General features: G+C 37.9%; 1 protein-coding gene and 1 long non-coding RNA gene across 3 annotated transcripts; one reads left to right on the top strand and one right to left on the bottom strand.

Moving 5' to 3' along the window:
• The first annotated feature begins 2,101 nt into the window (after positions 1 to 2,101).
• On the top strand, positions 2,102 to 6,763 carry adra2a (adrenoceptor alpha 2A). Its single transcript, XM_015347409.2, has one exon. The coding sequence runs from the start codon at positions 2,992 to 2,994 to the stop codon at positions 4,252 to 4,254; it is 1,263 nt and encodes a 420-aa protein (XP_015202895.1). The 5' UTR covers positions 2,102 to 2,991; the 3' UTR covers positions 4,255 to 6,763.
• Positions 6,764 to 15,598: 8,835 nt separating this feature from the next.
• LOC107077392 (uncharacterized) lies at positions 15,599 to 68,262 on the bottom strand. 2 transcript variants are annotated; one of them, XR_001478432.2, is made up of 3 exons: positions 68,119 to 68,262; positions 44,521 to 44,634; positions 15,599 to 16,193 (listed from the first exon to the last, which is right to left on the bottom strand). It is a non-coding gene; the product is annotated as an uncharacterized lncRNA (long non-coding RNA). The 2 variants fall into 2 exon arrangements; XR_011189318.1 differs by lacking the exon at positions 68,119 to 68,262 and adding an exon at positions 49,270 to 49,485.
• Between the last annotated feature and the right edge of the window lie 66,684 nt (positions 68,263 to 134,946).

Raw genomic sequence — 134,946 nt, 5'->3', positions numbered from 1 at the left:
TTAAAGGCGCTATATAAAATAAAGTTTATTATTATTATTATTATTATAAGGTTGCTGCTGGAAGAGGTGTTAGTGGGGCCAGCAGGGGGCTCTCACCCTGCGGTCCATGTGGGTCCTAATGCCCCATTATAGTGACGGGGACACTATACTGTAAACAGGCGCAATTCTTCGGATGAGACGTAAAACTAAGGTCCTGACTCTCTGTGGTCATTAAAAATCCACAATCCAAAAGCGCTATATAAGTGAAAGCAAATATTATTATTATTATCAACAAACTGATTTAAAAGAATTCCTCGTTTAATTACTTCAATGCACGAAATTCCCCCAGTAACGTACTTTGTAATACATCAGAAAATTAATCGATATATAACCTTACAACTATAAAAAAAAACTTGCCAAGAGCAAGTTAGAGAAGGTGAATCTCTAATATCCTTGGGCAAAGAGTTCCAGAGCTTGGGGGCATAGCAGGAGAAGGCCCTGTCGCCCATACAATGTAGACGGGCTTGGGGGACAATTTTATGGTAAGCGCAAAGTCGAATTTCATGTATTTATGTATTTTTTCCAATCTAAATTTACTGTATATGTCTGAAAGTGTTGTAGTAAATAAAATGAGGATCCTTGCAAAGTACAAAAGACTTCCAATTGCTTTTGAAAAGCAAGACTGTGAATCAAAATTTAAATTACATATAGCGCACAAACATCAAACCACAGCGGTATCTCGTCATTGTTCCAATTTAGCTATTATTTATATTTGAATTATATGTATTTATTAAGATTGTATGCCTCATATAGTCAGAACTTTTCCTTACAAAAGTAAAATTACTATAGATTAATGCCGCTTAATCACTAGAATTTGCATTTAAAAACAGCAGAAAGCAATCTGTTTACCACTTCCCAGAATTAATCCAGTATCTCTTAGATAAACCAACACAAGTAAAGAAAAATAATTTACGATACTGTACTTTTAAAGTTTTATCAAAGAAAACGAAAACGAACATCAAGCCAGAGTCATGAGCAGTTCTTCGTCCAAAGACATGATTTTCTCTTTCTTCGATGCAAAAAAACAAGAAAATCAGTAACGGTCGATTTAGGCAATATTCCCACTTAATTTATTATCAGTCAGCAGGTGTCACTGTATACTCGCGCTCTCTGTCCACGGTGCTGAAACTTTCAGCAATGTTACAGAATGTTTTGTCAAATTCCACTCGGTCTGGGTTAGTGTCACTTGTAGCCGTTACAACTTACTTTTTTTACCCCTTTATACAGATTGCTGGTTGATGCGTGGTTGGGATAGCCAGATTATTTTTTTCAGCCTTAATACTACACGAATATGTTTAAATAATTATGAAAAAAAATATTACTACATCAATGTTATGCGCAAAAGGTTTTCTTTCATGTAGCAGTGGTACTCATGGGGATATGAAGCCATTCTCTTTTGTTAAACATTTAATTAACGCTCGGCTTGGCAAAAATAACCAAATTATTTCTCAAACGAATCCATTAAATAAAGAGAATTGAAAAAAAATGTTATACAAACTTTCCCTCCTGTTTAGCACTCCCTCTTTGGAGAATGGACATTTTTCAAATGTTCTGTGCGTCATAGACCACTGGCTGAAATGCTAGTATAAATATTTTAAGTCCTCGTTTAAACATAATGTTCAAATATTTCCTAAAATCACTATCGTCCATTCCCTAAAACAATTCAATTACCTACATTTAGTAAAATGCATTATTAGACAATACATATACTTTTATTCCTTAGTTATGAATGTATTTTACCTCGAGATCCTTTTTGAAATAATTATTCATAATGTGTTTTTCTCCAACACGTAATTAGGATATATTCTTACTTTTTACCGTCATCGCTAGGAATCGGAAAATAATCTGAAAAATGACATTTACATTTTAGTTTTATGGAAAAATAAACTCCTACCTGATTGCCGTTTTTTTTGCGATTGTATTGATTTACAGTGATTCAAGTTATTAAAGATAAAGCGAGCCGATACTATTATCTGCCATATAGTACATACTGAGTCGATCAGTTCATCAATCGATGTAGCCATAAACCGGAAAGGATGTTCATAAATGGTCATTACAGTCCACAGAAAATCGTGTTATACAGTATGTAGATGTATCGTTGCAGTATCCAGATAGGCGGCAGACATCGACATAGCACTCTTCCTCTCATAGTTTGGAGAGCAGAGTTTGTTTTCCACGTGGTTCTTGACGCTGGGCACAGAGCAGTACTGAATTGGAGGCTGAGACTATAAAAGAACACACAGCTAGAAGGCACCGACTAGGAAATCCGGCGGCTCCACTGACAAAACAAGGTAACAGGATTATTGTGTTGTTATATTTGTAGGTGGAACAGCTAAAACGTGGACAATTTTGCCGAAAAAACCTTAACAGCACAATGGCCACTTCTGTATAATATTGTGAAGAGACTAATATATCTTGATGTGCCCACGAAGACCCACGGGGATTTACCTGTCATAAACTGTTTGCGCCATGCAAGACCAAAATAAGTTACATACAAGCAACTGTATAGAAAGGTTTTCAGCGGAAATTTATATATGACACAGCCCTCATCACCCAAGGTAAGAAGTCTTTTTTTCTTACTAAAAAGGGTTGTCGGGACTTATATAAACTACCAGTTGTAATGTTGTCAATACAAACAAGAAGGAAAAAGTTTACTGCTTAAGACTACTGCGTTGCTTCACGCAGACCTACAAGCCCTTACTTTTTATTTGCAATTTTTCCCGAAGAAGAACTAACTTTTTTCACGGACTATCCTAATGTACTGTAGCAAAAAAAGGGGCTGATTCGTGTTTGCGGAAGACGGATACCTTTTGAAGTGGAAAAAAAAAGTATGGGAAAAAATATCAACAAAAATCGCCACTGACTGCCAATAGGCTGAAAGAAAGGGAAAAACCTATTGGTAATGCACACTTTTTAAATGCCCCCTTCGAAAGGTTAATTGGGGTCCATTTGATGTTCAACACAGAAAGTCCGCTCCTGGATATCGAGGCGAGGTCTCCAATGGGGTGCCACAACGTGACAAACGAAACTTTGCCAACAGGCCTTCCCTACACCATCCAGATCACGGTGTCCCTTACAATACTTGTGGGGATCCTCATCCTCCTAACATTGTTCGGTAACGTCCTAGTTGTCATAGCAGTGTTTACAAGTCGGGCCTTGAAAGCGCCCCAGAACTTGTTCTTGGTCTCATTAGCATCTGCTGACATCCTGGTGGCCACTCTGGTCATGCCCTTCTCCCTGGCCAATGAACTCATGGGCTACTGGTACTTTGGTAAAGCCTGGTGCGAGATCTATCTTGCCTTGGATGTTTTGTTTTGCACTTCTTCAATCGTCCATCTTTGCGCCATAAGTCTGGACAGGTACTGGTCCATCACCCAAGCCATCGAGTACAACCTCAAAAGAACTCCCCGACGGATCAAATGTATCATCTTTATTGTGTGGGTGATTTCGGCAGTCATATCCTTCCCACCTTTGATCTCAATAGAAAAGAAGGGTGGAAAGGAGAGTCCGACGTGCAAAATCAACGATGAGAAATGGTACATCATCTCTTCGAGCATAGGCTCCTTTTTTGCTCCGTGCATCATTATGATTCTCGTTTACATTAGAATATACCAGATTGCCAAGAAGAGAACGCGGATCCCTCCGGGGAAAAGACACAAAGACGAGGCAGATAAGAAGCAGAACGGCTTTATGGACAAGGACTGCCCCGAGAAACTAAACGGGGAAAAAGGTCGCAATGAGGAGGACGGGGCTGGAGAAGGCGATATCAACGGGGAGGACGTGGAGGACTCTTCTTCTTCGGATCACAACGTAAACAACCCGTGTTCTATTAAGAAAAAGAACAAGAATCGGGGGAAGGGCAAAACGAAACTAAGCCAGATCAAACCCGGGGATAGCATTCCTAAAAAAGAAGATGAGCGTAATGCAAAGAGCTCCAGATGGAAGGGACGCCAAAACCGAGAAAAACGATTCACTTTCGTACTGGCTGTAGTAATCGGAGTTTTTGTTATCTGTTGGTTTCCCTTCTTCTTTACTTATACCCTGACTGCCATCTGCGACACTTGCTGCGTCCCCGAGACACTATTTAAATTTTTCTTTTGGTTCGGGTACTGCAACAGCTCCCTAAATCCCGTTATATATACCATATTCAATCACGACTTCAGGAGGTCTTTTAAGAAAATCCTCTGTAAAGGTGAACGGAAACGAATTGTTTAAAACGTTAAACACGGACAGATGAACCTTTTGCAGACTCAAAAATCATACAGCTTATTGTGCAGCGTTCCGTGGTTTCAAGCTTGTAACTACAATGAACGTCTATTTCAATGTAAAAAAAACCCCGCTTTTTTGTAAAGAGCAAGCCACTTTTAAAGAATGGGATTTTTTCTTTTGTTTTGCCAAAGACTAAATGTACAGTAAGTATTGCAATGTTAGATATTTTCAATATTTGTCTATACTGAGTAAATTTGAAAGCAGGAGTGTTTTGTGTCAAAAAAGATGTGTGAAAAATAAAACTCAAAAATCTTGCCCCACTGTCATCCTGCTTTTAAGTTATGGACAAAACCATCTGATGTGTACTTTTTCCTTGCACAACTATTTTTAACAATAAAAATAGCGTGGAATTTACAAATGCTTTCTAATGGATATGATCTGATTAAATCTCGTGAACATATTTGAATAATAGCAGTAGAAAAGAACATACTTTCCTATGAGTACTTCTGTTCCTATTCACTTTTAAAAATCATTAAAGGCATAACCCAGGGGATCAAGAAGATGTTTATATTATCTTGGCTACACAGTGAGAAATTAGGCAAGTCTGGAATTAATAAAAGTCTAAAAAATAAAACTGAGTTAAAGCTATAGCTTTACATTTTTACGTTTTATAGCTTCACTCCACACCTGAAGAAGGCTCCACGGCCGAAACGTTGTGTTCTCTTTCTTCTTTTTTTCAGCATGGAATAAACCTATTACTTGTTCTGCTATAGCTTTACTACTGCTGCCAAATGTGAACAGTGATGTCACCTGCATTGCTGGACTGTACGTTGTAGTTCTGAAAACCACGAAGATCACTTTATTTGGCAAATCATCATTGTTGATTTTCTGTCAGGAATAATGTATGATATGATATTCAAAGGCAATCTTAGTTTCCTACAAAGTAGAGAAAATTAAAGTTAATAAATGGATGCATACACAGCTTACAGTTAGAACATACATACACCATATGTTAATGTTTACAGGAAATTATGGAAAAGAATATGGTTTTATGGGTAATTGCAATTTAACGTATGGCTCTTCCTGTAATTTAAGCTGATTCCACACAGAAGAGTCACTCAGCTGTTAGTCTTTAAAAATTAACAAATACAAATACAGTTTAATGTCCCTAGCTATTTTAAAGCGTTGCTTAGTATGGGCCAGAGTAGAGATCAATATGATATGTATAGGTCTTCTTCATCTGGTGGTGCAAGAAGGATCCAATAATCAGCTTTTAAGCTTTAATTCTAATGTAGTAACTTCAACTACAGCAGACAGGAGCTGAATTCTAAAATCAAATAATCTTAAAATCACTCAGCAGGAGCAACCACAAAATCTCTCCTTAACTCATTAAAAAAAATGATTATTAATGTTTAATTATTGGGGTTGTCTTAGCCTAATGCATCAGAGACTGGTACGTGAGTGTGATGATTAGCATAGATGCCAAACTTGGGTTTGATTCGACCTGAGGTACCTTTTGTATGGAGTTTGCATGTTCTTTCGTGGGCCATATGGATTTTTTTGTCATGTGATCTTGTATCCCCCCCAGAGTCCAAACATACTGTACCTTAGTCTAAGTAAATTGGTGTCTCTTAATTGTGCCTCCTCAACTCTGTATCTGCCCTGTGATGGACTGGTGGTTTCTAGCCATGGTTTTCCAGGACAGGTTGGGTGTGAATTGGAATTGGACTCAGTGGTTATTGAAAATCGAAGCATGGTGCATCAAGCAAGGTAGCAGTTTGAAATCTTGATCTGCTTGTATCACTGTGAAATGAAAAGTGAATATCTTTCATAAATCACTCCTGCTTTAACCATTTTTACATGTGACCATAGCCGTATACGCACCAACCACAACTCACTGAGCGATCGGGTCTGAAAATTATTTTCTTTGTTCAGAGAACACGGTGCTGTAATTTCAGAGGCTAGCATTGAATTGCAGCAGTGGAACAAAAAATCCTGAAGTACACAAATCATTTGAAAGCTGACTTCAAATGCCAAAAATTTCAGTTTTTCTTCTTTTTAACTTGTGCTGTGTTTACAAAAAAGTTAAACTCATGAGATTTTATCTGTTCTTCCCAGCGAATCACTTTCTTGGTGTTTGTCATTTTGAAATGATTTGTTTAAAATTAATAATAAAAGACTTCAAAACAAATAAAAACAGAAAGTACAGGAACGCTAGACACAAAGGACCCTTTTAACCTCTGTGTTTCCCAGTCTGTGTTTTATGTCTTTATTGTTGTTCACCACTATGAAATTTGATACATTTTTAAGTCGCCTTATCCACAATGCAAGCAGTACTATTAGTCCCACATCTGAATTCCAAGTTACTTTTCCTGTAGACACTTTAGTTTTGTATTGTGGGTTCAATTTGTAATTCTGCTGTATTAACATCTTTTTACAGTTCCCATATTTTAACACTGCTCGCATTTGCTTTACAATGTTTTTACTGTGATTGAATAAAGCTCTTTTCCTCTCACTGTACTTTGCTGCAATTTACTTACGTTGAGGAAAACACTTGTCACCGTGTCAGGAACAGAAAACTGTTACTAAAATTAGGTTTAAGACTTAATTTAAGTAACAATTACAGACCTAAATACAATCACCCTCCATCCTGATTCGTTTAATTCACTTCAGCATCTACCTTTCACTACAACGAGTGGGTGTTCAGTAAACTTTGAAGGATTATCATGACAAAAGTAATATAATCTTATATATTTTGTTAGGTATTAAAGTAATACAGTATATAGTCAATACCTTGTTTCAAATCAACAGTACTCTAGACGTTCATGAATACAGCATATATTTTTTACTCTTACCATCCTAAACCACCTTTTACGTATTTAAAGTCACTGCTATTCCTATACACACCATATCTATGGATAAATGTTCATGGTGCATTAGAAGGTGAATATAATTAGCATGGAGAGTCTTAGGCAATGCATTTAAACAAGCACCTTGTAAGAGTGAAGTGCAGAAACCCAGAGGAGCTGTTACTCAATGTACGGCTGATGAGCTCAAGAGAGTGAAGTGCTGTATGCCAATTTAGAGAGCTCATTTTCGTCACGGAAGCCTTTGTTCATTGAATTGTATTTTTTCCCTCTTCTGATGCATTTGCGGTTTATATACATTTAGGATTGCTTAGGAAGCCGGTAGTATAGTAGTTATGAAGTACTTGTTACAGTGATCATCCACGGTTTGTAGCTTTTTTTTTCCCCGAACAAATCACAAACCCACTACATTCAAAAGTAACAGGTTTCATTTTTTCACATTTGCGAAGTTAGTGAATTTCAGGATGATGTCGTTAAAATCCCCTAACATATAAGTCTGGATGCTTTAAAGTCAGTCTGTCACTTGTACATTGGTGCCTATGAGACAATTAATCAATTCTGTATGTGTGTATGTCCTTCCGTGTTCTTGTGGGTTCTTACTGGGTGCTTCCTGTCCAGGGTGTACCCTGCCTTGCGCCTATTGCCTGCTGTTTAGAAAATGAATGGATTACTCACACAGCCGTCCCTTTTTTCCACTGTTTGATCTTTCTGGCTTTAATTATAGCAATAGTCCACAAGTTGCAATAGGATGAGCAGGTTGTATTCAATAAATGGTCATAAATCTTAATGGCACTCCTGATGCTCTGCTATGGAAATAGATGAAAGATGATTACATGATCACATGAACAGTTCTGACACCACAGTAGTAGTGGCTTTATGTATATTCTGTAGCTTTTATGCTAATTCTTTGGTTAGGAGATATAAATAAGTAACCGTTAAAATAACAACAACCCCAAAACAAATCCCTAATGATAGTAAGAAGACATACAGTTCTTGCGTTTTTTACTTCAGTATGTACTGTTTGTTATATGCTTCAATACTATATCTACTGGACCTAAATTCAAACAATAACTAACAGTAATAACTATAAGAAAAAGCCAAATAAATACATTTGTTAAACCAAGGTTGTTTCAGAAAGTAGGTTGTAATATGTGGAACTAAAGCCTTGTAATTTTGTGATGTTCCTTGATTTTAAAAAGGGGAATTCAAATATCTTTTTAATATAAAACCTATTTTACCAATAGTACAAACATAAATATTCAATGAATGTCTTTATTTCCAAATGCTGCGGTTAAGACACAGGATGTGTCATAATTAGAATGATTGTGTATTAATCAATGCTCTATTCTGAACCTTCTTATGCCTTAAGAGGAATTGCCACAGCTGCTGCAGTGTGTACAATGAAATATTGAAAATCCTTTTGCATTCTGTATGTGCCCTGCAAAAACAATAACAAGGGTTCACATAAACATAAGACATCTTAAAAGTGTCTAAATCTAAATAGAAATTAATTATAAATGTGGCTAAATAGTTGAATGTCTTGTAGGAAAAACTGAAATGTAAAGATATGTAATAGAACCAAGTGAATAGGCCAACTATTTATTTATGACATTATGTTTTCTGATCCTGGATTAGTGCTGTCCAATGTCAAGCTAAAGTTACATGTGAAAAATATTTAAACTTCATCCACCTGTAGGGAAAATAGACCCGCAGAAACAGATTGTCCCTGGTCTCGAAAAAGGTAAAAATATATTGTTTTTCTTCCCTTTTCAGCATGGAATAAACCTTTACTTGTTCCTTTACATGTATATATATATAGTAGTTCAGGTGGGTAGCTGCGTCAGCATGCGTAGGCTGCAAAGGAACAAGTAATAGGTTTATTCCATGCTGAAAAAAAGAAGAAAGAGAACACAACGTTTCGGCCGTGGAGCCTTCTTCAGGTGTGTATATATATATACTATATATATATAGTATGAGCCTACTGTGTCTTGTGAGTTATTTGATTTTTCATTTTGGTATGTCAGTTTCAAGGTGATATGTTAATTACAAAGGTAAGATCTCAGGTAAACTATTACAAATTAGTGGAAAATTATGATTTTCCATTGCCTTTTCAATTTTGTTTATTCAAAACCTGCCTTATTTCTAAGCCCTATTATCATGAATTGCATAAGATTTGGTGGTTATTTTCCACACAGAATCTTCTCTTAAAGTTTCTATCAATAGTCAAACAGTGTGCTGCTCTGTAATTTAAACAATGTAGAAATAAATGAAAAGTGAATCAGAAAATTAAGTCAATGAAAAGAACCAGAAATTAAAAGATAGAAGTAACTGATAGAAGTAAAAACTAGTGGCCACAATAAAACTCAAATGGTTTAAGATATAAAAACATGACTAACTACTGACTGTAGAATGCTGAAGAATATTGATCTAATACTGTAGGAAATTGTATTTTTAAATATAACAATTCTTTTTTTTTGTTTATTGAAAAAGAGAATAAGATTTAGAGATACAGTATAATGAATGTGCATGATGCTAAGTAAAATAAATGTACAAAGCTTAATGCAGTGTGTGGTGAAAATGTTGTAACATCTTTATTTTAATGTCTAAAATAAGACCCATATAATGTCTATTTGTCTGGTACAGCATGCTAACAAATTACTAGCTCAACTGACATATCTCTGTCCATTCCCAATAATGAATGTGTAACTACAGCAGCATTATTTGTAAATTGTAATAATTAGCTTCAGCATATTTGCTTTGACACCTTTGGGATTGCAGTTCAATTTTACTGGGTCTTTAAACAAAAGGACAGGGCTCTTTGTCCACACTCTAATTTTTTGCTCACCTCTGTGACAGCTGTAAATGTGTCACCTGGTAAGAAACTCTTGTTCTTACCTTTGGCACAGTACAGGCACGGTGGATCATCAAGTCCTCTGAATTTCTATGTTCCCCTGTGAGTTTCAGTTCAGTTTCCTTTTTGTTAGTTTGAAGTCTCATATGGAATGTAGTATTTCAATATAGTAGAATTTATTCCTCACCTGTATCACAATATATAAGATGTATTTTAGAAAGCCTAATGCTGATTTTCATTTGCAAGGCTGTACTGGGGCCATGGAAGTCTTAGGAAAAACTGTAGATATTCAGTATAATGTAGGAAAATCACTCACCCTGTTCTTTACATACATGCATTTTCAGGAATAACAGATATTGCAATAGGAGAAAAAAAGTTTATTTGTATGTCATGTATGTTTCAGATTATTTCTCCTCACGGCAAATATTGATGAAAATATTCTAATATTTTAATAACATAATTGCTTTCTGGATTGCTTTCAGCATAAGTGCTACTGGAAGTGATAGTGGGTGTTAATATTGCCTATGGCCAGCTTATCATTTGATGAAACAGCATTGTCAGTGACTACTAGAGCATCTGAGCCTTTTCTTCAATTAGTAGTTTCTGTCCAGGTTCTGAGGGGTGTGCAGCCGCACAACAGATACCAGCCTCTGACAGGTGTGGGTGACCGTGTCTGTTAGGTGTTTTTTTTTAACTGTTCCCAACTTAGCAGGTATGTAATGACCTACAGTTGCTGATTCAAAATCAAAATAAACAACCACAGAATTGTACATTTGAGATCCATAAACAGTTATAAAATACAGTTATACTTTTATACTGTTTCAGTGCAGCAAAATGCCTTTTATAAAATGATAACAATTCATACATTTTTTATTTCACTAGATGGGGTGGAGGTGGGATGCAAGAGATATGCAAAAGAGAGAGATGGGGATCTCGTAGGCATTTATAGCGTCTGGGAGAGGAAAGGATGTCAGGAGCGATTGGGAATTACTGACAGCTGAGTCTGATTGAATTTGGTTGTTGTCATCCCTCCCGAACTTTTGTTATAAACTCCATAAAAATATTATCAATTTAGACCATGCCTAAGTAACTGAAAATCTGGAAATATTTATAGGTGGAATTTCTAAGCATCCCTCGCAACATGGTTAAATTATTTTCCACATTACATCCTGAAATGAGCAACTGTATCCATGTTTATAATGCCTTTAAACTGTCTCCATCTACTGTTTTTTATATACTGTAACTGCATTAAATATGAATGTGATTAGCGCAAAGAGCTACTAAGTTGTTTACACATCGCATAAAATATTTGGATTTCTGTATAAAAATGTATTCACAGAAAAGCAATTATCATACACCACCAATTTCTTAATTATGCACATACCAGTATTTAATTCTTGTTTTTATTTGCATTTCCTCTCCAAAATTTTAATCTGAATTTAATACTGAATAACAGGCTTCTGCCATGAGGAGTTTCCAGCACTTGCATTCAAAAAATCTGCAAAGTGAGTGGAAGTTTCGAGAGTTCACAGTAATTGAGGATAAAGAGGATGAACGATTCTCAGTAAGGGCACATTTAACAGTGAGAATAAATGGCAACAGCAGAAGAAATGTAGGACACCTGCAGAAATCGTGTGGGGTTCTAAGACCAAAACCCTCAGGGATTTCTGCAAGTACATAACCAGGTTTTATTCTTATTCTCCTATTCCTTAGGGAATCCTGCAGAATATGTAAAGGAATCCATAAGGACTTTGCCTCAAAAAATATTACAGGATTTCTGGAAGTTTGTTTTGTGCACCCATTAAAAACTAGCCCCCTGTCCAAATATGTAACATCAATGCCTACAGACCAAAAGGAGAACCTAATCTTTAAAACATGCTATGTTATTCCTATGCAAGACACTGTGTTTTATTATTTAAAAAAATGTGTAAAAATTACAGAAAAACAGCAATACCATGGTTTGTTGCCATCATACTGTAAACAGTTTCCAGCTTTCCCTTCAGTCTGGTGGACTGCCTATTAATATGGCACAAAAAAACTAACGTCAAAATAATTAACCCATCTGAAGAGGAATACTGTGAAGGAGTGTCCAGTTTGGATAATTTTTACAAAAGTGCGTATTCTGCCACCCACTGAAACTGCTGAACTGCCAAATTAGAATGATTGTGAATTTAAAAATTAATTGAAAACATAAAAGATGGCTGGCAGAGCAGGTGTTGGAAACCGATCGGCTCTAGAGCTTAGACAAAGGAGTGACAGTGGAGAATTAGTGTTTGCTTACATAGAGGGTTGATGCTCATGTATATTTTGAAGCTTACTTTCAGAAAAGTAAGCTTGACTTCCAAGACTGTTGATGGAATGGGATTTTTCTTACAATACCGGTAGAAGCTTTGGTAAAATGTGACCTACTACATAAGGAATAAGCATCTCTTTATGCTTCCCTAACATGCAGCAAATGTACATTTCATAGCAGCAGTCAATGTACTGGGAAATGTTGTCTGAATTTGTTGCTTAAAGATAGAAGTACAAAATGTATGAACATATTTCTTTACCTTGAATTTCTATTCCCTATTTTTCTATCCTCTCTTGTTTACCCAAACAGCTGGCAATATTTTAGGGCCAGGCTTTTTTTTTTGACTGCCATAAATTTACATTCAATTTGACCAGACCCGTTCAGATGAAAAAAACAATCAAGGCGCCACATTTAATTTATCAAAAAATTGGCATTCTGTGACAGGAATGCCGTCAGATTAATTTCACATTACACCTGTGTTGGATAGCCCTGAGATACTACAGTAATTCTGAAATTAAAGTAGGAAGCTGTGTCAGCATGCGGTGGCTGCAAAGGAACAAGTAAAGATTATCTGTGCTCTGAAAGAACATTTTGGTTGTTAAAAAAAAGGAATGATGTACCATTTTTATTTCTTTCTATTTTTCAGCATGGAATTAACCTTTACTTGTTCCATTGTTTTTGAGATGTGACATGACTTTCTGACCTTAGGCTTACGTTTCTTTATGATTAAACAAGTAAAGGATGCCCAGCCATTACCAATTCAAGAGAATCTGTCACAGTGACGAGCTTAATATTGAAAGGTCCTCAAACATCTGTCTGCAAAATGTCTTTGCAATTGGATTTTAACATGATTCCAGTCTTTCATCTTCTGACCAATGACTGTGATCCTAACTACTGTAACTAGTTGGGTTAATTCTACTCTTTGCCATCTTGTTAGTAAAACAGTTATTTTACTATATTTTATTTTAAAATATAGCAATTTAATCCATGGTATAAATCTTGTTCTTCCTCTCTAGGATGTCTCTAAGGCCACAGTTATTGAGGCAATAACTTATATCTTTAGGTCTTGGACAAAACAGAAGGCAGAAACTGTCCAGCTTTCCAGAACTATGAGAAGAGTTGAGGGGCTCGGTTTGTAAAGGTCCATGTATGAGATAATTTAATACCTATTAAACCCATTTTCTTGAAACTCGGCATGAAGTGTGTATAATATTATCCTCACATCTCTTTTAAGTATGTTCCCAAGACACAACAAAAACAAGATGACTACACAAGAGTACAAAGGTTATATTTTAAGGGGATATATCTTTTCTCTGCATGGCTGTAGTTCAAACATTTTTCAAGTGGTACCTAGTTAAAATTATTGATATTTTCAAACATACCTATGAACTCATTTTTTTGTGTTCTGCTTTTGTCTTTGCTTTGTGAACTGTTAAATTCAATATGCATCTTTTGATATCTTGCATTTTGAATACATTTTGTTGAATACAGCAATGCTCTAAAATATACAAAAGTTGCTTGACTTTTATCACCAGTTTATACTGTATGTCTGTACTAAACAGAAGTCTGTATTTAAATATCACTTATATATATAAATGTAAGTGGGTACTCATTCTATTGTGCACCAATTACACGGCACCATGTTTATAATGCCTTTAATATACTCAGTTCAATGCTAAACTTTCAGCTGTAATACATACAACTACTTTGTGTTAGAATGTGCTATAAATTCCATCATGTTTCCCTCAACATCATGTAAACCTCACAACCAGCCTATTCCAGTCTTGGCAAATGAATAAACTATTTTTGACCCAAACACAGATGTAAAGTGAACTCCATTGATTACAACCTGTTAGTCTTTTCTTTCTCGGCCTTCATAAAGCAGAAACATTAAAACCGAATGTTTTTCATTCAGTTTTTCTTCAGATGCAGGCTGATTCATCGTGCTGTTTGAATGCCGTTTATGGATTTGTTGGATTTGCTTTACGAATACAAAAACAATTTCCTTCTGATCGATAATGGCCAACTTGTTTTCTGTAATTGTATAACTAGCAGAGGACAACAAAAGACGTGGACTATTTTTTTCTTCTTTTGTCATTTTTATATGAAGAGAAAAAAATCGAATTTGAAATACACCATCAGGCTCTGCTCAAACCAACCTACTACATGATGTTATGTTTGTGCCTTCTCGTTTTAATGCATAATGTTTTATTTTCTTGTCAAGACTGTTTGTCTATTACATATTACTAAGGCAGGATATGTGTACTGTATACATCCTTGTGTTTTCTCCCACGTTCATCCCTACCTGTCTTTTTCTGCTCAGATTCAATTCAATATCCCTGCTCTTACCTACCACTCCTTTCATTACTCTGCTTCTCTCTTCTCTCCAGTCCATAATTGTCCTTTTGCAGTATATTCTCTTATCCTTTCTGCTCAACTTCTGTTAGTTGTTGAGTAGTTGTTTCCTCCTGCCCCTTATGATACACATTCTTCTCCCTGCTGGCCCTGTGGCACAACAAGATGCCCCAAAACATCAGGACTGCACTCTCTGATGACTCCGGGTCAGCTCCAGCTCCAGGTCCTCTAAACCAGACCCTTTTATATTTCATGACTATTATTTTAAGTGCTGTGCCTGCTACTGCTTTTGCTCTGTTCGCTGTGGACAGTGCTTTTGAGAGCTCAGTATGTAATATTTTTTCCATGTTTGGATCTTGCCATTGTAAGATCTGACTATTATAACAAATTTATTTTGTTTATTCCACATATTTGTACACCATTAATATTTTGGAGCTCACTGATTGCAAGTGATGGATAAATGTTTTTTTCTCTGATAAATGTATTAACTTAATAATAGTAATACAGGCTACTGTATACTGTATGTAGCAGAACACTGAAGAGGCAGAAATATTGTCTGATAATAAAGGATCTGTGGTGCTTCTCATACACAAAACTAAAACAATACTATTTCAAACAGTACTATAAGAGCTCTTGGTTTGTGACTCTATTTGATCTGGCAAAAGATAAATGGCATAATTCCTCGTTAATTAGCTATAATCCTGTAAATCATTGCTCAGTGTACTGCCTTGATACAGCTTCATAATCTGCTCATTAATAAAACTTTCAAAATGAGCCTAATAATACAGTACCAAATCATTGGTAGTGTTATTCATTAAACGTTACATAATCGGCTTTTTCTTGCATTAGTTATTGCAGTCTTAAGAGGGCAATCCAGCAATTCATTTATTGGGATGCTTAATGTACAATTCGATTTTTCACCTTGAATAAAATACAAAACATACTTCAAAACATATTTCTGAATATTAATTAGAATCCCAGCTACAGAACAAGTGCAAAGCTTTAATGGATTTCATTAAACCATTAAAAATTAATGCATAAGCATACAGTATTTCAAGGTATGTGGGGTACATGGCTGCTATTAATCTTTAAACATGTTTTTTTTTCTCAGTTTTTCAGTTCAGTTCAGTGTCTGAGCAAGAACAACATCAGCAATAAAAGCCATGCTGCGAATCTTTGTGTACTTTTCAATAAAGGATACAGCAATTGTACTCATAATGCCTCAGGAAATAACCCTTGGTATCCCATAGAGTTAGATCCTTAAAATAATTACCACAGTTGTTCCCTGTCGCTGTCTAAGTACCACAGCATTTGCAATAGTCCATCATGTCCACAAACATTTGAACAGCTAATGGGCTCATAATGTGTCACATTTCCCTCACCATGATTCCCAGCCCTCCTACACCTCTCATTATACTCAGGGGTGCTGTTTCCGCAAGACCAACAGGCAAAAACATACATTCTTTTTTGTCCATTTTAATTAATTTCGATTGGATTAACTTTTTTTTTTTTACATTTGTATGTAATATTCCCACACGGCACTCCTGCAGCACATCCGGCCGGGCTTTTAAAAACAAGCCTAGAGGAAAAAAAACAAAACAAAAATCCAAAATTAAAAAGGAGATCTGTAGCAAAGGTCATAGTCACAAACCTTTTACCACAGAGAAAGAAAACCAGATGAGTGGGATATTGAAAATCTTCTAGAGATTTCAAATGTTGATACAAATCCTTCTTTTGGAAGGTTTTTTTTTTGGTGAGTTTTGTAACACTGTATGTTTTTTGTAACTTCAGTGCAGAATTAAGTGAGGTTAAAGATATAGAACATAATAAAAAAAGTTACAAACCATAGTAGGTCATCTGAGCCATCTTGCTATTTTTGACAATGCAGACTTTAGAAAAGCTCATAACAGGTTCAAGAAACAGGGCTACAAGCTGCTGCAAAAAGTGTTTACTTAACTACACACACATTTGTAGTTGGCTCTTGACCAAATATCACTTGCTTGCTCCAATAGAAAATACCAACCCTTCAAAACTGCTTCATTTACAAAAAAACACAACCAAGAAGGAAAGGAATTTAATGAAATCTTAAATTATTAAGATAACCAGAACAACAGAATGTTTCTCAGGCCTCGATGGTACATTGTAAAGGTTCAGTGGCAAACAGAAAGTATAATGAAGAAGACTGTTTAGACAGTTCCTTCTCTCACCTACTGTAGATTTTAAATGAAGAATTTTAAAAAGAAGTTCTGGTTCGGAGGCAGCACCAAGCAAAAAGTTGAGTGATGGCTATGCCAGGACATGTGCATCAACCGGGGGCAATAGAATATGTTATTCTATTTCTAATCACTGCATATATCATATCCTTAACATATGAATTACTTTCTCAATAAAAGCCCAGAGCTGTTTAGACCCACCTTCAGTCTCCCCAGAAATGAAAGCCTCAGACTTCAGATGATTGCTTCTCACAGTGATTGTTACTTTTGTGATAACAGTATGGCCAGGATGCATTTCTGAAAGAATAGCAGGACCCTGTAGTTGAAGAGGAAATGAGCCCTCACTACACTACATGTGCTTACACATTTCCAAGGAGGCTACCCAGTTCTTTGTATAATACAGGAATGAGAAATACCAGATTCCAATCTGATGAACAGGTCACACCAGGTCGCTGTGGTAGTGAGATGACCTATGTGCTTCCCAATCATTTACTTTGTTTTTGCAAAATGACTAGCCCCTTGTATGTCTTCATTTAAGTGAGTTTCCTCCATTTAGTGAGGACATGACAATATTTAATAAATATACAGTTAGTTAGATTTGCAGTTAAATCTCACTTTCATCAATATTTAGAACTTACATAGACCTAATTAACCTACCTAATGGCAATTTAGTTGTCAATATCAGTTATCAATATACAATATCATTAATGCCAGTGCAGTTGGCAATATGGACAGCACTCTTAATGAGAGCTGATAAATTAGTATTTTGTGCTGCATCTTATCTCTTGTGATTCTGAAGAGGAATGGGAAAGACAATTTGAATGTTTTAGTTATTCTTATTTATTTTATTTCATACGTAACCATATACACACAGGGGCTTATAGACTATAGGTAACCTGTCTAAATAATTGTATTGTAAAAACTATGAGTGTGGAACGAAGCCGACTGGCACAAATCCAAATGGGTCACTGAGGTACCTTTTCTCATGGACAATGACAGTACACATGAGGGCACTAGTTTCACTGGTATGAAGATGTATGCAAGTCATTATGTTCAGGAGGGTGCTCACGCAGGGTCTATACAGAAACCTGCTAAAGTTCCATTTCTTTGTATACTAAAAACAACTTCCTAAATTTGGTCTTTTGGTCTTGGTCTCAAATTTGGTCTTCCATTTTTGTTTATTTTTCTTACATAATTAAACTGGACAAACACAAACTAATTTCCTGTACCTCAGTACAGGAACCTGAAAATATTATTATTGTTGCCTTTGAGACATGCTTTTCAAATTTTCAATTTAATGTGATTTAATGAAAATCTGAAAAGATTCCTCAAGGCAGAAAGTTGCATATTTTACTTTGCAAAGATGGAAAATTGCATCATTTTTTCTATACTAAATAGATATCACACTGTAATAAAGAGATTCAAATATTATGTTAATTTTAACTTATAATTTATGAATGGGAATATTCTTTAGCATAATAGTTCTTTTTGAAATGAAAGCTATTCATTCCATTTCAAATCAATATCACATACAGAGGGCTGTAAAATATTTTTTAATCAAATAATATAAAGGTATAGCTCCAAGTGCCAGTGGGAAATGATTGCAGATCAGTTGTTCATAGACAAAAACATGAAGGAAATGTGCATTAGAGATAATTTATAAAGATAATTGAATAATATTTTAATATCCCTTGATGAACAGGGTGTGCACACCCTACCAAGCTTACTAATCTTGAAATGTTCTGAAGCAGGAGTGGCATAATGTAGCCTCAAGTGCCCTTCAGATTGTCCACTGTGTACTGAGCGTCTACAGCCCTAAAGGAAGCTGCTCTTCAGTGGTGGATGAAGAATGTCCTCTCCTACTGTACCTGTGAAAGGTTTTGAGATCCTTCAGGATCCAATGTTCATTACAGAAAATATCATTGCTATTACATTGTTGTTCTGTCCTACTGGTGAATATTAGAATCTGTGATATCTGGCAAATGGGTCTTTCAGCAGTATTTCTGTGTTTTGCAGAAAACTTAACCTTCACCTATCCTATTTTCTCAAAAAAAAATCTCCTTCCAATTTGCACATTCCTTTAAGAAATAGTAAGTGAAACACACATTATTTCTTTACAGCAATGACTGTTTTAATTTCATGCTACTAATAATTACTAATATGCTTATTTAAACAAAGATTTCAATTATGAAGTCATGGAGCTTGATGATTGCATGGAATTCTTCTGTCTCCAGGTTACTCTGCTCTGCAGCTCCTCTATCAAATTCTACAAAAACCTAGTTTGGGTTTTTTTAGGCACTGGTGTGACCACAGCAGTTTTAAAAGCTGCAGGCACCGTGCCAGAACTCAGGGAGTCATTTGTTATGTTAAGTACCAAGGGGCAAAGGGTAGAGAAATAGGAACAAAATAAAACTAAAAAAATAGAATCCAACTAAAAAGTGGGTTTAATGAGATCCTGTTTTGGTAAGTTGAGAAGTCGGGCATAAAAAGAAGCCTGTAAAGTCATGCAAAGAGGAGAGAATTATATTTAGGTCTGTATTTCAGACTTCTATTGTAAGTTTAATTCTAATTTTTGAGTATTTATTGTGCTGCTTTGCTTTCCTGCATTGCTTTCATCCTTTCCTTCACTGTTTTACTCTCTTGAATCGTCAGTTCTTCTCATCACCTTATTCTTGCTAGTCATTAAATACCCAAACAGTTTTCACTATTAGTTCTGTATTTGGTTTGCGGCTCCTAATGAGATTGAGGTGACAACCATACAGGCATGTTTTTATAATTTAATTGAAAATAATAAAAAAAACAAAGGAAAAAGCTTTGGGTATGCCTGGAGTCTTTCTAGGTATGGCGTCCTATTTATTTGATTCATACACCAGACTTTACATTAATCAAGCACCATCTACCTTGCAACACTGCTCAGTTGCACCATGGCTTTCTATATCTGACCTCGGACAAGTTAAGTTGATTGGCACTTCATATCAAATCTATCTGTCAATACGTCAACCTTTGTTTAGTTTTTGGTTCATATCAGGAATTGAGGGGTCTTTTTTGACCTAGAGCTTATACATGAAGCTTGAGTTCACATTGTGTTTGTATTGAATACAATACCAAGCACTGTTTTTGTTGGTGTTCATTAATCCCCTTTCCCCAGTCAACACTGTTACTCTCGGACTTATTGCAAGCTGTTGAAGGGATTCTGCTAGTCTTGTTTTCAAGATCATACTGTAGTTCCTTCAGCAAAGCAGGTAAAGTTCAATGGTATGACTTTTGTGGTCCTGGTCTGACAATCGACATTGTCACGATATTAGTTCCCCCTCCTTAAGGGTGCTCCAGCCCTTTCACTAAAGACTTTATTCTATGCACCTGCTCCCTATTCCCAGCCCACCTTAAAAGCCAGGCGCTGACGCTCTTCCGGGCTCTGCATCTGATTTCCATATCGTGCGAGTCCGGGACCAGAAAGCGCCTGGTCCTGTTAAGGTTTTAACCTTGGTTCCCGTTCCTGTTTCTGTTCCCTGTCCGCCGGTTCCGACCCGGCCTTCGTGGTTTTTAATTCCTTCCTCTGATGGATCTCCTGGTTTTGGACTTACTCGTGTGTTTTTGGATTTTCCCTAAGGATTACTCTCGGATTGTTCGCCTCGGCCACACCTCCCCCGTGCACCAGCGCACCTTGGACACGCCCCCTTGTCTTCAGCCCCGTTTTCTTGCATGACGTTTCCCCAGTGTTTCCCCACTCCGTCGGACTGTGTCGTCCGCATAGGGTCCGGAAAGAACTGTTCGTTACAGCAGGCAGTTCAGGTTTTTAGTAATTATTTTTTTTAATCAAAAATATCTCTAAGAGAATCCGCAATAGTGAGTGAGGAAAAGGCAGAACTAAAATAGAGACGGAAGAGAAGGTGATTGGCGTTACTTGCGGCGTGAGCTTGTCTTAGCGGGTGTGTGCGTGGGAATGCAAGAAGGGAGAGCAGCACGAGTGGAATGCGTAACAGACATAAACACAAAAGCTGCTCACAGAATAAATGCCAGTGTGTCATTGCCCTTTACCTAAGACTGCTACATTGTCTGAGGGATTCTTTTTTTTGTTCCGGTAAATCAACGTGACATTAGATTTGCACTTCTAAACACCTGCTCTCTAAATAGCTAATTCGCTGACGAAATCGTGTTGATATTCTGTGCTAACCAGATTGGCAACACTCAAATTAGTTTCTTTTATTGAATAAAACTGTTCCTCCAAATGGTTTTACTTACAGTATGTAGGGAAACCCTGCTCTACCGGTTGCAGTGGTGGTTTGCCTATAGTCTATAGAGAGGAAGAATTTTAGCATTTACCTTTTCAGTTTTTTTAAGTCACTAGATAGTGACTAGTTGGCTTTGAAAAATGCCTTTTAGCTAGCAACAGTATGAAAGAACAATTGCAAGTATATTATTTGACTTTTTGATATTAATGCTATAACCACAGAATGTCAAGCTCATTTCACACTTTTTATTTATATACTTCCCTGTGACTATATACAAGATAAAACTGCTTCTTAATAAGAACGTGGTCAATTACAAAGAAATGTTTGTAGAGAAAAAACAACTCCTAATATGGAAACTTAGAATGAGCTTTCCTGTGTGAATTTGCTGTATAAAACTCATTGCATTTATCATCTTGGTGGAGAGGTTACAGATCTGTATAGAGACTGCTCTCAGATCTGCATGATTACATCCTTCCCCATGCGCATGAATAAAGGACTCACCTTAACCACACCTAACCTGAGTGAAGAGTTTTCTTCGACAATTTCTAAACTTTTCTTTGACAATAGGAAGGATATAATTATCAAGAAACTGTTCTTCTAACATTTATTCTAACATCTCCTTTGAATACCTTTCTCCTAAACTCTGTGGCTCTACTCTAATGCTAATTTTACTTAATCAGCCTCCTCTACTTTATTGCTAACTTTACTTAATCAGCCTCCTAAGTCCTGCCCTGTGTTTTTATGTGAACTATCTAAACTGTTGAAAATGCTAAGTACTGTACTATGACCTGTCCAGTATTAATGCTCAGTGATTTTAAAATGCATGTTGACTCCTTAGACTGTAAATTTCCTTCTGATTTTTTGTGTTCAAATGATCTCACATATCCCGCCCACATTTGTGGTCACACTCCTGGTCTGTGCTTCTGGCCTCAGAATTTGTGATGTTCATGACCTTGAGCTACACATTTCTGATCATAAGGTTATGTTATTTGATGTGTGTATCCCACTTTCTTCAGTGAAATATAAATGCACAATTTCTGTGAGAAATCTGAGAACCACTAATTTTAACACTGCATTGACAAGTATTTTTGATAAACTTGCCCTTAAAATGTGCTTAGTTTCTTTTAAGCACTCCTCTCCATGGTATACAACTGAAGTTTTCTCTTTGAAACTAACTGGTTGGTGTCTGGAGTGCTTACGTACAAAAAAACAAAGCCTAGTGGTTCACAATAAGGCGTATACGACAGAGATGCTCTTGCATCTGCCAGATCCTCCTAGATGTCAAATACAATCAGCTCTGAACTAGGAAATCATAACTTGGTCTTTTCTATTATTGCTAAGCTCATTAAATCCCCTGACAACTCAGCTAGTTAATAATAATAATAATAATAATAATAATAATAATAAAAAACTTTATTTTATATAGCGCCTTTAAAGGTGGCTTCTCAAAGCGCTTTACAGGATGACAATAACAATAAATAAGAAGACTACAATAATAATTAAGAAGATTTCACAAGATAGGACACAATTATAATTACAACAATACAACAATAACAATAGAAGAGACCGTGGAAGTCGGTATTAAGAAGAGCAGAGGGGTGAAGAATGGAACCAGTTAAGTAAAGGCTTTTCTGAAGAAGAAGGTTTTGAGTCTGGATTTGAAGGAGTTTAGAGAAGGTGACTCTCTAATATCCTTGGGCAAAGAGTTCCAGAACTTGGGGGCATAGCAGGAGAAGGCCCTGTCGCCCATACAATGTAGACGGGCTTGGGGGACAGTAAGGAGGGCAGAATTTGAAGAACGGAGGTTGCGAGGTTGGGAGTAGGGCGATAAAAGTTCAGACAGGTATTGAGGTGCCAAGCCATGTAAAGCCTTATAGGTGAGCATGAGGATTTTAAAGTCTACGCGGAATTTGACCGGAAGCCAGTGCAAGGACTCCAGGATAGGAGTAATGTGAACATTTGCACTAGACCTGGTCAGGATTCTGGCTGCTGAATTTTGGACATACTGCAGCTTGTTCAGAGTAGATTTAGATACCCCAGGGAGTAGAGCATTGCAGTAGTCAATTCGAGAGAATACAAATATGTTGATCAGCTTTTCAGCCACAGTTAATGATAGCATAGGGTGTAGTCTTGCGATATTTCTAAGGTGAAAAAAAGATGTTTTGACAGTATGCTTTACTTTCACCCCGACCTCTGTATTAAGTTTTTGGAATTCTTTCAATCCAAGATTGATGCTGTAAAACTACAATAAGCTTGACCACGTCTTGGCCTTGTTCCTGATCCAGATAACTATTTGAGTCCTAGTCTTTCCATTGACATTTAGCTTAATTAATTCAGAACAACTTACAAAAAATTATTAACAGCTATAAAACAACTTCTTGTCGCCTACAGTAGATCCCATCTCTACCCGTTTACTGCAACCTTGCCTGCCAAGCATCTGCCCTTTAATTGTCAATATTATTAATAGCACCCTTTCCATAGGTTTGGTCCCCAGTCCTTTAAAGACTGCATCAATCAATCCAGTACAAAAAAAAACATGGCTTAGATAATGATGAACTACAGACCAATGTCTAATCGACAAATTCTAAGTTTTCACATTTTTAGAACGTGTGGTTACAATTCAATTACAGTTTACATGATAGCTAATGATTTACTCAAACCATTCCAGTCGTTTTCACTGTAATTATGGCACCGAGGCTGTTCTTGCCTGAAAAGTCTGCCATAAGAATAATTTTCTAATGCCATCTGACTCATAAGTATTCTTATGCTCCTTGATCTTAATGTGGCTTTTGATGCAGTAAATCATCAGCTGTTGCTCAAATGATTGCAAGAATTCTTGTCCATCTATAGTACTGTCTTTATCTGAATCCACTCATGTCTGATTTACATTTTGTTTTCATTGGTCCTCATAAGTTCCCCATGGCCACCAGTCAATCATGGTGTGCCGCAGGGTTCAGTCATGGGCCCTTTGATTTTTATTATTTATGTGCTTCCTCTTGGTCAGATAAAACACAAACATGGTCTTTAGTTTCATTCAATGACAATCAGATTTACATTAAAACTCGTTCCCCCTCTGATCTCCAGTCTCCATTACTTATCTCTTGTCAGTGTGACAAGCTCTGGTAGACATCAAATTACTTGAAGCTAAATACTGACAATACAGAAACCGGTGGGCAGCAAATGTCAGCTGGAAAAGTTAGAGAGCTTCTCAATAATTTGAATAGCTTTCCCATTCACACAACAGCCATAGTCAGGATTCACTCATTTCTAACATCAGGTATTGATTGATAAATAAGGATTGATTTTTGCAATGCGTTACTCTACAGGCTCCCTAATATTCTTCTCGGTAAGTTGCAATATGTCCGAAACTCTGACTTATAACTCACACCAGACCCTGGCAGCATATCACTCCAACCTTAAGACTCTACACTGAATGCCTATAAAGTCACATATTCAATATAAGATCTTTTAAGGCTTTAAATAATTTGTGTCTATCATACATCTCTGAATATCTTCATGTTTCCACTCTGTTCCGTTGAGGCTAAATCTTAGACTTTTGGTGCTTTTTCCGTTGCTGTTCCATTGTTATGGAATTCCTTTTCTCTGAGTCTTTTAGATTATTTCAGATCTAAACTTAAAACTCACCTCTTTGGTAGGGCTTATGTCTGATTGCCCTACAGTTCATCCTGTATGTTCTTGTTTATTTTTTCTTTTTCTTTTTATTGCATTTTTGTCTTTTTCTTTCTTTATCACTATGTACAGCGTCCCTGGGTTTGAAAAGGCACTTCATACATAAACATTATTCGTATTAGTAGTATTAAAATTGCTCTCCAACTGAAATATTCAATCCCCTCTGCATTGTCTGAAGCTTTTTTTTTACATTTGCAATGCAGATTGTTGAATATACAACATAATACAAATGTACTCAGAATGTCCACAGAAGTGTTTTGTGAAAGCAGGAGACTCATATGAATGGTTTCAATCAAGAGGCACACACACTCAGTCAAGAACCTTGAGTCCTCCTTTGTTGATTACTCTCATTAGACATTAAGTCCCAGGAGTCTTCTTATTACTGTTTTGACATATAGAGTCTCTGCTGGATAGAACATTAAATAGTTCAGATATATTCAATACATTATAATTAAGATATTTCATAAAGGATTAAGTAAAGCTTTTACTCTGTGTGCAAGAAGGCAAAGATTTAGTCCTCCACAGTGCTACTCACATGGTATCTCTATAAGCTTCATTAAAATTAATCTCCCACGTTGTTCTGACATTATTGTTTGCCTCACTTCTGTTGCGTATTTGCTGCAATCTGACGTTATTAAAGGAAAAAAAAGACTTTAAAATTGGATTGTCTGAGAGGAAGGTTATGTTACATTTTGTAAACGAGTATCCTCATTACAATTCTCCTTGGAAAAGTTACAACTGTCCCCTAGTGCAAGATTAGAAAAAAAAATGTTTTGGGAAATGATTCAATCGTGCAAACAGGGCTCGATATTGTACTTTTAAGCTTTTTGTTTCCCAAGAGAGAACAGTCTAATTTTAAATTGATTTCCAGAAAACTCAGTTATGGAATGAACTGACTCAATTATCATTGTATTTGCCTCAAAATCTGTTGCGCTACTCCATTATAATACAGATGCAAAACCGTAAAAATGAAGCACTGCCATAACTGTGCCTCATTTTAATTGAATGTGGGCTGCTGAATGAGCAATTTATAAAAGTAGCCTACCAGGAAAACAGAAGTAAAAGACTAGCCCTACAGAAAGCTGTAGGTTTTTTAAACTGACTGAAAAGAACTGACTGAAGCTGAAGAATTTAGTTAATAGTTTGTTTTGTTACGTTGGAGACTGTTAGAAATGATACAGTTCAGTGATGGCAAAGCAATAAAAAACGTTTCAAGATTTAAAAGAAATTTATCACTGTGAAACTCTTTCACTAAAAAGCAGCTACATGGTGGTACAGTGGTTGGTATTCTTATTCTTCCTCATAGTGCTGGGGCCCTGGGTTCAGTTCCAGACCTGGTGTACTAACTGCATGAAGTTTCTATGTTCTCCCTGTGTTTGCGTGGGTTCCCTCTGGGTGCTCTGGTTCCTTCCACATTCCAAAGATATACTGGTAGCTAAATTGTCTTCTGGGAAACATCGACCGTGTGTGGGTGTCTTGTGTCTGCCCTGTGATGGACTTTGCCCTGTCCATGGCAGGCTCCAGCTCCCAGAGACACTCATTTGGATAAGCTAGTTAGAAATGGTTGGATGGACGAGTTAAAACTATACTTGCTCAAGAACACATCAGTTGCCTTTTGGCCATGGCGGCTGTAATATCATCACTTTCTGTGTTTCTTACTAAGATCATACTCAGCAGACCCTGGAATTTCAGGAGAATGATCAAGTTGCAACTGAGTTTTATGGCCCTGAATTGAAAGTTTATGCCACTTGCATGAAGATCCCCACCGTTTGAGCTACAGTAGGTTCTAATTTGGCAGAGCTATAAATAGTGAAAAAAAGAGCAATTCCAGCTGCAATGCCTGGGAAGTACTGGCGTGAGTTAAGGTTGCTGTAGCAACAAGGCTTAATTAATTTATCTTCCTGATTCTGTAATTCCTTAAATACAGCATGTTTCCTGAGAGTGCTGAGTGAAAGGAGATGGCAAATTTCATTAGTTCCCTTTTCTCCCAATGGCCTACAGTCTCTAGATGTTAGTCTTCTTGTTACATCTGATAATACTTATGTAGTATAGAATGAGGTCATACTCTATAACACAGATTCACACCAGTTATGCTAAACCTTGTCAGTCTCATTTACATAACCAGTCAGTAGGTACAAAACATCTATCTAGAAAACATGGTTCAAGTTAAAGATTTGAAAATGCTAAAGTAAAAAAGCCTGATTAATTGTAAATGCGTGAACTTTGCTGAAACTGATCAGCATCAAAATTGGTTGTATGATTTGTCACCCAGTGCAGTATGACCAGTGCAATTAAAGGAGGTGAACAATTATTATGAATCAATGATTTTTTAATCTTTAAGTTAAATGAAATTAGTTTGTTTAAAATACAGATTCTTAAAAATAAAATTATTCTCTATAGAAAGCTTGTAAGATGCTCAATGCCAGTAGAGATCAATTTATGACACACATCATGCATGTTAATTATGTGCTAATTAACATGCAAGACATGCGTCTAAAAGCCCAACTGATTATAGACCATGTAAAGTGTCAGTTCTCATGTTTGCCGAAGAGGTTTAGGGTAAGTAAACCCAGTTCTAAGGCTGCTGCAAAAAGTGCAATCAACTGATTGATTACCGTCAATAAAAGTGGTCATACCAACAGTATGTGACATCACAGTTGTGACACTCAATCACTGTCTGCTTTAATTTTGGTTATTGTTTTTTGTCATCGTCTACCACATTTCCACAGACAGTTAGAACATATTAGAGACCAGTTTCTAATTACACTGTTAGGTGGTGCTGACTTCAATAAGTTTGCAATTGTACTGTTTTAGAACTATTTACATTGTGTTAGCAGAGATTTAAACACAGAAACAGAATTACTTATGAACATCTACATTATTTAGACCAAAACGGAAAAACAACAACTAAAAGATGTTCTTGGAAAGATGTTCTTGGTTTTAAGTGCACTTCCACATAGTTTCTACATGTGCTCTCTGGTTTGTGTTTTTCAGAACACCCACATTTGATCAGGGGACTGGTCCACAGTAAACTGAAAATCTTAGATAAAGGTCTAGATTGACAGAAAACAGAAACAGTTGTGTCAGGTAGTGTGGAACAGCTTCAACGATGTGAGATGTGTCTTTGTTAGGAACCTCTTCATTTCAGTGGTTACATGCAGCTTGTCATGGCTAGTTATGGAACACACATCGGAACTGAATTCGTATTTCTATTTTGGAGCAGTGACAGAAATTGACAATATGTGTTACTGGGATGAAAACTTTGTTTTAAATAAATTATTTAAATAGTATGATTACTGTTACTATTTAAATAATTTATTAATAAGGGGTATGCTATCCCTTTATATTCGTCTGCTTGTTTCATCTTAATTGGAATTTGAACCCTTGAATGTACATGTAATGGTATGATTTAACGTTTCTCTTCATAATTTAAACTTATTTGAAGTGCTGGATAAAAGTGCACTCTACAGGCATTGAGAATTTGCCATTAAATTATACTTTTATGAGTAAATGTACATGGCAAAGCAATTTGTGATTTACAAATGCATCAGGTAACTTGACTGCATGGGCATTTCAGGTATATTTTTGGGACCACTTGGTTTCATGTCTGCAATGCTCTACCAGCTAACAACAAAGAAGCCAGTTTTGCTTCTCTCCCAACCTGCAAATGGCATTTGAATGCTCAATACAATAAAGCTCATTTTGTTCATTGAAGGTCAGAAATATATGCCCGTATCTGCAAAACATAAAAAATAATCTCTTTCAGTTTTTTTTTCCAGTCTGTATTGGTAAGCAAAATACAACTAATGTCAAGTGTAAGAGGTTCTAGATTCTGTAGGGATTTAGGGATGCCCTGTGGTCTTTGTATAACATCATAAATCGATATGTAAGATATCTCTGAAGTTTCAAGAAGCCCAAATCCAGGGTTAGGTACTCCTGACATCCCCCTACTTATCTCTCCCCCCTCCCCCTCCGTCTCCCCTTAGGAAATGTAAAATAAACACATCCAACTGGTGAAAGGAGAAGAAAAAGGGCCATATGTTCTTGATTTAAACAGCAATTGTATGGGAGCTTCTTCAAGCCTTCCTGTAAACACTTTAATTTTCTTACAAAATCAATGTGTGAGTGTTTGGTTTTTCGATAGCATCCTTCTGCATCAACATATCTGAGGAAATGATAAGTTGTTTGCTTATATTTTGCAAAGAGCAAGATGAAGAGGAGGAGACCACCCTACGAGAATAGTAGTTAGAATGCCCCAATGCTAATACTGCAAACTGTAGGTAAGCATGGCACTTTTCCGTTCTTCCATATCTGGATCCACTTCAAGGTGAAATGCTGACCCTAATAGAAAATATTTAAATATTAATGCTTCTACGCTGGTTTCCACAACGGGCAATATATTCAGTGGTGCTTTGGCATAAATGCTATGCTCTAGGTTGGAATTTTGATTTCTAAAATGTGATTGTATCTGTCTGGAGGACTAGATTGGAGTGGATGAATTCCTAGGGTTTTCTAATGAATGAGTGGTGCAGACAATTCACATTGCAGGACAACATTTACAGATCAGAGCATCAGTGCCACCATCTATTCTACTGTGGTCTCAATAGTGATGTTTTTGGAAGTACATCCTGAAACAGGTGTACATACATATTTATAAATCCTTCAAGACTGACCTTCAGAGCAAGTGACAGAAGACACAAAAACCACACAAAGAAACTGACAGATAAACATGAATGACTAACTGTTCTCCATCAGGAGACTTTCTGACCTTAATTTTCCTGTTCCTCAATTCTAACCTTGCAAATGAAGAACAGTTCATTTCAAACTTTTGGTATGCAAGTCTCACAGAATAGTTCCTGAGATAATTTACGGGCTATATTATTCAAACAAAAATAAAAAGCATTCTCTAAAGACATACAATATTTTGTCGGAACACACCAATATCTTAATGTCTTTTGCACGTAATGCACGTTTTGAAAAATAAAACCCATCAGGCACAGCATGTGAAACAAAACAACAGCATTTAAAGACGAGAACTGGGGATGGTTCAGATATAATCCACCTCAGAATGTGCCATCAAGGAGAGGAGAATACCTTCCTTTCCTTCAATGTTTCCAATTTTCCTCACTTAAAAGGTGAAAAAAGAACTGCAATGCTTCACTTAAGGTAATGAAAAGTTATGCTTCTAAGTATACAGACACATAAAATGAATAGCCCTCATGTAAATTGCTGTGGTGAAGATAATTGCATGTGTGCTGCTTTGCAAAAGTGTTCATACCTTGCAGAGTTTCTGTGTATTCTGGCTTTAAGGCTTGCAGTCATGACACTTTGAAGTACAGTAGCAATTATTATTTTATACATACACAGCTTACTCCACACATTCAAAATTCAACACAAAAAGAATGCAGTAAATATATAATTAATATGAAATAGAAGTAGAAACATTATGATGACATAAGCGCATGTGAACTAGCTGAATGCAATGAAAGTGGCTCACCTGATTTCAGAATAAATATACAGTACCTGTCTCTGTTAAGTCCCTCAGTCATGGATTGAATTTCAAGCACAGATTCAAACACAAAGACTGAGGATCTTTCAAAACAGGGATGAAGCTATATAAAAACTAAATCAGGGGAAGGGTAAGAAGACATTTCGAAGTACCTTAATATCTCTTTGAGTGCAGTTGTATTGATTATTAAGACGTGGAAGGCACCAAAACACTGCTTTGATCAGGATAACCCCCCGCAGCCTTGAAACTGGCTAGGGATGCCACCATGGGGCTAATGGGGAATATGGAAAAGTTCACTGGCTGAGATGGGAGACAATGTTCATGTTTCAGCAACATTACATGTATTGAGTATAAAGTATTTGAGTCAGAATACTGCACTTACGCAAATGATATATCTAATTTCTTAAGACTTCCTGTGATTTATCTTGCTCTTAAAAGTTTTGAAAATGTTTTTTTTTAAATGTGTGTGCCTTATTTTATAATTTCACAAAAAGGGACAAGACAGGTCTGAATAATTTTTCAAGGCACTATATGAAGGAGGAGGCTCTTTTCATCCACCAAACAAGGCTGCGAGGTGTGCCAGCAGCCATACTGCATAGCAGACCAGACGGAGAAGCTTCCACTACATTAGCTAGATGATTCATTCAGCTTAACTGGAAACAGTTTGCCTCTTGCTCCCATCACCACTTGCACAGAGACTAAATTCTGTTTGCAAAGAGTTCAAATAGAAAACCTTGAAATTCAAAATAAAAAATAAATCAGAAGAATGATTCTTTTTAAACTCAGTCCAACAGCTGCTCGGCCTAGGATATCCATAATGGCGGACAGGTAATTTCTTCCATATATCACTAGTATAATTGCAAAGTATAGATCCATGTCAATCCGGGGACAATTTTCCCTCTCCTACACTTTTTTGTTTCTAGTGCCTTTTGTTGGTCTTAATACCACTGCTGGGACCTGGGTCCAATTCTGGACCGGGGTTGCTATTTGCATGGAGTATATGTTCTCCCCATGTTTGTCTGGGTTTCCTCCAGGTGCTCTGGTTTCTGCCCACGGTCCAAACACATAATTGCTTCGGAGAAAATTGGTTCTGGTGTGCCTGTGTTTGTGGCTGTCTATCTGTCAAAGGTCTTCCTTGCCTTTTGTCCAGGAGAGTCTCCAGCTCCCCCACAGCCCTGAATTGGAAGAAACATTGAGGAAATATATGAACGAACGTACTACCTTTTTGGGTACATACATTTAACTTATATATTCATATATATATATAACTCTACTTAAGACAGACAGTGAAGTTGCATGTAACTTCACTAATATAACTTAACTATATTAAGAGGCATTAAAAACAAAGGAAATATAGGAAGAGTATCTGAACTAAAGGCCTTTTTGTATCTTAATACCTCTCATCTTATTATAAATGAACATCTACATGCATGGATTTAATCCCTTTTTAAGGTTTTTATTTTTCAGTTGAGAATTTATATATCCCTTATTTTTGACAAATAATTGTACACAGAGATTTCCAACTAAACTGGAAAACAACAAAATAAAATCAGGTGGGTAGCTGCGTCAGCATGTGTAGGCTGCAAAGGAACAAGTAATAGGTTTATTCCGTGCTGAAAAAAAGAAGAGAGAAACCACAACATTTCGGCCGTGGAGCCAGGTGTGACACCTGAAGAAGGCTCCTATTTTGCAACAAAATAAAATAAATTGTCTTGTGGGTTATGGGTTTGTTTCACATTGGACCCATGTAGTTCTTTTTTTTTTGAACAAATAAAAGCAGACTCTGTCAGGATTCAGCTTTGTATTAATTGTATTAATTTTCAAAGTTTTCAGGCTTTTACTTAAGCTTATTTTCTACAATGAATACTGGTTGGTTATCTGTGGTGTGGCTTTACCAAGAGACAGATAATCTAGGTGCAGTTATATGTAATGTCAGAATCACACATTCCCCATGCATAATCTTTAAATATCCATGACGACTCTTCATTATTAGCTTAACAATAGTAGTAATTGTACTCAAATCTATAGACAAAAATTAACAGAATATTGTAATTGAAATTACACAACAAGCCAGTAGGCGCAATGTACGCACTTAAAATCCACTGTATATTGCCTGCATTTTTAATTAAAAGTAATAGAGCTTGGCAAACTGAATGTTTTATCTAAAGTGGTTGCTAATACTCTCTCGAGCTCATAAGTGAAAGACTCCACCAATAACAGCTTGAAAGGCTTTCTTTTCCCCTGATGGATAGGTTCCCCCATCCCTCAAGGACATATTGTACTAATTGATGTTTTAGTTTGGGTTCTTTGATTCTGCTGTCAGCACATTGTATTCATCTTGCAAACACGTTGCCCCTCACTCCTATAATACTCCACATAATCACTGAGGCCTGACGTTTCAGTGGATGGCAGTATGATTTTCTTTGGTGCTGTCCTTGGTACATGAGCTTCATTCATAACCTCTAATTCAATACAATGTGTTGATTAAACCGCTTCTTCACGCAAGGTCCAAGAACAGCAGTCTTGTCAGAGAACAATAGTGTGTTTACAGAGAGCAAACCTCTTTTCATATTGAAAAATGAATGTTTAGTGTAATTATTTCAAATTTGGGCTGGCTGTTTATGTTAAAAGGATCATGTAAATAACATAACAGACAAATGATAGACTTGTTTGGATGGAAAACAGGAAAGAACAATGGTCACAGGGACTCAATTCATCTAACTGAACAAGGAGATAAAACAACTGAATAGCATGTGAAGGATAAGCAATTACAATACAGAGTTTTTTTATAAACTGTCATTTACAAGACATCAGAATGACAAATGAGCTGTAAAACGGTTGCTGTTATGTGTTTTCTATTGTTTTCGTTTCTTATGACCTGTTTCTTATAGGAAACAGGGAGACAAACAGTTTTTCTTGTTTTTCCACCTTAGCAAATTAATAATTCATGTTATTTTTAAAGTCACGCTTCTTGCAGAAGAGAATAGGTTTTTTAGCAACCCGTAAGTAATCTTGTTCACATATTCATAAGGTAGGCACAATGTGGCTAACCTAAATTCAGGATGGAACAGACATGCATGAATTATATTGAGACTGTACCCTAGGCTTCCCTGTTCTTTTTAATTAAACATGCACTGAATAGTGCATCAGTGCACGCCATTTCTAAACATAATTTGTTTATGCATGTCTGTAGGAGCTTTAGAAGAAAAAAAAAACAGTTTTTATCGCTTTTTAAATCAATTTAGTTTGGCATTAGTCTGAATGAAGCCAAGGGTACAGAAAGCAAATGACCTAAAAACACCTATTACAGGCAGGTAACAAAATTACATATTACAAATTACAATTACAACTGTTTTATTCTGAGAAAAATGTGAACACACTCTGGGTCATAAATGTGTCTTATGTATAAAACTCTAAATTAGAATTGAATTTAAATGACAAAAATATTATTTAGAACTAATTTTTCATTGAAAAACTGGGAATCTAATGAATCCCAGAATATGTTGTAATTATACAGTATGTACTGTACACCTTTAAAATGAATACAATTATGTTTGGATATAAAGATTAAGCATGTAATTGCAAGATATTATTATTATTGAATAACTATTTAGCAACTTCTCCAACTAGTTATCACACATTATCTTGTCTTATTTTAAAGATGATAAAAAAGCGGTTTTGTTATTTACTAGTTTATTTATTTAATGTAGCCTAACTGGGGTGACTCACATTATATTCTGCTTCTCTTTGATGAGGAAAGGCAGCTTGGGAAGGTCAAAGATATTGAAGAAGGTTACAATATTAAAGAATGTGCTGCCAGTCTGGTCAGACTTAATGAACTTGAATTGACTCTGGCCAAAACAAAATGCTCTGATTGTACCCAAACAAAAACACTCTTGCAGAGAAGGACATTTTCAGTACGCTGAAGTTCTGAAAAAAAAAACATTGCATTATTTTCTATACCACACATAAGAAAAGCACAAACCTAGCACCAGATGTGTTCAACAATGTATTAGAAGACACATATTAGTATAATGTTGAGTTAGGAACAGTTGCACAGGGAATATGAATAATACCATTAAGAAAACAGTATTTCTTCCAAACAAATAGTTTTTTTTTTATCTGGGAGGATACAGTGGGATTCGCAATGCATGGAGTTAAAATGCAGTTAAAGTGATTCGCATATTACACAACAAAGTCTACTCTTGCTCAGAAGGGATTTCGTCCACATCCTAATGAGGCACAGCCTTCAACGGGTACTGTGATCTCTGAGTAAAGTGCTGTTAAGGAGCTTCTGGAAAAAAATGCCTTCTCATCCTATTTTAGCATTGCAAGTGACAGCACTTTGAGTAGCTGTTCTGTTGAGAGCTTGCCCAACGTTTTCATTTATTCCCTCCATATGTTTCTGGCTTAAAGGTTCACAGAAATGGTAGGGTTGAACTTTGTGCCCAGAATGCTGTAACATAAGTGAGATCACAAACCACTATCAACAAACCAAAGCATGAATATGGCTGCAATCCTCGGTAACAAGGCCAAAATAAGTAAAAAACGTTACTGCGCTCCGCTCCCCAATCCCTTTGTGAGCAAAATCCATCCAAGCCATTTATTGTTTTTTTTCTGTGAAATTAATAGCACTTATATCAGATTTTGAATATAACAAGCTTTATAACAGATTTGCTATTGTAATTATGGGGAATATGAAGGTACCAAATAATGTGAGGTACAATGGAACAAAATATTATGTTCTTATTCTCAAATTGACTATATTGATCTATGATACATATGTTTTTTGCATCATTGTTTCAATTAATAAATGAATTGCATGTTAATGACTTTGAGAAAAGCCTTCTGTGAGAATCAAATATGGCCTTTTTTGGATTAATATGTCTGTATGTCCACAATTAGGAGAAATGGGAGGTAAGATGGGGGACTGGGGAGTGCTGGTTGTGTTTGTTCTCTCTTCACATGGCACAGAAATTATAAGCAGTGCTTTATTTATTTTTATTTTTTTTTTCACTTACATGGTACGTCAGTGTAGGCTATAGCTTCACAGAACCTTTCTACAGATCACTTGCTGTCTGCACAACATTGGTATTGCTTTCTAATGTGACAGGGGGTCTCGTCAATGAAGCAAACTTACAATAAAATGTATTAGGTAACAGTTCCAAAGAGGGCTTTTGAAGTGCCTTCAATTGTAGTTTCCAAGCCAGGAGTGTAACAGAGCATGCAGAATGTTATTTTTGGAGACAACTTTGATGCATTTGGTAACCTGTTGCTTGGTAGTGGTTTGGTAACTGGGAACTCGCAATTAAAATGTTTTCTAGCTCAATGTCTGAAAACTGACCACAGTTCATGGGCTTAAATATCAGGGTCTGGGAATGCAGAGAAAAATACAGCACACTCTGCACACTTATTTGGCCTCATTTCAGAAACTAAGAGAGAGAAATACAATATCAGCCAGAAATGAAGTTGGTCAAGCAGCACCATTGGATTGTGAAGGTTCCCCTGCTGTTTCCTGTTGGCTGTTCCTTGTTTACACTGGGTAAACAGCCTGTGCATAGAGCAGCCATGGGAGTTGCTTGGCTTACTTTGTGAGAGAGCCCTGAGTAAACATCTGCATGTGATCCTGAACATCCTTGCTTTAGAGACACAGGGGAGCTTCGTCTGTCATATAAACATAAAACAAAGCGAAAACAAAACAGAGTAAATTTAAAAACAAAAGTCCAATTCCCACTCCCAGGCGATGCCTGGGAGGTATTTGTAGATACAGGCCTTTACTGTCAGGGAGAGACCTTTCACAGGCCTAGAGAAGGATGTTTCCTCATTCTTTCACGTAACCTACAGGGCTGTCAGGGGAAAAACGAATCAGTGACAGTTGGCTTCTGTCCTTGTCAATGCTAGTGTGTGTGTGTTGGGGGGGCAATGTGTCTCTGTTCTCAGCTGGAGGTAGTGCAGAGTGAAGCCCTACTGCCAGATACTATCAACCCAATGCAGATAAGGCCCAGCACATCTCTCATTAATTCTTATCTGTTCTTTTTACCATCCAGAATATGCCTTTTTGCACCCTGTTTTGGCCTTTCATTATCCGTCAGCCAGGTATTTGCCATCAGTGTATAGTGTATCTGCTTGATCATCTCAAGATCGGAGCAAGCTAGACTTGTTTTGTTCAGTACTCTGATCAAATAATAAACACTGCAGATGTCAAATTCAACGTGTAGGAAAAAGCATGTGTTTAAACACACAGAAAAGACATTTTGGAAACACTAATTAAAACAGATATGTAAAACAGGGATGCACAAGACCAGAGCTTTTGTAAGGTTTAAAGAGGATGGCTACAAATGCAACAGACATACAACTGTATCCAATATTTTTCTTCATATTGTATAGTTTTATTTAATTCAGTTGAGGTAACATTAGTTGGAAAGGAATGGTTCTCAGTTGTGTTAAAAGCTTAAATATACTTCGCAGAGAACTTTGAATGACTTATTATTTTTCCAGTTATTTATTTTTAAAATGTTTTCTTATTGTGTTTATTATTAATGACCATGTTTTCTTGTTCCTGCACTTGGTATTTACCAATGAACCATTAAACAAAAACTATATTACAAAAACTGTTAGGAAGAAGATTTTTAGTAAGCAAACCAGATGTGGAGGATGGTCTGTGCTGTAGACGCTTCCGTACGTATTCATTGTTAATAGTTTTATATTATGTGATGCTAATTTGCTTCCTGTAGGCAATAAGCTTCATCATAAGGCTTCTTTAGTCATCTCCTTTACATGCCGGGAGATGTTTATCACAAGGTAACAGTTATACTTTCAGTTTTATATGAAAATATATAAGATGAGAAATAACGGTGTACAGCTGGGTCATCTGCTTTTCATTCCAGCTTCAATTAGCAGGTAATTCCAATCGGCTGAGCTAGTTGTTTCTATAGGTCTAAATCACTTGCTAGTTGAAAAGTACCCATGAAAGATTCTGGACCACAAACACTGGACCCATCCCTGTACCTTTGCAAAACACACATCTCAACAATTTAGATCTCAGATTATAGAATTCAATCTTTTAAAGGTGGAACAGCCCAGCCTTGCAGTAGATTTAATGATGTTATTGAAAACAGCCTCCTTCTGCTCCCAGGCTCCTGGGCTGTTATTCTATGGAGGTTTATTGAACGCTTATTTATTTCATCTGCAGATTGTGTGAATTTTCAGAAGCAAGTGGGGAGAAAGGAAAGAAATACAGCAACAACAACATCTGTCAAAACTGCCTGCAGAATGACGAATCGTTCAATGTTGGATTGAACAATCCTTAATTTTGCCTTTTATCGAACCTGCTGAGAAATTAGCTTGAACATTACAGCATAACGTGTCTTTTTCTTTTTTTAAAAGGTGTCTGTTTTTAGTTCCTGCAAGTAAAGTGGCACACCTACAGTACAAACAGCTGCTGCTAATCAGTGCATGAGGTCTGCAAGACTGCAAATAAAGACAGGGAAATGGCAAAGCAGTTTAATATGTCTACCCAGCAAATGATTGCCATTTGCTTTAAAAGCTTATTTAGTTTGGAAGTTAAAAAGCATTTGAAACGTAATAAAGAAAAAGGCAATTGAATCTGTTAATTATCAGAAAACTTCTAACTCCTGGTATGGATTGCAACAAGGTAGGACTGCACCCTGGATGGGACGCCAGTCTATCACAAGGTGCGCAAGCACACTCAAACACACACAAAATTCAAATTTAGAGACACAGGTGGGAGGAACTCATAGCAAAACATATGACGAGAATCCACAGGAGAATATACTAGTTCTACACAATAGGGAACCCAGTCCTGAATAATACTAAGGACTCAAGAGCTGTGAAACAGCAGTGCTAGCTATCAGAAGGCTATGCAGCCCCCAGGCACACGTTATTACACACATACTGTATATGTATATACTGTATACATGTGTGTATACATTTGTGTAGCTGTTTTGGAATTACACTGAGCATGTTTGCATTTCAATCGTGTGGCCCTGTCACATATAATGATTTGCTCCTGCATTATTGCTTTCCTACATGTCTCAAAACATTTTTTCCCTTTTCTGCTTTAATTTAACTTAAATATTGTTGTGTAAGGGCAGCACAACAGTGTTATGGTTAGTATTGCTGCCTTGCAGCACTGGGGCCATGGGATCAATTCTGGACCCGGGGTGCTATCTGTGTGGAGTCTGTACAGTATATTTTCTCCATATTCACATAGGTTTTCTTTGGAATGCTACGGTTTCCTACCAGCAGTCCAAAGACATACTGGTAGATTAATTGGTTTCTGGGAAAACTGGCTCTGGGGTGAGTGTGTGGCTGTCTGTGTGCTCTGTGATGGACTGTGCCCTGGGTGTACCCCACCTCATTGCTTGCAGTGTAGGCCCTGGCTCCCCCTCAACCCTGTAATGGATATAGTGATTATAAAATGAATGGATGGATGGCTATTTGCACAACCCTGCTCAGTTGTAAATTAAATAAACAGCTCCACTGATAAAGTCAGTGTACACAGGAGGACTACAGTCCAGGATATTGATCCCCCTTGAGTGATGGATTAAACTCTGTTCAGTGATGCCACAACGTTGTAGAAGATGAATAACTCTACATTACTCTTTTTGCTTTGCAATTAATTGGATTAGGGTCTGGAAGGGAGTTGTAATTTTTAAGGCACTGATTTTCTCTTTTCTCCTCTTGTATTTGGCCCTGTGATTGGGTTGCTCTAATTAGGTCTTGCCATTCTTTATGTGGCAATGGGGATTTAAAAGCTGGGGCTAACTACATAAATAGAGAGGACCTTTATTTCGATTAGTTTCCGGCTGGCACTTCTTTTGTACAAGGAGTGTGAGTTGGGTGGGTGCACTGGATGGTCGTTGAGAGAAAGGAAGGAAACGGTAATGCTGTTTTGAAGTTTATTTTCCACCCATTTGGTTTGAGTAAGTATTTCAGTGGGTCAGTGTTGAGTAGATAAAGTAGTGCTTCCCATTTCAGGTTCTCTTTTTAATTGTGCTAATTGTTTGTTTTTAATTGTTGTCATGTATGGGGAAGACTGGAATCGTTATGTTTGAGATTTTATGCTTGCCTGACTGGTGTTGTTAGGAACTTTTGTATGATTTTAAAGGTAGTTTTAGTCCCTTTGTACACGAGATGTCTAATTGAAGACAGGAATTGTTGCTGGCTCAGGTTGTATTCGGTATGAGTGACCTCTAGAAGAATTTTACTGGAATGACCTCTTAGATGTGAGGCGAGTAAGTTTTTGCACCTTATTTACACTTGATGGCATCCCTATCTTGTGTGAGTCGTGAGCCTGGAAAGTTACTCTATGGTAATCCACCAAATATTCCAAAGCAGAGAGGGGGCAAGGTAGATGAAGAAAATTACTATTTGATTGTCTTTCTTTTTATTGGATCGACAATTTAGAAAATAATTTGTACATGTGTTACGCTCTGTGTAGTGTGTGCATTGAGTGCTATTGAAGGTATTGTCCTCTTTATCCAAAAAAACCCTCTCCTTGCTGTTGAAATCCTCAGGGTTTGTTCCTCAGTGTACTCCCTTGTATTTTACGAGAATGGGTGATAGAGCTTAATTACCAGTCACCGTGAAAGAAAAACAGAAAAATGTTATCATATTAAAATGATACACAGAATGCTGCCCTGTTTTCTTTGTGTTTTTCAATTGCAAAGTAAACAATAACTATGTTCAATGAGAAGGAGCAGCTTCCATAAAACGATATACTCCAAGGCTGTTATACACTACATCAAACAGAAGAAGCCATCATTAAATTGCCCTGAGGGTTTCATTAACTTGTTCACCTAGACAGCTAGACAGGGAGAAAGACTGAAGAACTTTGGTGTTCAAGCACCGCACAGCACACATAAGGAAAGAGAAATACCTCACTGCCAGTTGTGAAATGCCGTTCGCAACAGAAGGCACGAGCATGTCCTGGGAATACATCAGTAACAACAGAAAAGAAGAATGAATGCCAGCTCTGCACATTCTAATGCAAAAGCTGTTGCTCATTTGTTAATTAATAAACAACAACATTCAGTTACCTCAGATGATCCCTTCTGCCTGGTAGTCAATCAAGTGAAATGTTACATGGATGACTAGGGTCCCTTTTAACTTGGGCCAAAGGCCATTAAGGAGGGCTTTACCTCTGTTGCTGATTGATAAACAAGTTCTTATGTCGACCTGAAACAACGTGTTGAATGTTCATGTATATTTAAAGTCTGTGATGTGATGTGTATTGGTTATATTATTAGTCTTTCAACAGAATTACAAGTTCTGAATTTTATTGTATTAAAATAATTGACACACTAGCCATTTAGAATGTCTTCTAAGATTTGAACTAAAAAAGTATGAATAAATGTTGTGAATATAAAAGCTGTGTTCAGTTACTCATGGTGTCTAGTGTCCTCTAGATTTATTCATACACCTGATGAAATATGAACCAAAACATCACACTGTATAATAGAATGAGTTATGGATTGCTTAAAACTATTATAAAAGTCTTTTACTGTAATTGCAATAGAATTGCAAAAGGCAAAGTCATATTTGTCATAAATAATTAATTTAATTTCAGAAAACACCAGGGTCACATTAATTCAGAGCTCCAAATATTCCTTTAAATAAAATCCAACAAAAATAAATCTACAAACGCTTTGGAAGGGCAATGGAAGCCTCTGGAGCCATATAGAGACCTCTGAAGGTTTCCCCTTTCCCTGGGGTATAAAAGGAGGATTCCATATGGAAGACATGAAGTACAGTAGCTGCATGCAGTATCATAGTTAAGATCAGAGAGATCTCAGAACATAGCAGGCAAAACGTCACTGACCTCCACAAGTTGGGGGATGCCTATAAAAGAAAGCTAAATCTACTCTTTCCTCTGCAGTCTCCATTATGATGGAATTGAAGTCTATTGGTATAGCAGACAGTGGCATGCCAGTCCAGTGATTAATATTGCTGCCTTGCAGCGTTGGGGCTCAGGCTTGAATTCCTGTGTTCACTTGGGTTCTCACTGGGTGCTCCAGTTTCCTCCCAAAATTAAAAAAACATACTTGTAGGTTAATTGATTAACTGGCTCTGATGTATGTGAGTTAGTGTCAATGTGCTTCCCCTCCAATGTGTGTCTACTCTGCTTTGCGCCTATGGTTTGCCGGTTTACACTCCAGTTCCCTAGCGACTGTGATTTGGATGAAACATTTATAAAATGAATGGATGGATGGGATAGCGGTATCCACAAATGGAAGAGGATAGAGGTGTGTCTTGTCACAATGGTCTGTGAAGCAAGTGGTTCATGAGGCAACTGTAAAATCTAAAGGCAACAATTACATGAACAGTTAACATATTCAAAGTATCAAAACCTACAATTTGGCATCATCAATTTGAAATTAAATGAAATGTGTTTATGCAAAAATTGCATGTGAAAGACACCTGGAACCACATCTGGTGGTCAGATGAAATAGAAAATAGAAACAGGTCAGATGAAATGGAAATTTATCTTTTTCAACATGCTCATCAGTATTATGGTTGGAGTATCAAAAAAAGATTAAACTCGTTGTGAACACATATCCACTGTTAGAATTGGTGGCCGGTCTATGTTTGGAGGCCTTTTGGCATCTATGGGTCCTGGTGCCCTTATTAAGATAGTGGACAATCTTGAACTCCAACATATACATTTTGGCCAAACATTCGTTTTTTTCTGCCAAGAAGCCCGGGCCTGGCCAAAAACCGATGATAATAATCAACTTCCAGAACTCAATCAATATCTCACATTTTTGGTTTAAACTTGAGAAGGCAGTTCAAATGGAAAAAAATGGGAACTAGGAGGTTTGAAAGACATAGAGCGATTCTGCTTAAAAGAGAGATAAAAAAAGGTCTCCCTCAAAGTGCCCAAACCTCTTAAAACATGAAGGAAAAAGGGTTCCCTGCAAGAGGAGGATTTAAAATAACAAAGGATGAGAAAAGGAAAAAGGTAGAGGTAACAAAGATTGTCAAAGATTGTTTAGAGAATAATTAGTAAGGGGAAGGTATGTGTCACGCCCAGTACACCTAGAGGGTGCTCTAATTCACTCCTGTTCCTAGTTCCCTGTGATTATTCTTGTCTTTCTGGTGTGTCTTGTTGTGTAGCCTATTTACTTCCTGCTTCTGCTCTGCTCCTCACTCAGCACTGAGGTTTGGATGTCCTGAGACCCACCTAGCACCAGGTCGCTCATGTCCATGGCCTGAGGGCATAGGTGTCACGCCCTCTGCAGCCAGAGGGCGCTCCTTCTCTGTCCTGTCCCTAGTTTCCGGTCTGCTGTCCTTCCTGTCCCTCTCTTCCTTGGGCTATATATTTCCGGGTCTTGCACTCTTTCCTCGCTCAGCATTGATGTTCGGATGTCCTGAGACCCGCCTAGCACCAGGGCGCCCCACGTCTGCTCCCTGAGGGCATAGGTTTCTATACGGCATTCCTGAACTCTTTGCACTAATGAGCCCGGGCCTTTTTCCCGTCTCGCCGCTACGCATATGGGTCTTTTTCTGCTCTTCTGCTCCCCACAGTTAGTCCCTTTGGACGTCCGTGACAATAGGTTTCTATACGGCATTTCCTGAACAGCTGAGCCTGGGCTAACCCCCGTCTTGCTGCTACACATAGGATCTATTTTCGCTCTCCTGCCATTCCACGGTTCATCCTTTCCGACATCCGTGACAGCATGAGCATGCAGAGGAGAAGGAAACCGAGTGGAGATGATGGCAGAAGGTGACAATGGGAGCTGATGGAACAGAGATGTAACGGTGTGAGAGTGATGGAGATGAAGCAACAGTCAGAATACTCGAGAAGGATGACAGAGGAGTTGGTGAGGATAAGGAATCAGTTTATGACCAGTTTTGTGAGGAAGGCTAGATGGAAAGACTGAGCACTTGTCAACTTATCTAACACTTCCTACTTATCTCAGCTGCGGAGATGCAATTAAGGTGGTGAATGATAAAGTTACCTAGCAAAAAGGGAAAGTGGCAGGAAAGAAAAAAAATCACCAAAATAAAGTAGAGTGTCAGTGGGGAGGTAGAGAATAATTTTGAGGAGTCGAGTAGGGAAATGTATGTCATCATCATGAAAGTTAAATGTGGTAACAGAGAGAAGGAACAGAACAGGACAGAGAGCAACCAGAAGGGGAAAAAATAGCAGTCCTGTCCTGTGCCAAGACTCTGTCTAGAGAGAACAAGGGATAATGGAAGAGGAGAGGGCTCCTCAGTAGTGGAATTTTCATGTTTTCAAAAGAGAGAGATGGGCAAAAGCAGAGATAAATTTAGCTTGGATAGAGACTGACTACCAGTTCCAAAGACCGCCTGCAATAATACAATGTCTGGGAGTTGGAAAAGGGGGAAGTGACAAGGTAATCATGGTGAAAGAGATCCAACTGTCTACAGGAAAGAACAGCAGGAAGGAGCATAAGGTAGCAAATGAGTATACAAGATAACTGGGAAACTAGTTACAATGTTTCTCTCTTTCTCTTGCTCCATGAGGAGGATCTGGACAAGGGAGCAGCAGAAAGGCAGATGAAAATCAGGAAGCAGGAGTAGAAAGAGCAGAAGCAGGGGGACAGTCTTGCAGGTAGATTCTCTGTGACTTTGTATTTGTAGGCTGGGGGCTTTTGGTATTGTTCATGCTTGTTGTTATTTCTGTAATTGAGACCCATGGAATTTAACCCATCTGTGTAACACATCTGTTTTTACACTTGCATTATGACATTTATGACACATTTCTAAGTCTCTTAGAGTGCAGCCATGACAAACTTCTGTTCTGAGATTTAAGTTTGCAGCTGAATCAGGGATAGATTTTGGTGTTCGTAGGCCCTAGGCACTTTGACTCCGAAATACGCAAAAAGAGGGCTAAACCAAATGAATTACGTTGCTTGACATGATGCACTTTAAACTATTCTAATGCTAAACCACATGATTGATGGAGCGAATTGAGTGGCCATCACTTAGATATTTCTAGTTTCTAGAACAGCCACTAGATAGCATATGATTATTAATTTGGAGCACCTAGAGTCGATTGCAAGCATGTTGTTTCAGCTCATTTTTCGTTAGTCACTAGTGTTTCCCTCCTTCGTAGGCCCTAAAACTTTCGTAGGCCCTAGGCACTGTGCCTACAATGCCTAGTGGGAAATCTTACAATTAGTATTTCTAATTCATCAAAGAGATCTGAAGACAAAAAAAAATGTGTTGGGCAATAGATATTTGAATAGAAGAGGCCTTGTGTCTGAATTCTACCTGTCTTGAAGGTTGAGAGTGTATTTGGTTGATCTGGTCTTATTAGGTCCTTGATGCAGTTCAAGTTCGGCCAGTTTTCCCTCCCCAGATTATGGAAAACACAAGACGCATGTGCTGTAGTAGACACAAAAGTGATAAAAAAAACAGGTAAGAAAAACATGAGAGCAGATGCGATTGGATTCATCAGACTAATGAGGCCTTCTTCTGAAAGCACCAAAAGACAATAGAGGACAGTCCAACACCTGCATCACAAGCAGACTACAGATGGTGTTTTATTTATTAACAAGGGCTTCAGGAGTTTGTGCTGTCAGCTTTTGGTCCTATTGGACTTTGCTTCAGAAACACAAGCAGATGGTAAAATTCCTTTAATTAAAGCTCAGCAAGAAAACTAGACAAACACTTAAATAAACAGAAGCTCTGTTTCACAATGAAGTGAGGAATTGACACACACACACCATTCAATTACAAGAAAAGACAAAAAGAAACTGATTCAAGGAAAAGGAATACTTTTCTTTAAATTCTCAAATCAAAGCTGGAATGTTGCCGACATGCAACACATGAATTTCATAATATACTGTTTGTTTTTTGGAGTGAGACAAGGCACAGATTTCAAAATATTTCACATCAAGGAAATTTAAAAACCATGAAGACATAAAACCCTGTTCTTGACAAGAATGTTTCTTACCATTAGCCTCTTGTGTGGGACGTAACTTGAAAATAAACATGCTATTCTAACCAAATTATGTCTCCAGTGCCTTAGATAAAATTCATGTGGTTCATGGTTACTTGGAACATGAAGGATGCAAGCTGCACAATAATTTTTGTCAACAGCAATGGCTGATATCTTTGCAGCCTTAGTAAAAATAAATTATTAAGTTACTGTTCCCCAATAATTTGTCTTACATTTTTTACCCTAATTGATTCTATATCATATCTTACACAGTACTACAGTATGTCCCACTGTGTACTTTGTTGGTGATCTATAATTTCTGTGATAGGGATAGTTTAATAACACCATGAACAAAAACATTAAAAAAAGAAAGGAGGCCATTCAGCCTCTAAAATATAAAAAGTTTTAAAATATTTAAAAATAAAATCAACTCCTGACAGGTTGCTGTGATTATAGGGACAATCAACTGGTCTCACTCCCATTGTCGTGCTAAACATTTTAAATTTGTATTGTTATATCATGGAAGCTGACAAATGTTTTCCTCTATGACACCTGTTTCCTTCTATCCTGCTGGCTTGATGTCCCTGGAACACTCAGACTGTGCTCAGAAGACGCCAGCATAAGCACATAAAAAAAGTGTTTTGTTGCCTAGCAAATGCTGACTGTTGAAGATTTCCACATGTGCCAAGAGTGACTGACAGTCAATATTTCAGGATAGCAAACATCTATGCAACTGCAACAAGATAACGTGAGTCTTTGTTCGAGAGTTTTTTCTCATCAAACACCATAAATTACACTTAAATTACAGCTATGAGCCTCTGAAATGTACAGGTAAGTGAGAATCTCCTACACATGTACTGTCAAGACATTTTGATTAATGCTATGGGTTTCTTAAAATTAATTTCAATAGCAGGTAGCTCCCATGCTTTCATTATGGGAGCAGTCATTTCATCAGCCAGCAGCCATATCACCCTGCAACTCACAACTGGCAACCCACTGAAGCTAAGCAGGTGTGAGCCTGGTCAGTACCTGGATAAGAGACCTCCTGGTGAAAACTAAGGTTGCTGCTGGAAGAGGTGTTAGTGGGACCAGCAGGGGGTGCTCACCCTGTGGTCCATGTGGGTCCTAATGCCCCAGTATAGTGACGGGGACACTATACTGTAAACAGGCACCGTCCTTCGGATGAGACGTAAAACAGAGGTCCTGACTCTCTGTGGTCATTAAAAATCCCAGGGCGTTTCTCGAAAAGAGTAGGGGTGTAACCCCAAAGTCCTGGCCAAATTCCCCATTGACCCTTACCAAGCATGGCCTCCTAATAATCCCCATCTATGAATTGGCTTAATTTACTCTGCTCTCCTCCCCACTGATACCTGATGTGTGGTGAGCGTTCTGGCGCACTATGGCTGCCGTCGCATCATCCAGGTGGATGCTGCACATTGGTGGTGGTGGAGGGGAGTTCCCATTACCAGAAAGCGCTTTGAGTGGAGTGTCCAGAAAAGTGCTATATAAGTGTAAGCAATTATTATTATTATTATTATTATTATTATGTCATATGCTGTATGTTAAGACTATGATTGTGTCTTAACACAATCTATGAAGACTAGGACATTCGAACCTTGCCACAGATTCTGTTTATCTCCCAGAATCACAAATACATGGACAGACCAACAACTGACATAATTGTTTGTTTTATTGCCTTTATCTTTTCTAGTGATTCTACTCAAACCCCAGGGCACATTATTTAAATACTGACACCAAAGGACACACATTCTATACCCGCACAAGTACCCCATTGGACCCCAGTTACCCAGTAACCACACCCAATGTCCTTGAGGAAAAGTCCAGCAGTACTCTTCCCTAGTTGTACAGTAGTTCCATTGGTGGTTCTTGGGCTCCTTCTCCAGGCCTGGCTGTCCTGGACAACATAATCCCTCATGTTTTCCCCCTATCTTGATTTCCCTGACACCAACATCAGGTAGGGGGAGAGAAAGTTGATGTTGAAGCCTTTCTCAGCTGCTTTCTGTGAAGTCTCTATTTTCTGAGTCATCTCCTGGGTGCAGGGTTGTAATCTCTTCCACAATCTGTCCTTGTTCAAAAAGTTTTCTGTTCTTGGCTGAAGATAAAGGCTCATAACTTATCTTTTTAACTCTTCCCCCCTCTCTGACCAAGGTCTGGTCCAAACTGGCTCAGCAACTTCACGTGCCAATACCTAAGTTGTGGTAATTCCTCAGAATTTGTGCTAAGCAGGCATTTGATCAGAGCTAGAAACACAGAGGATAGGGTGTGAAACTGCATCAACACTAGTGTGAAGTTGTATAAGGGTTAATTGGTCAATCAACGTAATTTAACGGTTCTTCCACATCCATTCTCTTCACTTTGTGATATTTCCATCATGAGAAGCAATTGTGAACATTCTTGCAGTAAGTGCAGCACAGCAAAGTCTTAAATGAGTACATATTATGCTAAAGAAGTTCAGGTGGGTAGCTGCATCAGCATGCATAGGCTGCAAAGGACCAAGTAATAGGTTTATTCCATGCTGAAAAGACAAGAAAGAAAACAAAACCGGCTGTGTAGCCTTCTTGAGATGTGAGGAAGGTATGGTAATTCCTCAGAATCTGTGCTAAGCAGGCATTTGATCAGGGCTGGAAATGCAGAGGATAAGGTATCACACCTCACACCTGAAGAATGCTCCATGGCCGAAACGTTGTGTTTTCTTTCTTCTCTTTTCAGCATGGAATAAACCATTTACTTGTTCCTTATGCTAAAGCATATCATAAACATGTGCAGTGCACCAGAGTGAAAGAATTGTAAACAGCATGAAAAAGAAAGGTAAATCAATGGAAATTAAAATGGAACATAAAATGTTAAAAAGTACTATAGCAAAATATGGAAACACCATGCATATTTATAAAACAAGGCTTTCATAAGGAGTTGATTCCAGGCATAAATAGTTACAAAGAAATGTTATTTAAGAAACAATGAAAAAAATTACTTGTAAGACTAGAAAACTGTTAAGAATTTATTTACATAAAGATAGGTTGAGCTGAAGGCTTGGTGTACACACTTGTCACATGACCTCTTCTATAGCATATCATAACTTTTTTACATACTCATCTGTTGTCCTCATCCTGGAACAAGACACTTTCTATGTACATTTGTGTAAATTATTCATATGTTAATTTATGTATTGGTTTTCTATATGCCTTATCTGTTAGTATGGCCTGCCAGTTTTGTCAAAATCAGTATTCATCCTTAAAATTCACGAGTAAAGGTTATTAATTCATTGCAATAAGACAAGATGAATGAATCTTGATGGTGCTACAGAACCAACAGACATACAGTACACATGTACACAGTCCTACCTGGCAATGATGGATAACAACCTGTTTTTTAAAAACCTTACTTGTACTCTATGTGTTTGTTGTCTCCCTACAAAATGTGCCTCTCTCAGAATCTTTTTGAAGATAATGAGCTGATATTTTACATTATGAAATCTTTGTTTCTCTAAAACTGTCTTGTGGTTCCAAATCTGTGTGAAAATCAAACTGCTTATCAGGTTTTATCCAAACATTAAGTTTTATGACTTTAAAGCTCAGACAGAGTGTGGCAATAGGATGAGCACCAAAACATCTTCAGTGAGTTCTGCACATTTTGTACAGTAAAGCAAACAGTGTGGAAATAGTGCAAATAACAGTCTCAAACAGGAAAAAGTTACACTATCAGAAGATACTGATCTCCATTGCTTGAAATGGATTTCTTAAGACCATAAAGTAAAAGCTGTAGAAAGTGATTAAAATTTAATTCATAATATTCCTAAAGCTTGCTCAATTTCCCTTTAAGTCATGTTCATGACGGCATAACAAAAATATCAACCCATCCATAAATACAGAAAAAAGTTTAACTCATTAAAAAAACATCTTACCACACAGGACAATTTGCATTTAATTTTTAAAAACTGTTCTTTAAGCTGTCCTCTGTTCTTTAAAATTAGGGCTTTTGACAGACCTCTACACAACTTGACTAAAATGTCTCTTAGAAGGCAGAATACAGTGAACACCCAGTGGAGATGGTCTTCTCACCTCTGCCTTCCTTCTCTCACTTTGAGATTTATAATGAGTATTCTTCTATTTTTCGCCCTCAAGATAAAATATATTGAGTCCAGATTTATGCTGCTACCAGTCTGATGCAAATCCCCAGGAGTGAGAACCTTAGACTTATCTTCAGGGTGTTTCGATCACTTGTAATAAACAGCAGACACGTCATTCTCTTATCGTTGCCCATCTGACTCTCTGCCCTTCAAGTATGCATGCACGCCCCCTTCATTTATTTAAATTGTGTATCCCTCACCACTTTTCCTGATCTGGGAAATAAAAGTTCTACTCTTACAGGTTTCCTTTTTTGCTACCAGTAGCAAACAGAAAAATATCAACTGACAAAATGTGTACATCTGCTGTTTTTGCCACAGATTCTTGCCATTAACCAGTATGTCTTTGAACTAGAGCACCTGGGAAAATGTAAACACAGGGAAAGCCATACAAACTCCATGCGGATAGCACTCTTTAATCAGAAAAAAATGTGTGGAGGTTTAGGTTGTGGGTTTCATTAAAATGGAATGGGAGGGATTACAGGTAAAAAAGATGATTTTCAAGTTTGTTGGGGATCCCAGTCCAAACAATCAGGCCCGTGCAGGAGTCACCTCCATGGTTAAAAAAAAGTGTTTTACTTTCGTACCCAGTGGCTCATCAGCTCATTTCAATAGGGTCCAGTCTCTTCTCCATATATTTTACTTCTATTTTCTAAGTCAACCCCTTTATATAGGATGGAGAACTTGACCAGTATAACCTATTGAGAAGCAGTCTGTCACCCTTCCTCCTAAAACCTAGCAATAAAACAATTTAAAACTTGCACAAAAATGCAATTGCAGTGGTTCCAGATGAACAATTCTTCAGACCATCTCCATTATACATACAGTCAGGTTGTGCCTTGTAGCTGCCTTTACATGCTTTTGAGGCATCCTGTTAATTTTGTGCATATGTGTAATGTGTCTTTTGATGTGACTGCTTGAATACTGCTTATCACTGACGTTACCGAGGTTCTTAACAATCTCCAAGTACAAAGTCTTTTGTTTCCATGTTTAACTCTAGCAAAATAATATTATGCTTGGAGACTAAGGCTTTTTGGTTGCATTCATTTAAAGGTAATGGTCTGGTGGAATTAAGTAAAATACGATTACATTTTGATGGTGATTGCGCTCTATTTTGCTGTCTTTTTCTTTTGAAAGTTAAGAGTAAATTATTAAAAATTCACAAAGGATAGAACAGAAAAAATGCTAAGGTTTATTTAGGGCTGGTAGCCTGCCCTTCCCATCTGCTTAAAAAGTTAAAGAAAAACTATAGCAGTACTACTGTAAAAGTATTTCCGTGGCCCTGCTCTACCTCACAGTGATAAAAACAGCATGAGTGGCCTTGACACTAGTGCACTGCACCCACAAGTGTAACAGGATTGGAATTTATAGCTTAACCTCTGGCAGGAATTTTCTTGTGTCCTGCTGATGTGAAAAATTACAAATTTCCCAGCCTCATGCAGAAGGAAATTACTTTACATTCCTGTGAGGGGTCAGCATCAAACTGGGAAAATGAAGACTCCTTAAAAGAAAGGAACAGATGAAACACAGTGGGACACTGAAATGTATAACCTAAACTATAGTGGAGTCTATTTACACTATCATTATTGTTGTTGAAACAGGGCCTGTTCATCTGTAGCTCAATCTTTCCACAGCCCTCATAAATAATTGTTGGTGCCCACAGACCTATTTGTATATTTATCATTTGCCTTCATCTTACTAATTATGACAATCGCAAGCTATAATGTACACAAATGACAAATTGTCATTTGCCTTCAGATCCTGTATTCAGGTTTACAACATTATCCAGCACCAGTCTACCACCAAAACTCCTTTATTTACAGTCATTTTTTAATAAAATCAAATTATTTCAGTCATGTAAGTTATCTTAGTGTACTGCGTTCACTTGTTCAATGCTGGATAAATGTGCTACTTGAAACTGTAACCATGCCCATACACACAAGCTTTTTGATCTGTGTTTTTTCACTATTTTTTATTTTGATCAAATTAAAAGTAGTTTATTTTGATAAAAGGGATAAAGTGGTAAAACACATCAGTGTCATGAAATTTGCCACATTGTGAGATAAGGAGAAAGTAAATAAATCAAATATATATTTTTTTAAAATAGGAGGGAGACAAATTTAAGAGGTTTGCAAGATTTATCAATATTGCATTTATTGCTTCTGTTATATCCTGGAAGCTAGGGTAGTGGGATTCATATTCCTTCATCATGGGCTTAAAATTCATATTCATCAATCAGCATTTTCAGGTTTTGTTTTCTCTTCGCTGTAATGCAATTATCAACGAGTTTATCGATAGTTTTTTTATTACTGTACCGATGGCACTGAGAATCCAGATCAGTGGACAACTGACTTCTATTTCCTTTAAATATTATTTCATGCCCATCTTTTTCAAAACAGATTTTCTTTTATCCCACATCAATAGTTAACATGGAACAAAATTAGAAGTCATAACTTTGGTCTGCTGGCTTTCTCATTTTTAGGTCAGTAAATTATCGGGAAATGTTTGACATAGCATGACATATTCTGTCTGAAAGCTACTGTTCTTAAGAACGTCTAATATTTACTTTGCCCTCGCACACCATTCTCTGTTGTTTTTTCTTTCACATTCGGAGCCTGGCACATTCTGTTACTGCTGAGGGATATTTGAGGTTATACAGAAGTACACTGTGAAATGACAGACTGTTTGCACTTGAATTCTGGCCAAATATATGTGACACTAGTGAGCTTATCCTTGTTTGCTCTACCTAGTAACCCACAAGACTGTAGTTCCCCTTTCTGTAGTGCACTGAGAAAATTATTTACTTGAATAATGCAGGCATTTTACCATTACCATTTTTCCATCATCTACTGTTGTATCCTATCAGTAATTTAATGAGAGCATTGTATAAGTGTCTAATGTCACAATTACCCATTTTGTAATAAAGTGGCACCAGACTGAGACAATTCCTCTTCACTGTGACTGTGTCGGCATTCTCAGGCTTCTATCGTAGGTCCTGCATCTTAATCTTTTAATCTCATTATTTTTGCCAAAGTCTGTAATAATGAAACACTCTATAACAACACGAAAAAAAAAAAAACCAACAATACATCTGGATATAATTTTCCACTTAAAGTTTCCAATTGAAGCTGTAAAATTGTAAAAAGAAATGTTTATGAAACTGTTTATTATTTCACAAAGTGACTCATAAATCAAAACACCTTGTTTTATTTAAAGTAATATAAATTTAACATATCTTGTTGTATTAAAAAAATATTAGCATTTGTTTTGCCTTTCTACAGTGATTTAGTCATTTTAGTAATTTAGCTTTGGAAAGAAAATAAATGTCAAATTGTATCTTTTAGAACTGACACCTTGTACAGAACATAACAAGGTATCTTCTAGCATTGCATCTGTACATTATGTGAACAGCAACACCTACAAATGTCACTATGACATCCTGTAGAAGAGAATACTCATCTATTGCACATTGTACATGAGTATAATATACTGTACAGGTATTTGTGACAAAATATAACATCAGAAAAAATATTCAGTAGTTCTCTTTTTTAAAAACAATAAACTAAACTTAAAAACATAGCACATTTCCAAAATTTCTTATTTTCATATTAAATATGGACACGTTTACTTTGACACATTACGTACATTGAATTTTTTACAAAGTTTCCATATACTGTATGTAGAGCTTTGTATACATTTTTATTTGTATACAAGAGAAGGCCTTTTAAAACTGCAAATAATAGGCTCATGTACAGTAGTTGTTTTTTATGTTAGCTTTTCATAATGGTGTGTTCCACAGTTCTCATATAATGGATTTATCTCAGGATTTAGGGATTTCCTCTGAATACTAAACATCTGAGACTACATAAGAGATCTACCCAGGAGGAAGGGTTCAGCTAAATTTTTACATGAGTGGAAGAGATGGCTATTATGTTCAGTTGAGAGCTCCATTTCTGAGTTGTTACAAATGAGCAAAAGCAAGCACAATCTTAATTAGTGTATTTTTTTATACAGTCAATATAAATATAAACACACATAACCTATTAGCATATTAGCAGCCATATCACCCTGCAGCTCACAACTAGCAACCCACTGAAGCTCTGCAGGTGTAAGCCTAGTCAGTACATGGATGGGAGGAAAAACTAAGGTTGCTCCTGAAAGAGGTGTTAGTGGGGCCAGTAGAGGGTAGTCACCCGGGAGTCTGTGTAGGTCCTAATGCCCCAGTAAAGTGACAAGGACAATATACTGTAAAAAGGTGCTGACCTTGGGATGAGATGCAAAGCTGAGGTCCTGACTCAGGATGTTTCTCAAAAAGAGTAGGGGTGTTACCCCAGCATCCTGGCCAAATTTTCCATTGGCCTTTACCAGTTGTGGCCTCCAAATTATCCCCATCTATGAATATGGGGATTACTATAATCACTCAGTTCTCCTCCCCGCTGGTACAGTAACTGATGTGAGGTGAGTGTACTGTGCGCACTATGCCTGCTGTCGCATTTATATTATTAACATGAGCTAGTCTATAAAAAAACATCTTATCTCGTATAGTATTTGGAAGCTGCCAGTTTCTCTGTAATATTCTGCTGTGCAATAACAATCTGTGCATCTACACTTGTTATATTCTAGTTCTTGTAGCCTAGAAAGGATTGTTGTGTTAATCAACATTGTTTATCATGAAGCAGATCTTCCTGGCAACAGTTTGTGCTTAATGATGCTTCATTTAGCAGCAGAGACACAATCTTCTTCCACACTTCAATCTAGGTGCCACTACATCACTGTCAAACTGTAAAGCAGGTAAACATCTGACTGAATTATTGCATTCAAATAGAGATAGAATGTTCATTACATAAAACATATAGCACGTAAAGTGAATTATATAAGGCCAGCAAATCATTTCCATCTGAAGTCTGGCCACAGCATTTATGAAGTAGTATTGCTTTTATAAAATAAATGGAAGCTAAAGCATTTGGCCCTGGCTGTAGACTTCACACATTGACATATGCCAAAGGTTGTCTATGTATGAAGAATTTAATGAAGTTTTTCAATAAAGAGAAGGAAAATCTTTAAAATATTGGAATTTGAATCAAAGTAAAAGAAATACGACCAGTTCTTCAAAGGACTGTACAAGGACTGTGGTTCATTTATTGTAGTTTGGCTTTATGTTGCAGTCCTACTCAATATAAAACCAGTTTTGTTTGTACTAATTCTGCACCACTTTGGAAAAACGACTGCTGTTTTCAATACCTTTGCATATTTAGAAGCTGCAAAGAGCATACTATTCTGGGTCAAATTAAAATGTTTAAAATGATAAATTCATATTTTTTCTCATGATAGCTAGATGCTATTGGCACAATCTTCCTTCATTGCACAATATGTCTAGTTGAATGTGGCTGAGATCCTAGAAAGTGACTGCCCATTTCCTGGTCGCATGAGAGAAAGACAGCTTCAAAGACAAAGGAGTTTTAAGAATATGCTTTGGCCCAAGATTCACTGTTATATAGATTATACTGTACACCACCAGAGCCTCATGCACAAAAGAGCCAGAACTCAATCACTACACAAGGCTTTCAGATCACTGTTATGGCAACTATCTGTAAAATGTGAAACTTCTCATTTTCTGCCTGTGGTGTTTTCATTGTTTTGGTATTTTTTGCGATCCATTAGTAGAGAAGAGGTTTTCTGAACACCGCATGTTAAAGTATTAAGGGAATTCTGACATCACTGTGTGGATGCAAGGGACTTAAAGTTTCTCTTATGGAGAGGTTTTGACACCCTGGTCTTAGGAAAGTAAAACAATACAGGAAATTAATGACTTTCTCTGAAGCCCCTTCATTTTCACTAAACTTACTTTGGTGCTTGTTTGTTTTTGTATTTTTTATTACTCCTGAAAAAAAAACCCACAAGGACTGCTTTAATGTGGATTTCCAAAAGTTGTTTTTTTATATGTTATAGGTTATATTAAATATGTTATAAGTTCCTTATATGTTAAAGGAAATTAAATATGTTAATAAAATGAAATATGTAAAGAAACCAAGGGATACTTATAGTATCTGAAAAATAGCACAGAATAAATATTTGACAACAAAATTATTAGCTTGCTTATTTTAATTTCCATCTGAATGTAGTCTAGACAGGTACTTCTCAGCTCTATGCTATTTTCTATAGTCAATTAGGGCTCATGGTTCTATCATAAGATAACTCACACTTAGCTATTTAGTCTATATTTGGTCACATTATCAGTGCTCAATAAAACAGGTAAAGCATTACATAATCTTATTTTGTGCCTCCAAAATCTATGAATATCATAGAAACCAAAAAAGTATTGTATATTGCTATAAATAAAACATTTACTAAACAGTTCCGTTTCCAGAATTGTGAAACATCACATCACTTTCACATCATGCAACCACTTATCCCATTCAGACAAGCATTGGGAGCAAAATGGGTTGCACTCTGGACTGTGCGTGAGTCCATTGCAGGGCAGACACAGACACACTCACACCAGGGCCAATCTTACAGTGTATAATTAACCTACCAGTGTATTTTTGGACTGTGGGAGAAAATTGGAGCACATGGAGGAAAAACATGTGAACATGGGGAGAACATGCACACTCCACCCAAGACAGCACCCAGGGCCCCCAACGCTGTGAAGCAGCAGTGATAACCACTATAACAGCCAGCATGGTAAAACAGTGATAACTAATTAACATTCTCCCCATAATTCATTGTACCATCTTGCTCATCTCATCATGAGCCTGGAAGTGAATCTTTGCAAGTTGTGTGTTGGCTTTCACGGCTATAGATTTCATTATAAACTCTCCACCTTAATTTTCTATACTGTAGCACTGTGCATAGCCAAATCTCTCAATAGCCTTTACACTAGTTGGAACAAGGGAAGAAAGCGGAGAAGAAACAGAAGCTGCCATCATTTAATCACACAGGTCAATCACACTTACTGTATATCTGGTCAATATTATGCAGTTTAGCATACAAATAGCAACTGCAACAAAGCTACATTATTTGTTAAAAAAAAGCTTAAATTATGAAGTAAAGCTAAAAAAATGTTTTGTAAGAATAAGAAATATTTCTTGTGTTGTAGAGAGGTGCATTCACAAGAACATACCAAATGAAAAGAGGGACTATAAAGCATAGCTCCTTTTACGATTTACAGTATTATTGAGGTAATAACCTTCCAAACGGCAGGATAAAATGATTATTCAGGGGGAAATGAAGACTATCAAACCTTTTCTCTTTTCTTTTAAAGATGAAATCAAGTTGGGGGATGTGGGCAGCCCACTCACAATTCTGGGAATGAGATGTTCAGCGTTGGTGCTATTCTGTAAAGCCTTTAGAAAAGTCATGATGCAAGTCAGTAAGAGAAAATCAGCATGGCCCCAAATCAGAAGGGTGTGAGCACAAGGAGGGCTACGCTGCACACATCTGAAAATAAAAGTTGAAAAATAAATCAAGTATGTTTCTGCTTGGGCTTGTAGTCTTGACATTTCATAACAAAACGAGTGAGCTGGGGGGCTAAAAAGCTGATGATACAGGAAAGCAACAATAACAGCACAAAAAAAAGATCATTCCTCAATGTGTGCCAGTGATGGAGGTCTCGATGATTAGTGTTTGGAAAAAAAGGACTGTGTTTAATTTTAGGCTCTAAAAGCTTGAAGAAGATACTCCCTGCAACAATGAAGAGAACGTATTTTTATATATGCGTTATAAATCAAACCAGGTAACGGGTTTATTCCATTCTGAAAAGAAAGGAAACACAATGTATCGGCTGTGGAGCCTTCTTCAGGTGTAAATCAAATGGTGCAATCTACTGGTTACTGTAGAGGATTTTGCTTAAGAGTTACTGGTTAGAGATTTTTATATACAGTACATACAGTATAGCAAACAAAAATCAGTATCAGTACCTGGAACTTACACTACCACAGCAACTGAGCAGTAGCGTACACTTAACCATGTTGAAATCCCTTCATTGCAGACATTCCATAAAATATTTTAACCACTTACATATAGTTGAAACTAGTATACTAAACTATGAACTTAATAGTTAAAAAACTTTTTGTACTTATGCAAGCTTTGTTGCCCTCTTGTGGCTGCCCTGACTACACTGCAGTGTGGTTCCAGGGGCCTGTCTTCAACAAAACAAACAAGACTGACATCTCTGACATCCCAAGTTCTACAAAAAAAGTGATGTCTTGGCCATCATTTACCGAGCCTTTTATAGTATCAAGACTCCAGGACACTCAACTGCATTGCATTCTCTCATGAGGCAAGCCCGGTTCTTTGCTAATGGATGAAGGTTGAGTGGCTGTGGTGGAGAGTATGCCTAAAAGAGATAGTGATTAAATCCCAGCTGGGGATGAGTTGTGATATGATGCCTCAGGTTACTACTATTTAAATGTTTTACCTGGGGGACAAAAACAAAGTCCTTCACAATGCATTTTAAAAGTCCAGTCTTAGTGAATATTCACTTCCCTGATGCTCTATATGTAAACATGTCCCAATCGGGCCTGACTCCATTATGAAACCACTGTACAACTTCCTTAGAATTGAATGCTTGCTGCCTGTTCAGTGGTCAGCTCTGTTTTTGAGTGTTAAAAGAACCACTGTAACATGAAAAAAAATACTGTATAAGACACATTTTATCTAGAGGGCTGGGTTTGGGAATCACAGACATTATTGTTCTTTCTTCTAAAAGTGAGATACCACTTACAGAAACTGAACTCTTAACGTAGTGTCACTGCTATGATTGAGCTTATAGGAACCAGTGCTGCACCTTTATCACTACCTACACAGTTATAGAATAGTCCTTAATCTAATGTTGGAATAACAATAATAAGCTACAACTTTCACAATGCCCATAACATTGAAGTACTGTGATGAAGGGCTGTTGCACTGCTAATTGCATGATCTCTCATGATGTCTCTCATCTCTTGTACTTGTTATTTACTTCATATGTCATTCCAAGGTAATATTTAAACAAAGGGCATAATATTGTTGTATATATGTTTTGCTTTTTATTGTAAATGCATTTGTGTATTGGTTGTTGTTTGTACTAATCTAACCTCTTGAGGATCCACAGGACAGGAAACAAGGTTGTTTCCTGTAAGTTCCACCATTTTGTCTAGATCGAGGATACAGACCATGGCTCACCTCTGGTGTAAATGGAGGCTTCCCCATCTATGAAGAGGAGGCTGGGGTGGGATTTAAAGTGTTTAACCTGGTATTCATGGTGCAGCAGTCAAATCTTTGTGGTGAGTGCATCCTTGTCTGTGTGCTGTTACACAATTTGGTTTATAGGTGAATATAATAATATTGTAACTCAGTACATTTAAAAACTGTTAGTGAGAAATTCCTTGGAGAAATTGCAGTTGATGAATCTTTGATAATTGTGTCGTGTTTTCTCTTTGGTAAATATTTTTTATTGCACAAGACTCTGAAGTAAACTGGTACTTTTGTGCCCAACTTATATTTTCATAATGTCTGTAACCACCCCGGGACTTACTGCCACATACTGTAACTACAAGTACCACCTCCTCATTACCTCTTTATAAAAGAAAGAAAATGCTTTGATTGTAAGTTTTCAAGAAATTTAAGACTTATGCAGGTTGGCATATTAATCTAGCCATTAATATGGCTAATGCTTTCAAAGATCTAATCTTGATTAATTGCACTAATCTCATAATGCTCTCATAATGCAGGGTTCAATATATGCTTATGCTTTTGTAAGATAAGTAGCTCTGAATGATACAGTTTATAAATTCTCATGTCTCCTTAGCAGACTTATGGTGAATATATCCAATTAAATACCATACACTAACTGGCTTTTATAGGCCATGTGCTGTTCTGGTGTGAAGACCACACTGAAGTTTTCAAAAGAAACAGATTCTGCTGCTGTCATTCTAGGCTAAATTTGAGAGCAGACCAGGTTTTATTCTAGTAATTGCAAAGTCAGCCACGCCCAAGAGCAAGAGCCCATTTTTGTAATTCCAGAAGCATTAAGCTAAACTCTACCCCCTAAACACAGTTTAGTTTCTCTATCAATGTAATGCGTTTCATTAATAATAGACCCCATTGTTACTGTTCTAATGTAATAACTACAATGAAATATTAATGGTGTGTTAAATCGACTCTCTCCAACTTAATAATAAATATTTAATTTATTTTTATTTTCTTTACCCTCATCATTAATGTTGATTCTGCTGTCAGAATACCTTGAAGCTTAGGGTCCTTTCAGTACACCCCTCAAACACAAGAGTATTGTATTATTAGGTACACTAATCTTAAAAGAAAAAGAACGTAACCCTTTTCATAGCAGCAATTACAGTGTGCACAAAGTTTAAGATAGGCTTGTCTAGGATAGGCTGGGAATTTGTTCTTGCTCCTATGAGTTTTTTTTATTGTAGAGGAGTTTAGGTAAGGAAAATGAATTGAAGCTTTGAAGTGCATGGTGGTAATTATATGCCAGTAGAGAAAACATAGTATTTATCTTATCTATTGAGGACAATGAAATGAGACTCAAATTGTAGGGTAGTGTAATTACCTAAATTAGTCATATTTAAGCTGAGTTAGACAAGCCTCAGTGAAACAGACGGTTAAACAGAAACATACAGTTAAAGCCCAGCAAGATTCATGTACGTAACTGTGGAATAGGAATTTGTTTCCACCACTGCCATTACAATTCACATTATACTGTATGCTCCAATATGCTCCACAAGAAAGTGATGTGCTCATAAATAAGGGATTATGTTACTGAAAGATTTTTTTTGTCTGTTACATAGGGATGTTATCTTAACTGCTGAAGACCAAGGTTAAAGGCTATTTTAAGAGCGTGAGGAGAGCACAAAAAGCCTGAAAGGAGCAGATAAATACTGAGAAATCAATTATGAAATGGGGTATAAAACAATGTGCTTACTCCACACAGCATTATTGTCAAGGTCAGGTACGTTCATTTTCTCAATGTCACAGTTTTTGAATAACTTGAGGTTTAAACACACTCTGATATGCAATGCGGATTATGTAATGATCTGAACTGTACGTCTCCAGGATACAAGGCATGCAGCTGTAATTAAATATGCTTTACTCTTGTTGGTAGCCTTTCCTGAGTTCTTTTAAAACAAGAAAAAACCTTAAGGCATGGGAAACATGTGCCAAGACTGCAATACATTTACCTGTGCTGATAAAAGAACAATGGTGGTAAATAAATATAAAAGGATAGTAAATAATGTAACCCCCCTCCCTCCCCCTCTCATCGTGGTTAATTATTTCTATTGCACTTTGTGTTTAAAGAAGCTAAGCATAGAGAAAAACATGTTTATTTAGGCAAAGTGTTTTTTCTGTGTTTTTCAAAAGTCACTGAGCGGCTTTTAGATACAGAGTGGTACTCCTGCCACTCGTATTGTCAATGTTACAGTAATTGAAGTACTGTATTACCTTTACCTTTTCCTTTGCAGCCTATGCATGCTGATGCAGCTACATACTCATAATGAAAGTACTCCTGAAGAGCTATATGTGCCATTATCATATGCCAAATATTGTACTGTGCTAATAAAACCCCAGGAATAATAATAATCAAAAGCATGCTCACGTTTTGAAGGAAGCAGAGATACTGTACCTCCATCTACCTAAAAAAGTGTGAATTCCTATTTAGAAACTAAGGGCATCTATTTGCTTCATACTTACAGTTTGATGCACTTCAGTTGTTTGTGAATGTTGGAGACACACAGGAGGTTCTGAGTATGCATTTAAAGGGTAATATAATTTTCTGCACACAGGGCTGCTGGCATTTATAAGCTAATATGCAAACTACTTGATACAGCACAATCAAATAGATTGTTGCTGCTGTGTTGATCCATGTCAAGCTGATAGCATGTAAAAACATTCTATGTGTCAAACAGCGCTGAATGTTTGAATCACAATTGATTAGGAAAACAAACAAGAAGAACTAGTTTTGTGGGCCTGTTGGTGCCCTCATTCATTGTGATTTTATTGAGAATGCCAGCATGGGAAGAACATGGAAAGTGATTTCTAGGGGAGAGGAATGACGAGGTGTGAAATTGTGCTGGTAAACAACTCTTCTCTTTTTACTTTGGGTTTGTAAGATCTTGATTGCGGTTTAAAGCCAAAACAACACATGTTCAAGGCAAGCATTTTCCTCTGAATGCAGGCTCAATAAAACATATTTACAAAAAAATAAAACGACTCATTGAGGCACTATTGTTTATGGCATCAGAAACTGTCAAGACAAAGCTCACATTTAAGGCTGAGCAGGCTTTAAACTCCCACTTACAATTTGAATAAGGCTATTATTATTATTACTGTTACTTTAGGTGAAGAGAATGAATCTTGTAAATGAAAAACAAGACAGCAGAAATGTCATTTTCTTGCATTAGCAGCCATCCAGAAAAACTCATTGTTTTGTTTTGGTGATTTACCTTGCAAAGGACCTAACATAACAAGCAGATCAAGGCATGCAGACTAGAATGTTAATGCTATGTGATTTTACTTGTATGACAAGGTTAATTTGAGTCATACCTAGAGTAATGGAAAACATCTCTTTTGTACTCTTTTGTTATTAATAACAGATGTGAGTTGACTACCATGCATAAATAGGAAAACTGGGACCTGGCTTCAACAAAAACATCCAAAGGCTAATAGGTGCATTTTAAAAGCCTGGAATCTACTGAATTAATTGCATCAGCCCTGTTTCAGAATTCACAAGGAACTCCAGCATTCCTCAAATTTACATAAAACCTGCATCTTTTGTTAGCAAGGTTAACTATTATTTCACTATTATCAGAATAACTGAATTTTGGGGTAATTTAGAAAAAAAAACTTTAAAAAATCTACTTGTTAGCATTGATAATTTCATACTCTAGTCTTATTTTTCTTTGTATAACTGCAAAGCTTTCAGAGCTGTAAATTTGCAGGACCCTTGCGTTAAACATTGCTAACACAAACCCAGGAATAATAATAATGAAATGTGTACTAACATTTTGAATAAAGTAGAGATACCTCCATCTACAGTACCTAAAAAAGTGTTAATATTAATTATCCAATACTGAAGCACACTGCTGCTTTATATATTTACATCAAACTGTCATTGTGTTTCCTTATTTAATTTCCAGAAAGGCTAAACTATATTTAACATTGAATTACTTATTTAAAAGCAATGTATATAGGGAAGATCAAAATCCCAAGGGTTGCAGGCTAAAAGAACATTATTCCAGAACCTTCAAGGTGAGAGTCAATGTCATTTCTCCCACCGATAACACAATCTAATATTGTGGACCTCATTTTAGAAATGTATGCTTCAGAGTGACTTCATATGTGCAAGGTTATCATATTTTAAATCAAACTTAATTCTTCACACACCTCTGCCAGACTGAGTTCCATAATAAAGAAATTGTCAAAACAAACCCTAAAATTATAAAAAATTGTAAAATTATAAATCTAGAAATACTTTAGATGCAGTGCACGTTAGATAAAGATGTTATTTCATGTGCAAAAGTTCATTTTATGCTTAGGTCAACTCAAACACTGTGACAATCATAAAATAGGACTGCTGAGGGGTGAAAAGTTTGAATTTCATATTGATCTAAATTTCTATGTGGCTCTGAACTGTCCCTTAAAGTCCTGTGCATTAAAACCAAGATCCCAAGACATTTCAAGCCAAAAACTTTTAAAACTCTATTCTGTTGAAATATTTTTGTTGTGGCTTGCATTAGTCTGTACAAGATCAAAGCACAGGTTTATTGTTTCTTTGATCCCTTGTTGTTTCCCTACGCATAAATCTTAAGAGCTATATCCTATGGCCAAAACCTAATCATGATCACAATAGTAATAATTGGACCACTGAGTTTGGGTTGATTAAGATTTTTTTGGTGTTAATTTTCAGGTAAAAATGAAAACTTCCAACATTTTCCTAGAACTGAATAAAAACTAGTAGGTCTGTTTTCTAGCCATGAAAGACAACATTGAAATATTACTCTGCGGAACTCAGTTTATTTCAGGACTATCCAGTTTTGTTTCTTTTCCCAAACAACTCTGGGAGACTCTATTTATATCTGTTTGGAAACAGCTTTTCTATCTCCAGCTGCAAGGCTGCCTTCTGTATTCCAAAGGATATTAAACCACAATGTCACTTTTACTTGTTTTATTTTTTTCCGGGAGGAAAAAGACTAAAACTGACAGCCATGTGCTAGCTTGTAGCTGCTTCCTGAATCGCTTTGTTGCTAAGATAACCAATTAAGCACCAGAGCTCAGCTGAGGATGGGAAGAAAGGCTGATTGTATTGGCACAGTTCTCAGAAGGACAGACTGAGCTGCTTTTGGTGGCAACTTGCACCTTGGGAATTACAGTGAGTCTCTATCTGCTGTGTTTAGTACTAAACTTTTTGAAACCTCTCACAGGCACTGACAGATGCTGACATTTTGCAGGAATTGCTTTGATTTCCAATCTTGTACAGAGGTTCTATAAGGGCTTCAGAAAAAAATATAAAAATGCTCACACCTGAATGTGGTCCAGACTCATAAGGTTTAAGGTGTCCTTTTTCCCGTTTTTTGTTTGGAAGCAACAAATTTAATTTCATATGCTTCTAACACGACATTGTTTAAAATATCAAGGTGAAACCAGTCTCTTCTTGTTCATGCAGTCTGTGACCAAAGTCCACAAAGTGTTTTTTTCCCAAAGGAATAAAATGTCATTTTTGGTGATTATGATTTATGAACATTACAACCAACATAGGCATTTACAGCATTCACTATATACCAAATTTGTGTATACAAATACTAAGACAGCACTACTTTGCTAAGTACAGATGTTCTATATTATGAATCAAAAATCAAAACTTTTTTGTAAAGTGCTTTACCTGTAAAGCGCTTTGAGTGGAGTGTCCAGAAAAGCGCTATATAAGTGTAAGCAATTATTATTATTATAACTCACAACTGTTTTTGCTGAATTTCTATTTACATAACAGTAACACTTCTGTAGGGATACTTCTCATTACAAAAATAAGACAATGAGCAAATTCCAGTTAGTATAACCTTTGATTGCACTGCCATGCAAAATAAGGAAAATAAATTAATTTGAAAAAAAAAAAAACAATTAAAATGGCATCCACATTCCCTGAATACTGTCACATTTGCAGGCAGTGAGGAATTTTCAGTTTGCAGATTGATTGGTTTTACCCTGAATATTCAGAATTGTGTGGTTTCATAAAACAGCTAAGTATTTTGTATTAGGGATACAGTATAACTTCCAATTAAGTCTAGTCATTAGAGATTAGAATATTAAAAGGCCAAATCATTAAGTAAATATCACCTGGTTGCTATTGGCATGATGGAATGTAAAGGAACAAGGAACAGGTTTATTCCATGCTGAAATATGAAGAAAGAAAACACAACGTTTCAGCCGTGGAGCCTTCTTCAGGAAGGAGGATGGAATGTAGCCTGTCTATAAGAAAGGGTTCTGGAAAATGAGAAGTTCTGCTTCAACAAGTATTGAACTTGTCCAGAAAACTCCTCCCATCTGTCTGATCCATCTGTGTAATAATTTTCTGTCTGCAGTAGCTACAGCATGACTTTCTAGAAATAAATAGAATTTCACTGAAGCTAAGCAGGTGTGAGCCTGGTCAGTACCTGGATTGGAGACCTCCTGGGAAAAACTAAGGTTGCTGCTGGAAGAGGTGTTAGTGGGGCCAGCAGGGGGCGCTCACCCTGTGGTCCACGTGGGTCCTAATGCCCCATTATAGTGATGGGGACACTATACCGTAAACAGGTGCCGTCCTTCGGATGAGACATAAAACAGAGGTCCTGAATCTCTGTGGTCATTAAAAATCCCAGGGCGTTTCTCGAAAAGAGTAGGGGTGTAACCCCGGCGTCCTGGCCAAATTTCCCATGGGCCCTAACCAATCATGGCCTCCCCATAGATAGATAGCCATCTATGAATTGGCTACATTACTCTGCTCTCCTCCCCACTGATAGCTGATGTGTGGTGTGTGGTTCTGGCGCACTATGGCTGCCGTCGCATCATCCAGGTGGATGCTGCACATTGGTGGTCGTGGAGGGGAGACCCCATTACCTGTAAAGCGCTTTGAGTGGAGTGTCCAGAGAAGCGCTATATAAGTGTAAGCAATTATTATTATTATTATAAATAACCAGTGCATCAGCAGCATGCAACTAACAGTCTGCATGAAAATGTTAAAGAGCCATTGAGGGGTATCATTTGGACAACTGAGCGATGAAACAACTGTCTTCTGTGGGCCGAAAGCAGTGGCAGAGAGAGCAGTGGAGTGTTTTATTTACTGATGCCATTTTGCCCTTGAAAGACCTAACAAAAGATGCCGTGTGGAGACATTGTGGAGAGTCTGATGCATAGCTGCATTGTCCGAGTCAATCTGGGCACTGGAAGTGTGAGGATGAGGGGAGGGATCTCATTTCAATAGCTCTGTCAAATTCTAATTAACACGAAGAAGAGGCGTTATTTGAATAGTGAGTTTAATTGGGAGGAACTTGCCTAGATGAGGAGAAACTATAATCCGTCCCTTGAGGATGGGGCAGTTGGACCCCCCCCACTTAAATGAACGATGATTCAGAGTGCTGCTGCGAGGGGATGATGGTGTGGACGGGGGAAGGCAAGAGGGGTGATAGCTTTACCTACGTAGGAGGAAGTGGGCGAGATTAAATTTTGACCTTGAACCGAACTTTTGCTAAAAGCTCCATGTAGCACAAGAATCCTTTTGGTCCAGATTAAGGGTACCCTTACCGCTCAGCGATACATTAACAAAGTGCTTGTGCTAACATGTTTGTGTATGAGCTTTTCCAGGATTATTAATGCTTAACAGAGGTTATTCTGACAGTGCATCATGCCTCAGACATTAAAAATACGTTGATGTCTATTTTTTTCAAATTGTGTTTGATAGGTACGTCTAAGATACTGTTCTGTTCAGCATAAATTCCACAACGTCATATTGCTAATTTCAGTAATCATTTTTCCCCCCAAGGGTCCAAGGACACATTAGGTTTTAGACTTGTATTCACTTTGACAAGGGTGATATTGTACAAATATTTTTTATTAGTAGTTTTTATTATTTGTCATTAATAATTATTTTAAAATTATTATTATTATGACAATTATGTTCACATATTTCTGCTAGAAGACTTTTTAATTAATCAACAGTCTCATGAAAAAACGTTGTGCCACATGTTCAAAACATTTAAACAGAAATCCCATTGCTTTCTATATGTGTTATAAGAACCTAAGTGTATTGAATATTTGTAGGACCTAACCTTTATAATGTATCATGCTTAGCAAGAAAAGGGTTCAATTTTTATAGACTTGTGCTTCAGAATAAATACATTATATAAAATGTAGGAAATATTCCCAATCTTTGAACAGTTTCGAGTTGCTGTGATGAGGCTATGATCCGTTTATCAATTCAATGGAGAGATCAAAAGTCAACACTTCAAAGAGCTACTGCCAAGGCATTTGTATAATTAATTCTGCTACAATTTAGACCTGTCAGGGGATGGAAACTCCTCTTTTTGAAGAACCTGTGGGTTCTCTTATTTAAGCATTCACAGCTGGCAGAATCTCTCGAATTCTAATCAATAGCTAGAGATGGTAATGTTCTACCATTATTTTTAATTAGGGTTTAAGGCTATAATTATAAATCCTTTTCACCATACTTTTTAAGCTCAAATACTTCCTCTCTGGAGCGACAGTCTTTGCCTTTTGCATCATATGACTAGAAATGAGGCGGAAAAATATTGATATTAAAGTGCATTCTCACACCTAAGAGTAATGACTTTACATATGTGTAAAGGAAATTGTGAAATTGAGGTTCGCATTTCCCTTATAATTAGACTGGTCTACAAGATGTTGTTTTACTCTTTTCTTTACCTGATCCATGTTTTAATAATAAAAGCAATTTGGATTAAGTGCTTAAGTGCTTCAGATATTGTTGCATTTGTTGTTGTTTATCACATTGTCAATAACAGATGTACTAGACATGTGAGAATCAGATGCTTGGAAGTTTGTTTGAGACTGCAGTTCAAATCCAGTATCAGATCACTTGTATCACATGTGCTGCACTAGCAGCCTTGACTACATAATACCTATTTAAAAAAAAACCCTGACACCCCCCCACCCCACAAAAAAAGAAAAAAAGACCATAAGTAGTGTGGCATATATTTTGAAGTGTGTAGAATGCTATATGTGCATAAATATTCGATTTGTGACTGTCGCAAACCAAGAGAATCTCTGGTGAAGGGGTATATTAGTCTGTCAACACAACAGTTTTTTAAAGCCTAAAAAATGATCAATAACAAGTCAAGAATGAAGCAGATCATCATCTTCTTGAATTCCTAAGTATGGTTACTGAGGAACACTAAAGGATGCGTGTTTAACACTCTCAGTTAGATTAGTGGAGCCCTGTTGTGATGGGAATCCTCAAACAGCTTTTATGTTGGTCAGACAGCTTTGTTTATATTCAAACCACTACCAACCTCATCACATTAAATAAATATTGTAACGCTTACGGCCGACAGGCGCTGTGTAAGAGCCGGCGTACCAGAGCGGGTGACGTCACCGCCCTTCCCTGTGATAGCAGGACCACAGCTACTGGGCTGTTGAGAGATCTCTCTTTGGCTCACGGGGCTAGGTCGCTGCAGAGAGACGCGGAAGTCCCGGGTTCGAGCCTCCAGTCGGGATGGGGCCGACCAGATGCGGCAAGGGCGCCCGCCTGAGCCCCCGTTGCGTTACAATATAAACTTACCTGTTTTTCCAAACATCCATCTTCCCCAGCAACCCCTCCAAAGAAAATATAATTACAGTATATCTGTTACAATACTGTTAAGTTGATGTTATTTGCGAATCTTTGCCCTAAACTAACTCAATTGCTTTATATTACAAACAGCACCAGAACGTAGGCCTCTCAGTGGTTAAGGACAGTTATTGCTGGTAAACACTGTCATCTTAATCTGCAAGAACTCCATCTAGTGGTATGGAGGACAGCTAACCTCCTTTTCCTTTTCAAAAGCTGGAAGAAGCTGTTAAACTGATCCAATTAAGTCAGTATTGATGATACCCTGGCCTTCCGGGATCAGGACTAGAGATCCCTGCTGCATTGTAAGAGTGTCTGCTCCAGGACCTGTACAGTGTAGGTCTCGAGTGTCTGTACATTGTCACTCCAGCTCAGCTTCTAATGACCTAAAGCAGCCCGTTTGTGATTTATTTGAACCAATTTAACAACATTTGTCAGCTTTTCAGGTACTTCTGCTTTAAAGAAACATAGAAAACCTGCAGACACATCCGCCCTCCAGGAACAGGATTAGACAGCTTGATCATTTCATTCACATACTCAACTCTGGGTTTATAACACATATGGGTTAATGGGAATGAGTGTAAACATATTAGTGGTTCAATTATTGTGGTTTGCTTTTATTTGATACATAGAAATATTGTGAGTTAAAGTGAATGGATAACCTGTAAACAAATGAAGAGTGGGAGAGGGATGAAGTTCATCATGTACACATTTAACTCTGTCCTGAGAAGGTAGTTCCTTTCAGAGGGATTAGAAATAGATTATTTTTGTTTTCTTGACATTGGAGCTTTCAGCACTTGGTCATCACTGTATATACAGTATATTTGCACAAGCACTGTGAAATCTGGACTAGACCTATTTGGCAGATGTTAAATAAACACCTTGGATTGTTGGAAAACTGCAGTGTTGTCACCTTCTTCTTACCTGGCACCCATTGACAGCAAGTAGTTTATATCGATTTCTGAATCATTCATTTAATATTTGTCTTCATCTTACCTTTTTGAAAAAGAGCTTTGAAAAACAGTCTTATGAACCACACTGACAACTTTAAATAGGGGTACAGAACAAGACCTTAAAAAGAGAGAGAGATTAAAAAAGGCTATTTTGTTTCTCTTATCTTGTCAATTTGGAGGATGTCAATTGGTCTAATTTTCTTTTTCCATTTTAATCAATCCTAGAGATTCTGTCAGTTTTTTCAATGATTTGCCTGAATGTCATCAAAATGTAAATTTAACATAAAAAACAGACATATTTTTCACGTAATAGTCTTCAATATATTGTAGATGCTGAAGATGCATAACATGTATTGTGCTTTAACAGAGAACCTGGCAACACTGAAGAAATCAATTAGCTGTCTCCATTACTCTTTCACTTGCAAACAGCCCGTTTCACCTTTGTGCTGCTGGCAAAATGCCTAACATATTTAGTCAAACGTGATTTGACTTCTTCTAGTGACTCATGTCTCAGACATACTCACTCAGAGATCAAGTCATGATATGTATTGTAATGAACTGTTTGAATGTATAGTCCATTTCCATGAACTGGAAGGAGAGAACTGTTCATTTAGATCCCTAAGTACAGATGCTTGTTTCCAGATAGGCATTTACCGTGACTTTTTTAAGTTTCTTAAGGTTTCTTAGAGTTGACCAGGCAGCATGTCCATTACAATAATTTGGCATTCTACTCCCCACTCCCTAGTGTCCATGAGCAGAGAAATGTACACACTATAAGAAATCTTGACAATCAAATGTACCTTATGCATATAAATAAATGTACATTGTCTTTAACATTTTCTTGGCCTTTCATTTGCATTGGCCTTTTTTAAATCAGAAGGCATTCAAACTCAGTAGCTCAGGATTTGTGTTTCAAAAATTGAAATAATACAGGTATGTTTTTCCTGTTGTCTGCATTGTATAAATTAGAGTACAAAAAGATGAGTTCTGAAAAATTCACTTTAACATTAAAGTAGCATTACCAGACATTGATGACATAAGATGTACAAGTTTAATAAAGGGCAGCAAAATGCTACACAAACTGAAATGTGACAAACAGGGGGACAACGACAAACAGAGGAGAGGTGGTAATTGAAATCTTGGTTCTGGCAGAAGATGTCAAAGAGCAAACATACAACTGAGATCACAGCTGAATGAGCACATTTATACACCTCAGTGGTATTGCTGCCTTTACATATCAGATATTCAGTGTGATATAAGTCACGGATGACAAGGCAAAATACATGATTTTGACTCCATGTAATAAAAAGAATAATTTAAAATTTGAACACAGCATTTTGCCCACTCAACATAGTGTCATATACTGTAAATTAAAACTCAACACCTGTAAGACAATATATTTTAACCTAAATCTAGGGCACATTTGTCTTATACAGATTGGACCCACATCTGTATAATAAAGACAATATTGATGTCAGATAAATGTAAACAATTAAAAATGAACTTATATTCATATATAAGACTATATTAATATAGCATGAAGAGAAGAACATTTTAACAATGTATAGAAAAATTAACCACGTGTCTGAAGCAAAAGTAGACTGCAATTTACTTGTTACTGCAATTTGAGACACTGGACTGAAAAAAATATTTATAAAGTCTTCTCTTCTTTAGTTTTTCTTTCCCAGAAAATAAGGTCTGGAAGCAGTGTAGAATGATGGTTGATGGTCAGTAGACAAAACCAGGGGATTTCTGGGTGGGATGCAGCTACTTTACCCTTTAGCAACCTATTCACTTATTATTTTTTAGTGAATGCAAAGTTCCTGAGCCAAGTGATAGCTTAGGGTCCAGCTGTGTGGAGGGTGTGTAGTAGTCCACCGACTCTGTGGAGTGGGTAGTGCTCTAGGATGTGCTGCATAGTTTGCTCCATCCCACAGAGACAAAGAGGGCTGCACAGTTTCCTCATCTATAGAGCCAGGCAGGACATGGACCATGACCAGTTCTAAAGCAGTTTAGAGTGGACCACTCTTCTTGGAAGGTGAAAGCCGGGAGGATGTTGGGTAGGGTATGTGATGAGGTGCTTTTTTGTGAAGTCCAGTGAATCCCTTTCTTAAACCCAGGTGGAGTCTGCATTGAACACTTGTTGGGGAGGATTGTTCCAGAAATTATATATTATAATACATATTAATACATATTAAATATGTCCTCATGTAATGGCAGGTGAGGAGCATTTTAGACTTTGTGAGCATTTTGTTGGTTATCGGATGTGTGGAGGAGTGATGTTTGCTAGGACACGGAGCCAGAAGAGTGGAATGGAGAACAGGGTTCCATAGATGATACAGTTGGTGGCATTCAGCTGGGTGTCTACTCTGGGAGTATGTGATTGTTACGCATTCCACTCGCCCCTCACTCCCTTCTTGCATTCCCACGCGCACACCCTGTAAAACAAGCTCACGCCGCAAGTAAACACCAATCACCTTTCTCTCCCGTCTCTATTTTAGTTCCCCTTTTTCCTCACTTCCCCGCTCACTATTGTGGATTCTCTTCGAGCTCCCTAGTGTGCATTTATCTCTTGCTTTTCTCCGGTTTTCGATCTCCTAGCCTACTTCTCGTTTTCGGTTTCGCCTTGTGATTTGGTTTGCTGCTTCCTCGTTTGTACTTCCGTGTTCTGACCTACTCGCCTGCTTCCTGGATTCGATTTCGCCTAGTGTTTTTGGATTGTTGCTTCCTCCTTGTCTCTCCATGTTCAGACCTACTCACCTGCCTCCTGGTTTTCGTTTTTGCCTAGCGTATCTGCTTAGTGTCTTTCTCTTGTCTTGAGTCCTGCATAGGATCCTATTGCCCTAGCAGCCTATCTTACAGTGATGATCTTGGTCAGATAGGGGGACATAGGAGGGTGGTAGCAGCAGTGCCCCATGTAGAACCAGCAGCGCTCCTGGCAGGCAAGCATCACTCCAAGGTATGTGGGAGTAGGATGGTGCTGCAATGCCTGCATTCATGTCGCTCCCCTGACATGCCCGGTGAAGCTAATGATCCGAATAGCAGACTAAATTCTATGGGAAGCTACAGGAAAGAAGTCTTAAAGAATTCTAGACCAAGTTCCAAAGCCAGAAAATATATTCTCCAGGTTAACATTGTAATTACAATAAATTCAGTCTAAATTTCCATACTATTTACACAGAAAGGGAAAAGTATTAATGCTTAGGTAAAATATTTTTTGTTAGTTCACAAGCCACAGAATTCTGGACATACTGAAGCTTATTTAAGAGTTTAGTAGCTAATCCACTACATAAAGCTATGGCATTAAAGTGGTTTAATTTTAATTAAAAATAAAGGCATTATCATTATTTCAGCATTAGAAAGAGAAAAGACCGTAACTGAGCAATGCTACACATATCCATATTTTAATATCAGAATAAGTGCTTGATGGACCTCATTTAACAGCATGAGTAGCTGGGACAACATCAAACTTGAAATAGCAAGGATAAATTGGACCAACTAGCCAAAATGGTTTAAATGGTTTGAACATTTAGTGGAAGATAGAAAAGGGGCTGTTGTGATCCCTCTCAGTGAAAGTGGAATAGAAGGAGAATCTTGAAGCTACTGTATATAAAAAAAATTGCAATTGAATTAGTTAGTTCAATCAAAATGAAGTTTATAAAAGGTTATAGTCTGTTTTCAAGTTAATATAAGGTGGTGGGACAACTTCTGTACATCCAGAAAGACAGCCTTATGGTTATTGATGCCTCTTTGCTGGATAGGCTCAGACCCTAAGGATTAGCCAAGTAAAGTTTGAAAGTAGTCTTGGGCTGGAGGATATCAATATCCTTGCAATAAAATCACCAACAGAATACTAAACAGTCTCTGTTTAAAACACAAATGTAAACTCTATAAACTTAAATGTAAAATAACACTGCTATATTTATATTGGAGTGTCTGGACTGGACAATGAAGGAGAAAGCTTTATAGAAGAAAAGCACAGAATACAGGGACAGCAGGTGCACAAATAATGTATTTATTAACACTGCATTAAAGAAAGGATGAACAAAAATAGCATACAGAAAAAAACAACAACTTCAGACAAGCTTATCTAGTCTTTAGTCCCCTGCAGCCCAAACTCATCCATTCTCTCTGATTAACCCACACACAGCCACCTGATAAGTTGCCTTCTAAATAATTTCAAGGAGTTGGCTTTTTAAGTGCTCAAAGCTTGTTAAAGTATACTTTAAAAATTAAAATTTTACTTACATTCACATGTAAAATAAATATCGTAACACACATCCCAAGACAAGTACTTAGTGTAATACTAAGATTAAAACATAAATTACTTTCAATCAACTATTCAAGGCAATTCATTTAAATGAAGATTAATAATAATAAATAATAATTGCTTACACTTATATAGCACTTTTCTGGACAATCCACTCAAAGCACTTTACAGGTAATGGGGACTCCCCTCCAACACCACCAATGTGCTGCATCCACCTGGATGATTCGACGGCAGCCATAGTGCGCCAGAACGCTCACCACACATCAGCTATCAGTTGGGAGGAGAACAGAGTAGTGAAGCCCATTCATAGATGGGGATTATTAGGAGGCCATGATTGGTAAGGGCCAATGGGAAATTTGGCCCAAACTTTGGGGTTACACCCCTACTCTTTTCGAGAAACACCCTGGGATTTGTAATGACCGCAGAGAGTCAGGGCCTCAGTTTTAAGTCTCATCTGAAGGATGGCACCTGTTTACAGTATAGTGTCCCCATCACTATTCTGGGGCATTAGGACCCACATGGACCGCAGGGTGAGAGCCCCCTGCTGGCCCCACTAACACCTCTTCCAGCAGCAACCTTAGTTTTTCCCAGGAGGTCTCCAATCCAGGTACTGACCAGGCTCACACCTGCTTAGCTTCAGTGGGTTGCCAGTTGTGAGTTGCAGAGTGATGTGGCTGCTGGCAATAAGCACATAATACTGCAGGTAAACTCAGTATCCTTTCGACCCTGCACTGGATGAAGCAGTTAGAATATGAATGGATTAATTTAACTACAGGATTCCATTCATGTGAAGTGGACGAATACCCCAAATCCATTTTAACCACATATAGTAAAATTCTTCTGCATGGAAAGTCAGGCCTGGCTTCTATGTACTTAATCATATTCCAGGTGAGTACAACATTTGAGCTTCCTTTTCTCTGCAGGGTGATAATGACCAAACCTTTGCCAAATAAATTCAGTGGAGTTCCACCTTCACATGTGGTGACAAACAAAAACAACTCAATAGTGTTACATTACAATTAAGTGCAGAGCAGAAAGCTTTATATATGTATAAACATATGCATACAACCACCAATTGAGGGATATATTTTAGTTGAAGATACAGAACAAAATGCTTTCTGAGGCTCCTTACAGTAATACATTTCCTCAAAATAAATAAGCACAAAAACTACCAATAGTAAAGGCAAAAACAGATCAGTTCAAAATATGAAGATGTTATTTATTCCAGATTAGGTTGTGCACTCTCCTCTTCTGTATAATATATATATACAGTGTACTCTACAGTATAATTTTGTATTTTTTCCTTTCTGTAAATAAAATAACAGCAAAGGCTGAAATCTACCTCCTTTTTTTCTCTCCGACAGAAAGCTAATTTCTTCTTTTTCATGCATTTATTTAATTGCATAGGATAAATTCAGACAATTGGATTCAGATCTTGGACTGCTTTCAACGCACTAAAACTGATATATGTTGATTACTGATTTAAAGTGATTACAGTACGTCTTATTAAGGTGAACATATCCTCAGAATAAGAGACTTGAATTATTTTTTGTGGTTCTCATAAATCAGGAGACACATCCTTTTATTTAATTTCAACACACAGGTCAGAAGCAATGGTGAATCGCAGCAGTAATAAGGTGAAGGAGCTATACTAATACTACAAAATGTAACCTCATTAGGCACCTGCCATCTGGACAATTAGACTGTTCACTAGCTATCCAATTCATTAAAGTCAGCACCACAATATGAACAGTGTGTTCCTAGATTTAACAGTTCACAAGAGACAACATCAAAAAATTAGATACTTTGTGAATGTTGGATTATTTGGTGGGATCAGTTTGGCATATAATACTTGGTAAATGGGTAGCCTCCTGATCATAGGATGAAGAAGCTCAAAACCCTTTCAGAAAGGAGTTAACTGAAGGGTATTTACAAGGTGCTTATGAAGTAGAGGAGGGATGCTTGAGACAAATGCAAAGGGAGGTTTGTTTTCAATATATACAATATATATCTAATTTCTGTAAAGATGGTGATTAGGAACAGCTTTATGAGATTGACTTCTTGTTGATATAACATCAGATAATAATTTCCATATAATGAGCCAGTAAAGGAAACAGAGTATATAGAGACGCCATGTTTTGATAAAGAAAGAATAAATACACATGTAATGTCCAGCATGTATAATGTGTGTGATTTATTAGGATCATTAAGTCGGTGGTTAAAAGGAAATTATTTTTTCCATGCGCCTGTTGATATTCATCCCAGCTTCTGTACTTAACTGAATCTTAAATTAAACTAACAAGCTGCTTGATTGGAAGTTTTTTTCCTATCGTAGAGCTGCAGAGGCTATGTAACTTAGTAAATACAATAGTTTAAAAACTACCTCCAACATTGGAGTTCAACATCAGGAATTGATAAATTTTAAATTAATCCTATCACTACAGCAATTAACAGATCAATTATGTAAATGAGAGCTGAGCTGGAAAAAAAACAGCAGATGTGTGTAGTCTTAGGACCAGCATTTGGAGTGTCTGATTTAGTCCACCCTAAATAATTTAATTTGATTCACTCTTTTTTTAGTATTCTGTTCAGATCTTTGGATTTTTTTATTTTATACACGTTACTATACCATCAGTGCACTCTTTCTGAATAGGTTATAACCTTCTCATCCTTGAGGACGCCTCTATTTGCAATTTAATAATAATAATAATTTGCTATTTAAAATAAGCTTTAGCAAACTACGAAAGTCTGAGTTATAAGATATTCTAAGTTTTATATTTTCTTTAAGCTTGTGCATCTTATATACATTAAGACAGTGAACTACTGGCACTGATGTAGCCACATGGCACTTGATATTAAACAAATGTTATGCAAAAATACATTATACAGTATGTGTATGAAATAAAATATACAGGGAGATTATGTTATAGTGCCTAACATTGTGAGTTTATTAAAAGTGTTCCTAACTGATTCCTAACTCCAAGCTCTGGTAGGGGAAGGGTCAAACCCATAGAAAACAGATACAGATACTGTCACATTTGTAGTCCCTCCCCCTTAAGGGCACTCCGGCTCTTTCACTTCAGACTTGATTTTGTGCACCTGCCTCCTGTTTCAGCCTCCTCCCAGCCCATTCAGTTCCGGGCTCTGCATTGATTCCCGTATCGTGCGAGCCTGGGACCTGGATGCGCCTGGCTCCGTTATGGTTTTATTATCCATTCCTGTTCCTGTTCCCAGCTGGTTCCTGTTTTTATCCTGTCTACTCTCTGATGGACCGCCCGGCTTTGGACTTTGCCCATTTTGGATTCCCCGTTTGGATTGTTTGCCCTGGACTCACCCCCCTGGACACCTGCGCACTTTGGATACGCCCCCGTTTTCATGCATGCCTTTTTCCCCTGCGTCGTCTGCATAGGGCCCTGAAAGAACTCGGTCATTACAGATACATGTATTAGTGCTATTACTCAGAAACAATTTTGTATCAAGTCTTAAATTACTCTACCTAGGATTATGTTAATGTAGTTTAACTTCTTTCTGTTCCATGTCATTTACAATATGTCGATTAAACTGATTTTGTTTTAACCTGAAGAAAGGTTGAAACTCCCCGAGTAGCTTAATCTATCAGAAACCTCTGCTCTTCAGTGAGGTCACTTAGTTCATAAAAACCTTATGGTGGATAGGCACACAATTTGAAAATGTTGACCTGATCTTTCATTATTATTTTAAAGTTTATTTTCCCTTTTTAAAAGGTTTAGTAGGAATTTTGGCCATTAAACGGCAAATGGGCAGATGTTTTTGTATTCTACTCAGCCAGGAGTTAGTTTGAAGCTCATTATGTACACTACAGAGTCACTGGGAAGCTGGAAGCAGGAGAATTCATTAAAAAATGAAAGGGCTTTGAAAAACAGTCACTTGATAAGGATGTGGATCACCTCTGAACACATCCCTGGGAAAAATTGCAGTTTTCATTTAAAAAATATTTTTTAGCCTGAAAGAATAAGGCTTATTTTGTGGATCTTTATAATTCTGTCATAGAAACAATGCTTATTTCCCCAGATTTATGCTTTCAGTAATGTTTCCCACCATTAATCTTATAGTATTTACAAAAGGTTGCTAAAAAAACAGAGCACCTGTGAGAAAAAGGGATGCACAGCATGCCTTACAGCAGAGCCGTTGCCCCCACTGTCACACAGATAATGTTGCTGTCTCAAACATTGGCCTGTTGGCAATATTTCCCTTATTTTCTAATGTCTTGTTTCCAGCTGCCACAGGGAGTGTTTTGAAAACATTCTCCTTTATTTCCATTTGGTTTTATTCTGATCCAAGCTTTTGTTTTTCCAGAGGGCCAGACTCACTCTCACTCACATCAGAGAAAGCAATATTCTCTCTTATCACACGGGTGAAAGTAATTCCTGATAGTAATTCAAAGCTTTTGCAGTTTTAGCAGATGTAGTAGGCTTCAAAGGGGTATTCCAGAGGGTACTGTTTATTCCAAAGGTACTGTCTAAAGTGTAGTCTCCTGCTTCTGTGTTTTGGTTTATCAGTAAGAATCACCTGGAACCCATCTTTTTTATGAAAGAAAAATATACCAAACATAAAAAAAAACTTATCATGTGGTTGAAAGTATATAGTTTTATTTAAATTATGTTCTTCAGAAAATAGTTTTGCAAACATTAAGAATGTTAATGAAGAAGTCCTCTTTTGCAGGGTACAGTTTTTCAAAAGTGTGCCTTTTCCTGATGATGTTTAATGATTTGATCGCCTATAGAGAACTTAAGGGATGTTTTAACTTTTATTTAAACTACCTAAAGACATTATCAAAATGTGTTTTAATGTCATTAAAACATAAAAAATGTTTTACAGGAAGCCTCATAGACGTATTTCAACAGAAAATCCAACAGGAATGTGACTGGAACTCAACTAATTGGAAAGGTTCTAAAACCCTTTGGAAATTTTCTATTGGATTTCCTTCTGGATTTGCTCACTTTGGACTATAGGTAAAAACTGTCTCGGTACTATAAAGCTTATTACTTTACCTTGCAGTTTGACTCCATCACTATCTACAAATGGAGTTTATAACAAAAGTTCGGGACGGATGACAATGATCAAGCTCAATCATACTCAGCTGTCAGTAATTAGCAATCGCTCCTGGCGTCCTTCCCTCTACCAAATGCTATAAATACCAATGTGATCCCCATCTCTCCCTAGTGTACGTCTTTTGCATCCCACCTCCACTGCATCTCCACCTCTGCAGCAGCCCCTTGGTTGCCCTGCATGAGGGTCCTGGCCTCCTTGTCCTACATCCAGTAGGTCAGCCCTTAGCCAAGCAGGTTAAGCCAAATATTCACTCCATAATACTTTCATCATGCTTTAATTTTGGGTGTTGTCATTCCTAGTGAATTGACAATGAGTATATTAAAGTGTAGCAAACATCAACTAGTGTGATTTAATGATTGAGAAAGCATAACCAAATACCTAACTGTACAGTAGCTTCATATACATTACATATGAGAGTTGTTGTGTTTTAATTGCTCACGGCACTGATTATGTAAAGTCTTCATGGAAAATCGGGTTTGGACTTTAAAAACATATTGTCACCACCCTACCTTCAATGCATGCTACTAATTGAATTTATTTATTTTTTCTCTGTGTGCGTGCCCATTGTGTACAAACGGACTTGTACAGTGTGTGTTACAATCAGAAATCTAAACTCAACTGATCATATCTTATCTTTGGCACACTCTTGCAACTTGTCACGTCGAACCAGACTTTGGTAGATTGGGACCCTGTGTGTGGCACCTCTGAAATTGGTGGTTCGGTTTCAAGACGGGAGGCGAAGAAGTGGTCGAAGACGGAGCTAGAAGATCAAAAGCCGGGTAGGTTCTGAGAGTAAAGAAGCAAGACAGGAGCAAGACAAGAGTCGTCGTTGAGGACAGGAGCTTGGGTCAAAATCCAGGAAGGTTCCAAGAGTTCGTAGGTACCAAATCGGGATGCGAAGTCGAGGTCGAGGAAGAGCGTTGAGTCGAAATACCGGGAGTCTAGTAAATAATCAAAGTAAGGTTGGGAACCTATGAGTACGGAGCTCAGGGAGGAGACCTCAATCATGAGCAAGGAAAAGAAGACTAGTGAGATTTTAAATAGTGCTGGGTAGATTGGTGCGTGGATGTTTAGGGAGAGAAGAGCTTGTGGGAATGTAGGAGCGCTTGCAAGCCCGCATGCGATTTGTGACACAACTTTTTTCTGCACTATAATATCTGCGAGATTGGTATCTCAATTCCAACAGCTGAGGAGCCACGATGAGAGTTTGTTTTGATCTTTCTTTTTTGGGACTCTTTGAACAAGGCGGTGTACAAGGTCAGCAGATGGAAATCCCATCCGTATTAATGCCTTGGCAAAGATCAGGAGGATGAACAGCCAAATATTTGAACACTTCCATCCAGTTAGTAATCTATTGTTTGTCCTTGCTGCTCTTTGCTATTGGTCAATGTATCTCTTAACGGTTTGGCATGATTGACATATAATGGAAGTGATCAATGGCAAAAAGCTTTGTCTTTAATTCTGTTCCATTTCAGGTGGTTCAAGCAAAAGAATATTGTTATGGAAACCATTTTTTACAAATCTGCATTAAGATTAGGGTATGGTGGAGTACAGTAGGTTAGCCTAGCCTCTGAATATATTTTACTTTAATAAGTGACCTGTGAGTACATCACATCCTAGGGCAGGCCCTAGCACTTTGGGGACTCTAGGCAAGAAATTGGGAAGGGGCCCCTCCAGATCACGAGTGGGATAGTATTATCAGCTCTCAACACAACTCTATTTAACTATTTAAAATAATACATCTATTATATAACTAGAAAATGTTTATTAAATAGCTTTGAAGAACACATACAGCAATAAATTATGTGCTCTTCAAAGATATTTAAACATTTATATATACAGTATATGTAATATGACATTTATATATGCATGTATATTAACACATAATAAAGTTACAAACATTGAAAGTAATAAATAGGAACATTTATAACAATAAGTAACGATAAACATGATCTCTGTTACTTCAAAATTATAGCAAATCATAACGTACAAATTACTTCATTGAAATCTTTGTAGAAAGGAATTATAGAAATGAATACAGTATGTAATTAATCAACAAATAAGTTCACTCTATAACAAGGGAGGTGAGCTCAGTAATGGTGAGCAATGGGAAAGTTTAATAAAAAACATTCAAGAAATCAATTTCCCTAGATTTTGGAAAGCCAGATCATCGATTATATCTTCATACCATAGTAGGTGACCCACCGCATGATTGATGCTCATGATGCTAGTCCACTGAGATGGTCTTGTGCCATGGCTGACCTCAGGTATGTTTTAGTCATCTTGATCTCTGAATAGCTCCACTTTGCTCCTGCTGCTGTTATGGGGAGAGTGATTACGATTTGAAAGGCTAAGGGAGAAACTACAAGGAAAACAATGCATTTTAATGCTGATTACGTATAGCTGTTATTTTTACTTTACAACGCTTTCACACTCTTGTTTGTCCGGGGATTACCGACTTCTAGTTAAACATCTCAATTAGTCTCTGTGTCTCGCTTGAAAATATGCGATCTCTACCATTCTCTAGTTCTATGGATCTGACAGACTCCAAACCAAATGAAATACATTATTACGCATATTGTGCATTATTTCTATGACTTGAGTGTACCCCTGTTTTAAGATCGCTTGTCCCGCTCTTCTTTTCTGCGCTTCAGAAACATATTACTCAATTTTGATTGATCATTTGTGGACCGGGTTTCCATTACAAATATGCCCCTGGCAACCTTGGTGCAATGGGCAGTCACCTAATTCGCCTATGCTCAGGGCCAGCCCTGCCTCCATGAGATCACCAGGCCACTTGTGAAAAGACAATCAACCAGGTGCTAATTTAAAAAGCAGAAAACAGAGGCTTCCATGGTCAGGTTTAGTTATCATCTGGCGACAGAAAGCGCATTCCCTGTGTGTGAACTTCAGCTGCAGGAGCTGTGGAAGCTGTGATAGTTCTGAAAACAGTCCCAGAGAGACTTAAGTTTGAGTTGAAGAGTGAGACCATATTGTTTTAGAAGTCTGAGTGAAACAGTAAGCAGCTTAGCTCTATCCAGTTGCAGTTGCAGTGCAGAGAGTAATAGCCTTTGGAAAAAGCCAATTAACAGTTCAAATAGGAGTGAGGATTTGTTTCCCTTGCAGAGAACCATCTATTTTAAAGATACCAATTTGACATAAAATGCTCTGTTGTATCACAATAGGTATAAACAGAAGAGGGTGAGTTTAAGATTTTCATACCCTCCTGATCTTTTGTTAAAACTCCTATTATTTTTACTTCTATATGAGTGCATGTTGGTTACATTCAGCACTGTATATAGTATCATTTTATACTTATTGCTGGTATATTGTTTATTCTGTAAAAATGTTTTATATTTACCCGTAAAAAGAAAAAAAAATGTATTAGGTAAAGAAAAAGCTAAAAGCAAGCTGGTTCATAAAGGACACTAGCATGCAATTACATAGAGAGAATCTTACCTCTAAAAAACACAGTTACAAATATTTTTATTTTCTCATTTTTAAGGCTTTTATTAGGTTTCAGAAACAAGGTTTTTCTAAGCTCCAACAGTCACAACCAAAATTAGGATTAAGTCATAGATTTCCTCCCATAAAACAAACACCCTCTTGTTTTACAAATTATGCTTTCTGCCGGCAAGGAGAAAGGGTAGAAGTGTCACAGGCTTCTTACAGTAGTGCCTAACCAATTCAATTATTCACTCTTCAGTATCTTCTCTTCCCTCTGGTGCAATAAATGTATCTGTCTTTTATGTCTGGTGTTCTGTTTTTTAATCATGGTTTAAGGAATCTACGGAAAGAATATGAGTTTTTAGTTTAGCCTGAGGACTGCTGAATAAAAATGAAAATGCTGCCGAAGGTAAACAACCATTTTTTGTGTGGGAGCAATACTATCAAGTTATCTGATTATTCCTTCTGACGAATGAGTATGGTACGTTTGATTCGAGTCGCGGAATAGCCTGCGTTCACAATCAATCGCAGACGTCATTCTGTTTCTAAAACAATCACTTGATCTCATAAAAGGACAGCTTGAATACCTTTTTGAATCAAAAGATAAACTGTCCTTAAGCAGTCCCCTGACATTGTTACATTTCATACATTTCTTTTCCCAGAGGCCTTCACTGCTGTTCTGTTACTATATATGAAGGTCTTTCTTAAGGCATCATTGTTTCACATTTAAAATGTCACTTGTCATGCCAGTGTGAAATCCCGGGCATAGCTATTTATCAAGTGTAACACATTGGCTAGAGTTCTATCCCAGCATCCTCCAGGGCTACATTTCAGTTTAGACTGCCTTTATTCATTGGCATGCTTCAGCTGTAATAAATAAAATACTGTAGTTTAGATATTTCATAACAAAATTTATGTTTTTTTTTATTTAATACGCCGAGATGATCAACTACACACCTTGTACATTGGGAGACAGGGTCCATTGAGAATAATGAATCAGGGGTTAAATGTGCATATATTGTAACAAAAAATGTTAATTATAAATTTTTACCAGACAAGTGCCCCATTGCCTCAAGGCCTAAATAACTTTGGGTACTGATAGATAACAATCCTTTTGGAAATAACGTCAAGGTAAGTACAAGAATTAAAGTTAAGAAGTTAGTTGTTTTCTAATTCAACCAAGTGCTGCAATATTTTAGCATTCAACAACTAAAGGTCCTAGCTCTGTAATCTTTAGTTGTAGCATCATCTGAATTGTATAACCCAGTGATGTGTTGTTTATATTGAGGTGGAATGTGCATAATACATATGTATCATGACATCCTCATACCAAATAACATCCTGTGTAATTCCTGCTGTCACACATACTGTGAAAAAACACTTTTCTCTACGCAGTGGAATTACAATCCAGACAAAAGGAAAATGAGGATTTATTGTTTGCTTTAAGTGGATGTCATTGTAATGCAAGGAGGATGGGTATTGCATAATATAACCAGTATTTCACAACTAAAAGAATCAGATAGACATTAAGAGCATAGAAAGGTTACAAAGACAGGAGGTCATTCAGCCAATCTTGCTAATTATATCATATGAGAAGACTTTCTGAATTATTTTCCATAAAGCGAAAAAGTTAAGGAAAACATATTAAAAGAAGAGGAAAGAAGAGAATAGAAAACTTGAATGCCTTGCCAGTAAATCTTTGAATGCACTGTTTTTAGTGTTAGATTTCTCTGTCCCTCATGTTGTATCTTCCTATGTCCCTTTTTCCTTTTACCTGTGTAGCGGCGAGGCTTATTAATAAGAACGAATTAAGTGTTCTGAGCCTTCCCAAATGAGGCCCCATTTCTCTGTTCATCTCTGTGGTGCAGCCACAGAGAAACTATTCATGCAGGCTGATTTAAGGTTTCCTTTGATAAGGTTTCCTAGGACAGCTCCCAAAGGGGGATGCACTTAGCTAAGCCTGGCTATCATGATCAATGGTCATCCATTGGCGCCTATCTGTCTAGGGAGTGCCAGATGGACATCTGGACTGCATTCCTAAGTGTCAGGAGTAAGTGACTCATATCTCACCTTGATCAACCAATCAGGGACTGGTAGGGCCGAGTAACCCACGTGGGACTCTGATGCCCATGGAACTTTCAGCCAATCAACGAGCTGAAGTTCCTCCAGGTAAAAACAGGCAACACAGAGAGCCTGAGAGATTCAGAAGGGATTCAGTGGAGAATTCTGTGGACTGTTCTAAAGGGAATTCAAAGGAGAATTCCAGGGCAGGACGGCCCAGGAGCAGAAGGCTCCCAAGGGCAGGACATTCTCACAGCGCGCCTCCTGACCATCCTGAGACTCAGCCCGGACAACCACGGAACGGCCAGTGTGTCCGAGTGCCAGAACTTTCCTTTGTTCTAAGAGTCTAGAGCGGAGGTTGCCAGAGAGTAACCAGAAGATCCACCCGAGGTTAGCACCAGCAGCAGGCCTCGTCAACAGGTCAGAACTGTGGACAGCTGAATCACTATTCAGAACTAGCTTTTCATCAGGAACGAACCAGTCCTCTTCCTGACTTGCTCGGACCCACAGTCATCTTTTCTCCTGTGCACAAACTTTGCTAGTTAAAGCCAACACTAACTAGCCGGTCAGTGAGCATCAGCAGCGCGCCGTTGCAAGCCGCACAGCACAGCCTGGCACGCAGCCAGAGAGCGCGGATTGGACAGCAACAGCCTGCAACTGTTTCTTTGTGCCCGCAGGAGATCTGAATCCCCAAAGATTGGATGAGTATTCAACTTCAATGTATTACAGCTCGAGAATTCAATTGTTATCCCAACCAGTTGATATCAATTTAATTCCTAAGAGTTATGTACTTGTTTTGAGTATCTAATGTAGAAGTTATAACCAAGTTCATTTATGAAACCATTTGGATGGTTTATAAAACATATCTTTCTGCTACAAGTGTGTGTTGAGTACTTAATGAATGATATACTGAACGTATGTCCTCTTGATATATGTAACTCTTTGTAACTGATTGAATATATATCTTTTGTATTCTGATAACCCTCTCGATAAGATCTGTTAGGTTTATATGCATATTTTATGTATTAATAAATGTATCCTCGTGTATTAGTACCTGTGTGTGTGTGCGTTGTTTGAGTTATGTCGCATGGGTGGATTCTAAAGCCATCAAAAGAATCAATTTTGTGATTTACTGCTACAATTAATAATTGTCACAGTAAATGCCCAAACCCTACAGAACTGGTGCCTTCAGAGAGCACACTACCATTACATTTTGGCTATGGCAACGTTACACCTGAAAGCCTAGGCCTCAAATGAATGGATACATTGATATTTGTTGACCTGGGTGTCACCCAGTTCTCACAAATTAATAATGATGAAGTGCAAGGACACTTACTGTACAGTATGTCACTGTTTAAATGCAATCTTTTGAAGCAAAACTGGACTCTGTCACTGGGTGATGTGGTTACTTTTGTGCCAGATGCAATTAAATAAAGCAGGTTTTGCTTGACTGTTTTCTCTGTTATTGAACTGTTTTGAAATTCATTCAAAATCAAAATCTGTCATATTACTAACTTAATTCATTTCTAGTAATTTGGTTTAAACATCAAGCACAGGTGAATTCTAAACTATGACAGTGAAAGGGCCTATTAAACATAATATGGACAAAAACTTGGACATGATACTGAACGTGGAGGCTATTAAAAATCTAATTTAAAAATAGTGCTTTTTTAACACTGGTTTTATGGAAACCTTCAGTTAAACCTGTTTCTTTTGAACTCCTGAATCTATTTTATGATTAAATAAGGTTGTTAGATTCACAAAGCAAAAACAAATAGAACCATTCAAGTTATTGTTTACAATTAGACCTGCAGGCAGTTTCAATGGCTTTCAAACAACTTTCATTGTCATGAAATACAATATAAAGTAATGAGGCAGTATGTGTGTTATGGGGAAGATATTACTAGCAAATAAATATTTTAAGAAAAATGTGTCATCATAATATTAAAAATCATGAAACACTGCTACAAGATGCATTTTCTGTTGTAAAGCAGTGTGGTAGTTAGTTTCTATAAAGTGGAAGTTAGTTGTAAATCATATCTATCCATTTTCTGTCCATTTGTGAGGCTCATGGCACAGGAAAAAAACAATGTATAATCTCTGACATCTGATTTGTTTATAGTTTGAATGAATTTGGCTTCAGCCTCAGAGTTGCAATGATTTGTGAGAAACATACATCTGTGTACAGTGAGGGAGCTTTAGAAAAATACAGATTAGATATAAACAGATAAAACAGATAAAACAGAAAAAGATCTGTTTAAAAAATTCTGACCAAGGGAGAAATTCATTCTTATATTTTGAGAAAGGGCTAGGTTTAAATTGGATTGTTTCTGTTACTGTACTGTAACTATGATGATTGGAGTTAAGTGAATAAACAATTTGTGGGCATCAGCATTTGGAAATGTATGCAGTAATTTTATATATTGCATTTGTTTTGTTGTCATTTTGTTACAAAGGAGAACATAGTATTTAAAATTTGTATTATTCATGGGGGATACCTGAAAGATTTAAAGTATTAATTAACTAAGTCAATGCATTTTCTATAAATTTTTGTTTCATCGCGTTGTACTGTTCATAGTGTATCATTTTCTCTGAGCACATAAATTCAATAAATTTGCCAGAAAAACCCATGATACAACAGAAATGTTACTGCCAAAATCAACTTTGTTTGCTTGCTTCTTTGGAATAAAAGAGAAAGTAGAAGTGCATTCAACTAGTTCTATTTCAATGTAATCAGATGATTTTATGTTTATTTTTGTGATTGTACAGATTCTAAAAACCTGTTGTTAAACTACAGGTTTTTAACCTAAATTGTGGTGGAGAGAGAAAGAAAATGTTTATTTTTTACTGCTGAAAAATGGATCGGCCTTGATTTTATTGGGATATCCAGTTAACCAATAATTAACACAACCAAAATTAAAAAGATGATAAAAAAATTCCTACTGACAAGAATGAACTCTCTTTTGCCTGTGGCATTTAAAGCTTCAGATGCAGCAATAGTTTAATCTGTAGAATGAGCTGTCTTTTACTACTGAAGTAGTATAAAAAGAGACTGATACAGAAAAAAAAATAATAAAGTACATGTACAGTAAAGCTCTTTCCACAATTACCCAGTTCAGTAGCTTGGCCAAATCCTAATTAATGTGTAAGCATATTGAAAATTCGAAACACATTAAAAGTTTATTTGGCATAACTTGCCTGGCTAAGGGAAAGACAGCTTACTCATGAAAATGAGGCTGACAGGACCCACCAATTCTTGAGTGGTAGCTCAAGTGTAGAAAAGCTTTGGGCTCATTCAGTGAGCGACATTATGAAATACTTACCTATCTATCAGACCATATGAGATGCCTGAGGTCTAGGGATGATAGACATGAATTTAAGGGCGTTAGAAATGACTACTGACACAAGGCAAGCATTACACCACAGAGGAAATGTGGAACTAGAAAGTAAACTTGTTAATGCCAGGAGAAGAAAAATTAAGATGGGGAGAGAGAGACTGATGATGAGGTGTGTGAAGGAGATGGGGGTTTTAATTTCCTGCACATGACAAATTTTAGGAACCGATCAAGCATAATACTTTACAGTCTCACACACTGTTTCCAAATATACGATATAACATTTATTGATATGACCAAAACATGCATAACAAACAACAATGTATTAGAATATTTCTGTGAAATGATCTGTTGTGAGCACGAATGGCTGATCATTCACTCAAGAGTTAATAACTTCAGAGTTAAAATACCCATTGACTATAATGTTTTACAGTCTAGCTCATAGGTTCCAATAGTTACATGTAACTAAATAACAATTATATTCTCAGACACAAGTAAATATATATTTACTATTGTGACACACATTTGGAATAATAGTATGACTTTTAAGAATTATGAGATGAATAATGAAGTTTTACTCAAAGAAACTGTTTCCACGTGTCCCTGAACTTCATGCTAACGAAGTTAGCTGGGCTATGTAGCTGGGCTAGGTTGGTCCATGGTAGCTTCTCTGTGCTGGGAGAGTCCTGTTGCAGACAGTGGAGAGATAGGGCTTTTGACTTGCATTGGAGCTCAGTTAGCTCTGCCAAAGTAGCATCTCACTGACTGCAGTCTTTAAAACAGTCTTCTTGAGCACAGCTTGTCTTCTTGAGGTCCGGCCACAAGGTAGACAAGTATACTTAGTTTGCTCCAGCTGTATCTTTTGCTCAGAGAATACTTCTGGATATTCTGAATGTCGACAAGACAAGAGTCCACTGTCTAATTTCATTGATCAGGTGACAATAGTGGGACTACGAGCATGAGATTTCTTTGTTTTAAGAAGAATATCTTCTGTACCTTACTGACACTCTTTTTGCCTTGATTCTTGGAGAACAGATTAACTGACGCAGACTGGTTGCACTCACATGGTTGTAAACATCAGTTTGCTATATTATATGGACAGATTGAGGGAGCCAGTGAGTTGAGCAGTGAAAAAATTTTATATGGGGTGTTGTTAAATGGCTGAGATGCCATCAGAAATGCCTCTAGTACCCACCCTACAGATCAGTTAATAGTGGATCTGCCTTTGGGTGATTGACCACAACCTGTGACTTTAAGACCAAATCTACAGTAGGTGTGCCGATGGCTCTCTGCTAGACATCCAGGCGCGAGCAGTGGACATCTATCGTAAGGGTTTAGATTGTCACTGTCCTGGGGTAGATGCTGTGATCGCTAGGTCATTCAAGGGCCCTCTTTAGCTACTGTACACTCCTGTGCCATCACACAGACAGGCACCAGGCTGCTTGGTCAAGGCGCACAAAGATCATTAGAAATATTTAATAACACTTAATTCTAAATGAAATAAGACGCCTTGTTGCTACATGTTTTAAACAGTATAAGTTCAGGTTGGCTAATTCTGAAGTAAAGGGCAAACTTAAATGGAAATGTAATATCTGTATCTATAATTGAATAACAACAGCTGTTCTACATCTGCACATTACCTGTAGAAACAGGACAATTTCATATTTAATAAGCCTTTTAGTGGTCTTCTGATTGTTTATACAGTACCCTTTATGACCAGTGCCACACTTTTTATACAGATGGGAAAAATATACTTATTTTTACAATATTAAACAAAATTCACTGTCACGACACACGGCATCAACACAATTACATGACATGTTGTGAATTGTTTGTAGCAGCAAGTTTTGCAGGAAGGCCAGGCATACTTGCTGGGATATATAAAGTTGAAATACGGCAGCCTGAATATTGCAGTCATTTTCAGACTATTACGGCTTGTAAAATCAGCTTCAGAAAGTGCTGGGTAAATGTCACCCTAGCAGACATTTTCTTCTAGATATGCTGAGTAATTTTACATGTTATTTTAGCTGTCATACATCTGTAAAACCTGTAACAAAAATTCCAACCTCTTTTAAAACTGACCCCAGTCAGTAACAGTAGATAGATGAAAAAATGCCTTCTTGTGATTTTTCATTTTTATTACCTGTATGAAATGACAAGGACAAGCAATTTTTTGTGACTGTAAAAGTATACATTCTAATCTATCCAATGAATGGTAAAATAATAATTTCTGTCACAGTTTCCTACAGTTAGTTTATTTAAAAAACTGCTTACATCTCTTTAAACATCATGTCATGAATTCCTTCGAACCTCTAAGGCACCATTAGAGGTTCTTAGCAGTGATACCTCCTGATATGGACAGATCTTACAACTTAAGTAAGGCTGTATATGGTCAGAATATGATATGAAGATATGATCTTCAAGGATTATTTATACCTGGTAGTATTGGTGGACCAGAATACCCCAGGTAACAAGGACACTGTGCTGTAGGATGTTATCTATCAGCTGAGATTTTAACTCAAAAAGTCCTAAATGATTCTATGGCATGTTTTTGCAGAAAGTGTAGTTACATCTGGTGGCCTGGTTAAATTTCCCTCAATCCAACCAATATAAGATAACCCTTAATTCAATTGGTGAAGCAATTTCTCACTTCTCTTCCTGATCTATTTTGTATCTATGTTCAGCTATTCTGATGATGCAGAATACCTGCCATACATTACCCAGGTGAGTGGTGGACTTCATTGGTGAATGCAGTGCGCCCTCTCGTATGTAGAAAGTACTTTGGAACAAACAGCTTTATGTGATTACAAGAAACTATGATTTTTGATATTATTTGTACAAACTCAAGGAGACATGAGTGAATATTTTCTGGATAGAAGTTTTTTTATTAAACATTCTTTGAAATTTTAAAACAGGCAACAGTATTTTTTATTTCGCGTCTTATTCTAGTATTTCATTTCTGAGTATTAAATAACCAAACTGATTTTGACAGACTTCAAAACAAAAGTAATTCAATTGTTCAGTCAAATTTTAAAAATGACGAAACAAGCATTGAGGGGTGCAAAGGAATACAGTAGGTAAAGGTTTATTCTTGCTGAAAAGAAAAGACAAAATATTTCAGCTATGAGATAGAGCATGCTTAATGCTTTGTCTTTAACTCGTTTTTCTGAGGAAATGACAATGCTGGTCTGAGATCACTCACTCCTCATGAGGTAGGAGCTAAGGAAAAAATGCTGCAACAGTGATGTTGGGATGGATGGAGGGGTAATTGAAACTATGTGATGGGCAGATGAAATGGTTGATGTGGAAGTTTGCTGGATGGAATGAATGAGAACTTATTCTGAGCTCAAAGGCCCCAACAAGAAATATTAGTTAAGGGCCAACACCTTACCAGTTGGACATCGATGGGGGTAATTGTGGGGAAGGAGAAGGGATGATCGTAGCAGCCTAGGTCAGAGCACTGCAGACAGCATGAGCTGAATGATGAGGCTTTAATTCGGTGCAGGCTGAAAACCACGGGACAGAGTGGGAGTCAGCATTCAAGGGGAACTATGGGGACAGCAAAAAGGATTGGTGGGTAGCAGAGATATACAATAGGTTATATAGGTTGGTAGTATACAGATATAGGCTGGATCCATAGGAGTAACGAGTTACATGGTCAAACAGGAATGGAGAGAAATGGGTCAAGGAAGGAGAGCAGAGTGAGCAAGACTAGGAAGAGAGCAAAAGGAAGGGAAAAGGGGAAACACAACTACCACAGTTGTAGATTCTGGAAGACTTGACAACATCTGGAGCACTGACAAAGAAAATGTAGATGGAATAGTGGTAACAGAGCAGCTTGTTTTTGGTGAATGGTTGAGGCTGAGGAGTAGAGAAAGTAAAAACACAGACTGCAAGAAAAGACAAGCAGGGCATATCCATGTTCGGCCACTAAACTTTTATAGAGACGCAGAAGCATGATATTACAATTTGACCTCCACCCAACTTCAGTTAAATTACACCATGAATGGCAGAACAATTTAGTGTGTGTGACAATAGGTTGAAAGTTTCTTTTAAGGTTTCATTCATTCACTTAATGGAACAATGGTGCATTGCAACAAAACATTTTAACAAACATCAAAGCATACTTATCTGGCATTAAATTCTTCCATAAATTACTCTAAGGAGATTTCTGCTTTGTCATTGCACATTCACAAATTAGCCTTTGCCTCAAAGGTCATGAAAAGAAGGAAACACTCTGCCTTACGAACTATGCTTACCCTTGAAATTTTAACCTGTTGCGCATTTGGAATCCAAAATGACTAAGACTCTCCTTTTATCACCATCACCCTATGAACTTTTTCACCCTATGAACATTTCTATTATTACTGATATCAGTATATCAATACTAATAATAGTTATGTGTGCTTACTGTAATTGCTTCCCAAGTTCACAATTCACAGTCTCAGGCTGTTCAATCATCCCTCTTTTTCATTCTTACAATACATATGAGATCTTTAATTAGCCCCCATGATATAATGACAAATGAACAATTCATGATACATCCATTCACCACTTGATGGTGATAAAAAATTATTTGCTAAAGTGGAAAAGAGTTCCACTGACTGGAAGTGACATTCCTTGGTTATATCATCTCACCCTACGGCCCCCAGATGGACCCTGGGAAGGTCGAGTCTGTAACTCTGGTTACAACTCTGGTCTGGAAATATGGAATGCCACAATGCAAGATACCTTTGAGGAATTAAAACTCTGCTGTACCCTGGCTTCTCTCCTTTGAAACCCAATTTCCTCCTTAACACACAAAGACGAAGTTGACGCATCTAAAGTAAGGATATGCACAGTCTTTTCATGAAGATGTGGGATGCCCTCCGGATCTCCATCCATGTGCTTTCTTTGCCTTGAAATGGTCCAGTATGGAGCTGTAGTGGTTTGATGGTTTTACTGAGACAATTATTAACTGTAGCAGTAATCACGAGGTGGTTTGTTGTGGCTTTTAGAAAATCAATCGTCAGAACAACTGACAACGCACACACATGGGTTCAATACACAAGATACATTTATTAATATAAATTGTGCACCAAACATATACTAGTCTGCCTGGATACAAGCAGCAGACCTTACTGTGAGGGTTATCAATATACAAGGTATATAATCTCGAAGAGATGCAAACACAAAGAGATACACAACAGAGAATATATGTCAATATATATCGTTCAGTTACCAAATCGCTAATCAGTGTTATTACCCACTGTTACTCTAAACTCGGAAGTAAATACATTATTCATGAATTAAACTGATAACAACTTATGTTGAGGTACAATTGAATTCTCAAGACGCAATGTAGAACATGGGGTTTACTTATCCACTGTGTATGGATTTGGAATTTCCCGGCACGAACACCAAACCAGCTGACAGGCTCTGTTGCAGCCTCTGTTCCAGCGGTTGTCCAATGTGCGTTGTCCCGGCGTCCTCTGGCTACTGGCCAACCAGTCGAGGTGCAGCTCGGAGTAGGACGGGCGGAGGAATCTAACTGCGGCGTGCAGGGCAGTCATTGCTCCGAGGGGATCTACCAGCAGTCTGGCTGGCTACTAGAAAGTCTCTATGCACGGAGTGTGACCACGAGTCCTCACAAGTCACTCTTTTGCCCGGGAAGAAGCTGGTTCGTTCCCGGTCCAGTGCTGCTTCTGAATAAGCTATCCAGGTTGTTGACGAGGGTCCAACTGTAGGCTGCCGTTGATCAAGCGGAGCATTCACGTTGGTAGAATTCTGAGTATGTACGGGATCCTCGGCCTCGCGCTTAGAACAAAGTCCAAGTCCCAGTGCAGACAACAGCAGTTGTCACGTGATTGTCTCTGAGATGCGCGAAAATGGCCAAGGAGAGCCCGGACCTGAGCTTGCGCTCCCTTTTTGACCAAGACATAGATGTGTGCTGATTGGTTGAGAGTTTGGCGGGCATTGGAGACCCACGTTGTGTTACCACACCCTGCCAGTCCCTGATTGGTTGATTAAGGTGAGATATGAATCACTTACTCCTGACACTTAGGAATGCAGTCCAGATGTCCATTTGGCACTACCTAGACAAATAGGCGCCAATGGATGACCATTGATCATGATAGCCAGGCTTAGCTAAGTGCATCCCCATTTGGGAGCTGTCCCTTATCAAAAGAAAACATCTTAAATCAGCCTGCATGAATACTTGCATGGTGCAGCCACAGAGATGGAGAGTGAGATGAGGCCTCATTTAGGAAAGCACAGCAACGCTTAATTCTGTCTTATTAACAAGCATTGCCGCTACATATCCCCCCTTTTTGAAGGTCACGAGGTCCTAAGGTGTTGTTGCCTTCAAAACAAAAACAGAGTTAAGTGATGTCTGTTGTACCACGGTGGATTTTACCATCCAATATTCACATTACCTCATGAGAATTCGTACAGGAAATACTGTTAGAAAGAACATTGGGTATACCTGCTCTTGGTTATAAGGTACATAGAAATGAGGTATCGGGCATCATCATTAGCCCTAGACCTTAAACTTCCAGCAGTTCACTATCAGTATCGGATAGCTCTGCAGCAGGCAGACATTTGGGAGTGGTTACCTGATTTCGGTGATACACCATTGCTCCCTTTGTCTCATTCAATCTACCCTGCAAGGCTTTGATACAAGAGAACAGCATCCAGCACATTACCCAAGCCATGATCCAGCTACCCAGCAGCAGTGTCAAGATGACCACGTTTACTGTTCCCAGCGCCCCAGAGGATCCACAACGACTGTGCTTGGGACTTATCAGCGTAGTTTGTGTCGTTGAGAACAAATTCGACTAACTGTACCCCCTCAAGGCTTACTGTCTCTTGGATTCTGTCATCCAAGTCAACGCTGTGTCCTCTGAAAGTGTCCATAATCTCAAGTTCCGTTTCATACAGTTCTGACTCCACGTGATATAGTGCTAAATCGTTGAGATGCACTATAGCTCCTTCAGGAACTTGTAGAAAAACTGTTTGGTTGGGTAGCTGCACTTCGGTGGCTGTATCATGTCTGTCATAGGTTATTGTAACAGTTTACTGTGGTGTGCTGACCAGACATTTCTTTCCCACCTGCTCAACCTGGGGTTCGTTAACCTCCCTTCTGCTCGTTACTGTGGCTTTACACTTTTCAGTGGCGGCCCCCTTCCTGATACCACACAACCTCTGAGTTGTGTCCCTAAGGAATGGCTTACTTGGGCACACCCAGTGGATATGCTTGGTTGATATACACAGTTCCAGGTTTGGAACAAGGTATAAATTCGGATCATCCTCCTTGTAAGCTACGAGCAGTGGGGTAGTCAACATGCATATTCCCCCTCCAGAAGCCAACGTTCGATATAGACTTGAGTCTATATATATCCTTGCTTCTCACGATGGGAAGGTTCAACAGGAAACCTATTTCATTGGCTTCGGGGTTGACATGTATGGGAATGGCACTGCCTAGACTGTATGCAAGATGTGCTTGCAATGGCTGCACCATCTCGGAAGTGGTTGTCCTTAGTACTTCTTCTACTAAGGGAGGTGGAACCAAGTAGGTTGGAATTTGTCCCATGGCTAGGCTAGTTACCATGGCACTAAGCTCCCTGAGCAGATCCTGCATCAGCATTCTGACCTGTTGAACATAAGCATAGTCCCACTGTAACACGTCGACAATCCTGCCCACGGTGTGGAGGGTGTTATTTAACACTGCTGCATGAAGGTTTACTGCGACAATTGTGCCCTGTAAGGTTTTCCCTAGGCGTTCCAGCCGCTGCTGCTGTTGATACAGCCTGTCAGAAATTTCTGGCATTTCCTTACGTAACCCAGACATCTGCCTTCTCAGGGTGGTCAGGATGACAGTGTTAGCAGCAAACAGACCAGCTGAAAATAGCGAACCCACGGCGGAGGCCGCAGCAATCAGACCCCCCAAGAATCTTTTGGCACGTCTTTCTGCAACAGCTTGTGGAGGGGCCTTGTTATTTCAGCGTAATCCTCAATGAACTGCCGGGAATAATTACATACTCCCAGAAAGTTGCGCAGTTCAGACAGGTTAGTGGGCGACTTCATATTCTGGATAGCTTAAACTCTGCTGGACTGTGGCTGTATGCCTTGGGCTCCAACCAATAGTCCCACGTACTCCACTTGGGTCCTACACCACTGTCCCTTAGCTAGGGACAGTTTGGCCCCTGCATGGGAGAGCTGGGTCAACACATGCCTGATCTCTGCCATGTGTTCTTCCCAGGTCTGACTCCGCATCAGAATATCGTCCACATAGACCAGGTTGCCCCTGGCGGCTGCATCACTTATGGCTTTGTGCAGAAATGTGTTTAACTCCGCTGTGGAGTTCGAGTACCCAAAGGGGCATCGATTCCAGGTGAACTGCCTGTTTCCAAAGTAAAAGGCCATTTTGTACTGGTCTGTCGGTTCTACCTTAAGGGTCCAGAACCCATTGGCCACATCCACTGTGGTGAAATATTTAGCTGTTGTCACCTTGGCTAACTCCTGCTCTAGGTAGATCATTGGCCATCGTGACAAAGGAACCTGTTTATTCAGCTGCCGGTAGTCAATGGTCAGACGCCACTTACCATTGGGTTTCAGCACCGGCCACAGTGGGGAGTTATAAGTGGAGTTACACTCCCTTATGATCTGACGCTCTAGTAGAGCATCCAACGTCTGCTTTATAGACTCGTATGCCGTGAGGGGAATGCGATACTGCCTGACATAGGTTGGGCGGGCACCAGGGGCCATGGGAATGCGCATTGTGTGCAAATCCGTCACCCCGCAGTCATAGGCGTCCTGTGGAAATCCTGGAAGATCTGACGCAGCTGCTGACGCTGGCTTTCCGTTTCCAGGGCATCTGCATTACCAACCTGTTCCTGTACCTGCTCTAGGAACCCCGCTTTTGACGTCATGGCGGTATCCTGGGTCGCACTCTCTGCTGAGTGGTCCGTCGGAACACCTGCGTGTACTGTGTACACAACTATCTCATCCTTATCGCTAAGGTCCACCCTGCACACCTCCTGGTTGCAGAATCCCTCTATTGGCATAATTGCAATCATCCGCCGGGTGTAGGTGTAGTACACCTGCTCGGTTCCCCTCTCCCTGGCCAAGGGACCAGGGAGCTGCCCCAGTACTGGGATGGCCAGTTCGAAATCATAGAACCCATTGTCAATTACCAGTTCCATGTCAGTGCGAGCAGGGATTTTGACATCTTGTTTTGCTATGTTCTGCACCAACAGGCAGGTGGCTCGGCCATTCCGTTTCACTCTGGGGGTACCACAGACTGCTAGGTTCAGTCTGATAAACTGAGCTGATGGTTGGAAGAAAACCATCTCGGCGTCCATTCTCTGTCCCTTCTTTAGGACTAGGTGTACCGGAAACCCTGCTGTCGACGCAGGAATGATCAGGTCCGATTCGTTTACTACCTGGCAGGCCTGAGGAATCGTTTGACCTGACCGAATGTTCTCGGGGTCGCCGATTAGAGAGTGGGCATCTGGGTTCACCCGTGTCCACAGCACACTGTTTACTGTGTCCAGCTGGGCACCCAGTCGAACCAACAGGTCTGCACCAATACAGACCGAATGGGTCAGCTGAGGTGCTACCTGGAAGTAGTGAGCAAACTTCCTTTTTCCGATGGAGATGGAAGCTACACAGCTTCCTTTGCTCCAAACGGACCTATGAGATGGGGGTGCCCACCACAGAACCTGTGACTACGTCACCAGGGTCACCTGACGGCTTCGCGACAGGTCCTCGAACAGACCTTCACTAATTATGGACTTCTCAGATCTGAGGCTAAGAATTACATCATCAACCTGCACTTCTGCTACCTGGACCCCTCTCACCACCACGGGGTGGTAGTCCTGGTCCCCCTGAGGTGCCAGGATGCACAGAAAGGACTCCCATTCATTACCAGACAGGGAGATCCACTCTTCTTCATGGATGAAAAAGGGGTGTGCTTTACCTGGCGGGTCAAGAAGCTGCTCTGAGCACTGCACCTATAGTTGGGAGACCGTGGGAGTGCTGGCCTAGGCAGGACTTCCCTGTAGTTTTGGAAAGCTAGAAGAGACATTTATTTCTCATCCAGAGGAACCAGGAGGAACCTCCATCTCAGCTATAGTGTTCAGTGGGCATTGTGTGAGCACAGCATAAACACTGAACCCTCACTTTTCGCTGTACGACAGGCTTAGGGTCTTTGACCTTAGCCCACAATTGTCCACGCTGGCAGTCCACCAGAGGCTCCAGCTTGTCAAGCAGGTCTTGGCTAATGAGTAGTGGCTCTGTTTTAAACCTAGAGATGTAAACAGGATGCACTACATTCATTGGCCCGAACCTAAGTGCCACCCACACTCGGTGTGTGATCCTGGCATGATCCTGGGTATAGCTGGAAATATCTATCTCACACGGTTCTACATTAAGTCTGATGCCTTTTCCTTTCGCTGCTCGTTTGAGCTCGCTGAGTAGATCGGCTGACATCAAACTAATTTCAGCCCCAGTGTCAATCAGTGCTTCTCTATCTAAGACGTTTTCAAGAGAAACCTTGATATAAATACGCCTTGCTTTGCCTTTCTGGCTGGGATTCCCTAAGAATTGTTAAAAGCCTGCCTTTTCTTTGACTTATGGGGTGGGATCAACTCAGAGTCACAGCCTTTCTCCAGGCAGGATCCCTCCCACCCAATCAGATAGAATGGGGGAGGGGCTTGGGGCGGATCCCCGCCTCCTCCAATGAGGAGGGGCGTGGTCCCCCTCAGCTCATTCACGCTTCCGGCAGTCGGTGCGGAATGTTTACCCTGTCCTGATCTCTCAAGCAGTGCTTGTTCAAGCCTGGCCAGGCGGGCAGCAGTCGACTCCCTTCGTCCAGCCTTATGATAGGCTCTGCTTGAGCCCTTGCCTTTCCTGTAGCGCTCACGGCAGCTCTGACACTTAGTGCGGTCCTGCCTGCCTATTTTGCGCCAGGGCTTAGCGGACTCAGGAACCTCAACTCCCTCGAGCTGAGGCGAGTCGTCAACCCTGCTGGCTTTAGTGGCGAACACGGCTGTTTTAGCAGGTTTTCGCTCTGAGGAAGCAGAGACGTCAGATCCCCAGGCTTTTTGAGCCAACCTTCTAATGTCAGCCATTTTCATCGCTTTTGCATCAGTGTGCATCACAATCATTTTCCTGACTGAGGGATGCAGATAAGCAATGAATAAACCTTTGAAATTCACGTACTCTTCGCAACCCTCTTCATTCCGGCCTGCAAAATAAGTGCGCCTAAGTCTCTCATAATAGTCACGAGGGGCTTCAGCTTTTTCGTGCTTAATATGGTGCGCAGCAGCCACGGCAGCTATGGGATCGATAAAAGCCGAAAATTCTCTAATCATTGCCTGACACAGCTCCTCAAAGCTCTTACAGACCTCCGGTCCTTGTCTAGACATCCACTCGTGGACCGCTCGGCTGGTAGTTTTCCTTACTAACATAGCCTTTTCCTGTTCGGTCGCTTCGGGCATAAACTGCAAAGTATATCTCAGCTCATCGATGTAGGTCTCCACATTATTCCCTGACACTGACGGGTCAAACCTTTCTACATCTTTGGCTAGCTGCCTCAGGGAGTGGAGGTTAATTTTTATGGTTTCTCCGCGGGCAGGGAGACAGCTATGATCAGGAGCAGGTGGTCTGTGCCTGAATTGAATCGCCCTTGTGTCTCGCGCAGGACTTGTTGATCTCCCCCATGCCGATCCGACCACAGACATTGGCCGGGAGAAACCTCCTCCCCGCGCGCTGGTGGACTGGCATCTAACTCCTTTTGCCTTTCCTGGCTGAGCTCATTTAAACTCTCAATTTCTTTTTCTTTTTCTTTCAAGCTCGCTTGCAGGTCTCTCCTAGTTACCTCAGCTGCAGTTTCTCTAGCAGATAGGTCATCTAATTTACCTAAAACTTCCCTGAGTCGGTCTTCTCTTTCCTCATTTTTCACTCTCTTTTCTCTGAATATATCCAACAACTCAACTTGCATCGCTTTATATCTTTCTAGCTTTCCCTGAAGCTTTTGAAACGTTGTCAGCTCTGACAAAGACAGTTCCAGCTGTTTAGCTAGATTTAAGGCGAAACTAGATAGAACCTGAACTGTGTTCACAGACCCTCCTGTGTTAAGCTGGTTTGCTACCTTAGCTACTAAATCTACTTGCAGCTTCTCAATATCATCAAAGTTCAACTTTTCGATACCGCTCCAGTAACCAGGATTGTCGTCTCTAGAAATAGTACTTATAAGCGACTCCACTTCAGACATTTTAGCAGCCATTGTCGTTACGTCAGAGAAACTTTAAGAGTACTACCCTTTTTTCCTTTTACCAAAATACAGTATGGAATCTAAACACCCGAGCAGATCGATTTCCAATCAGCACATATTACACTAAACGCTAGAAAACAGGGTGATTTCTTTACGCAGTTATCAGCACACCCGGTATTCGCGTATAGAAGCCGCGGTGCTGTGCTGAACTTAAACTCACAGCAGCATCAGTTATTCTGTGTGATTGATTCTCATTTCATTCTTAACTAGCCCACCCTGGGATGCTAAAATGTAGTGGTTTGATGGTTTTACTGAGACAATTATTAATTGTAGCAGTAATCACGAGGTGGTTTGTTGTGGCTTTTAGAAAATCAATCGTCAGAACAACTAACAACGCACACACACGGGTTCAATACACGAGATACATTTATTAATATAAATTGTGCACCAAACATATACTAGTCTGCCTGGATACAAGCAGCAGACCTTACTGTGAGGGTTATCAATATACAAGGTATATAATCTCGAAGAGATGCAAACACAATGAAATACACAACAGAGAATATATGTCAATATATATTGTTCAGTTACCAAATCGCTAATCAGTGTTATTACCCACTGTTACTCTAAACTCGGAAGTAAATACATTACTCATGAATTAAACTGATAACAACTTATGTTGAGGTACAATTTAATTCTCGAGACGCAATGTAGAACATGGGGTTTACTTATCCACTGTGTATGGATTTAGAATTTCACAGCACGAACATCAAACCAGCTGACAGGCTCTGTTGCAGCCTCTGTTCCAGCAGTTGTCCAATGGGCGTCCTGGCATCCTCTGGCTACCAGCAAACCAGTCAAGGTGCAGCTTGGAATAGGACAGGCGGAGGAATCTAACTGCGGCGCACAGGGCAGTGTTTGCTCCGAGGGGATCTACCAGCAGTCCGGCTGGCTAGTAGAAGGTCTCTATGCACGGAGTGTGACCGTGAGTCCTCACAAGTCACTCTTTTGCCTAGGAAGAAGCTGGTACATTCCCGGTCCAGCGCTGCTTCTGAATAAGCTATCCAGGTTGTCAACGAGGGTCCAACTGTAGGCTGCCGTTGATCAAGCGGAGCATTCATGTTAGTAGAATTCTGAGTATGTACGGGATCCTCAGCCTCGTGCTTAGAACAAAGTCCAAGTCCCAGTGCAGACAAACAACAGCAGTTGTCACATGATTGTCTCTGAGGATGTGCGAAAATGGCCAAGGAGAGCACCGACCTGAGCTTGCACACATAGATGTGTGCTGATTGGTTGAGAGTTTGGCGGGCATTGGAGACCCACGTGATGTTACCACGCCCTGCCAGTACCTGATTGGTTGATCAAGGTGAGATATGAGTCACTAACTCCTGACACTTAGGAATGCAGTCCAGATGTCCATTTGGCACTCCCTAGACAGATAGGCGCCAATGGATGACCATTGATCATGATAGCCAGGCTTAGCTAAGTGCATCCCCGTTTTGGAGCTGTCCCTTATCAAAGAAAACATCTTAAATCAGCCTGCATGAATACTTTCTCTGTGGCTGCACCACAGAGATGGAGAGTGAGATGAGGCCTCATTTAGGAAAGCACAGCAACGCTTAATTCTGTCTTATTAACAAGCATTGCCGCTACAGAGCACAGCTGTGATGTGAGCAACTGGGGACTCTTGGCAGTAAAGTTGACAGTGGATGAATGGAGGCATCTACTTGAAGGGGCTACTCATCCATTCGTGGTCTGCACTGATTAAAAAATCCTGCATGATATCGAAAAGGCCAAGAGGTTGAACCTCAACAGGCGTGTTGGTCTCTATTCTTTTCCTGGATTAATTTTATGATCTTATCAATTGGGTTTGAAGAATGGGAAGGCTGACACCCTGTCAAGAATTCACAATCTCAATGAGGCATCCACCTGAAGAACCATATCTCAATTTTACCGGATGACTGGGCCCACCTCCAACCTTGGGCTGATTCATCCAAAAACATCCTTATTAATACATCCTCTGGTACAATATGCCTCCTTTTCAGTGCCTTTATGGATTTCAACCACCTCTCCTCAGACTTTGTCTGGATTCCACAGAACTCCTTGCTGCTGACAGGGTCACACAGGATCTTGAAGTAACGTGATTGAACATTGTCCTGAACGTGGGTTATTAATCAAAATCTGGAGAGGGCCACTTACAGACATGAATGGTCCACCAATTGTCATTGGCAGGCTGTACCTGCATTGAGGCCAGGTTAGCAAGTGTGGCTTTCTATGAAATACCCGAAGGTTCCTGCCACCAAAGTGGCACCTTCATCTATGCTGAAACATGGCCCATTGAGGGATCTGAAGAACCCATGCCACAGAGCATACTAGACTCTAGCTCTCTTAGCTACAGGGGAGCCTCCAATACTTGGTACACTGTAGGAGATGGATCTCCAAAGAAAGGCACAGGAGATTTGCAGGTTTCCTTGCATGATGCATGCCTTCTATGTGTGGAACCCCAGGAAAAAAAATGTATAGTGTCCGAGAGCTCCCACTAAGGGAGGGGGGCACTGTCACATTGTGGTGAGTCAGGGCTCGCACTCATCAACTACAGTACCATGGTAAAAAACTGCATTCCCATGCAGAACTCTGATCAGGCCGTTGCCAGCCAAATTCAAGCCAGCTGTCATCCCTCAATATTGGCCCAGTATTGAGGGATTGGCCCTCACCCAGTACGGTTACTTAAACCTTTTCCAGGTTTCATTCAGTACTCTGTCATTCAGTCTGTTTACCAGCTCTCAGTGCTTTGTTCTGTGTGTTCAGCCCTCTCTTTACTCCTGATTTTTTTTACTACATTATACAGTAGACTTTGTCTTTGGATCTCCCCTTTGGCTTTACTTTGCTTTCTGACGACCTGTTACTGAACTCTGCCTGGACTACCATGAGCCTGTTTTATCCTTTAGTCAGTGCCAGCGTTGTCTGCTAGTTGCACTGTTGCAGCCCCTGCCTGCGCTTACCTCTGCCCCTGCCATGCAACCTGAGCTCCGCCTGTTCTGGTTGACACCTGCCCTGTCTTAATATTCCACTTGATCTTCAATTGCCTCTCATTTCTCTCACACGTGGATTCCTCAGCCTGATTACTGACATACCTCCAGATAATCTGATAAAGTTAATTTAATTAAATAAAATGTGAAAAGGTTCACATTCAAGGGGGATGAATAATTTTGATAGCCACTGTACTTACATTACTTTAGATTAAATGTTTAATTTTATTGAAATTTATCTCCACATAAGACCATCATAAATGCAACCTTTGAAAGGCACAAACACAAATAACATAATGTTGCATATTTGTTTATATACACCTCACATTGATTTTTTTATGTTTTAATTGCATTTCTACAGACACATTTGTGAGATTAGTTTACCTACTTCCAAAGGCATTGTGCTCTGTTATTAAATTATGAAAGGTTTGTTATAATTTCACATAAGCATATATTCCTGTGAGGAATAGTTGCAAGGTACATTTGTCAAAGATATTCCATCCAATTATTTTTAATACTATGAACTGTAAAATCTATTATTGTTCTGAAATAATTAACTCAACAGCACTATCACTTCTTACAGAAAATTTTGGATTATTTATAGTGTCTTTCTTTAGTTAGTCTTGCGGAGTGAGGTGTTCAATACTTTTCCTGCCTCATTTTACTAAACAAGATGGTGTGCTTCTTCCAATCCAGGATTACGGGGCAACTGAGGCCTGTATCAGAAGCAACGGGCTCAAGGTGAGGTACACTCTGGACCGAATGTCACAGGGCTGACACAGACACACACTCACACTAGGGCCAGTTTTCCCAGAAGCTAATTAACCTGCAGCATGGCTTTGGACTGGAGGGAATCCATGCAAAAACATGGACTATATAAACTCCACACAGATAGCACCAGAATTGAACCTAGGGCCCCAGCACTGCAAGGCTGCAATGCTAATTGCTGTGCCACCATTTACTATTTCCTTTGCTTACAAACTGTTCTTGTTGCACACTGTTTACATTCCAATAATCTGTCGACGTATTTCATAAAAATGTCAAATACAAAGATAAATTAATATTGTATAAACAGGATTAACAATATATTTATGTTAAGCTTTTTTTCAGGCCTATCTCATGAAAAACTGTATTTTTAAACTTCAAAATATATTTCATGGCATGAGATTCTTGTCATATCCAACAGCGAAGCCACACTGGGGAATTAACAAAGGCCAAAGGAAATTGCAACATTCTTCAGAATGGGCTTTTTTGTATGACATATATATGACTGTTTGAAAAGGAAACATGGTAGCAAAGTAGGGCAATATTTTACATAAATGTCACAGGGCCTCTGGATTTTGTGTGAAATGTTGGCATCACCTATGATTTATTATCTCTGTGGTGATAACATTAGCCTCAAAATGTATTGTTTCTCTTGTGCCTCTCACTCACTACCATGACCTTTCACAACAAGATAGATGTTTTCATTTTCTGAGTAATTTCCCAGTCCAACAGTGTTTAAACAAAGCCACATTTTATAGATATGACACTGAGGCTTATAAAAATTTTGTTTTATGGGCTACTCTAGCCTGGTTCCCACGGCTTTGCAACTGTTCCCAAGTCATCCCGCAAATTAACCTCACCCATATCTCCCCTCCTTTCCTTACAGCAGAATGAGCTCTGATTGTGGTTCTTCTCCCAGATGTTCATAGCAAATGAATCACAAAGAAGAGAGAACACAGTGTCATAGAGAGTTAGTTACAGCATTTACTGCAATACCATTTAGGTTTTGATGAAATTTTGTGATCTTTAGTGTTATTTCTGGGTTTGTGACTGAAATGTTAAATCACCAATGGCTCTGTTTAAGTCATCAAAGTTTTCACCTGGAACAAAGTAAAATTACATAAAGATCAGAAGCATAGGGTACACAAAGAAAAAAAATGGAATGAGTTGATGATCACCATTTCAGATTCCAAACATAATTTATAAGGTTATTTAATTTAAGTTTGAGATAAACATTTTTTGGGGGGACCCGGTTGCTTATACTGTAAAAGGATACAATAATCTAATGGAAGGAAAATCGTTCTTTCAACTGAGGAATTTAGTAGTAAGGGTAAGACTTTAAAATGCCCCTGATCACCGGCACTGGCAGTACATGCCGTCCAACGCACATAGTACAAAAATGGTAAGTGGCTTGCTTTATGTAAAACACTGTGTTACAGTGTAGCACACAGTATAATTAGTATAAATAATATAAGAATTAATAATCTGGTTGTAATAGGGCCCTTTCCAACACTGCTAGATCATTTAATTTTCTTGCTTTCACAAGCACCATGTTTTTGGTTACAACAGAAAAAAAAAGAAGAGAGAAAAAGCCCATATAAAGTATCAGATTGTAATGATGTCAGGGTTTTTAATGTACTGAAACGATAAGAGATTGGAACAGTATAAATTGCGAGAGTGCTTAAAAGACTGCTGGGAATCCATCACATATAATCATTTACATGGATTCTATACATGTAATTTACAATGTATTGTTATTACGCCAAAACATGTGTAGCATACTGACAACTATGAAGTAATATTTGTGAATCAACCTGCTTGTGATACGAAAGCTGATTGTTCATTCAGAGATTACATAAATAAGAGTTAATGACAGAGTTAATATATTGACTATACAATGAGTTACAGTATGCTATACCTTGTAGGCTATATCAGTTTTATACAGTTGATCACATTTATATTCTCTGAGATATGTAAAGATGCATTTACTTTCATGAACTACTTTTTCAAACAAGTGTTTGGAATAATATTTTATCTCTTGAGAAATATAATGTGAATTAAAAAATTTTATACTCTATCATCTGTTGGGAAAATGTTTCTTGAAGTGTTTAAATTTCCCTCTGAAAACAGAGATGAGCAAGGTTCACACTGTGGTTTCTTTTAGTTGCATGTTCTGTGCTGGAAGTGTCCCGGTGCATAAACAGAGAGAAGAGCTTTGGCTCAGCTTTGATTACTGAGAACAGTTCTGCAGTCTGTGCACAGTCATTGGCTTGGGTCAGGCAATAGGGAAGTTGGGTGAGAGAAACGTGGTTTGTCCCAGCAATAGCTTTTCACTGAATATGCTCGTCTAGTTCTTAATTTCATTAGTGAGGAGAAATTTACAATTGACTCATGAAACACAAGATTTCTTCTTGTAGAAAGAATATCTTGGGCAGAATTCTGTGACCTGATGTCTTGGATAAAGCTAAGTTTTGATGTGGACTGCTTGAACTCATCTGGTTCGTAAAGTCAGAGTGCCAGGTTAGTTGGAGAGAGAAGAGAAACCAGTGAGTTAACCAACAAAATGAATTCGGTACAACCTTTAAAGATACAGAATCACAGTTAGTGATAGGCCTGGTATCCACCCTGCAGGTTGCTCATTGGTTGATTATCCTTTGGGAGATAGTGACCCCTGACTTGTTGCATGGTGCAGAGGAATAGCAGACTATGGAGAGTCAGGCTGCAACATATACAGTACAGTATCAGAATGAATACAGCTTTACTATGTCTTTGTCATACGATGTGTATGTTCCAGACCTTTAGTTTTAATGGCCTCCAGGATATGTAACCAGATAACTTAGGTAAAGAAAACAGAACCTTCTTTTAACATCCTAAAGTAATAATAACCATTACCCATAACCTAATAGCGTAAAACCCACTGATCTTGTTTAGTCATTGATGCTAGATAATAAGACAAACCTGAATCTATGACATAGAAACAGCTGGATCTGTTACCAATACCGCCCAGCATAGCGGCAGCTGAATCAGCTTCTACCTGAGGGCTACAGATGCATAGCAAAACAAGCACCACGGCATGACAAACAGTACCGTGTCTCACTGTTTTTATTTTTTCAAATAATCCGATGCGTGACTGTGCTACTCTATAAGATTGTGAATCTTTAATGTACCTCAGCTGTACAGTATATGGTTGTAAAACAAATGTTAAAATCCTGTTTTAATAACATTTTTTATTACCCCATTAGTGCTTTCCTGTGCTAATCATACTGTACAGTAACACTAACAGAATTTTTCATTTTTTAATTATATACAGTACTGTATACAGAATTTGTAGTAATTGTGTAGAAATTGTAATTAGAAAACAAAAAAATCTCTGAGATTTAGACTGTTAACAGTGTATTATACAGTGTATACACATTAATACTGTTATAATTGCTTGCAGAGGAAGTGAAACCAAATAAACCCAAAATGTTTTGAACTAAAATTATATGAATAAAGAACGCTAAAAGAAAACATACATGGATTTACTGAGAGAAGCACTAAAAAAGTACAGTATATTATGCTGAACAACTTAATATTTAATTAACGTAGCCAGTATGTCTCTGAAAGGTGATTATAAACCAGAGGATCTAATCTACATAAACTATGAGGAGAACATGTCCAGACCCAAGTCCAGATATACTGGAAGTTACCCCAGTCCAGAATCTAACACAGGATCTAAGAGCTTTGAGGAGGTAACGCTCACTGCCATGCTACTATATCACCCATGATAGATAATATTTACACAAAATTATTTGAATTGAGTCAATTAATTGCTCCATCTTTTGAAGTGAGAGGACAACATGTAAAATTTATATTATGAGAGTTTGATGCAATAAATGTGTTATTTCATAATAAATTTAGAAACATTTCAAATACTATAAGATAATCATCAAGATCTATAAACTCCTCTCCCAAGAAAACTACATAAAATGTAATACTATTGCAGAACACGAGGCTGAAGATGGGCATGGTTTAGTGATGTTACAATATAGAGACAATCATTACATTAACATTTGGCTTTCCTATTTTTCTGGTATGCTTGAAGACTGTACCTAGGCTAGATATACAGTAGTGTAAATGTTGAACTCAGTGCATTAACCTTATGCCCACAACATATATCAAAAAGTGAAATAAGTGAAAGTGTCAGGTTAGACTTCAAAAATAAAAGAAGCAATGGTTCCACGTGTCATCTGTGATCATGTGAGTTGGTGAGTGGGAAGTTATTAGAATGTGATGAAGTGAATTGAAGCATGTGTTCAGCTCTGTTCAAACTTCCATAAGCTTAGTGCATGCATGAAATTGGTTATGCTGTCTGCAAAGAATTACATTTTCCAAATTGCATTGATAGTATTCAAAATACATATTTTTAGAGTTTTTATAGTTTTTAAAGCATATTTGTACATTAGTCAAAAAATAATGTAATTGTTCTCTGAAATGCAACAGATGGAATACCAATGTCAGCAAAGTTGATACAGTAGTTTCTGTAAGCTGTCTCCCATTATTTTAAGAAACTAACATTTTTTAATGATTTAAAAATAGAATTTAAGAAAGTAGTAAAATAAATTATATTATTTGACTAATTGAATGAAAACAATTTTTGTTGCTAGTGTCACCACGAGGGATGAACATTTTTAGCAGACAAGAGTTTGTCTCTTGTAGATATTGTTGCTTATGGAAAATTGAAAATATTTTACTGCAGTCTAAGAAGAGTGATGATCTTGAAGTGTAGTATTGGTTTAAAATATTACTGTTCTCCTGTAAATCAGCAGATCTTAAATCATAAGGAAAGACTGCTGGGCTCATTGTTAATTAATTGATTTCTTTATTCCTTTGTTTGTTGAAAAATATATGTTAGCATATTTTACACATAGTTTTTAGTGTCAAATAAGCATTATCTATTTAAAAGAAAATAGTACCAAAACCATTAATAGGTTTATAGCAGTAAATTATATTTTCCTATGTGGGTAAAAGATTTACTGCTTACTGTTTTTTGGGGAAAGTATATGTATATCCCCGTTCTCAAAATTAAATGTTGCAAAAGATATACATGTATATACAGGAACACTTCACATGTCCTAAGGCTGGAGTTAAAAGATTAACACTAAATTAATATGTATTTATCTACAGATTTTTCTAAGTGACATCACCAATAATATTTGATATACAAAAGGTGCTCACTGTCACTTAGCAAAATGCTGTTTAGTTTGTAACAAGCTATATTTCCTGCAGGCTTTTCAGCTTTACTTTCAGCAGTATGTTTGAGACATCTGCTTTGATTACTGTGATGAAACGTATATTTGGTGTTAAAGACAACAGTATTTGTATGAAGTAAAAAGTTCTGACTTTCCAGAATTGTGTTGTAAGTACAACCATTTTTTCAGCTTTTGGGAATCTGAGAATTAACATATACTATATGTACTTTATGAAAAATAAAGGGATTTGATGGACTAATTTTTATTTTCTTTTAGATTATTCTACAAAGTTGAAACCTTTCTGGAAAAATGTAATAATATATGCAGTGGTGACCCCAATATGTGGTATACATTACTTGTAGCCGACTATGCCACCTAGTAATTTTAATTAGGACAAATCTCCCAACAAGTTCTTTGTAGGCTCCTGGACCATCCACACACCTGCACAAACAGTTATACTCCATAAAAGTATTTTAATTCCTCTAATAATTATGACATATCACTACGTCATAAGAGAACATACAACAATATCCCCAAGGGACACATACATACGAAAAACAAACATTAATGTCATGGTCCCACGTAAACTAAAACAAGTCCCAGAAGAAACAAAAGTTCTATAGCACGACTCTCACAGATAAGCACCATCTGGTATCCTGGGTCACATCCTTCTGTCACATGGACAAAAGTGAGGAAACTGTGTGGGGTGCTGAACAGACTGGAGCCAGACTTGGAACAGAGAGAGTGGAAAGACAAAGCAAAGAGAGACAATACACTGTGACAATACAACTGCATACAGTGCTTGTCCTCAAGTAGCCTTCAGTTGTTTGTCTTCTTCAGTTGACTGACTGAACGATTAAAGCACGGGCACGGTCGTCTTTTTTGTATCTTTTATTTGGTGTAGACGGGATAATATGGGAGTAAAATAGAACATATTATTTGGGACTGTCAAGACCTACATGTAAGGTGGTGCCATTGGCAATTAAGGGCTATACAAGGTTTAATTTCTTTCTTCGGTGCTGAAGATGGATGTGCGCCAGGATACTAATTTTGGAGAGTTTTGCTGATGGATGTTTTTGGAACATAGTATTATTTAACAGAAATTCAAAAGAAGGTGAAATCCGCAGTTCTGGTCACTTACTGTATGTATGAATACTCCCAGGCTAACCACAACTCTGGATCTTTTCTAGCACTCTGTGTTTCAATGTCGCCGGAGTCAGATGTGTTTACCTTAATCATTTTCACCTGCTACAAGGAGGAGATGACCGGAATCACTTTCTTGCCTATTCTTGAACAAACAGTCAACCCTTGCTAGAACTCTGAACAACCACCTCTATTTCATTTCCTTCACCCCCCCCTTCTCTTATTTCATTAATTCTGCTCACTCCACTCTCCTTCCCAATACTTTTTCTTTCTCCTTTCCTCATTCCTTTTCTCGCTGTCCCCTTAGGAGCCCCTTACTATGCCCTGAGGGTGTGAAGGTCACAGCCCTGGTTGCTAAGGTCACAGCATACCCTCCTTTGCTCCACCAGGTGTCCAGCTGATGCTGTCTCACCCTTCAGCTCTTTCCCCTACCAAACTTCTGCCAACAAATGTAGTCAGAATTCCTTCTTCTTTTGAGGGTTCTACTTAGAATACATCCTCTGAAAACCCAGTACATTATACCAATTTTTAGCTTTGTTTCCCAGGAATCTGGTTTTGTTTGTGTAAGGAAAAAGCATTTAATTTGAAAGTAATTTAACCTACCATGGTATATCTGTCAAGCTCTCTGATTACCTTATGGCAAGTGAAGTGAACTTCTTTCAAAGCAAATGTGTGAGCACAACCCAACGTTAGTTTCTGCTTACAAATAAATGTTAGCTTCTCAAATATTGGAATAAAGAGCTATAAAAACAAAATACTTGGAATGTCCAGTATTTAATATGGAGTAGGCCCATCCACATTCTTAAAGGTAGCCAAAGAAGGGACAGGTCCCATGGCTTTTTGATGGCTGGCTGCTGGAAAACAGCACCATTGCTCCTGAAGCATGTCATGACTCGTACCTTCTCCAGTAAGCGCCCTGGCATTCTCACACACTCATCCAGGAACTAATTATCCAACCACGTCTCTCTCTCTTCAATATTTAAACACTCTTCACCGGTTTACCTACGGTAAGCAGAATTTCTAGTGACATGAGAAATCCTCCTTCTAATTCAGCAGGTTCAGTTCATGGCAGAGATACTCTAATGTATGTTGTGGCCAGGTTTCTGTATAGGAAATAAAATACTTTATCTGTATTATCTTTGAACCTATGTACAGTATTGTACTACAAGCTAGGTAGATGTGCCTGCTGAATCAATATACTGTGTACTAACTATGCACAAAAAATAAAATGTGAGAAATGTGAGAAATATGTTGTAGTGGCAAGGCATATTATTACACTTGGAATTAAGTGTTATTAAATATTTCTAACAATCTAATAATGTGTTTTAACTCTGAAGTATTAACTCTCAAATTTTAAATATATTCTATTACTCTTGCTGTATTGTTATGCAAGTGTTATGTTGCAGGATGTGGGCCATTGAGGCAGAAACAGGTTGTAATTGATTGGATTATGTTGATTTCCAGGATGGTGTCAATGTTGCCTCTCACTCAAGGGTGGCAACTGCAGTTATTCTAATTAATTATTCTAATTTGGTTCCATGGCCAAACATTGTGTTTTTTTCTTCACATTTCAGCATGGAATAAACCTATTACTTGTTCCTTTGCAGACTACACAAGCTGACGCAGCTTCATACCTGAACTACTACAGCCTACACCTGCTGCGACCCACTATGCCTTCCTCCAAATCTTTTTCTAGATCTCTTCATCATTTCTTCTCTTCCTCCCTAGGCCACTTGCCCCCTTCTCTCACTAAACCAGCATGCCGTCTCTTCACAGCTACAGTATCTGTTCCAAGACCAGGCTTTCTAACCACCTTTAATTCCTTTACAGATGTCGTAGACATGATATCATTCCTTAAATTGAAATTGAAAATTGAAATGAAACTGAAATTTAATACCTTTTCTTTTGACTCTGATACCACCCAGAGTAACACTCAGAGACTTCTACAGCAATTTTCTAGGAAACTAATGCTTTCTACCATTTTCTCCCTCAAAAAAACAGATCATCCTTTCTGACATCAACATCAAAGAGGCTAATGAATTTTTTATGTCTGACAGCTCCACATTATCTTCCTTTTATAACTATCCTCATTAGATCTCTCGACCAAACTCTACCAGTTTCTCACTACAGAGAAGGATAAAAAACTGAGTCATCTTCTACAGAAGAAAACCATCAACAACCCTAACACCTTCACCAATCCTAACCATGTTGTCACTATACCTTCTGACCTTTCCCTTTCACAGGATGAGCATTCCCCCTCAGCAAAGGCCTCAGTTTTGTTCCCAGGAAGCTGGGCATTCCCCAGACCAGAGTCGACCTCAACCGCTTTTACCGCAGGATCCGTCTCAGAGCACATTTTGCTGAAGATTCCTCCTTACAAGCAGCTGACAACAATCTGTTTATTGATGTCATTAACAATATTATTCCTAAACAGAGCTGTTGGACTCCCCCCTTCAGGCGTTTTCCACCAGTCGATTATTTCATTATCCAATGCACCAATCAAGCTCCCAAGACACTCTCTATACCAGTAAACACAGGTCCAACTTCACCCAAGGAGAAATTCAGGCACTCTAGTCTCTCCGCAACAGAGATGATATCCTCATCAAATCAGCGGACAAAGGAGGCGCTGTTGTGGTGTGGCGTAAGGACCTATATATCTTTGAAGCCTCTAAACAACTAACCGACACTTCTTCCTACCTCCCACTCCAACAGGACCCTACCACTAACTACCAAAAGGAAGTGGTATCCGCCATCTCCCTTCTTATCAGCAGTAAGGAGCTCCCCCCAGGAGGCAAACCGGCTCATCATTGAACATCTACAGGTATTTCAATTTTACCTCCTCCATAAAATCCACAAACCGGACATCCCTGGACACCGCATCATATTAGCATGCAATTGTCCGACTACTTACAGATGCAGCCATTCAAAGTTCGCGGTATGTGATTGGCTGGCCAAAATGACCAACAGGGGCACTTGTGGTGCATTGGTCGGAAGTGAAAAGATTTAATCATTTAATCTCTTTACTGTGCACATTTTAATCCGCTTAGTATTGAATATTTACATGGAATTTACCACTAAAGGGAATTTTTAGTAGCTGAGCATAAAAAGAAGAGGAGCATAAAACATCTGAAGGTCATAAATTATATTAATTTAGGAACATAAACATATTATGTATACTGTATATTGCTGATATTGGTAGTTTAAAGAAAAAATACACACCAGTATTCCATTTCTCCCTAAACATTTTAAGCATCAAAATCTTACATGTGGTTATTTCGGAAATGTTTTTATGTGCTCCTTCTGACCATATTACTGTACGTTTATATACTTTGTGTTAAGTGATCATTTTAACTTTTTCTTTACGAATACGCTCGTTATCGGAGTAAACAAAGCATACTTTTAGAATTGAATTAATAGGGAATATAATATGGAATCGCATATCTAAAGAAATTAATAACAATATAATTATATTTATGTATTTACAAATCCTTTCACCTGGCAATCTACCTGAATGCCCAACTTTCTGAGAAGCCCTCCATGAAACCATGTTCGCTGATATTATTACTGACAATAAATATTATCGACACTATATTGTCATTACAAACATGTATGCCATACGGTGTATGCGCTACTGAAGCTAAAAGTTTAGCCTTTGTCACTAATGTAACCGCTAAATAAAGACATAAATATTGAAATCCCTACGTTACAAACTGTATATGGCTGGCATTGGTATTCTAGAGAAAAAATACACACCAGTATTCCACTTTCTCCCTAAACATTTTAAGTATCAAAGTCTTACATGTGGTTATTTCGGAAACGTTTTTACGTGGTCCTTCTGAGCACGTGGGGAGGTGAACTGTTAAGGTTAGCTTATTCTACTCTGAGAATTTAGAGGGGGTGGAAAGTGCTTGTGGTCATTTAATTAGTATTAAAATTCGCATTGATTCCCTTGTGAAGATATGGACATAAGAATATTCGTGTGTGGTCAAAAAAATGGCATAAAGATGACAAAGTGAAGGCTGTGAAAACATTCACAATGTACTTTATACACAAAGGAAGTGTTCTTACAACTCTAGGATGTTTTGTGAAAATGCTACAGGCGTGCCGCAAATCATTTTTGAACTTCAAGTTAACTTTACCCCGGTTTTCATTGTCACATTGTGAATCAAAACAGGCATTTAATTAAACACGCATTTGCGATTTTAATCAAAATGGGGTTAGACCATTAGACATGCAATACACTTCCTCGTGATCATGTTAGAATCTTTGTGTAAGCTTTACGTTTTTTTAACTTTTTAATTATACACATTAAACACTTTAATTTTGTAAACGCAACATACATTCCATACAGATACAATACAATCACATTCTCCTGTCTTTCCGTGGTGTAAAATGAATTAGCAGGTGATTGAGATAACAATGCATCGCCCACTGAGTGGAATGTTATCATTTGTTCTCAAGTGTAAAAAGAGGTGATAATTCTTAATAATTCTGTGTAGCATTAACTAACTCTTCAGTTTATTCTGCCAGACAGTACATGAATATAATTATATCGTTATTAATTTGTTTAGATACGTGATTCCATATTATATTCCCTGTTAATCAAATTCGAAAAGTATGTGTTTGTTTAAGCAGATAATGAGTGAATTCACAGAAAAGCTTAAAAGACTATCACTTTCACAAAGTATATAATCTTAATATGTTCAGAAGGAGCAAGTAAAAACGTTTCCAAAATAACCACATGTAAGACTTTGATGCTTAAAATGTTTAGGGAGAAATGAAATACTGATGTGTATTTTTTCTTTAAACTACCAATACCAGCAATATACAGTATACATAAGATGTTTATGTTACTAAATTAATATAGTTTATGAGCATGTGAAAGGCGTGGTGAATCGGAGATTCTCAAAATTTACTTTGTATGATTGGAAACAAATACGTGATCGGATCAACGAAAAGCTGTGGTGTTACTTTTTGTCAATGAAAAAAAATGGTTACAAAGAATGTGGACCAGGGTAATACTTAACAGCTTGTCCAAGGTCATTCATTATTAATACTATTAGTAATATCTTTGATAAAATATTTCTGCATAATTAAAATATTTATGATAAAATTAGGTTGTGTACTTTTGCCCAACTGAGCAATCTTGTTTTCATAAAATATACCAGCTTTTTAATGAGTGATGATTAACATGCTGTAATACACAGTTTAAATTTTAAAGTCTAAAGAGTATACAACTTAAATTCTTAATTGAATAAAGATTGTCCCTCAGCTGTGATCGGGATTCGAAACCAGCGTTTTCTGGTGACAGCTCAAATGCTGTACATGAGAGGTTAAGCTTTATTAGCTCCTCCTGGCGGTTTTACAAGGTGATTCTGGATACTATTAACATCTAATTTGCGTATAGTAATTTGCGGTATGACGCAAAATGAAGCATTATACCATGTTTTGATGCGACACGCCCACCACATTATACCACAGCGTACCCTGTTTGTTTTAAATGGCTGCATCTGTACATCTCGGCCTTTCTCAAAAGGACTTCCTGTCATTAGGACACCAACCACGTGCTCCAACTTTTTAATGATTTCCAATTTCCAGGCCCCGAATGCTACATTTTTACCATGGACATCACATCTCTTTACACCGTCATTCCCCATAATGACAGCCTTACAGCCCTCAAGTACACGCTGGACAAACGCACAGTGCTTGATCCACCCACCCACAACCTGGTACGCCTTGCAGAATTGGTCCTCACACTGAATGCATTCTCATTCAATAACCTTTTATACCAACAGCTTAGTGGAGTTGCCCTGGGCACCAGAATGGGACTCAGCTATGCCAATATTTTTGTCGGCTGGGTAGAAGAACGTTTCTTCGCTCCCTAAACTGGCTGAGTCCCTGACCTCTACAAGTGATACATCGATGACTGCATTGGTGCCGCCACATGCTCTAACGACCAGCTTGAGCACTTTCTGCATCACTTCACCAACTTCCACCCATCCCTCAAATATACAGATAACATATCTTCCACTACTCTTCCATTTCTAGACATCAACTTCTCCATTAACTACCCCTGACTCTCTACTTTGGTCTATTACAAACCCACGGATTCACACAGCTATCTCCTGTATAGCTCATTTCACCCCAGACACACTAAAACTCTCTCCCTTTTTCACAGTTCCTTCGGCTACAACGATTATGCAGCGACAACATTGATTTCTAGAACCAAGCCCTCAAAATGTACTCCTTTTTCATCAACAGAGGATACCCTAGCAGTGTTATTGACAGGGCACTTGCCAGAGCCTAAAACACCCCTCGGACCATCAACTCAATCAGGGACTCCCGCCATAACAACCGTATTCCTTTGGTGCTTCCCTACAACCCCAACACACTTCCTATCCCCAGGACCATTAACCAGAACTTTTCCATCCTGAGGGATGATTCCTCCCTCTTTTTGAGTGCCCCATCATCTCATATCGCCTACCACTTAATCTATGTAACCTTCTTGTTCACAGCTCCCTTGACCCCCCTCAGCAACCGTCCACACCAGGCACTTTCCCTTGCAACAGAGCTTGCTGTATCACCTGCAGGTTCATATCTAACACCACGCTCATTCAAGGCCCCTCAGGACAATTCCGGATCACTCAGATGGCATCTTGTACCTCCAGCAACCTTATTTACTGTATTGCTTGCAGTAAATGCCCAGCCATCTACATTGTAGAAACAGGAAGGAGACTTGGAGACCGCTTCAGAGAACATGTTAGGGCTGTGAAGATGAAAGATCTGTTCAAGCCCATTGTTTCTCATTTCACCTCTGATGGCCATGATCACACTTATCTCTCCATCTGTGTTCTCAAAGATGGTTTTCCAAACTCATACATCAGAAAGACTACAATAACTAAAATTATCCTGCAGCTAGGATCACACCTTCCCCCTTGTCTCAACGACAGACTACTTTTCTTCTAAATTCTCTCTATTCATTGTAGGTTTCATTTCACACCTCTCTTCACCTATCCTGACTTTACACTTCCTGATTGGCCTATCTTTCTGTCCCCTGCTCCTGCCTCTCGCTCCTCCTCTCTCCGAGCTTTTGTTCTCCCGCTACATAACCTTTGCTTACTGTCCTGTTTTTCTCACATCTGAAGAAGGATCCACAGCCGAAATGTTGTGTTTATTTCTTCTCTCTTCAGCATGGAATAAACCAGCCCAAGGGAGGAAGATGGGAAGCCGTAGAATAAACAAAGACGTGATAAGGGCCTGTAACACCTAGCTCGGCAATCCCACACCCCTCAAACAATCCAAGCTTCCTCCTGGTAAAATATTGGGCTAACCCAATTCTGACAAGAACAGTGGAAAATCCCCTGAGGTTGATTGGCTAAGGGGAGGAATAAAAACAGAGTGTGCTCCCGATTCCCACTGGACCCTGGAGACAACACAGGGAGCACAAGGGAAGCTGCAGAGTGCGATACCACAGAGGCAAAAACTAATGGTTAAGGAACTGATGACCATGGGGGACTTTGGCATTGGAACAGAGGTACTGTACAAAGACTTTTAATACCTGAAGGGAAGGAACAAAGAAACCATCCCAGCTAGCCGATACAAACTGAGAGGAATGTAACACAGCCCAGAGAGGATTTCTAGTGTAACCTGAACAGAGACTGGGGAATTAGGACTGGTTGGTACCCCTCTCCTGCAAGTGGGCCATCAGAGACTACAGGGACTAAGAAGAAATGTTTGAGTGGCCTCTCTTCAATACTTTACAGGAACGATTGCTGTCCCTCTGGATTCATTATGACCCTTGGAAGGACCTTTTGTAGCTGCCAATGCTGTTTTGGTTGTGTCTTTGGGTGACAGTGAATGTGAATGAAGTTACAAAATAAAAACAGCACTTATACAATACAATGCTTGTCGCTTGGTCTGTGTGTGCATTGGTGATTCTGGGCGATAAACAGAACCTGTGGCTTTGTAGAGGGGCCCTGGCACCCCATGTGTTTGCTAGGTGGCGTAGTCGTATACGAGGCAGGAACATTCCTCGCCCAAAGGGTTCACCTTACTGTGACAGTTACGCATTCCGCACGCGTCTCTGACCCATCTCACATTCCCACGCGCACTGTTTAACAAACGCTCACACCGCAAGTAATATACCTATCACCATTCACTCCCGTCACTATTTCAGTTCCCCTTTTTCTCACTTCCCAAGTGTGTACTCTTTACTATTACTATCTATTCGGTATCAGACCTTCTTGCCTGCCCCCTCGTTTACGGTTTAGTCTTGTGTTTCAGATTGTTGATCTCCTGCTGTCTCAACCGTTATCTCACCTTCTTGCTTGTTTCCTGGATTACGTTTTTGCCTTGCGATTTGGATTGGAATTCTCTCTCCCTCTCTCTCTCCACAGTCCTGCACAGGATCCATACTCCCTTTCCTGCCTCCTGTTACAGCAAGCTACTGTATGCATATTTTGGTGTAATATCAATAAATTGTATATTGTATGATTAGAAAATTATCTGTAAATCATTATTTTTGATTGCTTCCTAACAGTTTTGAAAGCAAAGTTTTCTTTGAAAGCAATTTACTTTTCCAATTTCTGTTTCAGTAAATCACAACAGCATCACACTGCACTTCCTCACTGAACAACATGTAACATGGAAGTTGTTATTAGTTCCCTTAGGTTTAGTAGGAAACATTCTAGATCGAAGTAGCCTTAAACATTTTCACCACACAGTTCTACACTCTAGGTATCATGCCTGCAGCTTTGTAGCAGTATACATGGCATTTCATCCAAAAGTGTAGGACTGTTCATCAAAAAGTGCATTCAGCCATAAAAACATAGCTTTGATGATTCAAGGGTCTGAAGACAATGTGGGTCAGAATTAGACAGAAAAACACATTAAAAGGTTAGTATTAGGAGTATGCCACAGATCACCAAATTCAGACATGTATTATCTTGCAGTCTTATATAATACTATCAAGGATGTATGTGTAAAGTAAGTAATGAAGAAAGTAATGGTTATTATGGAAGATTTTATGCAGATGATAGCTGCCAAAAAGTGAAATGGTAGATCTGTCTAACAATAGCTTTCTTGTTCATTTGTCTATATTTTAAAAGTATATATTTATAATCCAAAACAAATGTTTATAATTCCTGGCTTGCAGACATTAAAAGAATGATGCAGAATATAAGGGAAGCCAAATGTGACATGACTAGAGAATGGATAGCAACTGTTTGACGATATCTTGTTTGAAGAAGAAAAGCGTCCACAAATAAGTGGAGAGAGGTAAGAAAGCAGAGGTCTATATTCATCAAATCATTAAGAAGAGATTGAAAAGGATAACACAATGCAGGCTAAAAGGTTTTGCAGTAATACAAGAGGAAAAAACAATAAATAATAAAGTGTTTCAGATTGTTTCATTGACAACACAGAATAGTATGTTACATGCATCCACTACTGTGGTGTAGATGCAGTCTCTCTTTTCTTATAGAACTTTCTGTACTGACCATGTAGTCAAAGATTAACTTTGTTAATCTCCTTAGACTGTGTTAATGGATCATTCAAATAATCAATCAATTTTCCGTGTTCAACAATATTATGACAAGTAGGAGCTCAGACTTTCACATCTCCACATATGAAAATGTGGAGAACGCTGCAAGAGTTTCTTAACCTGAAATGAACAATTAAAGAGCTCTACCCTTAGGAAATTCACTGGCATAGTTAATTCATTTGATTAATATGACAACCTTTTAATAATAATGCTTAACCACTTTTAATTTTGAGCGGTACTAATGGGAATTTCTGAAGGAAGCCTTTATGCTTTTTTTTAGTTGGTGTTCAGCAGTGATTTATGGAGGGAAAGCAATTACTCTCCTTAGAAAGTAATATCGTAATAAACATAACACAATACCAAAGTTATTTTTATATTGGTGCTACATTTTGTATTAGATGCTCTAGAACTGATTGCCATCTTGAAATGACCATGCCGCTTTACAATGACACTAATTAGGGTCAATTACACTTGTTTCATTAAAGCAAATCATGCCACTTTCTTGTTACAGAAGGTGCTTGAATGCCTGTAACTGAGCAGGTACATTAAGCTTTAAACATGTCTTAGTATACAAATGAATTTTATGGCATTAAATAAATGTTTGAAAAAAAGGGATCCTGTTTTATATAACATCAGACACTTTTTACTCATCACACTCCTTTCTCTTTTCTTTGTGAGTGATTTTCAGATCAATAAACATGAGACATCTACTGCAGATGTTTTGATTCTCATTAAATCAAACTATAAATGCTCAGCTTCTATTGCTTATCCTGTAATATATCATGTCAGCTGCCAGAAATGCTGCCACATTTCCTGTGACATGCCTTTCCATCTCTTTCACACTGGAATGTAAATAAGGAATAGTCATCCTGCTAATTTTCAAAAAGTACCAAATGGTTTTTCATCTCTTCATCATTGTGGTACCAAAGGGTAATATTCACAATAATAGTTCCCCAATTTTTAAAATCATCTATGTAGAGACCCATCTACTTTTTCAAATATCTCTTAAATATCCATTAAATACAATTGAAGACAGAGAAATACGATCTTGCATAGGTAATAATAAAGATATTAAACCTACTAGTATTGGTTTATCCATTCCTTTTCTAACCACTGCTTCCAATTTAGGGTCACAGGGGAGCCAGAAACTATTCTGGCGAATAATGGCAGGGTACATCCTGGACGGGAAGCCAGTCCACCACAGGGTATACACAGACACGCACACACTCATATCAGGGCCAAATTTCAAGAAGCCAATGAACCTAGTAGTGTGTTTTTGGACTGTGGGAAGAAACAGGTGCACCTGGAAGAAGCCAATGGGAACACATACAAGCTCCATGCAGATAGCACCCCAGGTCCAGAATTGAACCCAGTGCCCCAGCACTGTTAACCACTGCACCACCATGCTGCCCATATTGGTTTACTATATAGTATATATTCACAATCCAAGATGACTGAGAAATAGTTAATGTCATTAAATACCGGGGTAATAAGTACAGATTTTATGCTTTGTAATTATGTCTTCTCCAAGCCTTCTCAGCATTCTTTTAATGGTTCATCTACAACATCTTCCAATTAATCTTTGTTCCCATCTTTTGATATCTTCCACACGATATGCCTCATAGAGTAATGGAGCTGTGGCATCTAATTATGGTAAATTAACCTTAACCTTAGCAAGTTTCTTCTGTCTTAAGGTACCACTTCACTCAGTTTCTTCGAAAAAGTAGTTGCTGGGATACCACTGACATTTAATTGCAGGTTTTTGTTTTCCTTTTTCAAGTCTGTGGAGGCGAGTCTTGCCATCAGAATCAAAAAGATGGATCACACTGAAATAGAACAACCTGCTAGTATGGAATGATGGTAAAGTGAAGCAAAAGACAAGGAGAAAAGAGATTGTGCAAATCAGGAACTTGTGAATCCTATAAAGAACCTTGATGCCATTGGTAGAAACAGAAATATCAAACCAAACAAGGCTCAGGAGATTATGCTGGAGCAGAGCTGAAGTAAACAAAAAGAAGCTGATGTTTTGTGTCAAGCAAACACTTTTGTTTCAGCAATTTCTCTATCAAAAGGTACATTGCGTTGGCTTTTTTTGTTTGCCATTGAATGGCAAAAAAGGAAATCATAGAAAAAAAAACATGAAAACAGTGTGAAACCTTGGCAAACCAAAGTAAATTTGTGGTATAGGTACAGTTAAACTACATTGTAAATTTACCACAGTAGATGTTCATAAAGAATCATAAAGAACATAAAGTCTTTGGGAAAACAATGAAAACACTCTGAAATACTGTATGCAATGGCTATCTCTTGAAAAAAGTAAACATACAGCATGAAAAAACACTTAAAACTTCCTGCTGAGGGAGAAAAGAACAAAATCCCCAGATTAAAAACTATTCTGTTCATAACGATTTTAGGAATGCATTTTGGTTTTGGTAATAGGCAAAGCTGGAATGGGATATTGGGTGAAGCAATACTTTAGTCCCTTAGTCAGACTCCGTAGTTCAACACAAGTAATGTCTGGAGGACAAGGTCAGAGCGCTGCATTGTTGGAACAGAAAGCAGCTGTACATGTCTTGTGTTGTTAATCCTTAGTTAACTCATCCATGATTAACCATCTCTCCCCAAGAGCCTTGCTCCACAATTTTTTTATGTTCTTAAATAGTACCACAGTTCACCCTTTGACCTTTTGTTTTCCAGTTGGCCACCATATTTCTAATAGACAGTAGGGGTTTTCCACATATTCTGCTGAGTCTGGTGAAAGTCTTTTTAGTCATTGGAAACAATGTTCCAGATCAGTGCCAAAGTTTCTGAGCAGTAAATCTCTTTCATCTTTCTCTTTCTTCCCTGGTTTGAAACTCCAGTTTCCCATGCTGACATCACAAGCCACAAACTGCTATTTGTTGTGCCAAAGTGTGTTTATGTTTAACACTGTTTCTACCTTGAGCTTTAGGACATGCTTATGGAACACAAAAACACAATCCTGAGTTCTGCTGCAGTCACTGGCATGGCATATTTGTGTCCTTGTTTTTTACAACTTATGTTTTTTAGTTTATGGATGAAATGATATATTATCAAGTCACAGGTTTGGTGCAATCCAAACACAGTTAATTATATGATCAATTTTACATTTGTGCTTGTAACTCTATTGCAAAAAAGAAACCAGTAAAAATTCAATCTAGGCCTTGGTTGAAAAAGGGGGAACAATACAGGATTACAGGCTTCTTTCGTTATTGTTGTAACTCAGCTAGTACCCTGCAGTATCAGTAATAATCTACACAATTCAATTAATCTGTTGTCGGTTTATTTTTTATTTGATTATTGTATGGAATTGCATTTCCCCAGTGTTTGCAATTTAGTGCATTTTTTTCTGGATGTTAAAACTCTGATTACACAATGTCTGAAATAGTGGTCCAAAAAAAATGTTGTACTGTACATACAGTACACACAGGCACTTGCTTCTTTTCGTGACAAAATATTACCAACAATGCTCATGTTTTTAAATGTTTTATTAATGGTTAGACTTGTCTATTGAATACTGCTAGGATGGTCTTATTTACAGTAAGATCTGCAGGGATATTCATCACTAGAATGCCTTCAGTAGAATGTATGCTATTTTTGTGTTGCACAATGCAAATCTATATATTGAAGCCAAATTTAATATTTTGCAGAGTCAATGTGCTTCATACTAGAGGTTCATCTTGAAACTCTTTTGCAAATGATGTCTGATAGCTTACTGTATGTAAAAATGGTCTAAGTACAGGAAATAACCTTTCAGATTTTTAATGTATCTTATGCAGTGCATATTTTACTAATAGCTACCACTTTTTCTGTAAATCCTTATTTAAATGAGCACACTTGCAATTCTGTCAGGGTACTGTGAATAAGCTGAATTTTAAGCACACCAGAAGGATATGCAAATAAAAAGAAGGTAATTGTGGACATTATCAGCCTAAGCTTCCTTTAATGCTCTGAATATTTTAAATAACTGATGAAATTGACATAACAGCCTTGGATAGACCTTGATAAAGTAATTTATCTACTGTACAGAAAGTATATTAAAAAGGCTTCTTCTTTATATGAGAGAACTCTGCTGTAGTACCTGTACCAGCACAATAAAAATACATTTTAAAAAAGGACAGATTTTAAATTAAAATAAGAATACAAATTTAAATCAGGTAGAATTAAAAGATGACCAGCTTATAGTGCTTTGTAGTTGGAGATCAAGAAATAGATTTGAGAGATTGAAGCAGGACGGTTATAGACATTTAGGTACTTCGATAAAATATTTCACAGCATGGGAAAAATAAAGTTTTTGGAATACAGGCCATAGATAAAGGAGAAAAGGCAAATTACATGAAATAGCACAAAACAAACATAATAGAGTTTTCCCCTTGGGCATGTACATAATCTGGGACTGATCTATTATACTATTATTGTAATATAACTATTATACTATTGTCACTTTCACCTTATTACTATTTATTTGCACAATGCATAAAATCCAGAAGAGTAACATTTTTTTTAAAAACACAATAGTCTTCCCCCAAATAAGAGTTTTTAAGCTGTTGCATACACATTAAGTCAGGTTCAGCTGTTATTTATGGAATTTATTCTGACCACCTTCACACTTGGATTCCAATTACCCTCCAATTGAAGAGACCAGTGACTTAAACAAATAAGTGTTTAATAATTGAGCAGCCTTCCTCAATTAGATGCAGCATTGAGCAACAAGTAAGACTAGGCACGTATTGTTAAATCTTGTTTCTTAAGCAATTAAACTAAAAATAAGAGCATCTAGATTCTTTTGTGGAGTCTCAGCTAAGCTCACGCTGTGCACATGAGTAACTAGATATTACTGCAATACTTTAACATTATTTTTCATATTTAACCTAAAACGTGTAACTTGCCAGGAATAAAATTAAGAAAATCAGATTAACTTACAGGCTCTAGACTGTTGAAGTAATTTTGCCAAGTCATTTTTAATAGTGGCCAACATTTAAGCATTTTTGTTGGGTCATATCACAAATCTGTAGTTATAATATTAACAAAAATGCATTTGTTTTTAGATGAGTCTTGTGTTCTCCCAGATATTCAGACAGCTGCTTTCTGTTTGCCCTTCCTCTAGTTATCATAAAGCCCTATTTTAAGTCCTCATGTAGCCAGACCTCTCCTTCCTTGGTCCAACTGTCCTGATATCCAGTGATTACAACTGAGTATCAGGACTGCACTGAGAATGCTGTAGTGGGAAACTAGCTGCCTACCAATGTTACTGAACCTCATTTCATGGGATCTTTGAAGGAACAGTCACACAAATTCATTTTAAATAAAGGTGAGGTACTAGCAACCAAAATCAGAAAGATGTGCAGAATTGCTTCCTCAAATTAGTAACATATGTCTTTCCCTTCTCCCATCACCTTCTAGGAAATCGACTGTTTAGGCGACATTCATTGCTCATCAGAAAGCTTCCTCACAAACCCCTTAACATGATTCTTTCAGCCTTTTATTGCTGCAGTTTTAAACATATTTGTTAGTTGCTAGAGAAGTATCTCATAACTGCACTCTTGTTAGTTTATTGTATGCTGCAACACTTAAAAATTAAGTTTGAAATGATACGTTTTGTTGACATTGTTTCATTATTTGCAAGTGTGCAGCAATACAGTCATGAGATAATGAAGGCGCGTGGTGCATTCAGTTGCTCCCATGTAAATGGTCATGAGCTGGCAAGTGCTCCATGAGTTCCAACATAAGCAAGACATGATATTATACAGTATAAGCTTGCAGAAAAGTTGCCCATGGACAACAGTTATCTTTCTCTGTGCAATCTGCAGGATAGCCACCAGAGCCACTGTGTTGCTTGGCAGTGGTTGATGATGATCTATATGTCTACTTAAACTGTCCAACAGATACATAATTCAATTAAAATCCAGTGACAGAGCTGGAGAGTGAATGATGTTGATTCCACCTTGCTGCTTGATGATAAAGTTGGGAGTCCTGATGTGTGTAAACTAAAGGGATTCTGTTAACACTGATGGTGCTATAACAACAAGCGGAGCAGAGATCACAAAAGGAGATCAGCAAAACATTTTAGAGTGAGATTGCAATGAGCAAAACCAGCTTTATTGCTAAAAGTTGTCTGTCGTCACCATTACATCACAACCTCCTGTACACGTGTGCTCCTCTGCTGCCAAATCAGATACAGTACTGGAAAGGCAAGTCCTGCAAAGTCCCCCATAAAAAACCTACATCAAGCTCATAACCATTTAGAGAAATTAAGGTCAAACCTTAATCATAATGGGGCATAGAGTAAAACTGGCATTGTGGATGTTACCAAAAACACGTAATGACAAAAGAATGTATTTTGTTATAGAAATCTAATAAAAAATTAGTGTTGTAGTGTAGCTTGCAAAATAGAGTTATTAGACTTAATTCTCTAAACAGTCTTGTCATCATTTTAGAATCAAAAGAGAACTACCAGTTTGGTTTGTTATGCAAATTAATGAGGGTCCCTCTAACTGTTATCCAGCAAGTATGAAACAATAGTTCCTAAAAAAATAAAAGATTGAATATATTTCATTACATGCAGTAGCCCCTTGGTCACCACTTAGCCATGATGAGCAGAATATTTCATCAGAAGCTTAATGCAATGTTTCTGCTATCAGATTACTTTGTTGCCAGTGTCAACAGGCCTTTAGTCTTCTGGAAATGTAATTAAATAAAATAAATCAAATACAGGCTTGTAAGAATTACAGAATGTTGTTTATAATTACACAGTTATGCAAATGAAAGAATTAACTGAAACTGCAATTCACACAGTACTGAGATATATTAGATAGTACATACTGTATGGATGCTTGACTGAATGTGCTGTCTGGAAAACCAGGTGAAATGTTGAAATGTACTGGAGTGGGCTTGTTAAAAGGAGTGAGTTCTTTTTTTAAACCAAACTAAAACAAGACACACCTTCAAGGACATGCTGAACTTCTTAACTGACAAGTCATTTTTTTACTTCACAGTTGATAATCTCTCCAGGTCTGATAAAATGGATATGTTCATTTCTTGCACAGGCTTAGGTGGAATGTCATTTTGCTCACAGCGAAAATAATTTGTCCTCTGGGAAATGTCTTTTTTGAATAAAAAAGCAACTGATGTAGGCTGGGCATTATTTGATGGCTTTACTCGTCCCAGAAACACGTCAGACTGTCAATGTATCTGATTAGTTAAGGCAGGGATGTCAAAGTTCAATTCTCAAGGGCTACAGCATCTGCTGCTTTACATTCTAAGTTTAGCTTTCAGCACTTCAAATGTTTTTCTCAGTTGCACCAATTGAATGCTTTGTTAAAGTACATTACTATTGATGAGCCAAGGAATATAATTGATTCAGGGTCTGAAGAGGTGAAGCATTAAAATATACCAATTAATCAGATAATTTGACTCAAATAAGTATTTGTTAGCTTTTTTATAAAATGATGCCAAGCTACATTCTCTGATTCATTCTATTCTTTAGAACATCTCTTATAATGTATGACAACAGAACAAAATCTGTGACAACTGAACATTTAACAACCTAACTGGCAGCTTTTCAAAATATTCAGTAATCTTCCCTTATTAGTCATATCATAATTGTGCTCAAAAAGCACTTCTTAATTGCTCCAAATTATGTAAAAACTATGGGAAAACTTCAGATGAGATAACTACATTTACTTTATTAAAAGTAGTTAAATACATTATGGCATGATGCCTGTTACTGTTGTCTCCATTATTTTATTTGTGACATCAGAACAACACCTATCCCTTTTTAACCACTTCATCTAATACACAGTCGAGGGGGAACCGGAACCTATACTGACACCCTGGCTGGGACACAAGTCAATTGCCATGTACACACCGACAACCTCACACAGACAGCCACCAGGGTCAATTTTCCCAGAAAAGTATGTCTTTGGACTGAGGAATAAGCCTATGTAAACACTGGGAGAACAAACTGTACAAACTCCATGGAGAAAACATCCCAGGAGTTGGACTCTGGACCATAATACTGTGAAACAGCAATGGTAACCACTGATCCACTGTGCTGCCTCATCTTATCATCATTTTTGCATATAATAAATTATAAACATGTATCCATTCTGGGGGTGCTGATGATATACTGTAGCTGGCTATCACCTCAGTCTTTTCTGCTTTGCAATACTTGCTCTCATCACCCAAGATAAATCTCATGTGATCTGTATTTACTGAATCCAAGTAATTGGTATCCACTTCATTTGCCCATCTCATCTTCAAACCTTCAAAGAAGTGTATAATAAGTATCCTTGAATTAATAATCACATTTCTGTCACCGTGAGGTGACTTTACTGGGTTAGTCATCTCATGAGGTCAGCAGCAATGCCAGTTTTAATTTCTCTTAAGTGCTTTATTTTATTAGTGTGGCATTTGCCTCCATTTCAGATAAAATCAGTCTAAAAATGAAGTAACACTGCCTTTTACTGGTAGTTTAACAGTATACATAGTAAAATAAATTAAGTATATTATGTTATTACACAAGGCAAGGTACACCCTGGATGAGATGCCAGTCCATCAGGACAGACACACAAACACGGACATGCACACATACATTCACAACTTGGGGATTTTTGTCCCAGAAGCCAATTATTTTACCAGTATATTGTTGGAATATGGGAGAAAACCCACACCAACATATTATAACATAGTAATAGGTTTATTCCATGCTGAAAAAAAGAAGAAAGAGAACACAACGTTTCGGCCGTGGAGCCTTCTTCAGGTGTGAGCAACCTGAAGAAGGCTCCACGGCCGAAACGTTGTGTTCTCTTTCTTCTTTTTTTCAGCATGGAATAAACCTATTACTTGTTCCTTTGCAGCCTACGCATGCTGACGCAGCTACCCACCTGAAATATTATAACATATGAACTCCACACAGTTTGCACCACAGGTCCAGAATTTAACCCAGGGCCTCATCACTGGACCACAGTAATGCTAACACATAGACAACCATACTGCCTGTCAAAAGCAATTACGTCAAGTTTAATTCTTGGGTATCAATGCCCTAGTCTTCTTTCACTTCCATTTAGGAATGAAAGGCTTTTATAGCAATTTATATTTTCAATCATGAATGTATTTTAAGACATCAGTTTGAAAAGAAAAATGAAAATATTCTATTGTGCCAATTATAATTATATAGTATATTATATCAGTAACGTACTGTATACTGATAATAATTATTGATCAGTAAAGTTACTGTAAATATGCTCTCTAATTAGCACTCTAGAAACTAGTAGGACACTCCTGGTTTAGATATTTTAAAGCACACAAAATCAATGAAATTACCAAAAACGTTACCTTACATTTTATTCTTTCCCCATATACAGTATCTCAGTGCTTGCATGTAAATAATTTGAAATTAAATTAATTTTGCTATATGTACCTATTGTAGAGATACTGTACATAATAACTATTTTTAATGCCGCAGATAATTTGAATTTCACACACTATACTGTAAACAAGTGTCGTCTTTCGGATGAGATGTAAAACCAAGATTCTGACTCTCTGTGATCATTAAAAATCCCAGGGTGTTTCTCGAAAAGAGTAGGGGTGTAACCCTGGCATCCTGGCCAAATTTCCCATGCCTCCTAATAACCCCCCTCTATGAATTGGCCACATTACTTTGTTCTCCTCCCCCCCCGACTGCAGGGGGAGCGATGCGCCGGCTGGAGTATTCTCGGTCGCATTTAATGGCAATGTCAGCTCAAAGATTTGGTTCAAACCACCAAATGGAGACGGGTGTGCTGGCAAGCGGACCCTGCTGATGTGGGATTAACGCTAGGATGAGAGAGAGATAATTTGAATTTCAGTGTATTTAACAGAATGTTCTGAAAATAATATTAGTGTTCTTCAAAGATTAAATACTGGATATTGGTGTGGAACAATATTCATATGATATTACAATTGCTTTTGAATCAACTTAAATGATCAATGGAATAATATGTTTTACCAACCATAATGCTAATTATCTCAAAATAGATGGATTTATAGAAAACTTCAATAATGGCTTGAAATCAATTACAGATATGAAGACTAATGCTCTAGAATACAATGAAGCAATTAAACTACAAGAAATGGGTATGCAATTTCTGTGTGCTTCTAAATGTTACTCAGAGGAAAACCTTCTAAGGAATCCTATGCATTTAATTAAGCTATTAAAACCACAAGATAGAAAAGATGGTTCATTGGTCTTATAATCAAGGGATATTGGCTTATACTCTGTATTAGGAATATAATGATGACATACAATGGGTGTTTTTCTTTGTAAGGTTTTGAACCAGGTGACTTAATGCTTTCTTATAACTTCAGTAATGTTCTGAAGTAGGAGGATTTCCTATTAAAATCGATTATTAGTATTTGAGGATGTGTGCTACATAGTCTTGTATTAATAACCAATACCAAAACTAAAATGTCACTTGATTGCTAAGTTTACAAATTTAAGTGAAAAAAATGTTCGCACATTTTCTTCTAGTTGCTTTACATAATCCAACATACTGTACCTTTAATTTAGCCATATTGTAAACTGATATTTTTCACTACTGTCACACTGAGATCTTCGCCTAATACTTCAAGGGAAATACTGACCATAAGAAATTAACATTTTGAAATTAATTGTCTGTTTGTGAAGGAATGTTAATTTGAAATGAGACTTGGTGATAACTGTTCATTTTGAAATACTGTATAGAAAATCCCTGTTTATGTAGTGATATCTTAAAGGCATTACTGATATCTACTTTTAAATTATACTGTATTTCAATTTTTTTTATGACATCTCTAAGTGCATTCACGGAGTCCAACAGTATTTATATAAATCCTCATATTATTTAATATATGTAAATACATTTTGATATGATTCAATGATCTGAAGTTTTAAGAGGTAAATGTAGTAATTGTAAGTGCACAGATGACATTTTTGAAGAAAAAGCATGGTAGATGTCAGTTAGCTGACAATGAAACAAGGATTTCACAAGTGAAAAGAGTGATTTCCATGTCCAGAAGCAAAGATTTAACTTTGAGGTTAAGAGCTTTAACCTGAAGATGCAAACTGAAACAGCTCTTGACACCTTTTAGAGTGAAGGTTCTGTCAAAAAATAATAATAATTCATTCATTTTCTAACCACTTTGTCCAGTTAAGAGATGACGTAGTTGAAGAAGGGGTACAACACCAACAATGCATTGCAGGGCAGACACACAAACATACACATATTTTTCCAGAAGCCAATTAACCTACCAATATGTTTTAGGACAGTGGGAGAAACCAGAGTACCCAGAGGAAATCCACATGAACAATGTAGAAACTCCACACAGGGAGCACCCCAGATCCAGAATGGAACACAGGGCTCCAGCACTGCATCACTATGCTACATAATAATACTGTAAGTCTCAGGTGTTGAAGACCTACTGGGCTAAATCAATAGGACTATTGTTACCCCAATTGTTCTTTGAAATTTACAGAAATGGCCAGAAATACTGCATTTACCATTAAACATTTTAAAAAAATCGAATATGAGTTATGCAAAATAAAATTATGGTGATAAAGTTTCAATCACAAACTCATAAAACAAAGCAAAATATTGTACCTAATGATACAATAAATGCACTGCAAAGTTTTAGTTTGTGCAGTCTCCAAAATGTGATAGAAAGATAGACAAAAAAAAAAGATTAACTGGAGCATTTCTTCTTTATCTTGAGTTTATTATTGTTTAGTCTTCACAGTGTAGTCAGACAGCATAACATTTCTTGCTAATTGCCTAGAAGCATGATAAAGAATGGGGGTAATCCATGTTGGGTCATAAAGTAGCACTGTTTAGTTCTTCTTGACACAAGCTGCTTATAATCAGAAATACCAACCTTCTCATCTAAAGGAAGGTTAAGAGGAGAGAAAACATACAGTACATTGGCTGTTTCTATTCACTGCAAAGGAATTCATTTAGAAAGGAGTTATTTGTCAAATGGTGAAGGAAAATGTTAAGATCATTTCAACAAAGGCTCATTGCATACCAAGAGGTCCAAGTTAAAAAAAAAACATGCCATAACCTAAGTCCTATTGTGTCTCTTAGTATTTTCCAGCAAGGCCTAGGTTACCATTTATAAATCATAGACTTTTACATGAATGAATGATGGTTGGTAATCCAGTTAATATGGATCCACTAGGATGACCTTCATAACAGCTGTTATTGTTATCTAAACAGCTATTAGTTTATTTCACAACCTGAAAAATAAGAGGCGCCACTAATCTATTTGGTAAGTAATGAAAAAGTGGTTAAAGTTCTCTCAATCCAACGTGCTGTGTTTTATACAGTAATTCCCCTCCTCTTTCACAGTCACCTCCTGTTTGTTGGTTGTTTGCTGCCCAGTTATTACCTCTTCTCAGGCATCCCAGGGATTGACTTTGAAACAATGAGGTCAAAGTCCAGAACATGTTCTGTACCACTGCAATAAATACTGTACCTAAGCTCACTAATTCTCCTGGAATACTGGAATCGCCTTGTTTCAAAAGATCAACAATAAAGGTAATGGAAACCTTTCTCTAATAAACAGTGAAGAACAAGATAAAAATAATGTGCACAGAATATTAATTGTTGTCTCAGATGACTGATTTCCAATCAAAAACCATTAAAAACGACAATACATACTGGAGGGTATACTTTTAATAATTTGGGGCCAACAGAATAGCCTATCATGCACTATAATTATTTTAATAAGGGATAGTTATTACAAGGTATACATTTTAATAAGATGCCTATTAATATCTACTAATTTTAACAATTTCATCATAAAAATTTACCAAAAATCCCAGGTATTACACATAGTTAGTGGTTGGAAGTAAATAAAGGTTTTATAACTCAGCTTTAACTAAAGCTGGGGAAGAGGAAATCTTCTCTGCTTCCATTCTCCTCTCATATGTGGTTTTTAACCTGATATTAAACTTCTTACATTCTTCCCTCAGCTGCAGTGCCCTCACAGCAGCTCCCTGGTTCACCCCAAGTACTGGAGGGTTCTGATAACTACTCCCTCAGTCAAGAGGTTTATACCAACAAACAAAACCTGAGTATTGATCACTTACGTGTCCTGGTTCATGCTACCTTCTGACCTTCAGAGAGAGATTTGTAACCTGCCAAAATACTACACACAACCACAGTGAATCAAGGTTTGGCCACAACCTAGGAGTAAACAAGACACAACATTCTGGCACGGTATCATGGCATTGGAAACTCAAGGTCATAGCAAGTGAGTGCTGGCTGCTCGTCTGTACAGCACCACACTGATAGTTCTCAGGCTTTCCAGCAGGATTGTCCTGATGTGATAAAAGTCCAGAAAGACAGCTATGCCCGTCATGTGACTCGGATAAATGTCTTTCCTGAAAGATTTGACTGTTATGCTGTAGACATCCTACCTGCCATACTTGAACCCCTCTGAATATTTGTGGGATGAACTGGAACATTGTGTGTTACAGTAAGTAACACTTGGACAATAATGACCAGGTACAAGTGTTTATGAGAGAAATGGGACAGAATCCCACAATACAGCATCTGCAACCTTATCTGCAACGTACAGCTTATACTGCTTCCTATGGTAGTCACACAGGAATAACCTATGACTTTCACTGTAGACCCCTGTTGATTAATTCTTTTGATGACAAATCTTGGTCAGAATAATACTTTTACCTGTTATACAGTATCTGCTCAATAAAATAAAAGTGTAGATGATAAACAATCTATTTAGCTGTTTCCTGTGATATGTATATATATAAAAAATGAAGTATTATATTAACATGTCACAATCTCACTGGAAACCTTTTCTGCAGAGAGGAAACAGAAAGGATGAAGCAGAAATTTCGAAGCAGCTACTGTACATGCCCATGGAGATGATTTTATGCCAATGTGTATCTTACTGTACCATTCTTGAAGTAATACCTGTTTTTGCATCAATATTATTCTCATGATCAATACAGAAATACGTGTCATACAGAGCATGTATGTTTAGGTGCTCGACCCAGTATTCAGTACATACAACATTGGGAGAAACATGAAGTTGGGCTGCAATCTGATGATAGGAATAGCCTTATCGATTTGTAGACTTCCACCTAGGGTAGACATAGTGTTCCAATAACTAAAACTTTGCATTGGTATTGCTGCCTGTGCTAACAGTAAATAGGCTTTAATAATTATTAATCTAATTAATTAATTAAATAATTTTACCCGTTTTTGCTTTGCTTCTATCATTACTTCCTTAACTATGCATCAACTTAATAAGATGTAGTTTTTGCACGTTTTTGACCATTTTCTAAATGATAAACTTTAAAGTCAATTTTAAGGGGTCGTAAACATTAATCACATCCAGGAGAAAAGTTTAATGTCACATAAAATCCATGTTTAATTCATCAAGTTCAAATAAACAGTGTCATCTTCAGCACAAGTGATTTATTTACCTCCAACTCCATGGATATTCAGTAGGCTTTGGTAAACAGTACACTTTAAACAGCTTCAGTCTATCAGCCCTCTCTATAATCATTTCAGCTTAACACACAGTGGTTTCTTTTGAAGTGCATTCATTTGAAGAAGCTTCAATGAGTCTAATGTAGAAATGCAGAAAACATTCCTTTGTAGAATTGTGTTGAAAGTTTGGCTAATGATTCATTCTTTGTTTCACAGTTCTATGTTAAATGCATATTTACTCAGTCATTCAGTGTAAATGTTGTAAAACAATAAGATTGAAAAAAAAACACAAATAAATTGCTAATAAAACAATCAATAACAATTCCCATCAGCTTCAAACCAAAAGTCAACACCACATGCTAGAACAGATCAAATGGTGAGCTCTTATTCTTATGTAGATATGTGAACATTTTGTTTTTACAAATATAACAGCCTGTGTTTCCATTCTTGTGGACAATGACAGTGGAACAACAGAAAATTGGTAAGGGATAAACAAGGGTGGCGGGAGGTTTAAACTGAGCAAAGGATGGGGCTGTAGCACCCTTGAGCTCCATTAAATATCCTCCTTTATTAGTGGATCCCGGGCTATCATTGTAGATGAGAATATGTCTACTGTTTGTTTTGTATATTGTCTTGATGCACTGTCTCCACTTTGTGTTTTACACTTTTTTTAACAATCGAGAGACTTTCTGTAAGTAATAATTCCATTATACCAGTACATGTACCGGTTACATACAGTATGGCAATAAAGTTCAAGTTCAATTAAATTATCTGGTCCCAATTGTTTGTGTGCTCTGCAGTTGTCAGATTACCCAATGTAGTTGTTATGCCTAGTAGAACCTACTCTTTCAGCCTTCAGAAAAGAGTCCATTTTCACCCAGGGCTGTTCGGACTCGCTCCCAACCTCCTCCCTTCTATTAATGAGTGCTAATACCATCAAGTTTCGATATTTATACCCTGCTCTGCTGCTAATCCGGTCACCTTCGGACCTACTGTAAATAGTGCACTCAGCAATACTAACCTCTGCCTCAGAAGGACAGCCTGAATCCTGGCCGTAAGATTAATTGTCTGTCTCTAACTTGTCCTGGCTGTCTCTAGACGGTTGCTTTTGGGAACACTGGACCAGTGGCACAGTTCCACACTCCCTGCCTGTGATCCCGTAT

Source organism: Lepisosteus oculatus, chromosome 4 (assembly GCF_040954835.1).
Source record: "Lepisosteus oculatus isolate fLepOcu1 chromosome 4, fLepOcu1.hap2, whole genome shotgun sequence".
Classification (NCBI taxonomy): domain Eukaryota; kingdom Metazoa; phylum Chordata; class Actinopteri; order Semionotiformes; family Lepisosteidae; genus Lepisosteus; species Lepisosteus oculatus.
The sequence above is the reverse complement of the archived record's forward strand: the minus strand, read 5'-3'. Positions and strand labels throughout refer to the sequence as shown.

Bases quoted from the DNA above. Each gene is read 5' to 3' on its own strand.
- adra2a (XM_015347409.2), top strand. From the start codon at position 2,992: ATGTTCAACACAGAAAGTCCGCTCCTGGATATCGAGGCGAGGTCTCCA.